Raw genomic sequence first — 144,179 nt, 5'->3', positions numbered from 1 at the left:
TTAATGGTCCATCAGGCAGACAGCTATTACTACATTATCCTTCTCGCAAAGTTTTGTCCTGTACACTGCAACTAATACCATCTACTTACATCTAATCTTATTCCTCTTTCTACTCAGATATCTTGCACCTTACTGCGCGTGACACTGCTTTGACATTCCAATAGATGGCTGGTGAACCAACCAATGGAAGATTACCATAAGCAATTCATTTTCCATCATTTATATATGGGCCGACCGATATGGCCCGGTATGTCCACTTGTGGTTCCTGCTATACGAACCAACCTGCAAACCTTTATTCTGTAAGGCATCCCAGAGGCACCAGATGCTACTGTCTTTACCTTTCTAAGAAAATGTTTTCTTCCACATGGGCCACCAAGCACCACTGCATACTCCTTTTCCAACTTTTGCACAGACGGCATTGGTCACTGGATTTTGTTTGTGAAATGAAAGAGCAGTGAATGCACCAACTGGAATGTTGTTGGTTACATTCTGTGGCAAAAAAAACACTTCCAACCACTCACTGTATTGTTACTAAAGTATGGAATGTTCTGGAACCGTATGCTCTGTGTGCGCATGTCCGCTTTTGCTTTTGTTTATGTTGTTCCTTTCCAGAGCTAGGCACGCACATAAAATAAATACCTGGAGTACACGCCATGAGGAGCGACTGTCCACAAGTAAAGTCACTGATGTCAGTGACTGCTGCAATGGTATATACGGCACACAGGCATGGCTAACGGAAGCGATGCACACATTAAAATTGCACACACTAAAAGCTCCAACCGCTTCTGTTGCCCATCTCAACAAGTACACCAAACAAAGGTAACAGTCAGATGGCCTGCCATCCTGTATATGGCTGGACTTAACAGCGTTCATGATGTTGTCGGCTGCAAATGTATGTGTGTTGGACTGCACATTATCCATACTTTACATGTGTAATGCTTATTAACTCATGCCATGTTGCACTACCTTCCTTTGCTCTCAAAGGACAGGGTATTATGAAAGGTATACCATACTGTACATTAATTGTGGCATCTCAGTCTGTGAATGGTAACAAGGCCAATGACGTACACCATATTCAAGTGCACTCACTTTACGCCATCTCTACTGGTGTGCCAACTGCAAAATGTCCTCCACAACCATGCTGTAACAGTGAGCACCCACCAGAGACATACATATTTCCAACCGTGTATGCTGGAGTTACATATCAGTATAAGAACTGACTCAAAGACGGCAACATTCTGAAACCTACTTACGAACAATATCCACATTGTTAGGTCAAAGGCCCGTAGCCATCCATACACGGCAGTAGGCGCTTGCCACTCCCAACACAACATGGTACACCGATTACAAAAATCCCTATATCATCTGCAATACACTCCCCATCCTCAACAGCCTCTGAAGGTTGTCACCTGCGCACCTACCCCACAACGCTTTATATGTTAGTATCTGCTACATGGGCCATGTGGCAAACGTTAAGCAGTGAAAGAATCCTTTTGTGTTCTACTTTCTTACTACACTCCCTGAAGCGAGGCTGTGTTCATGGCCACATCACTCCTAACGCAAATGGTGTCTTCTCTCACCAATGCTCCTTTATGAACTGCACCATGTCCTCCACAGTGATTCTGCCAAGGCGCAGAACTTAGGACACTTACATATTTAGAAGTGTATTGTATGGCACAAGGTATGCTTATAATTACTTATGCAAATGACCTAAGGCAAAGTGAAACTACTCTTTGTACATTTGTTTGCAATCCACATACCAATAGCACAGTACTCCCATACATAGCAGCATTGCGTTGCAGGTTTGTTAGCAACAGCCTACTCCTTCACCACACCCACTGCAAAGTAATAGACCCATGCATGGAAACATGTGACCACTTACCTTTTCTGTCCACAGGTACATATTGGTACAGTAATGAAACCAATCAAGAGAACTTTCTGTTACCTACTTCCAACCAGTGTCCACCCTGTTAGGTCCAAGGGCCCCAGCCATGCAGACAAGCCAGTATGGGTTTTGCAGGCACAACACAATACAACATAGCACTCCAACTGCAAATATCCTCATATTGTATGCAACTGCCCACCAATAAAGTGTATGTGAGTACCTGCGTACAAATTCCTTCCATGTGCCAATGTCTGACTGCCCTCCCTAAAGCAATAATGTGTCCAAGCCCTAGGCTCTTGGGTACATCGGGGGAGGCTGCATACCCACTGGAAGGCAATAGAGGCATGCATGATAACATTTCCCACAGTGCTTTCCTGTCTACAAGTACGGATAGCTACACTAACGGACCCAAACATGGCAACATCCTCACACCTACTTCCAACCAGTGCACACACTGTCATGGCAAAGGGCCGTAGCCATGCACACAAGGCAGTATGGCCTTTGCAGGCATAACACAACATAGTACAGCAACTGCAAATATCATCATATTATCTCCAATGCACTCCCCGTCCCCTTTACAGTTTGCCTACACTGACCAACATATGATAGTCTCCTGTGGGTAAACAACCAATGCAGTGTATGACAGTAGCTGCAAGAATGGTCCATATTGCAACAGTGTGCTGCCAAACTCCTTCCATTTCTCCATGTCGTTATGGCTTACCTTGCAACAACGGTGTGACCAAACTCAGCTGCATACATAACCGCTAAGTGCCTCACTGCTCGACCATGCATGGAGGCATTACATTGCGGCGGTGGCACCCAAGCCCTAGGCTCTATCTACACGCCATGCACATGCAGTAAAAAGGCTACGCCTTACCCACAAACACTACAAGCCAACTCAAACAAGCATGGGAACAATTCCCCACAAACTCACCGCCGTAAAACAACGCAAACACACTAAGTCAACACAACCATTGGCAGCCGTAGCCTACAGCACAAAACATTGCCAATATCTTCGCTTCACCCTCTTTCACCCAGCCTATCCTGCAAACCATGTTTTCCAACGTCTTTCGGCACGCCACTATCCTACGATACACCATGGTGAAATTTTCCAAAAAAGTTGATGTACAGCCCACTTCCCTCCATCTAACCACAGGCCATGTCCAATGTTCGCCGACATCACGGCGTACCGCAGGCCAATGAAACTTCAATCTGTGGAGCGAACAGGTAAATGGGTCTGCAGAGCGGACCCAGATATCATTAATTTTTTGGTATGTACATTTCAGTATTTTGCAAAAGAATTACTGGTCGGATTTCCACCAAACACACAAAAGCACACTTTCTGACCCAAGCCCCTGCTCCTGCCGCAAATTTGGTGAAAATCCATCCAGCCGTTCAGGCTATAGCTGTGTGCAAAGTTTTTCCCCATTCAGTCTATGGAAAAGAAATTTTTTTTGGCACCCCCCATATAACTTTGCCCCCCCACACGAAACCTCACCCAACTTGGCGAAACAATTCAGACCCGGCCATATGCTTGTAGTGAGCATATGTGGTATGCTTGTACTGAAGAAGTTAGTAGAAGTTAACCATATTTTAGGATTTGCAGGAAAAATGTGGACTTCCATGGACAATTTTACTGTTGATGATGTGAGAGGGTACGTGTCCGTGGAGTGTGAAGTAGATCTAACACTTTTAAGGATTAGAAGAAGTTAGGTAACTACAGAGTAACATGGACTTTTAGGAAATAATATGTTGTAGTAAGTGTGCGAATGTTGCTTTCATACTGTATTTCTATATATTGAGATGTGAACAAGGGCATAAGAGTGTGCAGGTGAAGGAGTACTGACACCTTCAATGAGTGCATTATTATGACAGCAATTAGTGTGATAGTGTTTGCCACACTGATCCGGGAGATAGCGTCTCCATTTAGGGCGTGGGTGTAAGGATTCAAAATGTTGAAGTTAACAGGAGGTAGCACCTGCGTTATTGTGGACGAGCGTTGCTGGGAGGTAGCGCCTCAAATATATCCTCCACTGATGGTGATTGGATATTGTGGCCTAGAGGTTCATATAGGTTCGGGAGGTAGCGCCTCCAGCGTACCCACTCTGAGTGAGGAGTGGCCAATATTTCATGGAGAAGCACACCTTCTGTAAAAGGTGCATTGTTATTGTGAGGGTGTGAGTTATGTTAGTAAGTGAAGCTGTTTGAGTACACAGTTTGCAGTGCTCCAGGGAGGAGTGTCAGATGGTGGAAGGTGCATGTCTGTGTGTAAGAGGATGAAGACTTATGGCCTCCATGTGGATTTGTTGTCTTGCATGGAGTTCGCTACTGCCCCATCTCTGTTCACAAGCCTTTGGGGCATTCAGCATGATACCGACATCGGTATTGTGGGATAGATGGTTATATAGTGACCGTGTGGTTGTGATGCATGATGGGATGGAGATATGTTGCATTGTCTTTGTTTGTGTGTGTTGTGAGCAGTGATGTTGGGAAAGGAAGGAGATGTGTTGTAGTGTGCTTGTCTGTGTCTGGTGTAAGCTGGTGATGTCATGTGGAATGATGATGTGTGAATGTAAGTATGCTGTCATGAAGGTTCTATAGTCAGACAGTTGGCCCTCCCCTGCCTAGGTGATGGGTTGCCAGTGTTTACTTGTCCGTATAACTTGATGTGATAGATACTTAAGAACTAGTAATAAACAACTTAAGTAATCCTGAGTAAGTGTGGGAGTCACATCACAACACTTTTTTTTTACAAAGTTTGCTGAGGATTCATCTAGGGGGAGCAAAGTTATAAGCCGCCAAAAAAGTGCTCTTCCTATGAGTTTAGCAACTTAACCATATCTACACGGCCGCTGCTGCAGCTGTGTAATATATATATATATAAGTTAAGACTGCCTCCCTGATGATGTGAAGAGCACAGAAACCGGTAGGAGGAGAACACCAGTGGCTGAGAAGGTTTACTCTGCAGGAAACTGGAGTGCGCCCCTCTCCACTTTCTTTTTTGTCATATCTCCAGGATTTCTGAAGGGTGGAATCTTCAGAATCTGATAGGTGCTGCACCGGGGTGACACATGCCCTGCTTTGGAGTGCCTCACTGTAGGCGACTTCCCTCCCTTTCCCCACTGTGGGATTGGGTGTGAGCTTGTTCCTTGCAAACCTGATGACTACAGCTACCAGAAGTCCTTGCAGCAGAATCATCATTGATTGTCAACACCTGCATTTGCTGTGAGCTGCAAGTTAAGACTGCATCCCTGAGGATGTGAAGAGCACAGAAACCGGTAGAAGGAGAACACCAGTGGCTGAGAAGGTTTACTGTGCAGGGAACTGGAGTGCGCCCCTATCGCTTTCTTTTTTTGTCATATATATATATATATATATATATGCAAACAAAACTTATGTGGTGGCAGGGGAAATGCTCTGGGTCCCAGCTGCAGTAAGCTCAAACAGTCCAAAGATGCTCTCCTCTTAGCGTGCTTTCATGCATCAGCCATTTTCAGGGAGGCTGATTGGATGCAGGTGTGCATGGTTGAATCCCTCTGGTATGTACCAGGCAGTGGCAGCAGGGAATGCTGGTAACTGAAGTGTAGAGCCAGCCAGGAAAGAAATCTCCCCCATTTTCAATGTTAGCCCTCAGTGGAGAGGGGGAGGGAGATGCATCAGTATGGCACTCCGAAGTTAGGCAAGAGTAGCACAGGTACAGCCCCTCTGGAGCCCCAGTCTCCAGTTAGATGTGCAAACAAAACTTGAGGGGTAGCAGGGGCGTTACTCTGGGTCCCAGTTGCAGTAAGCTCAAACAGTCCAAAGATTCTCTCCTCCTAGCGTGCTTTCATGCCTCAGCAATCTTCAGGGAGACAGGTTGGATGCAATTATGCAGGGTTGAATCCCTCTGGTATGTACCAGGCAGTGGCAGCAGGGAATGCTGGTAACTGTAGTGTAGAGCCAGCCAGGATCCAACTCTCCCCCAATTTCAATGTTAGCCCTCAGTGGGGAGGGGGAGGGATTTACCATCAGTATGGCACTCCGAAGTAAGGCAAGAGTAGCCCAGGTGCAGCCCCCCTGGAGCCCCAGTTTACAGTTAGATGTGCAAACAAAACTTGAGGGGTGGCAGGGGCACAACTCTGAGTCCCAGCTGCAGTAAGATCAAACAGTCCAATAATGTTCTCCTCCTAGCGCACTTTCATACCCCAGCAATATTCAGGGAGGCTGATTGGATGTAGGCGTGCAGGGTTGAAACCCTCTGGTATGTACCAGGCAGTGGCAGCAGGGAATGCTGGTAACTGTAGCTTAGAGCTAGCCAGGATCCAACACTCCCCCATTTTCAATGTTAGCCCCCAGTGGGGAGGGGGAGGGAGTTATCATTAGTATGGCACTCCAAAGTTAGGCAAAAGTAGCCCAGGTGCAGCCCCGTTGGAGCCCCAGTCTCGAGTTAGATGTGCAAACAAAATTTGAGGGGTGGCAGAGGCGCTACTCTGGGTCCCAGCTGCTGTAAGCTCAAACACCTGTACACCTGAATCCAATCAGCCTTCCTGATGATTGCTGAGAAATGAAAGCACGCTAGGCGGAGAAGATCTTTGTATTGTTGAGCAGATTGCAGCTGGAACCCAGAGTAGCGCCCCTGCCACTCCTCTTTTTGCTTCCAAATAAAACTGGAGTCTAGGGCTCCAGAGGTGCTGCACCTGGGCTACACATGCCTGACTTTGGAATGCCACACTGTTGGTAGGGAGGGGGATTCAACCCTGTACACCTGAATCCAATGCTCGACTAATCAGTTGCAAAACATGTCTAGGGTGACAGCTTTTCAACTGATTAATATGTATCCAGTTCTCCTTTTGGAATGCGGATCTTGTAAGCAACAAGTGATAGTTCATCTACAATTTCAAAGGCACCATGCCAAGATGGGAGGAATTTCCGCTCCTTGGCCTGATTCCTGAAAATTGTACAGGTAAACTTTGTCACCAATTTCTCTTTCTTGGTGCTCTTTAGATCATAGTAGGTTATCATTCCTTCAGATGACTTTTCTAAATTGTGCTGAGCATAAGCAAAAGCATGCTGAAGGTGCTTCCTTAAATGTTCATTGTACTCATGAATAGTGGACGCATTTATCAGGGTCTGCTCCTGAATTCTATAGAGCAGATACACCATATTTCGGCTGGTCTTGAGCTCAAATGGAGACATCTTTGTTGCAGAAGATGGTGTAGACCTAATATCCATCAGGACAAGCGGCAACCAGATGTCCCAACTGGGTCCAAAGTCTGCTACAAACTTCTTTAAAATACTCAAAGTTGTTTTGTTGTATCTCTGCAGCCCCCACTTGAGGCCAGGCCGTCGGCAATGTGGAGTTTTCTTTTTACCCCTAGAATCTCCCACATCTTTTCTCCCATATATTTGCCGTCACCTCACTGGTAAAATGGGTTCCTCGGTCCGACTTAATCCTTTCCGGGAGACGGGAACGAGAGAAGATGTGGTTGATCATTAGGGCAGCAGCTGTCTCTGCCTTACAATTTGGGGCTGGTAGACATTCTACCCACTTTGTGAACTAGCATGTCACAGTCAAAATGTGCTTGTTTCATCTAGAGCAAATCACTGGCCCAATGAAATCGACTTGCACATCTGACCAAGGCAGTGCCATTCCCCTTTTTTGTAGGGGAGCTCTGTGTGTGAGTGAACTTGGTTGGAATTGAGCACACACAAGACACCCCTTTAGGTAAGCGTTGAGGTCCTGGCCCATGTTTGACCAGTAGGCAACCTCACACAAGATTTTCAATGTTGTATTAAACCCTCTATGACCGGCAGTGGCCACATCATGGGCGTGGTTAAACATCAGGGTTTGGAATGAGGTAAGTACCCCCCGCTGGTTACAGCCAGAAAGGGCTTTCCTTACCAACAAACCGTCTTGGATCCAGAACAACTTGGAAAACTGCATCGACACTCAGAGATCCTTTTTACCAACATAATCTGACTCTGTTAGAGGAATGCTTACAGGGTCTGCAATGTGTCGACACAATTTCCGAATGATCGAGTCCTCTTTATGTGCAGTAATCAAATCTGCATCTGGGGTATCTTGTAATCAGCTGGGCTGATGAGAGTATGTGACTTGGTGACAGCTGCCACTTGGATTTCACCCAGCAGGGATTCCATTTCTATGACATCCCCCTGCAGAGCTCTGGTTTTAGCCAGCTGGTCCACCAGGTCACTCCCAGTCTTATCTGGCCCCTCTATCTCGGAATTACCTCTTATATTCTTCCAATAGATGGTCATCCCATTGAAGGTTACCAGGTTGTCAATTGACTGGATCAGTGTGGCATGCTTTAGGTGTTTGTTGTTGGCACAAGCATGCCTTGAGTCTTCAAGTTAATGAGGTGCTCCACAAACCCATTTGTGACATAATCAGAGTCAGTGATTATGACCAGTTCATTGAGTTGGTGGTGCACTGCAGTGAGGATGGCTTGATAAACAGCCATCAACTCTGCAACCTGACTACTTCGGGGTCCTATTTTATTACCAGCAGAGGGTTCTGGGGTATCATTCACCCAGACATTTCTTATGCCAGCCACCAGTTCTTTTTCCCCATTGCTATCAACATGGTTGGAGCATCCATCCACATAAACTGTGGGTATCCCCTGTGAAGGATTCCAATCGGGTGTCACACACCAGACCAGGACACCTGGTTTTAGCCTGGGATGTGGCACTCAGTAGGAATGCTTTTTCTTTATTTTCAACAAATAAATTTGAATTGAATGACCCGTCTCACACCCCTTTTACCCATAACCCTGGTCACAATTGACCATGAACCTGGCCGGTGGGCGGTAACACAATATTTATTTATTTTCATTTCAAAGAAAATCACACAATTTTTATATTGGGCAGCAATCACCAATGGGTGATAATTACAATGAAAACTACCGAAATACACTTGGGTAACCTTCTACAAGAACATATCCAATGCACAATTGAATAGGAACACTTTTTCAATTAGGATAAATAGCACCAGAGTTAGGATTTCCCCCTGCAATGTTGCCTCAACCCAAAATGAATCTAATTCTGAGTGGATAGAAAGAAGCAGCAGGTAGTCAGGTATATGAGGCATTTTAACCCTTTGCAATGGCCTAAAAAGACAATCGGATTTGAACAAATAATTAATTATATGTGTAATTAAATGATGATGTACATATATTTTATCACAGTCTCAGGGATGTCATATCACTAGAAACTATAAGGTAAGTTATCACAAAAGGCATACAGTTCACAAAGCAGGTTGATATTAAAAACATTGCATTCAAATCATACAAATGGGTGAAATACTCTGAATTGGAATGTGGTTTTTGGGCTTGGGGATAGATGCACACCACAGGGACAATATAGAAGTGAAAGGAGGGCTATAGCTGGATAACTGGATGAGATTTACAAGATAAAAGGAGGTTCAGTTTTGGGAAATAAAGCCGTTAAAGGGAGGAAATCATTTTATAAAAAAAAAGGACAAGTTTTACATACTAGATTATTCAGACTAAATTGTTTAAGAAAGACAGGGTACGATCCCACGTTAATTTGCAACTTAACCCTTTCACCCCACGTTCAGATCTATGTGGGAATTAATTTAAATTATTCCAAATATTGCTAAGGAGTTACAAGATGAGGTGAATGAAAGAATTGCGGTAACACTAGAAAAAAAAGGACAGGGTGCACATAGAATTAGAACAGTTTAGACAAGTTATCAGGGTATAGATTAGGATTAGGGCGAAGACAATGGGGTCAAGATGAGGTATGCAATGTGTTGGGGAAATACTCACAGTCAGCACTTGAGTTTGGAATTTGGGACAGCCAACTGGGTTCTGGGCTCAAAAGGTTCTGGTCAATGGATAGCGGGCTCTCCTGGCAAAAGAAAGCTGGGCAAAGGTCTGGTCATGGCAAAGTGATGCCTCAGCTGGATGGCGAGGGTAAGCAGGGCAAGCAGGTGGCACTAGAGAATCCCAAAGTGGGCTCAGCCACCTTTCCCCTTTCTCCCTGAAGTTAGTGGGTTTTTGTTATGGGGTTTGAGTGCTGAAGGGTGGTTCTGCCTGGATAGGAATGCCTGGGTCAACTATCCCTTTTCTGGCAGTGGGGTCTGGAATCTTGCAGAGTGAAGGTGGAACATCTGGATAGGCAGACGTTGGAAAATTCAGAAGAGAGTGTGTGTAGAGTTCTGCCAGCCTCCCTTATTTATAAGGCATGGTGACATCATAGGATTATATGGTAGGGCAGGCTTAGCTGGGCACACCTGTAAACAACTGGATTGGTCAGTGGTGATTGTTACCACCTTGCTGTCAACTGGTTGGATTTTTAGGGAATTGACATCAGCTTTATGATGTGGCTTTACAATGCATAGGGTCATCCCACAGTTACTTTTGCTATAATCATTCTTCACATAAATGACATATTTGTATACTTGTGGCCTTTTAATAAATTACATGGGCAGATTACATATTTTATGCAGAGCATGGCAGTCCAATTGTCACATTTGTAGGACTTTGTTGTGTCCGTCTAATAGTTTTTCATGATTTTCAGTGATAAATATTCAACCTAAAATTCTATAACTTTATACATGAGTATAGATTATGAAAATGCATGTAAGTATTGCATTTCACAGAGGCATCATGTACACTTTTCTCAGACTATCCAATGCTCTGCCATGTCTGTTCCCAATATGGCAGTGAAGGCTACCACGTCTTAAATTAAAAACCACACAATTACATTTAAAATGTTAACTTTTTACATTCCTGCAAAGTTCTGTTGCAAAGATAAGTCTTAAAAGTTTATTAATAAACTAGTCTTTTGAGGCAAATGGTCAGCATTGTTCACCAAATAGGGGCATAGCTTACAAGTCTGCTCTTGAGTTTGCTTTGAAGCTCCCAGTAGAAGTTGCGGGGACATGTGATTTCCTATTTCACATGTCCGTGTCCCAGAATCTCTATTGTAAAAGGCCTCATCCCAGACGAAAGTCTGATGATCCTGGGCTGTTTAGTGCTTTTGGGTCCATTCAAAGTTTTCAAAGGTGGAAATTATCCGGCATATGTCCTAGAATCTATTGTGGATCCTTCTTTCAGTGGTTAAGCCACTCCTGTTGTCAGCCAAATGTCCCTTGAGCCATGGCAGAAAACCTGTTTGGCTAGTTTTCAGAGGGAATCCCATGTCTTTATTTCTTATTTTATTTTGTTCTGAATCAGGAGCAAGCCTGTTGAATAAAACATCCCACATATGTTTCCCAGCACAACCCCCTTTACATTGCTAAGCAAGGACAAGTTTTTATTCAACATTGTACTTTTAAAACAGGCATTTGTTTTTGGTTTGCAAAAGCCCATTTTGACACATGGTGAATGCTGCTGTGATTTCCCTTCTTCCCAATATTGTTCTGTAGCCCTAGCCAGCTTCTTTTACAGTCTGTACAAGGCAAAGTTCTCCTGAAATGGACATGTGCACAGAGAACTAGGGCTTCTTTTTGCAGGGTTTATTTTTACACTTTGTAGCAAAAGTCATGCATTTTCCCATATGGCTGAAGTGGAGTTTCTGTTCATTTTCCATATTTGGCCGACCCAGCCTGTCATTCAGGGATAATGATCTATTTTTCTGGAGCACAATCTGAATATGGATGGGCATGGCAGGGCCTCACTGATAAAATCAGAGTACTGTAGAACAGATGAAAAGAAAATCTGAGCGGCAACATTTTAAATGTAGAATATTTTCCTTTTTCAAGGGAAACATTTGCAAGCAGCAGCACAGCGTGGCTTTTCAATTCACTTCTTTTGGTGCACACAAGAACAAATATTGGCAGTCTTTCTCAGTGTGCTCCCTGCCCCAACTGGCCCAATATGTGCTTGGCAAGATGGTGCAGCCATCTTATTGTAGCTGCAAGATGCAGTTTTGATGCAATGGTGCTCCAAGGGGCCAGCACAGCCATTTTGGTGTTGACTGCTGAAGTACAGCTTGGTAATGTGGGGAAGTACTGCTGAGTGGGTAAATATATCCCACTCCCCTGACATGTGTCTCCTTCATAGAACTTGTGTTGGGAGGTTAAGTACACCTCCATGTTGTTGTTGGTCATTAGACTTTCGTCCTTGAGAAAGTTTTCTTGAGCACAATCATGCAGGTCTGCCAAACCTTGCGCTAGGGGACTCTTCTTGTTTTGGCCATATCTGACCTCCACAGGAAAGCCTTGCATGGACAGAATCCAGGAAGTAATTCTGGAATTATTAACGTTCCCCGCCCGGATTCTGTCACTTTGTGGATACTGAAAGTGTTGGTGTGGAGTCTCGACATTGATGTGCTCCCCCTGTAAGAATGGGCGGTAAATTTTATAGCACCCACACCGTTGCCAGGAGTGCTTTCTTGCAGTCATTGAATTTTTCCTCCACAGATGACAAAGTCTTGCCCACGTAGGAGATGACTTTGTTGACCTTGTCATGCTTTTGGTACAATACCGCTGTTAGGCAAGCATCTAAGAACCCCGTCTCCGAGAAGAACTCCTTTTCTTTATGGGCAAGCCAAACAAGGAGCTTGGGAAAGGCTTCTTTTCAGTTGTTTAACTGCCTCAGATGTTCTGGATCCCACTCCCACTTGACTCCAGCCTTTACTAAATGGACCAAGGGTCATGTGACCTCTGCGTAGTCTTCAATGAACTTCTGACTATAATTAGTAAGTCCAAGAAGGCGTCTTAATTCTCACAGAGTGGTAGGTTTTTTTTTTTATTTTAATAAGGCTTCCACCTTCTTAGCCTGAGGATTAAGGCCCCCAGGTGTGATCTCATGCCAAGTTCACTTGGGTTTTACATCACTGTGCCTTCTGAAAGAAAAGTTTTGCTCCAGCCTTCTGCAACTGGGTAAGAACATTGCATATTTCTGCTATATGCTCCTCCACAGTTGAACTCTTGATCAAAACTTCATCCAAATAGGCCAGATTTCCCCTTTCGCCCAAATCGGGCATGGCCTTATGTAGGATGATGTTGAACTAATTGCCAGAGTTTATGTATCCAAAGGGGGTTCGGGTCCAGGTATACTGCTGCCCCCCAACGGTAAAGGCAAGCTTGTACTGGTATTCCCTACTCACGGGTACTGTCCAGTAACTGTTGGTCAGGTCAATTGCAGTGTACACCTTTGACTGTTGGATCTGGGACAGTCCCTGATTGGTGTATGGAAGGAAACATCTTGACATGTGAACCCGTTTGTTCAACTCCCTCAGGTCTGCACATAGTCTCCATTGGCCGTTTGGTTTTAGGATCCCAGTACTGGGTTCTTGAAGGTACTGTGGATCATGGGATTTATCCCACGGGATTCTAAATTCTTAATAATCTCTGTGAGTAACTCCATGGATGTGAGAGGTAATCGGTATTGTTTCACAAATACGGGAGCCTTCTCAGGGTCCATGGAAATCGTGGTTGAATGAATGGATGTGCGTCCACAGTCATAGGAGTCCACTGAAATGATATCTTGGAATTCCAGGAAGACCTTTTTTAGCTTTTGTCTTTGCTCCTCGGTCTCACAGGCATCAGCCAAATTAATCCTTTCCTCCACCATCTGCCTGAAACCTAGAAAGACCTCAGGCTTGGCAATTTCAGTGGTATCCTCCAGTTGGGTGGAGAGATCTCTTTTGATGGTGTTAATCTGGACAGGGGATTAAAGGTAGTGGTCCTTGACTCTGAACACTACCTCCTCCCTCCTAATGTCAGAGGTCACCTCTTGCACACAGTAGGGGCAGATAGAGTACACCAGGAAATTCCCCTCATGACTAGTAAAAATATTTTCTGGAGGAATACCGTTGCTGATGTCGAAACAATAATTTGGGATTGGTCCCATGATTTCATTACCTAAATCAATAGAATAATGTTGGGCATCAACTGCCATTCCTATAAAGGTGTCTGCGCCCAATGTGATACTTTGATGCTCACTGTTATCCACTAATATTCAAATGGTGTTGTGTTCTAGGTCTACCAGGAGTGTCGGATTTAAATATAAACCTTGTTGTTGGAGATGGGAATGTATATTTATATATGCGTCCTGATGTTTTAGGATCTGTCCTTGTTTAATTTTGATGGGAAGAGTAAATTGTTGCACCTGTCCTGAGATGGTAACCTATTCTAGCACTTGAACTTCAAGCACATAAGGCAGCAATTGAGCTGACCAGAATTCCTTTTCAATGTTGTCAAAGCCCTTGGGGCTACTCCTCAGTCGGGACCAGGCTTTATTATTAATTGGAATGCGAAAATGTACTCCAAAATGACTCTGTTATGATCAGACTGGTCATTTAGCTTGTGTTGCAGTGTGCACATATTTTCTACACATTCTTTATGTGCATTTTTCAGTGCAAAAACTGGGTTTCAGGCTCTGCCCCCTTCTAGCTGAAGTGTTTTTAACTCAGCTTTGAGTTGTTGAACAGGATCCTGGGCCTGTTACAGGTTTCCAGCCTGATTCATCCTGCTAGCCTCACTATTTTGCCAATGCTCTGCTACTAAAAGCAAATGAAAATATAACTGAGCAGTTAGCTGAGCCATTTGTATTTGTTCATCACAAGAAGTTTTAGTCATATAAAATGCGTCAAGTGCTTTGTGGAATATTCCGGCTTCAAGCCAAATATCATTGCTTACTGAGGTAACCTCCCGCACAAATCTGGTTTGTCAGTTTTCTGCATCATCCTCAACCCATTCTCCTTTGAGAAATAATTTTGTTAGGAAATGCTCCCTTGCTTCCCCAATTTGTACAGTAGTCATTTTCACAATTGGCTTTTTGCACTTTAATAAAACGTTCTTTATGCAGAGACAAACACAACCTGTTCCTGCTTGATTTTCTCACTCAAATACATTCTTACACACTCTTCATTTTCTATCTATACACCTCCCTGGAACTCAGAAGTCAAGTCCTAGGGGCACTTTAACAAAACAAAGAACACCGTCCCTCCATCTTAATGCAATTGCATCAAAATGAATAGATTGTCACAATGTACTTGTCATGGGTCACAAAAAAGAGTTAAATCCAGGACGAGCCTCCACTTTGGTTTTCTAACGGTTTATTGAGAAGCCACCCTCAACACAGGGAGTTTTTTCCCTCGCTACTCAAGTGGTTATTCAACAAACTGTTTAACATATTCTTTTTTTAGCCCCATCTCAGACACATATCATGCACCTTGGATCACTCTCCCCTGAGCTAACAATGAGCCAGAAACCAGGCTGGTGTACGGGACATATATTGGTATTTATTTAAAATAAATATAATAGAAATTAGCACAAAAATATCGAACCACCTGTTTAACCATGGCAAAACACAATTAAAGTCTCTCAGCCTAAATAAATCACAAAAGTGAGCTAAAAATATCACACACACAATTCTTACTTCCTGGAAATTTCACTTCTCCAAATAATTACACTGATCAATCATATAATGTTGCCCAAACCTTTGGTTTTAAACAAATACAGCGTGATTTATCTCTTTGTTTTTCAGACCCCTCCACCCACCTTGCTTTGATCTATGTTGGGAAGTCAGACAGAACATTTGAATGCTTTGAGGATTTTGGATTTCAGACCCCCCTTTACTGAAAGGCCTGTTCTGGGGAAGCTGGATAAAAGGTTGGACTGATTTAAGAACAAAGACACCCCTCTTCCTTAAAGAAGCCAGGGTCAGCTGGACAACAAGAATTACCCAATTAAATTATAGGCTATAGTTTTTAGTGCACACTGGGAAGTGAGTTTTGTTAATTTTGAATTTCAACAAAATTTACCAAATGGGGAATTAATTAAATTCATATTTTTGGTTACATAGGCTAAGGATCTACACAGTTTTGCCCCCCCCCCCCACCCACTATAAAAGGAAAGGATTCAAGGCAAGCAGGCTCCCCCCATCTTTTGGTTTTCCTGGGATTCATTCTACCTACATAGCAAGCCTCTGTTTAAGGTTCAGGAAAGCCAGTTGCATCTCAGGACAATCTGGAAAGATAGGGCAGGGGTCTGGTCTCTCCACTCTCAAAGATGGTCTCCCGCTCTCCACCACAGGACCCAGTCACCTTTGAGGCCTTCCTAGAAATGACAGCTTCACCCAGATGCACTCTCAGCAATCTCCTCTGGTGTCTACTTACAGCTGTCAGATGGTAAGTTTCAGCAGCCTTCCAGTCTTTCTCCTTTTTCTGTCACCTGGTTTTTGTGTATCCATCCCCTGTCCTAGTGCAGTGCCCCTTATATGGCAGAAAGGACATCAGCAATTTTAAAATCTTGGGGAAGTACCCTGCAATAATCCCTGCCTACAGGATTGGGCAGTTACTCCTCTCTCTCCTCCCAACTCAACCACCAAGTCAGGATGGGTTTAGGGGTTTGGAGTAACATATGGCAATTGCTATTTGTAATCACCCTTTTGCTCTCCTTTCAACTTTTTGGCAAAAAAGAGTTATGTATCACAACTTCATAATTTTACTAGCAACTGCTATACCAAACATATTTTCTGTTTTAGCTGATCATTGAGAATTAGCCAACCACCAAAACAGTACAATATAGCATGGCCACGGGGCACATTTCTGCCATTTCCATAAAAAGCACACCATTTATGAAGATCTAAGTTATTAAGCATATCCCTAAATTCATTGTCCACCTTTTCACTAACTCTCACATTTGGAGCATGTTTAGACCAGCCAGAAACCTAGTGTAACTGGCCATTGCAGTCCCCAGAGTCACAGGTAGATGCATTTTATATTCCCAAAATCGCCTGGAAATTACATTAAAAAATGGTAAAAAAATTAAATCAATCCACAGTATGGTTGCTGTGAAAAAGGCCTAGATGAAAATAGTCCTTTAAAATTAATTGTGAATGTTAATGTGAGATAAATGGCAGTTTCTGCTTTCCGGCCATCTGTCCCCCTGGCCAGCCTGTGAGCAGAGTGTTTTTATGAGTCTCTTTGAAGGTGGTAGTATTCTCTTTGAAGTGGGTGCCCCCATTTTCACACATATTAGTTGTGCTCCAGCCAAGGGTGAAATCCATTTGAAGCCCCTGCTTTCAGAGCCAGCAAGTCTGGAGGACGCTGGTCTTTCAACACCTTCAGCAGTAAATCTTATAGGGGCGTGGGGGGGTCATTAGATGGGAGATGTGACATCCAGGCTGGAAGTGGGAGTTGACCTTTGTGAAGTTTTGACCACAACCAGAAACAGGATTTGCATGAAGACAAAGTGGCTCTTCAAATGTCACTGGAGATGTGTAGGTGAAACATAATATACATTGCTTTTGTCAACCTACACATCATGTTTTGTTTCCTGACATTTTTCTGAGAGCAGTGATATTTTTTCCACTTTTGCTTTTTAAAGCCGTTTTAATTTTCACACTCATGTGCAGGCCATTTTTTGTTTTCAATGTTTAAAATTTCTGTTTTACATGTCACAGGGATCTTTGATTCCTCCTTCTTTTCTAAATTAAACTGCTGTTTGTCCAATGGTAATAACAGGTAGGCCCCAATCGGAATGGCAGGAAAGAAACCAGAAAGTCCTTCAGTCAAAGGAGGTTCATATGCACCAGAGCCAGGAATGGCAGGGTTTGAAAAAAAAGAAACCGAAAAGAATTTGAAAATAGTTGCTGTCTCGGTAGACAGAGTGCCTCAAAAGTAACTCGTGAAACGAGGAAGATGGATGAGGGAGTGAGTGGGGGCAGGCCAACGGGGAACATAGTTCCACTTCTTCTTTCGGTACACTTCAACCATTTGCGCTTATGGCATAGACGACACAATGGACAGGTGCAGCAATAGTGGGAAATGACTGAGGGAAATTAATATTAATTGCAGTTACGTCATTTCACCAACATGCCAGGGGTAGCAGACGTGACATCACAAGAGCCTTGACCTGTGATGACATCACAGGAAGTGATGCCATCTGACCCCACCCCAAAGAGACACCAGAGGAAGCGATCGGACATGATCTATCACCCCTTTACAAAACAGGAAGTAGCATCACATAGCATTGTTTCTAAGTACACTATGAAAAATATGTTTATGGTATCACTGTAAAGTGATATACATTGCATACAAGAATGGATCACATATGTATAATTATTATCAGTGCGTAAAGGCCCATATTACCAAATTACTGTGAATGCAAGCAGACGTCCAAGGCCAAACGGTAATGAGGTGTTATTATATAGCACTTAATCTTAAGCCCTTCATATAGAACAAATATACATACAATATCACCGAAACTGTGTTGGTACTCATGTATCAACCTCAGCGGGAAGAAAGGCTGAGTTGACTGTGCCGTGTGTCGAACCTGGAACTTGCAGATCACACACACATTGCAGCAGCGAGCGCTCTACCCACTGAGCTATCTTGCCGACAACAGCTACCAGAAAACTAGCTACTCCAGAAACAAAGAGCCACATGCTGCTGGCCACAGGCCAGTAGCCTCAATTAAAAAGAAAAAAGGTTTTTTTAGGGGTAACAAGGGCGACTTCAGGTGTTGCAGTTGCAACCCCTGGAGACCCCTAAATGGCGTTGCTGATTAATTGGGAGAAAGGTAGAAACGCACATATTCAGTGTACAAGAGTAAAATGTAGAAGCTAACCCTACACGCGTACATTTTACAATAAGAAATGATTTTGCAATAACTCCCCAATAAAAAAACACTGCATGGACACATGCCAAATACCTACGGTTCATCGTCAACAGACGAAGAAGACTAATAGGGCAACGTCACTTTCCAATAAGGGTTCAGGTGTCAACTTCCAATAAGGTTAGCGGTGTCACAACCATGCCAAAACTGCTGACAGGCACAGCTCCGGTGTTTCAGCAGCATGACAGCTCCCAGGCATTCACACAATCTTGTAAACCTGGCCCTTTCATTAACCAGAACTTGAGTAGGCAAGCAGTGAAAAGCCCAGGGTTCTCATTAGCAGAAAAAAGTCTGGACTGCTGAGATGTGTGCAAGACGAGCTACAGTTGAGACCCACAAGGCGTCATGCATCTGGCCGGCTCTTCACATTTCCAACATGGTTTACCGATCAATTAGCTTTTTAATTGGAACAGTCCTCTACTCCGAGATGGTGGTGTGAGGGTTAACAAGTTGTGCAACCCTAATGAGAAGAAGAGCTAAGGGTAGAAACGGTGTTTAACTACATATCATTCGTAAAACACACATTTGCCTTGACTGAGAGGGCCCTGGGATGCCCATGCTAATGATCTGAAAAAGATGGCATATATAAATGGAAATGAAAATATAAAAACATAAAAATGGTCAGGTGGCGCCCACAACATAGGAGAGAGCTGTGGCCAATCCCCAGGCACTGTCCACTTACTCTGTCAACACAGGGGAGTGATGGGCAGGAGTACAGTACAGTGCATGCAAACCCAAGTGAACATAGCAATGTTTACTAAGATGGGTTTAGTGATGAAGCTGAACTTACATTACCACTGTGTTTCTCTCCTGTTTCACAGTCCTCACAATGTGTTATTGAGCTCATGACCAGGGAACAGACATCCACGCCAGTCCTTTCCATGCAAGTCCATTACATAAGTTTTGCTCTTGAAACGATAACATATTTCATGAGCTTGTACTGAAGTATGTGTTCAATAATCCAACACTCATTTTTGTTACAGAAAAACTGCAGAGAAAGGTGGGAGAGATGGAATTTAACCATGTGATGGGGAAAGGTAGTACAATAAAGACGACCAGTAAATAGTGAAACTACAACTACTTCAGTCTCCTTGCTCGTCACAGTCCTAACAATATGAGGATATGATAAGCAGTGCCACATCAGCTGACATTGTGTGGTAATCAGCATCTGTGGCTACATGCTTACGCAATATGACCCTCACAGCGGGGGCATTACCGACTCAGGTAATGTCCCGCGGCATTACCTGAGTCGGTACTGCCCCCGCTGCGAGGGTCATATTGCTTCTAGTACCCCGGCCTGCAAGATTTGCGTGACTGGGGCACTAATAGCATATTTTCTGGGACAGAAAGAAAAAAAAAACTACCAAGAAAATGCCTGCCGGGAAAGGGAAAACGGAGTCTATTTTCACTTTCCATGGCGGCCATCTGGAGCGGACGCGCTGGAAACAGAAGTGTTCCCAGCGCATCCGCTCCCGAAAAAAAGGAGAAGATGGTAAGTGGGGTTGGGAGGGAGGAAAAGAGGGAGGGGGAAAAAAAATAAAAAAAATAAAAAACGTACATGCGTCCCCGCCGGGGAACGATGGAAGCCTCCAGCCGTGTGGAGGTGCGGAGCGGAGATGGCCCCGCTCCGAGCCTCCACACGGCTGAAGGCTACCATCGTCCCCCAATGGGGACAAAGGAGGCAGAAGGTAAGTGGGGTGGGGAGGGCAGGCAGGAAGGAGGAAAGGGAAAAAGAAACCTTTCCGGAGTCCCCAGCGGGGGGCAAAGGCAGCCTCTCAGACGTGGGGAGGCTCAGAGCGGGCCCTGCTTCGAGCCTCCTCATGTCTGGGGATGCTTGTGGTCTCGTGCAAAAGGGATGTGACATAGCAGTTCGGGCTGGACTACCCCTTTGGGGGTGGGACCAAGCCTGATTTGCATATGGTTTTTCCCCTTTTGTAATGGCTTGGCAGGCGAAGAACAATGGTCTGGAGGGTTGCCCAGAGCAATGCCAGAGGTCAAGATTTATTCTAAACCTTCCAGCCATCAACTCTTTTGTTTTGCTATTGTCACCCGAGTGGGAAGGGTATGCCCAGACGTGGGTCCCTTGCCTGCTGGGCCTAGAGACCCAAGCTACTCCTCACTGATGACGCCCAACAAGGCTGAAAAATGTCTGGGGATGCTTGTGGTCTCGTGCAAAAGGGATGTGACATAGCAGTTCGGGCTGGACTACCCCTTTGGGGGTGGGACCAAGCCTGATTTGCATATGGTTTTTCCCCTTTTGTAATGGCTTGGCAGGCGAAGAACGATGGTCTGGAGGGTTGCCCAGAGCAATGCCAGAGGTCAAGATTTATTCTAAACCTTCCAGCCATCAACTCTTTTGTTTTGCTATTGTCACCCCGAGTGGGAAGGGTATGCCCAGACGTGGGTCCCTTGCCTGCTGGGCCTAGAGACCCAAGCTACTCCTCACTGATGACGCCCAACAAGGCTGAAACATGTCTGGGGATGCTTGTGGTCTCGTGCAAAAGGGATGTGACATAGCAGTTCGGGCTGGACTACCCCTTTGGGGGTGGGACCAAGCCTGATTTGCATATGGTTTTTCCCCTTTTGTAATGGCTTGGCAGGCGAAGAACGATGGTCTGGAGGGTTGCCCAGAGCAATGCCAGAGGTCAAGATTTATTCTAAACCTTCCAGCCATCAACTCTTTTGTTTTGCTCGAGCCTCCTCATTGGCTGAGAGGTTGCTACATCCCGTGCCGGATACAATGGCCGCGGAATCCTGGCCAAGGGCTTCCCGGCCGGGTAATGCCTCAGCGAGGGCCAATCAGAATGGTTGTTTCATTCTGATTGCACCCTCGCCGGGTACTAATTTGCTTTAACATCCTCACACTAGACCCTTCTTGAGACACTGCATTGTCTTCATCATGTTCATTTTATCATTACGACCAAAGTCAAAGCTTCTCTCCAAAACTTCTAATTACATCATGTCATGAAATTAGCCTTGTGCGTGCCACATAGGTGACAGGATCAACAGGCCAGTCAAGAAATCAGTTCAGACTTCGTTGTTTTATCAGCTCCTAAATAAAATATTAATAATGTCCGGGTGGCACTAAGGATGGATTCTCTGTCTCAGAGTCTCACCCCTACCTTGCCAAATGTCTCATCTGCTGGATTCAGATAGCCCAGCCCGCCTGGCTCTTGAAGTATAGTGAATGTTCAAAAGTCCCATAAGGGTTGCCTAAGCCCTCTCTTAGGTTGCAGGTTTTTTGGGTTCATGAACCCTATGCCTAAAAGTCCTGAGATCCTTAATTTGACACTATTCTTCCTCCCAGTAAGCGTAGATATTGACTGATTGGGAAGGAGAAGTATCACTTACTAATGTTCTCTTTTGGGTGTGTGTAGATATCCCCACCACCTCTCCAAACTATCACTGGTTGCCCTGATCCCAGCTGGAACTTCCTCCCATCACCTCTACGGAGGGCATAATCCTGTTCTCCAGAACCGACCTGCTCTGGCTGACATGTCTCTTCCTGTGCCTTTGCCTCGCTGACCAGCTCCTCTATGATCACACAGTCTCTAAATTCTAGGGGTCTTTCATTCTGCATCCACCTCACATCAATGGAAAGGGACTCTTCCTCTTCAATGTCCTCCTCCTCTTCTCTGAACTCCTCAGTATATTTCCTTCTCTTCAACCATCACTTTGATATTCTTCACTCAAAAACCTTTCTCCATAACCAATCTCCTCTGCTCTTGTTATCTCTTCCTCTACTTTCCTACGGTGCTTTTGGTGCTTTTGGTGTTTTCACTGGGAGGTTGAAGTGAACTACAACAACCAGTATTGCTGTCAGTGAATGCGGGGTCACATGACTCTATCAGCTGACAGAACATATATAATGACAGTTCAGAGCTGAAGCAGCGCTTCCTCTACTTGCCTCACGTCCCAGCTGAAAATAATGAAAGTTCCATCTAAATCCAGCAAGGAAACAGAGGGCGTATTGTCATCTAAAATTACTATTTTCTTTCCTACACAAGATGCTGATAATAATTTTTTTTTAATTTATTCAACAGGTCATTTGGTTTACAAATCGAAAACCTTCAACCCTTCCCACCGTTTACATATAGTCTCATGAAGTCTGGTCATCGTTGGTATCCAATTTCAATCTCTTAGAGAATGATAGTCCAATGCCATGTTAGTACCTCTTCCGAGTTCCTTCTGAATCCGGTACCTCTAGTTTCTTGAGCATTATGATACCAACTTTACAAGGGCTATATTGATTTTAATTTTCCCTCCCTAGATCCATGTTCTCCACCAGTCATCCATACTTCTAGTTGGATAGCTTCTGAAAATGTCCCCTAAACAATGCTCACGTTCATTCCTTAGGCCCGGATAATTTAGGGTTAGATGTTTCAAGGATTCTATCTCACCAGGGAATTCGCACAATCTACCCCCTATATCTCTGCTCATGATGTTTCTATTTTGGAGTATTTCTCCGGTCGGCAAAACATTAAGTCTGTATCTCACGAGGAGTGACCTAAATACCAGTTTGGGAACAATGTCAAGTATCCTGGTAACAAGTTCAACTTCCGAGGCGGAGCCCAGAATTCTTCATAGTTCTTATATTTCCATTATGCTCTTGGGTTTCTATCCAGTCCATTGTATACAACTTTTTTTGTTTTATCTGAGTTTTTTAGTAAATCCTCCTCTGTTTCATTCAAGTTTATTAGCATTTCTTGACAGGTTTCTTGCCATTCTTTCAACACACTGAAGCCTCCAGATGCGTTCTGCTCCAAGCATTTGCGATAAAAGGACATTTTTTTCCAGTCGAGTATGGATTTCAGTGATGTTAAAGCCAGCTCTCTCCTTATTATTTGTATTTGAACTGTATTTGAACTGATTTGGGGAGTTGAAGTACTTTCTGCCAAAACAGACCCTCCAGGGTCGGCCATACTTGTGCTGGGAAAGATATTGATGCTTCTGCTCTGTAGGACAGTATAGGCACTGCTTTCATTCTGTAAAATTTGTCCAGAGGAATTATGGTAAACCTGCAGTATCTCTTCCATAGAATGTTCCCCTGTGCGGCTAGGTTGATTGCTTTCTGTCTTAGCCCGTCAAATCTTGGGGCTTCACTTTTGGTATTATTGATGCAAACTTCCAGGTATATGAACGAGTTTACTTGCAAAATGTTCTTTCCTTTTAATGTCCATTCAGTCTTCCTGTTTTTACAATTCTTCCCTCCCTGGGTAAACCTCATTGTCGTTGATTTTTCTGGGTTGATTATCAGATCATTGGCATCCACATATGACTGTAAGGTTGTTAGCTGTCATTGCAGACATATCAGAGTCTGATCTATCAGAACAATATCATCTGCATATAACAGTCTCCCTATTGATGACTCCACGACCTTTGGGGGAAAGCTGCATGTAGAGTCAAAGGCTTCTCCAATGTCTGATGTAAACAGGTTATAGAGTTCCGGCACTAGGGGACAACCTTGTTTCAGACCCTTTATGATCGAAATTTGGTTTGACAATGCCCCTGTTTTATCCAGCCTTGCTCTGATTCTTGTGTCCAGATAAAGATCTTTGATGTTCTCCACAAGGACTTGAGGACACTCCCATGTCTCGGGTTTGTCCCACAGTTTAGCTCTTCTGATTGAATCAAAGGCCTTAGACAGGTTAATGAAGGCAATGTAAATTGTCTGGTCTTTGTTTCTGGCAGATCTGGCTTTCAACAGGTTGATTAAAAAGATGTTTAGGGCGGTGCCTCTTCCCTTGACAAAGCCAGACTTCCAGGGGTCTCTCCGGCCATTCTGTTTGCTCCATACTGTTAAGGCCTTCAATAATGTGGACACAAATACCTTCCCCTTGACGTCCAGCAGGGCAATTGGTCTGTAGTTGTCAGGAGATGTTATAAGCCCTTTTTTGTAAATGGGTACAACCACCGCTGCCTTCCAAACTCCAGGGTTTTTTCCGTACATAGCACATATTTGAATAGTTGATGCAAGAACCATGCCAATTCCAGTATATTACTTTTTAGTATAGCTTTTGTAGGCCCATCTGGTCCCAGGGCTCTTGAGTTTTTCAGGTTCTTCAATATGATTTCAATTGCATCCGTGCCAAGGACCTACATTGTAATGGAGTCAGGTTATCCTCTTGCTGCTGCATGTAAAACTCACACCATGCGGTTGCATTTATGGGGTTCGACAGTGACACATCTTGGCATGTGTCTGTTTCATTGATGATTGTCCAGATTTCTGCTGTGTTTTTTTATCTTATTTTGTCCAACAATCTCTCTGTGTCTTGGTTTAGCATGGTTTTCTTATGTAAGTATAGCCAGTTGCGGTATCTGTTTCAGCTTGTGGATCACCTTGCTGTTATCCGGGGACCAGATTTTATTTAAACGGGTAATATTTTTCTTCAGGTTTTTTTCTTTTTCCATACCATTCTATCATACAAATGAGAATGGATCGTAGTCAGTTGTTTTTTTATCAGTTTTCCCTTCTGCTCTATAACCTTTGAAGAGTGGAATATAGTCAATCCTTTGATTGTTTTGGTTAGATTCCAGATCCGCAATCAAGTCTTTTAATTTAAGATTTAAGCCTTTGATGTTATCCAGTCGTATCTTAAGTTTTATTCCTCTTCAGTATGTCGTATTTGCAAGTGATGATCTTATTATTGCTGATATTCCTGCAAGTAAGTTTCATCAGGTTATGGTCGTTGGTGGAGGTTGTAATCACCTCCAACCTTAAGATGGTCGTCGACAAATTACGTGATTTACAAATGTAATCCAGTATTTCATTTGTTTGAAGCCCCTTCCATGTTGCTTGAGCCGGGACATCCCCTTGAACTGTTTCATTTAGTATCATGCAATATCTTGATTGTATCATTTCTTTCCACCTTATTCCTCTTTTTTATTTTGATGTTGCTAAAGCCAGATCGTGTACTATAGCCTGATTACCTTTGTCCATGAGGGTGCAATTTAAGTCGCCCACCATTATGTAAAGCGGGTCCGTCCACTTCTCTCGCTGTTCGTCCAGTAAGCCTGCTATTTGTTCTGGAAGGTTCTCGTTGGATTGGCTTGTAGGATTCTAGTACAAATTCAGCAGGATAAAGACTCTCGGTTTATCAACTTCCACTTTGTCCAGTTGTATAACTACCATCTGAACAAAAGGGGAGCGGTTCCTGATCTCCACCACCCTCCAATTTAGGTCGTTTTTGATTGCAACCATAAGCTCTGACATAGGGCACCTCTTGTTCCTTTTGTTGCTAGATTTAATACCACCAAATAACCTTCCAGCATTGGTGGTTGTTACAACCAGGGTTCTTGTAAACAAAGGACTTTCAAGTTCTCCTTTTGTAATTCTCCTGTGGTAAAGAGGTGGCTAAATCCTCTTGTGTTCCGAATTCCTAGGGACTAAGAGCCACCACTTGCGTTTTCTCTATGTTATTGGGTATTCATTTTGTCAGAAATTAGGTTCTTTAACCATTTCCATCTTGCAGCTTCATTTTTATCACTGTCTCTTTTTTTTCCCAAATTTTGGTTCTGGCTACCATTATTGTGTCTTTCTCTTGGTGATGGCCTGGGGCTCTTCGGATAATTGGGCTTTTTACCTTGCTTGTTGTTTGACCTGGGCGAGTACTCTTTTTGTTCTTTTAGTGTCTGATCACTTTCTTGAAGCTCAAAGCCCATTGGTCTTAACTGATGAGCTTCCTCCAAGAGCAATTGTCTGTCCAGGTTTGACACTGTGTGTAAGATCACTTTGTCTGTACATGCTTCGTTGACAAATTGCACAGTGGCAAAGTCATTGGTGGTAATTAGGCTTAATGCCGGAATATGATGTAACCGACGTATTACTTTCGCCCTGTTTAGGATCAAGCCATCATCAAAATGTAGTATGCGCTCCAAAGTGAGACCAGGTTGCCTAGTGGCCCGGTTATTGTCTGGATTTGCACGCTGGCAATGTTGGTTTATGGTTTCCACAAGGTTTCTGTCAACCGCTTTCCCCTTTTCTTGTGACTCTGGCTTATTACTGGGGGTCATAAATGAAGGGACCGACCTCTTTCTTGATGTCCTGTCCCTCCAGGGCGAGCTTTCCAATCCCTGTCCCCGGTACTCTGTCCCAGGGTAGTTCTTTGTTGATTATCCCCCATTTTCTTGCAGGTTCCTGTAGGTACCATCCATTCCATAGGTTTTAAATGGCTATGAGCTCTTCCACCCTCCCTCCTTTCTTGAGTGTGTTTCATCGTTTGATCTGGACCCATCACTTCCGATGTTCCCTGAGCTCTTCACACTGTCACACTCTTCATTGGTTATGGTCTTGTCCTTCTGCTCTTTCACCCAATGCCTCTCCTCGTCTTTGGATATCATGTATGTCGAGAGGTCCATTAAATCTGGTTCCAAGCACTCATCATCCCCAAACTCTGGGGTAGCATTTTCCTTGGTGCTCTGTTTTAGCCTGACCTTTTTCTTTGGGTTAGTTAGTTGAGCCATTATGCTTGACTGGTCTTTTGGTAAGGTAAGATTTTTTACAAATGCACAGCCTTTGTTGGAGTTTGCTTGTTTTGGTAGTGTTTGGTTTTTCTGTTTTTTCCCGGGGACAGAGATATTTAGCTCGTCAGGTTTTTTACTCTCTGTTCCTCCCGCTTACTTCTGTTTTATGACACCTTCTTGGTTTTTATTCCCAGTATGGGATTCTTTTCTTGAAGAACTCACATATGTCTGTGTTAAGGTTTTCTTTCAAATTGCTGGGGTTAGTGTTTAGGGTTATTTTTTTAACCACGTCTTCTGAGGTCTTAATTATCTGCTCTTTCTCTTTGTTAACTACTTGCTGTTTTTTACTGTGTTGACAAGTACAGGCAGTTATGTTTTGGGGTCGATCCCCGCCTAGTTCTGCTCTGAGACTTTCATGCTCCATTGAGGAAATTGAGTGCCAATGTTGTGTCTGTGAGTCATTTATTGGGAGTCCCCTTGAGGTCCTGTCCTCTTGAGTTCTGCATTTTTCTCCGACCAACCCTACCCTGCTAGATTTCTGCGTAGTTGCAGAGTTTTGGCTGGCGGACGTTAGTCTCATTCTGAGGTTGGTTTCTTGGATTGTTTCTTGGGCTCTCAACCATCCGCCCCTGTTGCTCTCCAGTCTTATCGTTTTGGGACCCTCCGACTCTGTTCTTGTGGATCTAGTGAGGCTATGCTCCTCAAGGGTTATTCTCCACTTATTCCATTTTTTCCTGTTTTACTTTTTCTTCTTGCTTCTTTCTCTTTCAATATAGGTTCAATTATGTCAGGCAAGAGCTGAGAAACACTTGCAGTGCTGTTATCCAGGTTGCTTTGTATTGCTGTTATAAACCCTTCAACGAATATGGTTTTAGAATGGACCATTGCAAGAAGGGTTGTTTGGTCTTTCAGGGTTCCTGCAATCTCCTCATATAGTTTCATGAAGGGTGACAAAATTGATATCATTGTCGCTACTAGAAAAACGTTTTCCTCCACCGACCGACCAACTTGCTTGAGGAGCTCGTTCTCAGGTGTCCTCGATGTGGAGGCCTTTTGTTTCTCCAGACAATACTGGTTGCCACTCCTTCACTCCACTGTCTGAGTAGCCTGTTCTATATTCCTAACAGGAGGTTCCTGGTGAGTTTGATTACTGCTTTTCTTAATCAGCACTCGGTTGTTTTCTATGGCTGATTTCTCCATATTTAATGAAGTCTCAATCAGAATGTCATCTGATATTTCGGCATCATTGCCTCCCAATCTTATGTGCGGAATTGTCGCCGTCGTACCCAGATGTTGTTCATTGCCAAAAGGGAATCTGGTTACCAGTTGCTCATTTATTGATGTTGCGGGTTTCCAAAAATAGTTGTTTTAGAGCTGGAGCAGCCCTGATTGCCTGCATGTTTCATTGCCAACCCCACTTTATAAGGCCTTCATGTATTGCCATAGGGGTCCGGGCCTTCTCTCTGGGCAAAATATTTTGTCCTTTTTACCGTGTATCTTGAAGGGGGGGTCTCAGGTTCTTTATCTTGCTCCCTGAGTGGGTTAATTAGTGGTACCTCATCATGTTCAGTGTCAATTAGATTTTTCCTTTTCAAGAAAGTTTTTGGTAATTCATACCCCGGTTCGGGGTTTGTTTTTCATCCTCTTTCTGATTCCTTTGCAGATTTATCCTTTGTTGCTTCAACCTGGCCGTCTGCAGTGTTTTCTTGAGGTATCTGCAGCGATACGACTGGTCTTGTTGTGTCCTGGGGATTAATTGATTTCTCTGTATGCCCCAATTCTCTTGTAGGTAAGGCTGGAACCTGCTGAAGGCAGGTCACAGACCGCCGCTGCGGTAGCATGTTGCCTGCCACAATCTCTGTGTCACCCACCAGAGGGTCCCTTGGTGGCATTGCTTCCTCTATGTTCTGTTCTATAGACAGGTTGTCTATATATTGGACCATACTTGCACCAATTGTAACTTGGATATTAAAAGGGCAGCTACTTTGGGGGTTTGATGCTTCCTGGTTGTCCTCCACTGATTCCGCCTCCACTGCCCATGATGGTGTCGAGCAGGCAGCTTCTTGGCCCTCTCAGCCTCACAGTGTTGGGCCAATTTGTTAGGTATTTTTGCGGCAAGTGGTGACTCAGCATGATACGCCCAGTCACCTTGTGCGGGTATAGTCAGCGTTAACATACCTTCTAGTTAACCAGTAGGTATCAAATGCTCCTCTTACCTTCTGTCCTCGCTCAGTTGGATCCTTGGATCCTTGAACTCACTGCTCACTGTCACTGCTACCTAACACCGGACACTCAGACACACTCTGCTACGCTAAGCTTTGCTTCCGGTTTTTGTATGCAAGCGGACGTAGGGAGGTGGAGTGTTTGGTTGCCAGGGGTTGCCAAAGGTATCCAAAGAAGAAAGACTCTGCTTTCGGATGCAGGAAGAAAGATTTCTCAATGTCTTTTCTTGCAGTTTCCTGTAATCCTATGCAGCGAAATAAATAATGCTCCAAATGAAAGTCAGCATGTACGGCACACAAGACACTCAGACACACTGTGCTGATAATAATGATGCTTGCTCATTAGAGGCTGTGCTAACCACAAGATTGGCATGTTTGGGTACACAAATTGTTGAAAGTGCCATTGCATCCATCACCTCTAAAAGGATGGGTGTGGTGACTGCTGAACCCAATACAAGTATATTCACTTCCAATGATAACACCACGGTTCAGCAGAAACCTATTATCTCATTAACTGTTGAGGTACAGAGGCATGTGCATGAGACCTCTCTTCCTAATAATAATCCACGTGGCGACAGACATGCAAGCCAAGGGGATATTCGTTTTGCTCTTACGGTACTCGGAAGGAATGATGGCTGATAAAAATGGTACACAAATTCAAAAAAGGCGGGGCAAGCGACTGAGATCCAATGAGCTTGTCAGTGGGAAGCCACAATAATTGAATGCAAAGGGGTTCTTTTTACAGTAATTCCTGATTGATAGATGCCAGCTGCGGATGGTCATATCTGGGTGAACCCTTTGCCCCAAGAGTCCCAAATTGAAAAAATCAATGGATGCACAACCACAGTGCGCTGACTATGGTTTTTAACAATACAACAAGTTTGTTTGATAATACAACTATATTATATAGCCAGAGATAACATTGCAAGGCCAACCGGCTATATAGTATAGTTTATAATCCACACCGCACTGGGGGTTCAACTAATTTCAAGAGCAAGGAGATGCAGCATGTCTAATTTACCCGAAATAAGTCTGGAAAAAGACCAACTTGCTGTATTGTTAAAATCATAGTCAGCGTAGTGTGGTTGTGCATCCATTGATCTGATGAACATGGTGACATGGGAAACCTAGTAATGTTGACCCCATGTTTATTAGACTTGCCTTCCCTAAAAGAAGCTGATGGCATAGTACCCTGTCTACCATGATTTATTTTGAATTATAAAAGATGCTGACTGTAGTTATTACTTATTGTGAGTAGATTGAAAATAAATTAGGGGCACACTCTATATTAGTGAATACAATCCTGTCAAAGTGTGCACCAGGCTATAGTAGGTCAAATGTGATCTGCGATCCAATTATGGTGATACATGTTGATGATGGTATGATTTTAAAGGAATTGTCTTCACAGCCCAAAGATAGTATTGGGACCTCAGCCATGGTTACAGCGATGAACGATTTTCCACAGAATATACATGAGGAAAACTGTAATGTTGTTGAGGTTATTGAGATAAATAATAAGGTGGAGGAAACTGTGGATAAGGCCGCAACTGAAAATTTAGTTTTTTGACTTGACTGAGCCTGATAAAGTTAAACAAGGTAAAAGGAAGAGTGTGAATCTGAAAGAGGCTGAGAGAGGCATTGCCTTACGAAAATAACATGTCGAAAAGCAGAGAGCACATCTTATCATTTCTGATTTCAACTCCGTGGATTTAATTGAAAATGGAAATTATGATCTTGCTGCGACTATAGCTAGGTTGAGGCGCCAGGCCATGTAGGGTATTTTGGGTTTCTAGCTTGCCACTAACACTGGGATAAACTCACTTTGGGAGCATTTGCTGGGGCAACATTAGGACTTAGGATTGCGCTAGGACACATTGTCTCTACCTTATTGAAAAATGATGTGATTATAACATGAGGTTGACCAAACACAGCTTTCTACACCTTAAAGTAATAATGAGTCACACAGACAATAGCCATGCATAGCCTTCGTAATTCATAAGATGCTTTATAGATTGTCTGCATGACGAGAACAAAACACACACAGGGAAACACGACGTGCCATCATTGTACATTAAGCATTTTAGACAAGCTAAAAGCAAGGAAATGTACACTCATTTACGGACACCTGCAGGTTTCGTAAACTGTCAAAAATGATGCAATTTAGAACACTTTCTGCTTCTCACACTCCAGGCAAAAATGTCCCTCAGTCTGCCTAGTGACAATACTGCTGCTCACCTCCTGTTCTAAACTTGGCAGAACACACAAATACATGTTCATATCTGAACCTTGGGATAGCAACTGCTCTAGGCAGCTTAGTTCCTTTCGCAGACAGCTAATTTAGCACAGGAAAATGTGTAACATGAAATAGCTTCCCTGACACCTATTTTACCCTTTTTAAATGATCAGTATAATTCTTTGGCTGTTGCACATAACCTTAGTACTAGATGCTCACATAAAAATGTCTGAATAGTTTGCAGAACCATTGAAGGACAGGCTCTGTGTGCCCTGTGCTGATGGACTCTGTGGGATACAATATAGCCCCTGAATGCCAGAAATAAAGAGGCCAGAGAGATTTGTAAAGTCCCATTGAAGTCTAAAGCCAGCATATAAATGGTGATGTCGGATATGAGGTTTATTGAACTAAAGACAGGCCTAGATCTCAAATGAAGGACATATATACTGGGAAGTTCAAACGTGTGGCTATATGCGCAGTGCATTTCAGCAAGACACGTGGCTGACAATGCTGTTTTACTAAATCCATGGAAAGCAGCACTTTTTACTTAAAGAGCCAGATAGCTGTGTGTACATTATCTTCAATGTAATACCAGATTGTGCTCCAGTAATCTCAAGTGAAACAAAGCTTATTGCAATTCTGAGAAATAAAAGTACTTCCTTTTTGCTCATCCAAATGACAGTATGCACAGAGAAGTGCCTACTAGACTTTCAGAGTTTGAACATGTTTTTCTCATATAACTGCCCTATACATATGGACAATCCGGATGTTATACTCATGTCTTTTGCAATGGTGAGATTAAAGAAGTACATTACACGTGAATACAAGGCCCATGTGCTTTATAAAATGTCATGTAAAATGCATTGTGTGTGAGTTTAAAAGCCATTTCTTGCAGGATTTTACATGCAGCTGGGCATTTCTTCTGAAAATGAAACTTAACCTCCAAGACTTTTCCTCTGCAGGTCCTGGAGAGGGAGGTCCGGTTGTCAAACATCAATCAGGTCCATTGTTTAAAAAGATATAAAGAAATGTACAGCCTATATTTACGGTGGAAATAGATAAAGCCATGCCTGTTCTTTCAGCAGAAGTGACTGTGAGGTCACAGCTCCCATAAAATGTACATTAGAGTTGCAGGAAGGGCCAATACAAGGCCACAAAGGGACAGGCAAAGATAAACATTAGCCTGCCTCTGGATGATCACATGCTTAAGGGGAAATTAAACTTAAAGAGAGCAAAGCAAAGGCTGGAGTTTAGTTAATGGAAACATACATATTATTGCATAAAAAGGGCAGCATATTTGCCACAATGGCCATTCCAGGCTTGTCTTAAAGGAGGTGACAGTACCCCCTTTGAACCATGCCAAAATAATTTTGTGTGACAAACATGACAGACGTTATTATTGAAAATTTGATTTGGACCTTCCCTATATTCTGAGAGATTTAGAATTTGGTGTGAGGTTGAAGGACAAAATTAACATGGGAACTATGAAGTGGCATATTTTTCACTGATACTACTCCTGAGTAAATGAAGAAAAAATATATCTTTGCATAGGAAGGGAGTGCCGACTCCAGATTAGCATCATCTGATTTGTCTTAAAATGTAGTTCTTAAAAATATATCCATGCATGTAAAGATTTGAAAAATTAGGGTACTTGCCATGTTGATAGATTTGGGCTGGAGGACCAAGATCACCAAAGATGGTCCACCTATAAGGGGGCTATCTTAAAGCATTTTTCCATTCAACAGAACCCTCAGGAGGCCGGCGATGCAGCCTACAACCTGCAGTGTGGGAAGACCAAGCACCTAGAGAGTTTGGGCAAGATCTGAAGCAGGCATTTGCCCAGATCTCTATGCGTATGAACACAAATAGCCAGGAGTTCATTAACACTTAGTTCCAAGTGCTCCCGAAACACATAATGACCCAACTGGTATGGGACTTCCATGAGCGTAGGACCCTGGATTGGGTGATAGAACAGGCCACCCGGATTTATAAAGTACAAAAGCCCACTGAAAACAAAAATAATCCTAAAAACCCCAAACCGTCAGCCACACCCACTGCTGCAAAGGTGGCAGAGTTTTCACCTCTGCCTCCATATTGGACTTGGAAATGGGAGGGGGCTACAAATATTCCTCCCGCTAATACTAATAAGCAGAATGAGAGCCACAGGAAACCCCAGGCAGGGTATCTTGCCAATGCTCCATCTGACCCTGCCACCAATATCAGCCACAATTTCCAGAACAATCCTCCTCTCTCTCCCCACTTTCAGGACAATAGATTCCAAATCCAAGAGAAGGGAAACCACAGATGGAGGGTTATCAGGGAAACTATCAACACTCAAGCTACTCTGGGAGAAGGGACAGCTACCCTTTCTGGGAGCAGCAAAGGTATAAATCCAGACCCCTCTACCAATCAGAAAGGATGTCTCAACTGGAGTGTCAGGCCCAACACAAAACCTGGGTCACATGTTGAGGGCTCAGCAGAGCTCTAAAATGGAACTTGCTGCCCAGAACAGCTCAACACCCGGGTCTGGTGCCCCGGAGCAATGACAGGAAGTAACCTCCGACAACCAACAGGTTCCAGAGGAGGGGCCCGGGAAGGGAGATGCAAAGCCCTAGAGGGAGCTACCTTTCTCACCAGAACAATACCCCAGGAAACCTCTGAATCTGAACACAAATCTTCTACCCCTGAGAAGCTGTGACCTAGGGAACAGAGGGTAAGTAGGACAAATCAAGAGCAAAAGAGAACCCACTTTGTGGAGGAAGTCTGCATCATCCCCTTCAAAGGGAAAGAATCCCTGGAGGATTCAGGGAAGACAATCTTCTCTTTCATTGATGGAGGGAAAACGGGTCCCAAAAGACCCTAACTTAGACTAGGTAAGTATTGAGACTGACCCAAAGCAACACATTCTTAAACCCCAACAATGGCACACAGATGACCCTGAAAACAATCAGGGATCCTCCCCCCAAACAGGTTCAGGTAACTGTCTCTAGGAAAAAGGTGACAGCAAAGAATCAGGGGGAAAACAGGACTTCCCTAGCCAGTTTGTTGCTGGGTGCTAAATCTTCTTTACAGATTCCCATACTCTGACACAGAAAACTGCCCAAGATCACACAGTGTCGGAGTTCAATATAAAATAATTCACCGCCAAGCTGGCACGAAATGCACATTTTCTGTGTGCCCTTGAGGAGAGAGAAGGAAGAGTGTATGCCTCCATTAAGGTACAGGGTCAATGTGCATTATCAGCGCTGGTGGATACTGGATCCAAAGCCACCCTCCTGTCTAAAACGACCTTTGACCAACTAAATTCAGGAAGGGGGGTGAATTACCAAATTCCCTTCACACCTCTTCCTGGACAATTCCAAAACTTCAATGGGAATGATATTTCTGTTGAAGGGACTGCAGATCTGTAGATCAAAATTGGGCAACATAGGGTGAAACACCCAGTGAAAGTCATCACTCAAGAGGGCACAAATTGTCTACTCGGGAATTACCGCTTTTGGAGGTTATCACCCCTGATTGACTGCGTGAACAATGTCCTCTGGACTCAGACTAACCAGCCAATCAAATTAAAACAAAGTACAAAAGATGTGAGTTTAAATGGCACATGCCACATGATTGAACAGCGGTCCAATAAAATAGAATTCCGCTTTAGGCACAATTAAGTCCCAGACATCACCGGCATCTCTGTAGGAGAACAAACTGGTGAAGGGAACCCTTCTCCATTTTTGAAAATTAACCTTCCTCCCAGTTTTAAGAGGCATTCCACACAGGAAGGAAATACTCTTAAATTGTATACCAATCCACAATCTGAAGAAAACCCAAATCCCATGATGAAAAATCAGCTCAAAGTTTGACTGATATCCAGGCGAACAGCTGTTTTTCCTCATTCAGGTAAATGAGAGAGGGGGCTGTTCTCGCCATAGTATGAATAATGGAAGAATCTTCATTAGCAAAGCATTATTCAGGAAACTCCCAAAAGATCAGACCATTCCCACGTTTAAGCTGATTGATAATTGGGTAATACACACTCCAAATTCCAAACATCTCCTGCCTACCAGGTGTATGCTAAAAATGTCCATTGGCGACAAAAGCATAGAACATAATTGTTGGGTTGGGAGAGATGCCCCTCCACATTTTAATTAGGCAGTGACATTTTCAATCGATTCACAATTAATTTGGAACTAAATAATTACAAAGCTTGGTCCCGACTGGAGGGTAACTGCATGGGCTTTGACAACATGGAGCACACTAATTCCATTACACCCCTCGACACTTCAGGTCAATGTTCACCCTCAGGGTTTGAATTTAGGAGCACAACCGAGGGGAAACCTTGGCTAATATGACTAACATAAGACCCACCACCTGTGAAGGAGAACTTTTTCCATCCAAAAGCATCTTGAACATTAAGACATTGTTCCTCCCTTTTCTTACTCACTCATTGATGCTAGTTTTCAGGATAGTTGTGTTCCCGAGACTTTGAAGAAAGTATCTGTCACCCCCTTACTAATGAAATCCGGCCTACATCCACAAGATTATTCTAATTTTAGGCATATTACCAATGCTCCGTTTTTCTTGAGGATCTTAGACAAGGTGGCTACAATGTAATTCCAAGAATTCTTAGAAAACTCAAGAGCTCTTCACATCAGACACAGAGAGTGCCCTGTTAAATATGAAATTGGAGATGCTCCAGATCATGGATTAAGGCAAGGTTGGGCTGCTGATGTTGTTGGACTTATCAGCAGCCTTTGACCTAGTCGACCATCACAAGTTGCTGGACAGGTTGAGGATTTCAGGTGGCAAATCAGGTAATGCATTGGCATGGATTGAGTCCTTTTGACAGGTCATATCTCAAAGATCGCTTGGGCAATTGCAGGGTCACCCGCAGAACTTCTGAAATGGGGCATCCCTCAGGGTGCATGTATGTCCCCCTCCCTTTTCAATGTGTATTGATGTCCATTTTGTGCTCTTTTGGATGGCCTAGGTGTCCATTTCACAAAATATGCTGATGACAGCGAGCTCATGTTCGAATTAAGCAGAAATTACACAGAGGATTCTCACCGAATAAATAGATTGTTTATCTCCATCCAACAATGGATGGCCACCAACGGTATGTGTTTAAATGCCAAGAAAACTGAGATGATGCTCTTTGGCTCACCTCAGACAAGATTCAAGTCGGACCCACAGTATGTTGCTTTCTGTGTAGAAGGCCATGCTATCGAAACTGTGGATAGGGTCAAGACATTTGGAGTGATTTTTTAACCTTCCTTGAACATCAATGCTAATACTGAGAGCGTAGGGAATAAAGCACAGTATATACTACAGCTCCTTAGATTAGTTAAGCCTTGTGTTTCAGAGGCAAACTGTGCTACTTTGGTACACGCCCTTGTGATGCCCCTGTTGGACTATTGTAATGTCCTTATGTTGGGGCTAGCAAAAACAATCTTAGATGACTTCAAGTCCTGCAAAATGATGCGGTATGCATTTTTGAGAACATACCTAGACATGAGCCATTATCATCTCACAGGAGAAACCTTCATTGGCACCCTGTGGAGGCTTGTATCCATTTTAAGGTGCTGGCATTAGTGCACAAATGCATAAAAGGTCAAGCCCCAAGTTACCTTAAAGAAAATGTCAAAATCTATATCCCGACTAAGCTCACTAGATCAAGCGTAGGAATTTGCATCTTAGCTCCAAGGAGCAAGCGGGTTAGAGGACTGGGTAGGTTTTTCATCTCTCAGGCTGCTGACCTGTGGAACAAGCTTCGTAATCCTTTACGCACTGAAACAAATCTTTTCAAGTTTTGGAGGGGAGTGAAAACTATTGTTTTGGATAATCTCTATCTCCTGTCCATTTAGTCTCTGACGCCTTTTCATCTGCTCTTTTTCTTTTTGTGCCCTGTTGCCTGTGGGCTTCGGCGCACTATAAGTGCAAATAACATAATAATAATATACCATAACACTGAGAAAGCATTTTGTCAGCTGAGGTTGAAATTCAAATGGGAGAAGAGGTTACCATCCCAAGACCGGTACGACAATTTACAATTCCCCTGAAAATTAAGGGAGGACAGAACCTCAAAAACAAGGATGCTTATGTAAATTTGAATTATTACCTCCAACAGCAAGGTTTGTATTTAAATCTGAGACCCCTAGTTGACCTAGAACATGACACCATTCAACAATTGTTGGATAGCAGCGACCCTAGAAGTATCACTTTGGGCGCAGACACCTTTATTGGAATGGCGGTTGATGCCCAACATTATTCTAATGACTTAGGTGATGAGATCATTTTACAAATTCCAAATGACTGTTACAATTTTGATGACTATATCCCTCCAGAAAAGATTTTCACCCAGCAAGGGGGGAATTTCTTGGTGTACTTCTCCTGCCCTTATGGTGGGGAAGAGGTGACCTGTGACATCGGGATGGATGAGGTGGTGTTTAGAGTCAACAGTGACTACGTACCAACCTAGAAACCTTATGTCCAGGCCAACACCATAACAAGAGATCTCTACAACCAGCTGGAGGATACTGCCATAATTGCCAAACCCGAGGTCTTTCCCAGCTTTATGTAGATGGTCGAAGAACGAATCAACCTCGCTGATGGCTGTGAGACAGAGCAGCAAAAGCAGAAGCTAAAACAGGTGTTTTGTTATTTCCAGGATAGGTTTACCATTGATTCGTGTTACTGTGGACGTATAGAGATAGTGTCAACCACCATAGCTACGGACCCTGAGATGGCTCCAGTATTTTTGAAGCAATACCGGGTGCCTCTAGGGTCTATGGAGTCACTCACAGAGATTATTGAAAATGTAAGATCCAGTGGATAATTTGTCCAGTCCACAGTACCTTTAAAAACTCGGTACTGGGGATACTGAAACCCAATGGCTAATGGAGACTTTGCGCAGACCTTAAGGAGTTAAATAAATGGGTCCACATGTCAAGTTGGCCCCTTCCCTACATCGATCAGGGACTGGCCCAGATCCAAGGGTCAAAGGTGTATACCACCATTGCAAGTCGGATTGATAATTTGCAAATATATGCGAGATGGGGTTACCATAAAAGCAACACCACGCAACATAAAAAAGGGTATTAGTGAATCTACAAACAAGGCATTAAAATCCATATGAAGGCAGTAAAGGCATCTAATAATGGAGCGCGTAAGTCACATTCACAACCAAGGAAGTACGAGTGCAACCTTGCAATTATGTACGCTGCAAAGTTACCGTGTAACTTTCATCACATGAGCTCAACATTAAATGGTAGATGTAATTTTATAAATTGGATGCAAATGAATGCTTCATACTAGAGGCAATACTGAGCACAGACAGAATGCAAAACTGTGTTAAGGATATCTCCGCCAATTAACTAATGGAGTTGAATGATGTAAATATCAGAATGACATAGCTGGAAAGTAAACATACCGGAACTGTGCTTTATATACAGATGATGATATTCGGGCAATTTGTATAATTACCATTGCTGAACGAAGTTGTGGAGGCATGATAAGTAAGCTTAATAGAATACCTTGCACAGGAGGCATCAACAATATTATCATAATTACATTATAAAACATGTAATAGAAACTGAATACAATACTATGGCATTTACCCACAGGGATTGGACCCTTACATTGGTAAATGACTCAACAAGATTGACAATGCAACTGCGCCTTAAAGGTAATATGGAACAGATGATGTAAATATATCCACATGATTTAAATATGGAATGAATACAACATTATGTGCACTTTAAAGTACTTGAATCTCACTATATTATTATTTCCTTTTTTGTTTGTTTTCATTCGATTACCTAATAATCCTCCCTTTCTCCAACCCCTATTCTCTGTGTGTTTGTGGTCTTTTCTACACCAATTGTTTTGTGGTTAATAATGACATGTATACCAATGGGTTATGAAATATCAAATGTACCACCAGCCCTGATTAGAAGGAGGCTTTCAATAGCCGAAACACGTGTCATCATTAAGGGCAAATATTAAAACCTTGGGATAATGCACTAACTAGTCTGGTACATTTCTTATAATCTGAGTGTGTGCAGAAACTATTAATTGCAAGGGGGTTAACAGACTTTTTACCATCTAACTCGGATAAGACGTGACAGAACAAATAGTACAATATCATCTTAAATCAAATATATAATCAATATATCAAATTAGAAGGACAATTAACTAAAGTGGCACCTGACAGACTAGCCTCTCAAAAAAAGTCTAATTGTTTATAAATAAACCAGTTTGTCTCAGAAGTGGGAGTTTTCACTTATTCCAGGAGTTAACCTGCGGCTGAACTCTTGCTAGAAACACCCCAGCAGAGAGGCCCCAAATAGTGCATTTGAGACTGGGACCAGGAGACATAGAAGCTGACCGGGACCCCTTGGAGGAGCCAGAAGGGACTATCCTTGACTGACACCCTTGCTGTCCCAGAGGTCCCCTGCTCTTTCCTGATGCCCAATGCAAGGCCTCTCCTGTAGGTAAAACTACCCCCAAAGCCATAGATTGTGTAGGCCCTGCATTTTCAAGCATTGTTTAATTATTTCCCCATAGAAAAATACCCTGTCTGCCTGTGTAGATATTTGACATATTTAATTAAAGTAAATCAATTAATTCCCTTATAAAAATCACTGGATGTGTTTTTTTAGCATTCAAAACTAACAAGCTCCCCCCAGTGTGTTTTGAGCCGGCATAGACATAAAGATTTGTCAAAAAAATTAATGCCAAAACCCTGCTTCTAAGTTAGAGTACAGAGTGCAAAAAGAAATTCCCTTTGATCCCCTTAATTTTAAATCTGAAGTGTGAAACCTTGTATATCCTTTGCATGTGTGGTGATAAAAACGAAATTGCCCATTTGTTCCCATTGTTCTCTGCCTGTTCATTTAGGTGTTTTTCTTTCCCTCATATTGCATATGTGATGACAAGTTTAAAAAAAAACATTTTTCCCCTTGAATCTCTTTTCCAAAGAGTGCATTTTTATAAGAACCCCAAAATTATTTTCCCATTGTGTTCCCACTGGCCTTCAATTCAAAGGGGCCAAGTCTAATTGATGTCTGGAGGGTGGGGGTTGCTGGGAGAAAAAAGTATTATAACCAAATCAGCAAGCACTGTGTCTTGAATTGTTCTTTTTCTGTATGGGTGAGTGATTTCAAAAGAAATCTGTGGGCAATTGTGACTGCATATCTCCGTATTATCTCTTTGTTGATGCCATTACGGAAGTCAGTTTTGTTCTTGTGTTGCCAGGGCATTGGCGTCTGATGTTAGGCTGTTTTTAAAATTTGGTTTAATTAAATAAATAAACAAATAAATAAATAAATATATTCTTACTGTACACCGGCCTTGTTCCTAGTCCATTATGGCACTGGGTATTTGTTGGGGTTGGGTGCGAGACGGGTTGGAGGCCTTACCAAATAGAACCTGAATCTAAATCATAGTGATTTGTTGTGCACCACCTTGATTGGGGGATAAGGGACTCTCTGAGGTGAGTGTAACCACGTAATAAACCGTGACAAAACAGATTCCCCCTCCTTCCCAACTTCTCCGGGAAAGGCCTCTTTCAGCACTTGTCTGCGCACTCCCCTTCTCCTCTGCAATCTTACTTCCCTCCCTTTTTTTTTCAGGAAAAGCCAGCAAACAGTCAACCAGCCTCCTTTCTTCGTCTCTGTCTTCTTTTTAAAGCCTCTCTCGTCCCTGTCCACTTTATGCATATTCTCCTACACTTTGTGTAAAATCTGCCTGCCCCTGACCGTGATGTCATCCCATCAAACAGCCACCCCTTTTGGAAAGTTCCAGGATGCCACCACATATTTGGCTCCTTTCACCTTTGCACAGAATTCAGCGAGCTGATGGTCTAATTGACTTCCTGCGCTTGTAGCTGGAAGCTTTAAACAATTAACTATTTCAAAGCGCAAATTCCACACTCACAGCCCCATTGCAAAAACAGCTTTTCTACGTTTATTTTCCAAGCAACATTGTGCAGCCTGTGCTTCCAGCCTCACGAAGAGGGCCAGTTTGCATCAATGATTTCCACCAGTGAGCTATGGACTGAGCTGCCACTAATACTTGTAATGTGTTAGACATTAGTAAATTAGGGTGTTAGTGGTGAGTAATTGTTATTCCTACCTTTAATTTCAACTCAGTCCAGGCCATGGTATGGTGCATTGTTCTATGGTATCTGCTACTGTGCAATGCTTAATCCAAACCCCTTTCTGTTTTGTTTTGCATGAATTCAGAGCACTGACTCACACCAGACGCACACCAGAGTCTCACACACTGTCATACCTCTTTTGCACAAATCTGAATGTTGGAGAAAATTCTGCTCTATTTGAAATTCGGAGTCTGTAACCCCTATATGCTCCTACAGCCCCGAGGTGGTGGAGCCACCCTGTAGATAACAGCTGCCGCCTATGTTTAGGGCCTAAGCGCAGTGAGGGGCATATCGCAATATCGTCAACCCTACACGGGTGCTTATGATTTTTGTTTTAAGAAGAAAGAAAACGTACCTTTCTCTCACCACCCGACGCTGCATAGTGCTGTCAGACACTAGGTCCATTTTCAATGTTAAATAGTAGCATGAAAGAAGAATTTGAGCAAGAGGTGAGTACCCTTTTGAAGAAGGTGAGATAGGCAGGCAACCCGAAGATGGTGATTAAAAAAGCAGCCAATAATAATAATCATCATGAGGCCTTATTAGATAATGCTAGTAAAATACCTCTAGACAACAAATTGGTATATGTGTCAACCTACACCTACACCAATTTAAGTTTTAAAATATGGAATATCATGAACAAACACTGGCAAGCATTTGAAACAAGTTGGTCAATGTTTGAACAACCTCTCTTTGCATATCAAAAAAAAGTTCATCCATTGGAAATATTGTGAGCAAGAGCAAGCTGTCCAATAGCAAAGAAAATATAAGCGCTGTGCAGAGTGCTTGGGGTTTAAGCCTGCTGGAAAATGTGGGGCATGTAAACATAATACTAAACCAAAACTGTGGAAATTGGTTTGAGCAAACCCTGGGTACAGAATGGATTTATCAACAGTAATTCTGAACATGTAGTGTATATGATCACATGCCCATGTGGGCTTACCTATTTAGGTAAACCAATAGAAAAGGTAAAAATATGGATCATGGAACACTGTAGTTTTTTGTAAAGCCAGATTGAGCAGGACCCTATGGGTAAATATTTCTGTCTGCAAAAACATGGATGGGAAGATTTCACCTGGACTGTACTACAAAAAATACTTGGTCTCAACATTAAGGATAAATGTGTGGCAGTGTGTGTTAGGTGGCGGCAGAGTCGGCAGCATTTCCTGGTCCTCTCGAGTTAAACATGGAACTTGGAACTCAGAATCATATTACCATTTCTGGTATTTTTAACCCTGGAGGAGGACTTTTAACATATAACCACTGTGCCTGCACGGAGTGCGGCGCGGTGTGTGGCAGTGTGTGTTAGGCGTAGCTTGCACTACTGATCTTGCATACATTTCATTTTTGCTTCTGCCTATTGTTGTTTTTCAGAGCCATTGGAAGTTTGTGTGCAGCTAGCAGGCTCACAGCCCCTTAGCTCTGCTTCCCGCTGTCACACACTACATTTGCTTGATCTCCTGCTGTTTGAGCATCTGACCTCATTTTTTCTCACACCACTTATTTCTTGCCGGTGGTCTCTCCAACCATGTCTGCCGATCCTTATGTGCCAACCTCACGCAATTCACTTTTCATCATGAAAACATCCCGGCAATGGATGTACACCTTGCAAAGTGCGGCACAACAGATGGGTGATATAACACAAAGTCCGCTCACGAAAATAGACACCCAGGATTTGAAAACAGGGAGGCAATCCAAGATCCTGGGTTTCTTCGCCATTACTATGCCAGCGTCTGTGCCAGTAATGGAAATAAACATATCAGCTCCTCTACATAGTTCACAGGTTTCTTCCTATCCTAGCAAAAATAATTAACTGACCTGCCTCCGATTGACAGTGGCCATTCTCTGTTAAAGATGTGCATCGGACTACAAGGACATTATTTGGGAGGCACGCAACAACACATTTCAGCAGCTTTGTGCCTGGACAATATGATTGGCACTCAATTATCTGCCATTCCAGATCTTCAAAAATCTCTTGTCCTCATCTTCCTCTTTTGACTCTTCCCACTCTAATTTGACCAGTGAAGTCAGAAGTGTTACTCTTTCCCAGGCTTTTCCTTTGTAGACAATGCTGGGATCTCCACTGCATATGCTTCATTGGACACTATTCTGTCTAAAGTTGAGTCTTTGATGACTATTTGCTCCACTATTGCAGGAGAGCAGCGGGAGCTTCAGTTTATTTTGGCTAAAATTGCAGATGTGATTTTGATGAATAGCTCTGCCTCTGATAGGGACGTTTCTCTGGCTGCCTCTGATCTTATGGAAATTGTCCCTCCTCCTTCGCTTCCCCCTCCACCACTCTGGTCCCTTGTTCTACACATCAGAGGCCCACGGACACAGCAGATCAGTTCACTTTCTTCCCCTCCTTCGGATTCTCCCTCGGCTTTGGTGGAGGTCTTGTCCTGTGTAATGATGATGGGAAACTCGCCTGAGGTATCCCCATGACCCCTAGACCTGTCAGGCAAAAGCAAGCTAAACGCCCAAGGAACAATCAATCTAAACTAACACCATCAAGGTTATTGATCAACAGGATGGTATCTCAAACCCCATCCCTAATCCTCACAGGAGGATTTCCAAAGAACATGGGGATGGTACCATCGAAAGGGTGCATTTACGAGGGCCCCTGGATGCATGGGTGTGCAAGAGTGTTCAGACAACCGCGTGTGTCTCAGTACATGCTTTTGTCAAACCTGGGCCCTTGTTGGCAAACACTGGTGTAAATGGGAGAAAGACCCAACACTGTGATGAGAGTGATGCAAATAGTGTTTCATCCCCTACTCACCAAAAGCCTATCCTTATCCTATGGCTGTACCCTATACATACTTCCCGGGTGCACCAGGCTCCATTTTCCAGGCCAGTTTTATACTCAGATACATTCCCTTTCTCAGTATCCTGTATTAAATAATTATGATCATGCCAGGGGGGTAAATCAGCAGCCACAAGAGGATCTGGCTGCTCCTTGGTTAGCGCCCACTTTAAGTCAGGGCCCTTTCAGCTTAGTTCAGTGGACACCTGGTCTTCCTTATAAACATCAGAGCACTAATGTTAACATACGCATGGTTAATATGTCCTCCGATCCCTTAGAGATATTACGTAAAATGCCAACATTTTTAAGAGCAATTTTTAACTATCTATATATACTAACTGAGACTTATGAACTTGTTTTTATCCTAATGCTGCTTCTTTTTTCTTTCGTTTTATGTGATTATGGGGGCGTTGTAAAGATGGGAAAAGGAACAATGTATTCTTTTAATGCTGTTGATTTTTATGATTCATGTTTACTTGTTTGTCTTTCTTTTTATTACTTATTTTTTTATTAAGGTATTTGGTTTTACAAGAAGAAAACCCTTATACCTATCCAGAATACAAAAAATTAAGAACAAACTTCAGAAACTGGCAGGTTTCTCCCAACTCTGTCCTTCATAACAAGCAGACAAGACACATTGTTAGACATTGACATTTGTTGAACAGCCTGTGGGATCCCCGCATTTGATATTGCTCTCTTCGATCCTTCTGAAGATCTTCAACAGCCTGACCATGGCCAGGATTACAGTTATTCATTCTCCTTGTGTAAACATGATCCACCAGTCGTCAGCCATCATCGATTTATATTAATTAATTATCATGCCCAGGATGGTAGTCCTTATGTCTCCTATGGCTGGGAAGAATAATGCCAAGTGTTTCAAAGTTTCCTTCACGTCTTGATTCGGGCACAGCCTGCAGGATGCATCAAAACCACTGTCGTACACTCTTGGGCTCCTTTTGAGGGGTGTTTGTGAGCACAAAGAGGGCTGACAACGAGGAAGGAACTGACCCACAAGGGAACATCGGGCGTGGGCTCGCTCCCGGTGCTAGACAGAAGGCTGGACTTTTCTCCCTGCACAAACCAACTGGACCCTCATCCCCGGAATCCAAAGACGTGGGCATGAGAGAAAGATCACAGTGGGCTTCAGCTTCAGGGGGAGCCAGTGGTGACTGCAGGACTGTGATGTCAGAGTTTGGGCCAGAAGATGGACAAAGAGCAGCCAGCGCCATAGAAGGAGCCAAAGGTGGGGTCACCGAAACATTACCTCCAGTCAACTTCGAAATGCCCATTGAAATCCTCTCACAGCCATTGGCCAGGCTATCCAGGAGGTCAGTAGTGGCCATAGGTTGCACACATTGCACACAATGGGGGGTCCCCCAGATGAACCATTTACCAAATAGTTCGATAACCCAGTTTTTACTACAGCTGGGCCCTATTCCATGAGTTATTAAATCATCTCAAAGAACAGTACACACAGAGGAAGGTATTGTTGTTATATTAAAAATGTATTCCATAATATATTACGTAGGCCATTGGTCCTACGGTTACAAGCTTAAACATGACCAATAGGGTATATTTATGTTAATGTTGAAAAACTCAAAATACATATATCAATATAGAAAATGCATGCATGAATACATCAACATTTTTGTGAATTAATCAATTAAAACTTAGGTGACATGGTATGGGAAGCAATTTTGAGGAAAACCCTGGCAGAGAAACTATCTTACTGGCCCTGTCTGTCTAATGAATCGCAGACATCCTCAATCCACCGATGTCACCTATTTTATATTCTAAAAATCATTATTATTCATGACCAAAAGCACATCCCAGGTCTACGTCCTTGTTCACGTTGTGAAACCGTACAGCATAACTGAAAAGCAAAGGTTATGCAAAGGACGTTTCGGCAGACCATCAATTGCACTGCCTTCGTCAGGACCCTAAGGGAGATGGAGCTCTGTGGATGTGAAAAATATCATATTTACTGTCATGTAAAAAATCTAAAACAAACCGCAACAATCAAGACTATACAAATAATTAAGTAATATTAAAACGTGAGGAAAAAACCTCCACCAAAACCACCAAGACCCTGTGTGTATATGGTCGAGATAAGCATTAACACCCTAATACTGTGATCTCTCCAAAGTTAGAATGCTCAACCCTAACCACAGGTGTAAATCACCCAACCGTGCTTGCAACGATGTGTCAAGCAGAGAGGTGAAAACCGGTGGAAGAGAAAAGAAATGTAGGGGAGTTATAGAAACCAAGTGGAAACTTCCCCATGTGCTCGTGCGGGGCAGAGGTGTGCCCAAGTATCAACATGCAGGACACCCCAAAGGCCGGGCCCAAGCAATCTGCATCGCAGAAAGTCCACACCAAGCGAAAAATAATTACCAAACAACTTACAGAATGAGGTAACCAAAATGTATCCCCAAATGGATTGTCACTGCAATACAGACAGCGGCATGTAAGTGCTCCTGTCTTACATATGTTGATCCACAGTCAATGATGTCACTAAACATGGGAAGGGGACCGGGAGCAGAAAAAGACACAGGGGTCCAATGTATAACTCCACAATAAGAATATGTACATATTCTATAATATGGTTAGATCCCAATGATATTCCTGGGGATCAAAACAACTGCTCACCTGAATGTTAAAATGCGAGTGTATTATGGAGTGTCCTCCTATAGTAGAAATCCAAGAATGGAAGTCCAAGTTCAAGGGATCAAGTCCAAGGACCAGACTCTAAGGTGGAACGCCTCGGAATTGTTGTAGTTAAAGTGGTCATAGATTGCGTGTCCCAAACTGGAAGGAAAGTGAGACATCAACAGGAATGTAAGGATCTGAAACCTAAGACCTGCAGACTAACAGCCATAAAATCACGAGGCTCCCTACGCCTAACAACTATATATAGGGAGGCGATAGTGAATCTGTGCAGATAACAACAGACCTAGAAACCGCATGAAAATGCCCATACGGGCGCCGATGCACAGAAAATGCAGTCCCCCAAAAAAAGGCGCCACACCAGAGCCTGTGATATCAGGTGCTCTACAGCAGTAGCACCTAATGCAAATAGTGGTGGCTAGCCTGCATGCCCCACATTCAATGGGAGATAAGTAACTCCCTACGAACTACAATGTATAAAGGGGCCGAACTCCATAAGTGCATAGCCGGCAAGCCCCACATTCACTGGGAGATAAGTAACTCCCTATGAACTACAATGTATAAAGGGGCCGAACTCCATAAGTGCATATCGTCGCAAGAAGACATGCACAGATATCTTACCTGCAGACGTCCACTGTACCACCCGTATGGAGCGCCGGAGCCTACGAGACGCCAGGCTGTTAGACATTGTATGAAACGTCTGTACGCTGAATGTGCGCACGGACTGCTGGAATAGGAAGGCCCCCTATTAATCACCAAATGGAAACAAAGATAGGTCCCGCGAGACCCTGCTCGCGTCGGCTGGTGACTGGAGTCAGTCATGGAGAAAGAAATAGGACTGACAAATGTGCCAGCTACACATAACGGCTCCAAAAGTCCAAAAGACCTGCACCGATTTTGTTATTAATACTGACCGCTGATCTCAAAAGTGGAACAAGTAAATAAGGGTCTCTGGCGGGAAATGGAGGTTTAATTCATTCCCCAGTCTGTCAAAAAGAAGAAAAAAGAATAAAAAACAGAAAAAACATTTCCATTTAGAGTAAGGCTCGCGTCCTTTTACTCGGAGACAACCCTAAAAAAAAGGGGGGAGGGGGAAGGGTGGAAAAAAGGGGGAGGGGAAGAAAAAGGGGGAGGGGCGCTGCAAAGCAGACAACCGATGTAGTACCCCCATATCTCTCGCCAACCTGGTCAAAGAAGGAAAGGGGAAGAAAAAATAGCACAGAGCCAGTAGTGGGAAGTGTGATGTTCACCACTGTTGGGGGTTGCTTTCATTCAAACCCTGTTCGATGGTATCCAAACGGTGTATCCACCTAGCTTCTGCAAGATTCAGACTATATGGAGTTAACATCTGCCTAGGTAGTGCTTCCAGAATCCACCAACTCAGGTCCTCCGATGTATGGCCATGTTCCAAATACTGGGACACCAACGGCGCATTAATGTTCTTTCATCTGATACGAGATCTGCATTCCACAATCCGTATGTGTGTTGGTCTGGAGGTCTGGCCTACATATTTAAAGCCACATGGACATTCTACACAGTATATTGCAGTGGATATTTTGCAGTTAGTGAGGGCTCGAATATTGCATTGTCTGCCTCTAACTTGGAACTCCTTTATTTTCTTAGTATACCTACAGCCGGAACAGCATCCACAGGGGAAGTGTCCTACCAGTGGGCGTAAATCCCAACCGGTGGTTCTATTTCTAGAAACCTGTGGTTTAGAATGCACAAACAAGTCCCTCAAATTTCTCTGCCTCGTCATGGCGAAAAGTGGTATGGGTTCATCAGTAAGTTCCAATTTGACAAGGGGCCAAAACTTCTTGATCACCTTCTTCACCGCATAAGTATGCGTGGTGTATGGCAAAACCAGACTAACTTATCTTCTGCATGGGGTTCTTTGGTAGTGAATAGGGATTCTCTAGGTGTATATCTTGCTCTTTTAACCGCCTTAGAGACCAATTTGCTTGGGTAGCCCCTTGCAATCAATCGTGTTTTGAGATTATCCGTGTGAGGAATATACTCTGTGATGGAAGTTCAATTTCTACGTAGTCGCAGAAATTGACCATACAGAAGATTCTCCTTAACTCCCCTAGGATGGAAGCTGGAGAAATGGAGTAATGTGTTTCTGTCCGTAGGTTTTCTGAAGAGTGAACATTCTAAGTTTCCATCCCTCACGTATATATTGAGATCCAAAAAATGGATCTCTTTGATGCTGGTGTTCATCGTAAATTTGATCTGCTTATGTCGCATATTCAACCAAAGAAAAAATTCTTGTAGGGCAATGGCAGAGCCATTCCAAATCAGAAGAATGTCGTCAATGTAGCGCCGCCATAATTTAATATGGCCCACAAAAGGATTAGTTTCTGTGAGCACGAAGTGATGTTCCCACATTGCCATATATTATATCGCTAAACTGGGGGCAAATGCCGCGCCCATAGCCGTGCCATTAGTTTGTAGACAGAACTGGTCTTTATATTTGAAATAGTTCTTTTCAAGGGCAATAGTGAGGAGCTCCAGCATGAATTCTCCAGGGGTGATCTTTCGGTGGTCAGGATTTCCCGTACACATTGATCCGCCTCCTCCTGGGGGATGCTCGTATACAGTGCACATATGTCCAGAGTCACAGGATCTCCTCTTCATTATTGAAGGGTCTACCTTCAACCAATTTGATCACTGAAGAGCTGTCCCGTAAATATGTATTCGTTTCCTGGCTGAGGGGCTGTAAGAATGTATCAATGTATTTGCATATGGGCTCAAGTATCGAGCCACATCCCGCTACAATGGGGCGCCTTGGTGGATTATCTGCATCCTTATGTATTTTAGGAATTGCATAGAATGCCGGGGTGCACCCTTCTGAAGTGTTTAAAAATTCAAACTCGTCTCGTGTGAGCCACCCTCGTTCCAAAGCCAGAGTTGTAACTGACTGTATTTCACGGCTTAGATCAATGCGGGGATCCTTTTTGAGTTTCTTGTAACTCACTATGTCATCCAGAAGGTTAGAGACCATCCTATGGTACTGTTCTTGATTAGAGATCACTACGCCACCCCCCTTATCAGCGGGTTTAATGACTAAGTCTGAGTCCTCTGAAAGAGTTTTAATGGCTTGTCTTTCCATATTCGTCAAATTGTATCTAAGATGTTGTTTATTGTGTTCCAGGTCCCGAACTCCCTTAAGTACACATTTTTCAAAAGTAAGAATCTCTTTTGCTACCTGATTGTCCGTAGGTGTAAAGGAGGAGGGACATTTGAGACCTGTGTCAGAACATCTCTCCACCGGTTCCGAGTACTTAAAGAAGGATCTCAATCTGACTTTTCTCAGATTTTCTGATATCTATCTGAACTACGAACCAATCCGTAGTAGGGACAAATGATAGCCTCTTAGCCAGGACATTCTTCTGTGCCTGCGTTAAGAGTTTACCTGACAGGTTAAATGTTGGTAATGCAAGCTGTGGGGTTATCAGAATTGTTGCCGGGGCCGGCGTGCCGGAGGGTACCACATCGGTACCGGATATTGTGGGCCCCACCCCTGGCCCTGCATAGGGCCTCCACCTAAAAAAGGTCTATAGCCTAGGGGTTGGGGCATGGGAGGATACTGCGGTGGTGCCTGCATATAGGGCCCAGGGTTATACCCTTGGTTGAAGCCTTGTGAAGAGGTACTGCTGGTATCTGAAAAAGTAACCCTTTGTCCTTGTCTCCGTGATTGCCCTCCCATTTGGTTCTTATTATTTCTGGTCTGTAATAAATCAGCTGCCAGGTAAGGATAAATTGTATCCAATTTGAAATCTTGTATGTCCTTGGCCCATTTCTTGGTCTTTTTTGTCAGAGTAATATTTTTAAACTCGTCAAATTGTTTTTGAACCTCCTTTAACTTATCTTGTGCATTGGTAATAATAACTGTGCTACTGCGGAATTTAGCTTCTGCTTCCTCTAGTTCGATTTGGATTTGACCTGTTAAACGTTGCGCCGTGGGTATGGTGAGGTACATTAAATCACGGCTGCACTTAGTGGCAATGAAACTAAAATTGGTCTTATAGTCTTCATCCTCGAGGAATAGGCATGGTTTGTTCCTAACTACCAATCCTGCCGGGATAATGCTAGCTTTTAAATACTCCCAGAGGAAATGCCCATGCAATTCCGTACGAAAATACTTTTTCTTCAGTTTGAGCAAATCCTCACCTGATGAAGAATGAGGGATATTAGTGTCAGGATTGTTGGGATCAAAAAATTAAGGGCCTTTAAGAAAGTCAATAATTTGGTCCTCCGTGTAATTTAGGGTGGCATTATCTGCCATCCTCTCGAAATAAATGACAGTAAACCGTATGGACTAAAAACGGTGCAGACGGGAACCCGTACCCAAGTCCAAGGGTGAATACCACCCGAACGACACCAGGAGCCACCTCTACTGTGAAGTTAAAATGTGACTACCAATGTGAACGCACGAGCCAACTAAACCAAATAGTTAGGCCTCAAAAAGGGGAAAAAATGAAACATTAACTTAATGTCCCTACAAACAGCAACCGCTGTCCAAATCTTACCACAGAAGGGATAAGTACATTTTCTGTGCATCGGCGCCCGTATGGGTATTTTCATGCGGTTTCTAGGTCTGTTGTTATCTGCACGGATTCACTATCGCCTCCCTATATATAGTTGTTAGGCGTAGGGAGCCTCGTGATTTTATGGCTGTTAGTCTGCAGGTCTTAGGTTTCAGATCCTTACATTCCTGTTGATGTCTCACTCTCCTTCCAGTTTGGGACACGCAATCTATGACCACTTTAACTACAACAATTCTGAGGCGTTCCACCTTAGAGTCTGGTCCTTGGACTTGATCCCTTGAACTTGGACTTCCATTCTTGGATTTCTACTATAGGAGGACACTCCATAATACACTCGCATTTTAACATTCAGGTGAGCAGATGTTTTGATCCCCAGGAATATCATTGGGATCTAACCATATTATTGAATATGTAAATATTCTTATTGTGGAGTTATACATTGGACCCCTGTGTCTTTTTCTGCTCCCGGTCCCCTTCCCATGTTTAGTGACATCATTGACTGTGGATCAACATATGTAAGACAGGAGCACTTACATGCCGCTATCTGTATTGCAGTGACAATCCATTTGGGGATACATTTTGCTTACCCCATTCTGTAAGTTGTTTGGTAATTATTTTTCGCTTGGTGTGGACTTTCTACGCTGCAGATTGCTTGGGCCCGGCCTTTGAGGTGTCCTGCATGTTGATACTTGGGCACACCCCTGCCCCGCACAAGCACATGGGGAAGTTTCCACTTGGTTTCTATACGTCCCCTACATTTCTTTTCCCCTCCACCGGTTTTCACCTCCCTGCTTGACACATCGTTGCAAGCACGGTTGGGTAATTTACACCTGTGGTTAGGGTTGAGCATTCTAACTCTGGAGAGATCACAGTATTAGGGTGTTAATGCTTGTCTCAACCATATACACACATGATCTTGGTGTTTTTGGTGGAGGTTTTTTCCTCACGTTTTAATATTACTTAATTATTTGTATACTCTTGATTGTTGCGGTTTGTTTTAGATTTTTTACATGACAGTAAATATGATATTTTTCACATCCACAGAGCTCCATCTCCCTTGGGGTCCTGACGAAGGCAGTGCAATTGATGGTGTGCCGAAACGTCCTTTGCATAACCTTTGCTTTTCAGTTATGCTGTACGGTTTACAACGTGAACAAGGACGTAGACCTGGGATGTGCTCTTGGTCATGAATAATAATTAGAATATAAAATAGGTGACATCAGTGGATTGAGGATGTCTGCGATTCATTAGACAGAGAGGGCCAGTAAGATAGTTTCTCTGCCAGGGTTTTCCTCAAAATCGATTCCCATACCATGTCACCTAAGTTTTAATTGATTCATTCACAAAAATGTTGACGTATGCATGCATTAATTTTCTATGTTGATATATGTATTTTGATTTTTTCAACATTATCATAAATAGAGCCTATTGGTCATATTTAAGCTTGTAACCGTAGGACCAATGGCCTACGTAATAAATTATGGAATACATTTTTAATATAACAACAATACCTTCCTCTGTGTGTACTGTTCTTTGAGATGATTTAATAACTCATGGAATAGGGCCCAGCTGTAGTAAAAACTGGGTCATCGAACTATTTGGTAAATGGTTCATCTGGAGGACCCCTCATTGTGTGCAAGTTTTGCTACTCATCCGTCCCCTCAATGCCTTTGAGTACTTATCCCTTATGTGGTAACATAGGGTGCACAGGTTCATCCAGAAAGAGGCTTGCCAGGCCAGTCGTAAGGAGAGGAGACAAAACAAGACCACAGGTGATCCCAGAGGGCTGTATTGGGAGCCCCACGCAGGGTAGCTTGAAAGTGTGCTCCCCGGAGTCTCCCTCTTTGACACAAACAGTGGCCCTAGACAGTTTGGCAGGAGCTCCATTTACGCAAAAGCTTCCAGCACAAGCTCCCTTTCCCTGCGTGACCCCCGGAGCTTAATACAACATGCCCCCCCTTCATTCTTCTGCCCATGATTGGCTTCTGTTGCGCCAGTGGAGCAAGGGGGTCCTGTAGATTCGATAAGAGGGAGGATTTGGAGAGGTAGAGGGGGAGAAAGGAGAGCAGATGTCTCCTCCTTCCGTGGCTCCGAAGGCGACATCCAGGGAAGGCCAACCATCATACGGCCTGAGTAGAGAGAGGCCTTGGGAATCAGTTCCAAGAAAAAGAAGGAGTCCACCTCACCACACCACACAGGGATCATGCTGTTGGGCTGGTGCGCCGGGCCTTATGCGCCTGTTGGAGAGAGGTGGAGTTTACCCCCTCCCAACACTGACTTGCCCTCCCAGCAATATCTGGCTCAGTCTCACCTCAAAGTCCGGGTCACGCCTCACCACCCAGGTCACGCCTCACAGTCCGGGCGGTGGGCACACACCTGCAGATCTGCTAACACCTAACGGGCCACCAACACCCCGCGCCCTTGACCCTGCGGGCTTCACCCTGCCGGTCTGGGGTCTGGAGTAAAAGTAGGCAGGGGGCGTGGCCTTAAGAACTGAGTCCCTCCTGGGACAAAACAAGCCAGAAATGTGGCAGCGGGCCGCCAAAACCTTGTGCCCTTGACCCCACGGGCTTCACCCTGCCGGCTGGGGTCTGAAGTAAAAGTAGGCAAGTGGCGTGGCCTCAGGAACAGAGTCCCTGCTAGAACAAAACAAGACAGAAATGCCCCAGCGGGCCGCCAACACCCAGTGCCCTTGAACCTGTGGGCTTCACCATGCCAGTCTGGGGTCTGGAATCAAAGTAGGCAGAGGGGCGTGGCCTTAGGAACAGAGTCCCTCCTGGGACAAAACAAGCCAAAAATGCACCAGCGGGCTGCCAACACCTCGTGCCCTTGACCCAGCAGGCTTCACCCTGCCGGGCCGGGGTCTAGAGAAAAAGTAGGCAGATGGGCATGGCCTCAGGAACGGAGTCCCTGCTGGGACAAAACAAGCCAGAATTACAGCAGTGGACTGCCAACACCACACGCCCTTGACCCCGCGGGCTTCACCCTTCCGGGCTGGGGTCTGAAGTAAAAGTAGGCAGCGGGGTGTGGCCTCAGGAACAGAGTTCCTCCTGGGGCAAAAGAATCCAGAAATGTAGCAGCGTGCCGCCAACACCCTGCGCCCTTGAACCTGCAGGCTTCACACTGCCAGCTGGGGTCTCGAGTAAATGTAGGCACGGGGCGTGGCCTCAGGAACAGAGTCCCTCCTGGGACAAAACAAGCCAGAAATGCGCCAGCAGGCCACCAACACATCGGTCCCTTGACCCCATGGGCTTCACCCTGCCGGGCTGGGGTCTGGAGTAAAAGTAGGCAAGCGGGTGTGACCTCAGGAACAGAGCCCCTACCGGGGACAAAACAAGCCAGAAATGCAGCAGCGGGTCAACAACACCCCACACCCTTGACCTCGCGGGCTTCACCCTGCCGGGCTGGGGTCTGGAGCAAAAGTAGGCAGGGGGGCATGGCCTCAGGAACTGAGTCCCTCTTGGGACAAAAAAAGCCAGAAATGCAGCAGTGGGCCACCAACACCTCACGCCCTTGACCCCGTGGGCTTCACCCTGCCGGGCTGGTGTCTGGAGTAAAAGTAGGCAGTGGGTGTGACCTCAGGAACTGAGTCCCTCTTGGGACAAAAAAAGCCAGAAATGCAGCAGCGGGCCACCAACACCCCGCGGCCTTGATCCCACGGGCTCACCCTGCCAGGCTGGGGTCTGGACTAAAAGTAGATAGGGGACGTGGCCTCAGGAACAGAGTCCCTCCTGGGACAAAACAAGCCAGAAATGTGGCAGCACGCTACAAACATACTGCACCCTTGACCCCGCGGGCTTCTCCCTGCCAGGCTGGTGTCTGGAGTAAAATTAGGCAGGGGCGTGGCCTCAGGAACGGAGTCCCTGCTGTGACAAAACAAGACAGAAATGCGGCAGTGGGCCACCAACACCGCACGCCCTTGGCCCCACAGGCTTTACCGGGCCGGGCTGGGATCTGGACTAAAGGTAGGCAGGGAGCGTGGCTTTAGGAACAGAGTCCCTCCTGAAACAAAACAAGCCAGAAATGCATCAGAGGGCCCCCAACACCTCACGCCCTTGACCCCGCGGGCTTCACCCTGCCGGGCTGGTGTCTGGTGTAAAAGTAGGCACGGGGCGTGGCCTCAGAAACGCAGTCCCTCCTGGGACAAAACAAGCCAGAAATGTGGCAGCAGGCTGCCAACACCCCGCACCCCTGACCCCGTGGGCTTCACCCTGCCGGGCCGGGATTTGGGGTAAAAGTAAGCAGGGGGCATGGCCTCAGGAACAGAGTACCTCATGGGACAAAACAAGTCAGAAATGCGACAACGGGCTGCCAACACCCCGTGCCCTTGACCCCACAGGCTTCACCCTGCCAGGCTGCTCTCTGGAGTAAAAGTAAGCAGGGGGCATTGTTAGGCAGAATTATATGCAGTACGCTTTGAGAACACCACACACAATAAAGACTACAAGTGACAGTACAAATTCACCTTTGGTAAAAGCCTGTACTACACAGTAAAGTGGTAGCGATGGCTGAGCAGCCAGACTTATCTCAAGAGCAAGTGAGTAGTATCAATAGTTACACAAAGGACAGCAATTACTATGATTCAAACAAACACTGACTCAAGGTTTCTGAGTAAAAGAACATACATTCATTTACACATCAGTTGCATCACATTTCACTAAAGTAAAGCAGTTTAAAATCACACTCTTAATACACCACAACATCCCGAATAGGTTCCAGACAAGTTAAACTCACAAATTAAGTTAAACTCACAAATGAAGTGGGAGCAAAATGGCACTTCAGAAATTTAAAAGTTAGGGAAAGACAAAGTTAGGCAGAAATTGACCAGCACCAAAAGGTAAGTAAGCAGGGCAATCTAGAAAGAGGAACTACAGTGATGGAATCAAATCAAAAAGGCTTAGGGCTAAAGTCACTAGGACAAAAGTTTTTTGCTCAAGATGACACAGCTCAGGGTAGTTCGCGGTTAAGTCTTTGCCAAGAGTTCCGGACAAAGTTGGTCGGCAGAAAAGTTAGTTTAAAGAATAGAGAAGGACAAACCCTCGAATTGGAGAAAGAATTCACACACTTTTACTGCGGCTGAACGAAACCAACAACCGGATTTGCACAGTACCTTTAAATGGAGAAGAAGCTGTAGCTGAGGAGGACGTTCCTGGCAGTTCCTGCAGGCTCATGGTTCCTGAAGCGACTGACATTACGTGGGAAGACTGGAGGGTTTTGCACTGCCCAGGGAACAAACCAGCAGCAGAGCAAAGCAACAAATAAAAGGTGCACTCCTAAAAACCCAAGCAGGGTCCGACCTTCCTGGCTATCCGGCCCACTGGAGCTCTGTACAGCGAATTCAACCAGAGGAGGGAGTCCTGGCTTGCAGTTTGGGCGAACTGGTTGGTCCCACCAGCTCAGGGGAAGAAGATTCCTGGATGATCTTCTCTGTCGTTGGAGTTCGATGATTCAGACCTGCAGCAGGGCTTCACGGGGCGGTTCAGACGTGGTAAGGGTCCTCTTCCATCAGCTCCTCATCGGTTCTTTCGTTCCAGTGGCGACTCTGCCTTTCCAGACCCAGAGACCTGTTTTTTATGCAGTTTTCCTCCATTCACACAGCCTGGCTGTCAATCACACAGCAGGGTGGCTGTCCCGCCGGGACAGTCACCACAGAAAATCAGTTCAGAGTGCGACATGGGTCTCCAAGGAGACCCTGTGCAGGAAGTCCTAAACCCCTCCCTCACATCCTGTCCCCTCCAGACATACAGGTGCCTAAGGAGGGCTTCTGCATAGAAGCCCGCGAATAAGACGGTGAACAAAGGAACCAAACCTGGTCTGGCACGCAGAGTAAAACACAAGAAAGACTTAAAAAAAAGAAATAGCGAATAAACCCAGCCAGAACCATAATAAAACAGATATGGTCTAGCGGGTTTAAGTTCGAGGATACCATAATAGCCTAAAACAATATCTAGGTTATTTAAGATAACCACAGTAGGGAAAATAGGGTAGTTACCACTGCCGCCAGCCAAGTCTTGATGAAAAGGGAGTGAAACAATGCACCAAGAGAAACAGACTAAAAGGGATAAGTATTAACCCTTTCCAGTACTTCATGTAAAATGGTTTGTACTGGGTCTGTGGTTTTACAGAGCTAATAAAGTTAATGGTAACTTTATATGTTCTGGGAGACAGTAGTCAGTTCCAGAAAATGGAGTCTGAGTTGAGAAGTCTAAAAGACAACCCTGTGTCACTGCACTGAAGGTGCCGTGTAACACATAGTAAAAAGATGATGCCTGTGGAGTAGGTGTAGCTCCACAGTCTACGAAAACAAAAATATTAAACACACACAGCAAAACACATGTAAGAGTGGGAAAAAGGGCTGACATTCTTACCAGGTGAAAAGAATAAATCCCAGAAATCCAGCAAAGCTGCTGAGGGACTCAGTAGGTAAGGGAAATTAGCCATTCTGGAGAATTCTCCCTAACACTCGGCCACCCCTCCTAACCCCCGCAGACTAAGGGACAGGAGGATTTAATCCACTCCAGGATGAATCTCTATCTCTAGTCGGTTAAAGACATCCTAGAGAGACCATCAGCATTTTGGTGGTGACATCCTGCTCTGTGCTCAATGGTGAAATCAAACCCTTGCAGGCAGATTGACCATCTCAGAAGTTTTGGGTTTTCCCCTTTCATTTGCATTAACCATCTCAAGGGTTGGTGGTCTTTCTGAATCACAAAAGTAGATCCATACAAGTATGGTCTAAACCTCTTCAGAGAACACACAATGGTAAACATTCACACTCTATGGTTGCCCACCTTGTTTCTGGTTCCTTCAGTTTCCTACTGATGAAGCAAATGGGGTGCTCCTTACCTTTCTCATCCAGTTGACTAAGGACTGCACCTATACCTATATTGAAGGCATCTGTCTGCACAATGAAGGGTTGGTGATAATCAGGAGCTCTTAGGACTGTAGCTTGACAAAGGGCTTTCTTCAGGTTTTCAAAAGCTTGAGTGCACTCCTCATTCCATCTAACCTTTTTAGGGAATTTTGGAGAGCAGATCACATTCAAGGGAGAAGCTATGGTCCCATAATTCTCTATGAAATTCCTGTAGTACCCAGTGAGACCTAGGAAAGCTCTCACTTGGGTTTGAGTAGTAGGGGTGGCCCAGTTTTGTACAGCTTGCACTTTGCTAGGCAATAGCCTTATTTCACCTCCTCCTACCTCATGACCAAGGTAGAACACTTTGCTCTGACCAACTTGACATTTGCTTGCCTTTATGGTCAGATGGGCCTGCTTAAGAGCCTGCAAAACATATCCCAGGTGATCAATGTGTTCTTTTGGTGTAGGGCTGAACACTGCAATGTCATCCAAGTATGCCATGCAGAAGTCCTCCATCCCATTCAGAACTTGATTGACCATCCTTTGGAATGTAGCAGGTGCATTCTTTAGTCCAAAAGGCATAAACTTAAACTGTTAGAGGCCTGCTGGGGTTGAGAATGCAGTTTTCTCTTTGGCATGGTCTGTCAGGGCTATTTGTCAATAGCCTGACGTCAGATCAAATGTACTGAGGTACGTGGCTCAACTAAGTCTATCCACCAGTTCATCTGTCCTTGGCAAATGCTGGGAATCAGTCTTAGTGACTGCATTTAGAGATGTATAGTCCACACAGAATGTTAACTCCTTGGATCCTGCTTTTGGTACTAGAACAACTGGACTAGACCATGGACTTGTAGAGGGCTCTATAACCCCAAGATCAAGCATCTTGTTGACCTCTCCTTTGATGTGGGATCTCACATGTTCTGACATTCTGTAACCTCTGCTTTTCACAGGTAAACAGTCACCAGTGAGAATATCATGCTGGCCCCAAGGGGCAAGCCTGGTGATAGTGAAAACAGGGAGGCAGACTGATTTAACACAACTTTGCACTCCTCCTGTTGTTCAGAAGTCAGTTGAGAAGAGAGATTGATTCGTTCTATTTTCTCCTCCAAAGGTTGGCCTCTGAGGAGGTCAGGTAGAGGTTCACTATCTCCTTCCTCTTGAGCTGATGCTAGAAGCAAAGCTCCCACTTCTGGTCTGAAGCCTTCAACCTGTTGGTGTGAAAGACTCTGGGAGCCTCCTTAGGTCTGCCTAAATCCACCAAATAGTTCACCTCCCCAGGTTTTCCCACAACCTGGAAGGGTCCTATCCATTTGTCCTGCAAGGCCCTCTGCCTTGTTGGCACCATAACTAACACAAGCTGGTCTTGAGTAAACTCAACCATGCTGGCCTTCTGGTCATGCCCATGTTTAACCAGAGCCTGACCTGCTTTTAAGTTATCACTAGCTTCTGCCATCATGTGTAACTTTCTCCTCCGGAGAACCATCACATAGTCAGTCACTCTGACTGGCTTGGGGGAAGGAGCACTCTCCAACCCCTCCTTAATCAGGGCCAATGGACCTCTGACTGGATGGCCATAGAGAAGTTCAAAGGGACTGTAACCAACACCCTCTTGAGGGACTAACCTATAAGCAAATAGAAGGCATGGCAGTAGAAGGTCCCACTTTCTTTTAAGGGGTTCCTCTAAAGCACCTATCATGCTCTTCATAGTACGATTAAACCTCTCTACCAGTCCATTTGTCTGTGGATGGTAGGCTGTAGAGAACTTGTAAATGACACCTCAGTTTTTCCACATGGCTTGCATGTAGTGGGACATACAATTGGATCCCTTGGCAGCTATCACTTCCTTAGGGAACCCTACTCTGGTAAAAATACCAAGTAGAGCCTTAGCCACAGTCTGAGCGATAACAGTTTTCATAGGTATAGCTTCTGGGTATCTTTTAGCAATGTCTACTACAACCAGGATAAACCTGTTCCCTGAAGATGTGGGAGGGTCAAGGGGACCAACAATGTCGATGCCCACCCTCTCAAAAGGAACTCCCACCATTGGGAGAGGCACCAGGGGTGACACATTATTGGCTCCGTTCTTGCCAGAGGTTTGGCAAGTGTGACAGCTCCTACAGAATTTGTCAACTTCTAAACCCATTTTAGGCCAGTAGAAGTATAAGGAGAACATTTCCTTGGTCTTTTTGAAACTCAAGTGACCAGCCAAAGGTATCTCATGGGCCAACTGTAGGAACTGGAGTCTGTTAGCAAGGGGCACTACAATTCTTTTGCAGTCCCCAGGGATAGACTCAGTCGGTGCACTGTAGAAGAATCCATCTTCCCAGATTAACCTATGCTTTCCAATTTCTTGCCTATCAAGTTGGTTAGCAGCCTGTTGTTGAAGACCCCTCAAGAATGGGACACTCTCTCTGTCCTCTGATGAAGTCTGCCCTGTTGGGTCCACCTTCTGCCAGTAAACAATGCAGCTCAGCATGGTCAACAGGGTCAAGATCTCCAACTGAGACAGTGTCTTCTGCCAGATCGGATTCTTCAGAAACTGGCTCAACCACACATTGTTGCACCTCACATTCTGCCTTAGCAGGTGGAGCAGTCACTTTGGGGATGTCCTTGTGGGTAGCACAGGGGTGCTCTCTGACTTTTTCCTTGAGGTCTTGGGTTTCCCCTTTGCTTCTTTCTTTCCAGAAATAGCAGTGAGCAACTCCTGTGGAGTGGGAGTGATAGTTACCTCTATCTACTCCTCTGTAGAGCCCCTCAAGGTCCTCTCCCTTGTGGGCCTAGTGAGCTCCTGTCTCCTTTTACTGGGAGGCCTTGACAGAACTCCAAGAGTTTTCAGGTTATTACCCGGCAGGACTCTCCCAGGCACTTCACTCTGCACACTAACTAGTATTTTGACAGTCATATCATTACACTGGATGAGAGCTGGTAACTGGGGAAGCCTTTGCACAGGGCCTCCAGCTAACTTGGTGAGGCTTTTGGGTGCCTTAGCAACATCCTCCACCTTGAAAAATGATTCATCCACCGCATTTATGCTGGCTCTAGTGTCTCTGATGGTAGGAGTCTCCTGGCCATTCACAAGAACACTATCTTTATAATACTATTTAGTATTATCTGGGATGGAATTATAGACATCTAAATTCTGTTGTTCCCACAAGCCCAGGGACACTAAAGAAACACTAGCTGAGACTCTCATGGGTTCATCAGCCAATAGGTGAAAGTTTCCACTTGCCAAATGTTAGGCGGAAACATGTGCAGTTTTCTGGGACCACTGCAAAAGATTTAGGACTACAGGTGTTTGGCAGTAAACCTACTTGGTAGCAGTCTGTACCACACAGATTCACTTGGTAGCTGTGGCTGAGCAGTCAGACTTCCCTCAAGAAGAGTTAGGCAGTATGTGGAGTATACAAAATAGGGCAATTTACACAGTAGAACAAGCAAACACGGAACAAGGCTTCGTTGTAAAGATATATAGTTATTTATTTATAAAAACACATCTATGAAAACACACTGGCACTAACACGGTAAACACTTCAAGCACAATTACTATAAGAAAAATCAATCCCCCTGACAATAGTTCGACAAGTCTAGGTTAAACGGCACCACTTATTTGTAGACAGAGGTGAATGCTTTAACCTAGATGGCACTCTAGTATTCGTTAGGACGGGAGAGAAAAGGCAGGGTATGCAATCAACTCGGAACCAACACTTTTACGAACAAATGCAAGGCAAGTAAGGCAGGGTCTACTGTAGATCGCAAAGTTCAGAGGCCAGGCACACTCGGAGAGAGGCAAGGCGATGTGTCCAAAAAAGTATCACAGTGGAAATGCACTTCGAGTCTTTGTCGCAAATTGTTATAGAAAGATTGGACCAGTTCAGAACAGAGAGATGAGAAAGCTTGGAGGCGACCCAATGGAGAGGCGAGGATTCAGACACCTCACACTAACCGACACAAGGGAAGCCAGGCGGACACGGTACCTTGTTTGTGGAAAGACAGCTCCGGCGGGGGCAGTTGTTCCTGGTGGTGGATGCACGTCGGGTCTTTGCCAAGAGAAGAGATGATCTCGTCGTCGAAGGAACGTTGAGGATCATTGCACCAACAGGGAAGAGACCAGCCGTGGTGTGCTCCGTCACAAGGCACCACCTTTTGGTCGCGGTACAGGGGTAGTGGCTATCCGGTTGCTGGGGTGCTCTGCACGGGCAATTCGACCACTATGTCCGGGAACGAAGAAAAAGCAAAGAGGACTGGTTGTTCCCACCAGTCAGGGGAAGAGACTCTCCGGCGGGGAGATCTCCTCTGTCGTCGGGAAGTGGTGAGTCGGTTCAGCAGGGCTCCACAGGAGGTGTCGTTGTTGCGGTCGGCTCAGCTTTACCCTTGTCGGATTCTTAGGTCCTGTGGGTCCAGTCCCAAAAGCCCTGCTTTTATGCAGAAAACCCCCATTCATTCATCCTAGCTGTCACTCAAAACACGCTAAGTGGTGAGCGGGGTGGCTCACCACTTGGGCCAATCACACCAGAGTGTGACTTGAGTTGGCAAGGCAACTCAGTCCAGGGTGCCTAAACCCCCTCTTTTGGATTGAGGTATTAGAATTCTCCTTGTTATGTTCCTTTGGCTGCTTTCCCTCATCCTTCTTCTGAGTTGCCCCATAATCTTTGTGAGTAGCCCTGTTGGCAACCAACAAGTCAGCAGCCTTAGCTAATTTCTTGGGATCTATCTCCTTAGAATCAGCCAAGTGCTGTCTGAGCTCAGGAGAGCAGGCATCATAAATTGACTCCAACATAACAAGATTTCTCATACCTTCAGAAGTGTTCACTCTGTAACCCTTAACCCAACCATCTAATTTTTTCAAACATTCACATACCCAGGTAGCCCAAGGGGTACCATCATGCTTTTTGAGGGTCCTAGACCTCTTAAGGTACTGGGAAGGGGTCTTCCCAAATCTAGCAATTAAAGTTAGCTTCACACACTCACAATCCATCCTATCCACCACCCCCAACTCCATCACAACATCAGATGCAACAGTGGGTAGCCTAGAGAAGAGCCAGGGAAGCAAATGAGGAACTACAGTGATGGAATCAAATTAAAAAGGCTTAGGGCCAAAGTCACTAGGACAAAAGTCTTTTGCTCAAGATGACACAGCTCAGGGTAGTTTGCGGTTAAGTCTTTGCCAAGAGTTCCGGATGAAGTTGGTCGGCAGAAAAGTTAGTTTAAAGAGTAGAGAAGGGAGGGGACACGTGGATGATCTAGCACACTGTGTGAGCTCCGCGCCCGAGGTCCGGAAAGTGGACTTGAGCCCCCACTTCGCGGCCCCGCCAGAGCCCCAACCTGAGCAAGCGTTGTATGAACGCTGCCCCTCCATTCTGTGGAACATTTGGAGAGAAATGGCAGCCGTCCTCCTGGAGAAACCAGCGGATGCGTTGGTGTGTCCGGCCGAGAGACGTGACCGACAAGTGAAGACCCGCGCAGCGCACAGGCACAGAGATTCGGCAAAGAGTGCCGGCGTGGTTGGAGGCCCTTGCGCAAATCGGGCATTGCTGGTGGAGAGGACCTGCCCTTCTCTGTGATTGTCCCCTGTTGGTGGCCTTCCTTAGGAGACGCTGCCCCCCAGTCTGTGCTGGACCCTCCCGGCCTTGGTCTCCCTCCGTGTTGGAGACAGCGCTGGTAGGGGCACTGTGCGGGCCTCCCGGCGCGAGGAGAGATGGGGACTGATCTCCTCCCCCTGCTCAAGAGACTGTGCCCAGAGCGCAATCGGGCCGCACTGTTACGCGAACATCCACAGCCTCTGCTCAGTGAGTGCGCGGCCTCCGGAACCGCTCCCTCCCCTCACCGCCAGCCCTGCGCCTTACTCTTTAACACGCACTGCTCGTACACAGCTACGGTCAGCACGGGCACTGGGGCCCGCAACACGGGGGCTTGCATAACTTTCCAGGCCCACCCTCTCCCCTCAAAGGCATCTCTGGGCACATCAGGAAAGCCCTGGCTCCACTTCTACTTCTGCCCTAGCCAAGGAATCAACAGTGAACATAGCCTCCGACAACTGTCTAAACTGTAAGCCTGCCTCCTAATACCTCCTCTTGAAACCATACCGAAGACACACAATCAGGTGTGCGCTGTGGAGCGCGTCGGTTGGAGGCACAGCGGCTCACCCTTGGTCCCAGGGGTGACCACTGGTACCCATAAAACGGGGGTGGGGGACAGTTGAGGTCAGCTGGAACCCCGAGACGTTCTGTGCAACACACAGCTATAGTGAGGTCGGCTGTGACCCGCCTGGACTCACCCTGGCTCCTGAAGGGTGCTACGGAATAGATGTCATTGACTGCATTGTGAGACGGGGAGAACATGCCCACGTCACAGGTGCCCTCCTAGATGGGTCGAGTGCTTTGAAATACAGGTGCATGGTAAAACAGGAAGGTTTGTCTTTCGCTAGAGTGAACTGTGAGCCCCATATACACACAGGCTGCCCCACCCTCCCAGGGGGCCCCCAAGATCCCCACACACTGCAACAACCTTTCGGACATTTAACCGGAGGGCACCCTGAGGGAGAGGAGTGAGAAGTGAGGAGAAGGAAGTCATAAAGAACCGGCGACCCACAAGAGTGAAGTGAAGACCACCAGAAGCATTGGAGGGTGCATTCCCAGACTTAGAGCGCCCCCAACAACCTTAACTGAACTGGCAGCATCGCATAGATTGCGGAGTCTCAAGTTAATCCCACAGATTCCTCTCCAATCCCTTCAAGAGCCCCTCAGAGATTAGAACATCTGGGACTATCTTGCCGCCACGAACTTCCGACGCTACACAGAGGGTAGAGCCCCCGACTCGGGGCGTGTGCCTCCTCTGTCCAGAAAATCGTCCTATGCTCGCAAAGAACAGGCTAGCCAAATACACCTACGCCCCGTCTCGCCTGACCCCTGACAAGAGAGCGACAATGGCGACAGATGTTACGAGAGCAGAGGCTGCCACCACCAAAGGGGACATTGCGGCACTGTTATCTGAAGTAAAGACCTTGGGAACCAGCTTAGGCGGCAAGATCGATAGAATCACCCAGTGAATGGACAACTTTGAAGAGAGGTTGGTGGGTGTCGAGAACAACCAAGCTTCAATTGCCACCCTTGAAGCCCAAATGGATACGAGGATATGCAACATTGAAAAGAGGGAAGAAGAGATACGTCTAAAAATGGACGATTTGGAAAACAGGGAAAGGAGAAACAACCTCCGATTTTTCGGGATTCCGGAAACCGAGGGAGAAACTGAAGACTCACTCAAAGCCACAATACATGACATCATTAAGATCTTAATGGCAGATGAAGACATTGATGAGCCCAAAACTGAACAGATCCACAGAGCAGGTGGACCTCCAGGGGGCCTGCGCTCTGTTCTCGTGAGATTCCACAGATACCAGGACAGGAACAGGATCCTGATGAAGGCCAGGTCCGGGGATTCGCTCACGATGGGAGGTGCCCAAATTACCATCTTCCAGGACCTGTTGGCGCTCACACTAGCGTTAAGGCGTCTCTGCAGTGCCCTAACGAAATGGCTAAAAGAGCGAGGCACAAGATACAGGTGGGGATACCCCTTCTCCCTTACATTTGAACACGGCAGCACAAAATGGATCCTTCGGTCCAAGGAAGACATCAAAGACTGCATTGCGGACTTACTAGGGGGAGCCCCCAGAGGAGGTGAAAGGAGCGAGACTGAACAACCTAGAGTGCAATGGGAACACTAGGGCCCACGAGGAAAGAGAGTAAAGGGGTCAAGGAAATATAGACACCCTAATCACACGCCCGAAACCGGGAAATGAAGGTGAATCTCTTGCAGAAATCTTACACACTAATCGCTTGAAATCCACGCCTGTAATGTTTTGAAGTGGTCATCCATCGTCGCAGAGCTCTACGAATACTAAGAAGAAGATGGCACCCGGTGGCAAAACCTCCCCCTGAGATAGGGGGAAGGTGATCATCTGAAGAAAAGGACGAGGAACTCACGTATTGGTATACCTTTGTTTTCTTTCTATGTAATGTGTGATTTGGGGGGGGAGGGGAATGGGAAAGGGGGGTTCAATTATATATTATGGTGGTACACACGAACGGGACCGTGAGGTAATGGTCCCAGCTGGTGGTTCGATATTGGACTGAACATTTCCACCATGTCCGTATCGGACGCTGTCAAAGTGCCCAAAAGGGCACAACTCCAGTTTTTGGGTTCACTTGAACACCCTCAGCTCAGGGAGGGTTGGAAAGAGGGGAAAGGAAAAGGGGGAACATGAGAACAGTAGCACCAACATCTAAACAAATTTGCACTATCATTGACCGTATAGGATGGAAGAAACAGAGACTGGTCTGGCCTCCTGAAGTTGGCGATCTCTCAAAGATATCCTACAATGGCAACACTTGATACGTACAGGGCAAGGGACTCACTCAGGGTCGGAACTATCAATGTAAAAGGCTTGAACTCACCGACCAAGAGATCCTTGGTCCTCAGGGAATTTTGCAGATCCAATATTCACATATTCCTCGTGCAGGAGACCAAGTATGCCGGAGGCGAAGAGCGGAGCATCCTGGGAAAGCGGGGGGGCCTGGAGTTCTGGAGTTCCGGCCCACTCAGGAGAGTTGGTGTCGGGATCCTACTCAAGAAAGGGATTAAATTTGAGGTGGACAAAACGTGGTCTGATGTTGGGGGTCGTGCTCTCCTTATAACAGGAAAATAGCGAAAATAGAGCTAACCATTGCCACCAGATATGCACCCAACACTGGGCAAGTCGCATTCCTTGAGAAAACGATCCCTAAAATAATGCTAGAGGCCAAAGGACATATCATCCTGGGAAGAGATTTCAATCAGTGGGCAGACCCGCTTAAAGGCTGGAAACCGGGTAGGCCTGAAACGAGACACCAATGCAAGGTCGACCACACCGAACTGGCTGCTATGATGGAACTGTACGATATGAAGGACGTGTGGAGAATCCTGCACCCCACCAAAAGCGGATGCATCTTTTACTCAAATCCGCACCATACATTTACACGTATTGACTACATATATCTCACGAACGACCTCACGTCCGCTACATGTCGCTCAGACATCATCCCGATAACCTGGTCCGACCATGACATGGTACTCGCTGATATCAACTGGTTGGACCTACCTGCCAACGAGGGGAAGTGGCGGTGCAACGAGACCCTTTGGAAAGATTTAGCTTTCAAAACTACCACAGAGACCGAAATTGATGAATTCTTTAAATTAAACAATGATGGGGAGGTCTCCAAACAAATAATCTGGGAAGCGGGCAAGGCCACATGGAGAGGCATCCTGATACGGGAAGGGTCCTTCAAGAAAAGGGAGCAGAGGATTATAGAACAAAGGCTACAAACCGAAATATGCCAATTGGAGAGAGAGATAAGGGAAAACCCCGAGGTAGATCTAGACAGAGTGAAAACAGCCCAACAAAAAAGGGACGAATTATGGTTATTGGAACGCGACCAAGTGGCACGCAAACTGCCGTTCTTCAAGCATAAAGTTTATGAAAAAGGGGACAAGGCCAACGCCCTATTGGCTGCAAGGCTCAGAGGACAAAATGCTGAGCACAAAGTACACAAAATATCTGAGGACTCCGCCCCCCGTGCCCAGACTCCTTGCACGATACCGGAATCCTTCGCCAACGTTTATGAGAAGCTATACAGTTCAGAAACATCCTCTGATCAGTCGGATATAAACTCTTACTTATCCCCCATCACCTTGCCCATGATAACACATGCAGAAACCGAGTTGCTCGATTCTCTGATTACTTAACAGGAGATTCAAGATGGAATCAAAAGGTTGACGCTAGGCAAATCCCAGAGGGAGGATGGTTACACAGTGGGATTCTATAAAACCTTTGCCAAACAATCGACACCATTCTTGATGGAATTATTCAACGAAATAATAGAAAAGGCAAGGCACCAGACTCCTTTAGACAGGCACTCATAACAATGATCCCTAAGGAAGGGAGGGACCCCAAGTGTTGTGGATCATACCGCCTCATCTCCCTCCTCAACCTTGATGCCAAAATTTACGCTAGGGTGCTAGCAGCCAGACTGGAAACATTAATGCCCCGCCTAATACATCCAGACCAGGTTGGGTTTATACTGGGGAGACAGGGAGCTGACTCCATGCGCAAAACTTTACACCTTATCCACGCAGCCCAAAACCTCCCTCACAACCCTGTCCTGTTGTCAATAGATGCGGAGAAAGCCTTTGATTGAGTGGAGTGGGATTTTCTAGGAGCAGTCCTGCAGAAGGTTGGAATAGGTCCAAGAAATAGAAGCGGTATAAAAGCAATATATACATCCCTTAAGGCAGCAATTTTTGTCAATGGAGAATACTCTAGATGGTTTGAGCTAAAACGCGGAACTAGACAGGGATGCCCCCTCTCTGCAATCCTTTTTGCACTATCATTGGAACCCCTGGCACAAAAGATGAGAAAAGACCCGTTGATAGAGGGGATAAGGCTAGGCCCAACAGAATACAAAGTAGCTCTCTACGCAGATGACATTCTCCTCCACATCACCAACCCCTCAGCATCCATCCCCCATGCCCTCAAATTAATGGATAAATATGGCCAGTTCTCCGGGTTTAAAGTAAATAGGTCCAAGTCCATTTTGTTTCCGCTTCAGGGATCTGCAGAAGCAAATGACATCAGGTTTCTCCCGCTGGGCCTCAAACTCGAACACACTGCATTGCAATATCTGGGCATACGGGTTACCAAGACTTTGAACAAGCTTTTTGAAGCCAACTTTCCCCCGCTCCTCCAACGATTTGCAGCCGACCTCAAAAAATTGAAACAACTGACGATTTCCTGGCTCGGCCGAGTAACTGCAGTCAAAATGGTATGCCTTCCCCGTTACTTATATCCTTTTCAAATGTTGCCGATTGAGATTCCGAAAGAGTTCTTTATCGAAGCCAAAAGGATCATGATGAGATTTATATGGCAAGGGAAGAAAGAGAGAATTCCGTAGAATACGCTGACGCGCCCCAAAGATACGCGAGGGGTAGGGCTCCCCGATCTGAGGAACTACTACAAAGCTGCTCAACTGCGCGTCCTGATCCCACATCTCTGAGTCCACAAAAGCCTCCAATGGGTCGAAATGGACACGGTATCTGAATGGCTATGGACCCCGCACAAAAGGGTGCAGCAGAAAACTAAAGACCAACCTATTCTGAACACTATATGAAGTATATGGCGAGCAGACAAGGAAATGCGCAAAATCACTACTTGGCCATCCCCGCTCAGTCACTTATGGTCGCCTGGCATAAGCAATCATATACTTTATGGGGTATGTTCCAAACATGGTATGGGGCAGGCCTAGAAAGGGTAGGACAGCTGCAGAAGAAAGACTTGTTTATCACGCTGCCAGACCTGATGGGGGCATTAGGTATAGGCACCCTATCCACGTTCCAGTACATACAATTTAAAGGAGTCTCAACAAAGGCAGAATGGAGGGACAAACTGAAAAGAGACCTTACTCCATTCGAAAAACTCTTAGACACTAAATCTGAGATAAAGGGCCTCATATATGCAATGTATCAGGAATTAATAGCGGCAGGCGATGGATCAACCGAATCCCTCAGAATGAGATGGGAAAAGGACTTTGAGGATGAAATACACCCTGATCAATGGGAAACAATGTGTAGAGCGGCCTCCAAAACGTCTATATCCAGCCAATATAAACTCCTACACAGATGGCAATACGACCCCCTTCGACTTTCCAAAATGTCCCAGACAATGACCCCAACATGCTCGAGGAAATGTGGAGAAATTGCCAACTATTGGCACATGTGGTGAGGTTGCCAGCACATCTAAATATTCTGGGACGAGGTCCTGGGGTGGATAACAGAAATAGAAGGTATTCATAGAGACACAGACCCCTACCTCATACTGTTCGGCCTAGAGAAAGACGAAGAGGAATGGACCAGAGTGAAGGGCCTGACTCCCCACTTGCTGTTAGCGGCCACGGCCCTCTTGGTGATCAAATGGAAATCCGCAACGCTACCTAGCAAAAAGGAATGGATCACTCTAGCCACAAACATTTATCTGATGGAGACAATAACAGCCTCTCTACATGGCAAAGCCGCTCAGTGTGAAACTCTATGGTTAGATTTTAAAAATAAATACCTTGTATCAGACCCTGAGTCCCACTCGGAAGGACTTCCCATGTACTGATGAAAATATAAGACTCGACAGACAATAATGAAATGGAATTTGTGACAGGAGGCTCCGGACCGACCAGTCAATGGAAATGTGCATAAAACGCCAATGAAGATCCCATGTTCCTATACCTCTCAACAGATGAGTGCTCAAGTGTGAAAAGGGGAGAAGGGAGGGTAGGGTTACTTAAGACACGATGGACATACCCTGCTATAAGCAATGAAACGTATGACGCAAAAGTTCACTTGATATAAGGTATATTGCTCATGCCATGCATTCATTTGCTTGCGATGGTGAAATGTGGAAAATGTATTCCCTTCTGTTGTGTTCTTTTGTTAAAAACCAATAAAGCCAAATAAAAAAAATAAAAAAAAGAGTAGAGAAGCACAAGCCCTCAGATTGGAGAAAGATTTCACACACTTTCACGAACAACCGGATTTGCACACTAACTTTAAATGAGGAAGAAGCTGTAGCTGAGGCGGACGTTCCTGGCAGTTCCTGCAGGCTCATGGTTCCTGAAGCGACTGTCGGACTGACATAAAGTAGGAGGGTCCTGCACTGCCCAGGGAAGAAACCAGCAGCAGAGCAAAGCAACAAATAAAAGGTGCAATCCTTAAAACCCAAGCAGGTTCCAACCTTCCTGGCTATCTGGCCCACTGTAGCTCTGTACAGTGAATTCGACCAGAGGAGGGAGTCCTGGATTGCAGTTTGGGCGAACTGGTTGGTCCCACCAGCTATGGGGAAGAAGATTCCTGGAGGATCTTCTCTGTCATTGGAGTTCGAGGATTCAGACCTGCAGCAGGTCTTCACCGGGCTGTTCAGTCATGGTAGGGGTCCTCTTCTGTCAGCTCCTCATCGGTTCTTTCCCTCCAGTGGCGACTCTGCCTTTCCAGACCCAGGGACCTGCTTTTCATGCAGTTTTCCCCCATTCACACAGCCTGGCTGTCAATCACACAGCAGGGTGGCTGTCCCGCCGGGACAGTCACCACAGCCAATCAGTTCAGAGTGTGACATAGGTCTCCAAGGGGACCCTGTGCAGGGAGTCCTAAACCCCTCCCTCACATCCTGTCCCCCCAAGACATACAGGTGCCTAAGGAGGGCTACTTTGGCATGCAGAGTAAAACACGAGAAAGACTTTTACGAAAAGCAATGTGAATAAACCCAGCCAGAACCGTAATAAAACATATATGGTCTAGTGGGTTTAAGCTTAAGGCTACCAAGATAGCCTACAGCAATACCAAGGTTATTTAAGATAACCGCAGTAGGGAAAATAATGTAGTTACCACTGCCACCAGCCAAGTCTTGATGAAAAGGGAGTGAAACAATGCTCCAAGAGAAGCAGACTAAAAGGGATCAGTTTTAACCCTTTCCAGTACTCCATGTAAGATGGTTTTTACTGGGTCTGTGGTTTTACAGGGGCTAATAAAGTTAATGGTAACTTTATATGTTCTGGGCGACAGTAGTCAGTCCCAGAAAATGGAGTCTGAGTTGGGAAGGGAATAGTTTCTTACCTGTAACTCCATTTCTCCAGCATTGGTATCTTTCATGGATTCACATGCTTTGAATATTCCCCGTCGTCAGGCTGGGAATCCCCGGTACATTATATAGACCCTTTCCCGTAGGAAAACTTTTTCGACGCTTATGTGTCCTATCCACCTCGTTTTGTATCATGCGTGCCCGTACCGTCAGGACGTCATGATATAAATACAGGCCCCGCCCCCGCGCTCCCTCAGATTTCGGCCCCCAAAGTAGTGGGGAAACCGGTTTGCATGTTCAGGGGAGGCAGGTGGGCGCATGTGAATCCATGAAAGATACCAATGCTGGAGAAATGGAGTTACAGGTAAGAAACTATTCCCTTCTCCAGCATTGGATCTTTCATGGATTCACATGCTTTGAATAGATTACATAGCAGTACCACCCCCAAGAGGAGGCGTGCATGCAAACCCATATACTTTTTTTTTTTTTTTTTTTTTTTTTTTTACAAAGGCCCGTCCCCTATGATCATGTATACATCAGTAATAGTTAACATAGGAAAACGAACCACATACAGTCATAAATTCCACAGGATGCAACCCCGCAGCCGGGGCTTACCTTATTGGAATAGGTGTCGAAGCACTGCCTGTCCCATCCGGGTGTCTTCGGCATGTTGCTGCGACAGGCAGTAATGGCGGGTAAAGGTGTGTGTAGCCGCCCAGGTAGCCGCCATGCAGATGTCCCCTAGAGGGACTCCGGCCCACAGTGCCGTCGACGATGCCGCTGCTCTAGTTGAATGAGCTCTTGGCCGTCGTAGAAGAGGCTTCCCTGCCCTGGAATGGCAGTACGAAATGGTAGATGACACCCATCTTGATAGTCCTTGCTTTGAAATGGCTTTTCCTCTAGCACCCAACCCATAGGCCACAAACAGCTGTCTCGTTTCTCTGAACGGTTGCGTACGATGAAGATAAAACTTGAGAGCCCTTTTTACATCCAATGTGTGTAGCATGCGCTCCGCTCCCGAGCATGGCTCCGGAAAAAACGTAGGCAACACGATAGAAGAGTGTTTATGAAACACCGAAGGAGCTTTTGGTATGAACTGTGGGTTAGTGGCTAGGACTACCTTGGTCTTGAAAAATCGTAAGTATGGTGGGTCCACCATTAGAGCCTGAACTTCTGAAATACGTCGGGCTGAAGTGATGGCCACCAGGAAGGCCAATTTCCACGACAGAAACTTTAGAGACGATGATGACATTGGCTCAAACGGAGGTTTCATAAGAGACGTTAAGACCAGATTGAGGCTCCACTCCGGTGGAAATTTCTTCTCTGGAGGGAAACTCCGAAAGAGGCCTTTAAGGAAGTGCTTAATCAGGCGGTCGCTGAACAATGGTGCCGAGTGCCGTCGACGAGTAAACCTGGAAATGGCTGCTAGGTGTACTTTTATTGACGACACCGACAGGCCCTTTTGAGCTAATAACAGCAAGTATGGAAGGAGCTGTTCCGGCCTAATCGATTGCGGGGCCAAACCTGGTTGATCCTTACACCATTGACAGAACCTTTTCCATTTGTACGCGTATGAGGCGTTTGTGGAAGGTGCTCTTGCCGCTTGCAGGATACGTCGACAGTCCTCCGGAATCGTTAGCCGACCAAATTCGGCGAAGTCAGGAGCCAGGCCGTCAACTTGAGGCTGTCCGGGTCGTGATGCCAAACGACACCCTCCTGTCGAGACAGAAGGTCGGGGGTCTTCTGGAATCTCATCGGTTCCGCCGCCGCTAAGTGTAGTAGGTCTGAAAACCACACCTGTCTGGCCCAGTATGGGGCCACCAGAATTACCCGACATGGATACCTGAGGATCCATTGCAACGTCCTCCGGACAAGGGGAAAAGGAGGGAATGTGTACAGGAATTTGTTCGTCCATGGGAATGAGAACGCATCCCCCAGTGAGCCCTGCTGAGGCCATCTGCTTGCGTACTGATGGCATTTCTTGTTGTTCTTCGTTGCAAACAGGTCTATGGAAGGGTGTCCCCATTCCTTGAATACTTGTTGAAGTTGTTGGTCGTTCAGCACCCATTCGTGAACTTCGTTCATTTCTCTGCTGAGGGCATCGGCTTCCACGTTTTTCACTCCTGGTAGGTGAAACGCTAAGATTTGCATGTTGTGTTGCAGGGCCCAATGCCAGATTTTCTGTGCCTCCGTCGATAGGGACCTGGAACGTGTCCCTCCTTGTTTCCTCAAGTAGAACATCGTAGTGGTGTTGTCCGTCATGACACGCACCACCGAGTCCCTCAGTTGCGGAAGAAAAGACTTCAGAGCCCATCGCACTGCTCTCAGTTCTAGCAGGTTGATATGCAGGGAGGACTCCTGCAAAGACCACTGGCCTTGTACCTGTAACATATCCAGATGAGCTCCCCATACGCTCAGCGATGCATCCGTCACCACCGTCTTTTGGAACTCTGGTTCCAGTAGAGGCATCCCTTTCGTTAGATGAGTAGACACTTTCCACCAGCCGAGTGCTTGAACTAGTTGTTCGTCGACGACCAGTCTGTCGGACCAGCGACCTCTGCTCTGCGCCCAACGGTCCGCTAGAAATTCCTGGCAAGGCCTCATAAACAGACGGCAGTTGTTTATTAACGGAATGCAGGATGACATGGTCCCTAGCAGGGACATGTACTTGCGCACAGAGACTTTGGTACCGCCTCTCCATTCCGACGCCTTGTTTTGAAGTTTCTGAATTCTTTCGCTGGATGGTTTCACCAGGCTTGTGTGTGTATGAAACTCCGCTCCTAGAAAGACCAAGGTCCTCGAAGGCTCTACTGAGGACTTGTTGAAGTTTATTGCGAAGCCCAGTTCCTGTAAGATGGACATTGTGGCTCGTAGACTGTCTCGTGTTTGTTCTTTGGATGACCCTCTGACTAGCCAGTCGTCTAGATATGGATAGACATGATGACCATCCTTCCTTAAATGGGCCGCTATAGGGGCCAAGCACTTGGTGAACGTCCTGGGGGAGGACTTGAGCGCGAACGGGAGGACCTTGAACTGAAAATGCTTTCTCCCGACGACGAATCTTAAATATTTCCTGTGTCGTGGGCGTATTGGGATGTGAAAATAAGCATCCTGAAGGTCTAGTGATGATAGATAGTCCATGGGTTGCACCGATCTGATAACCTCTTGGAGTTTTAGCATTTTGAATTTTTGGCTCTTTAGCCACTTGTTGAGTACCCTCAGGTCGAGAATGGGCCTCCATTTGCCGTTTGGCTTTTTGACAACAAAGAACCTGGAATAAACTCCTTGGCCTTCCTGTGCCACAGGAACTCTCTCTACCGCCCCTTTTCGCAACATAAGCGCCGCCTCTTGTCGTAGGATTTGGAGGTGGGGCTGTGTCGAGAATAAAGGAGGAAGACGCGGAGGCTTGTCTTTGAATTGCAGCGCATGACCCATGCGAATCGTGTCTAGGACCCATCGATCTTTGGTGATGCATTTCCATCGGTCGAAGTGATGAGAGACTCGACCCCCCAGGACGTTCCAAAGGCCGTCATTGGTTGCTGGTTTGCTTGTTCTTCGTTGACGACGGACCTGAGCCTCGCCGCCTGGAGGCTTGATAGTCCCTGCTTCCACGTGCCGACTGGGACGCTCGTCTGAACCCTTGTGAAGAGTACGAGGGCCTGTTAAATCCACGGTCCCTCGAGGCTCCAAAGCGGGAGTTTCCAGAAGCACCTCTGAAGGGGCGAAAAGAGCGAAAATTTCTACCCGTTTGAAGGGCGCCGAGGGACCTAGCAGTATCCGTGTCTTCTTTCATCCCTTTCAGCGCTTCATCAACCTTTTCGCCAAACAGGTGCTCCCCTTCGCATGGCATGTCCAGGACTTTGTACTGTACTTCAGGACGGAAAGTAGTACATTTGAGCCACGCTTGTCGACGAAGCACTACTCCATGGTTGATTTGTTTGAAACCAGACTCTGCTAGGTCAACTGCGATATTAATAGCGTGGTTCGAGGCCTCTTCGCCGTCCCGCACCAGTAACATAGCTGCTTTCCGGTGTTCATCTGGCAGGTGTTCTAGGATAGGGGCTAATTTGTGCCACATTTCCCTATCATATCGTGACACGATCGCTAAGGAATTGGCTGCTCTTACTGTCGTCGCTCCGACCGAGAGCACCTTCTTTCCAAATGCGTCCTGCCTCCTAGCCTCGCTTTCCGGTGGCGTTGAACATTTTTGCTGGACCCTGGCCTTCCTAGCCGCTGCCGCCGACACCACCGAGTCAGACAGAGGCTGTGATGTTAGACATTTTGGAGTGGACTCCGGAGCTTTAAACTTTTTCTCGATCCGTCCCTTTATGGCTGGTTCCGAGAACGGATGGCGCATCATCTTGAGACCTTCTTGCCACACGTGGTCAAGGATTGGGATGGCAAATACCGATTTTCTCCTTTGACCCATATGGTCAAAAAGGAAACAGTCTTTCCTCTGCTCCTCAGGAATCAAGCCGAATTCGGAACACGCTTTCCCCATCATTGCATGGAAGGCTCCCACATCATCAGGGGGAGATGGCTGTGTCTGGCTCCTCGTAGACTCCAATTCTACATCCGAATTCCATGTCGGGTCCCTCGACGGTGACAGGGAGATGTCTGACCCCGAGTCATCACGTATAGAGTCGGACTCCGACAACTCACCCTCCTCCTGAGCTCGAGGACGATCTTTCACCGCCTGGGGAGCCGATGGGTGATTCGTCGACGAGCGAGCCGTACAAGTTTGCTCGTCGACGGAAGGTACAGACAAAAGTGACGATGACGTCCCAGGTTGAGGGAACTGGGTATCCAGCCGCTGTAGTAGCTTCTGAAGAGTATTAAGCACATCCAGAGACAAAACTGTCTGGGGGTTCAGTAACGTGGATGATATAGGTACCATACCCCCACTCGCACTCGCCGTCGTCGTCGACGTGGAAGGCCGTAAGCCTAAATCCGATGGCTGCAGAACCATGTCACCTTCCCCTTCCGCCGAGCAGGCCGTGTCTGGCTGCAGTAAGACCTCAGGGGGGATCGGGTCATAGACCTCAGGCAGCCAAGCCATAGACTGAGTCTCCGTCGACGAAGGAATCCCAACCGCTGCTGCTTGAACGGTAATAGGCATCGTCAATGACACCGAGGTCGACGAGGAAGTCGTCGTCGTCGAGCCCTTAGACTTCGTCGTCGATTTCGATGCCGACTTCCCGGCTGAAGCTTCTCGACTCACGGAAGACCTGGGACGGTCCCCTGAGGAGGATTTAGACAGCGCTAGCCTCTCCGTCTTAGATGATGAGGAGGAGGAGGGCTTTTTATGTGACGAGGAGGATCCAGCATGTTTCCCCTTATGCTTGTCCTCAGCGCGAATTTCTGCTGGCCGCACCTTCTTCGATGGAGGCTCCGACTTGCTCCTGGAGGCCGTGGAGCCAACTTCCGAAGCCGGGTAGGCACCCGCTCCGTCATTAAGCCAGTCGACCAGCCTTCTTTTACGGTCCTTAAGGGTTTTTTGGGAGAAACCCTGGCATATCTCACATGTCTCCGCCGTGTGGTGCGGGTGGAGACAGTAGATACAGTCCATGTGGCCGTCTCCTTCATAAACCTTTTTGAGGCCACAGGTTGCACATGGGCGAAATAACGCCTTTCCAGACATAATTCTCCAGAATTTGAACTTCGCTTACGCGAAACAGACAAAAAATAAAAAACAACCTAGTTTTCACTAGTAGTAACCACGAGGATCCCACTGCTTTGAAAGACGGTTGAAATCTGAGGGAGCGCGGGGGCGGGGCCTGTATTTATATCATGACGTCCTGACGGTACGGGCACGCATGATACAAAACGAGGTGGATAGGACACATAAGCGTCGAAAAAGTTTTCCTACGGGAAAGGGTCTATATAATGTACCGGGGATTCCCAGCCTGACGACGGGGAATATTCAAAGCATGTGAATCCATGAAAGATCCAATGCTGGAGAAGTCTAAAAGACAACCCTGTGTCACTGCACTGAATGTGCTGTGTAACACACAGTAAAAAGATGATGCCTGTGGAGTAGGTGAGGCTCCACAGTCTAGCCTATGAACACAAAAATGTTAAACACACAGAGCAAAACACATGTAAGAGTGGGAAAAAGGGCTCACACTCTTACCAGGTGAAAAAAATAAATCCCAGAAATCCAGAAAAGCTGCTGAGGGACTCAGTAGGTAAGGGAAATTAGCCATTCTGGATAATTCTCCCTAACAGGCGTGGCCTCAAGAACGCAGCCCCTCGTGGGACAAAACTAGCCAGAAGTGCAGGAGCGAGCTGCCAACACCCCGCACCCTTGACCTTGCGGGCCTAACCCTGCAGGGCTGGGATCTGGAGTAAAAGAAGGCAGGGGGTGTGGCCTCAGGAACAGAGTCCCTCCTGGGACAAAACAAGCCAGAAATACAGTAGCAGGCCGCCAACACCCCGCACCTTTGACCCCACGGGCTTCACCATGCTGGGCTGAGGTGTGGAGTAAAAGTGTTCATGGGGGCGTGGCCTCAGGAACAGAGTCCCCCCTGGGACAAGTCAAGCCAGACATGCAGCAGCGGGCCACCAACACCTTGTGCCCTTGACCCCACTGTCTTCACCCTGATGGGCTGGGGTCTGGAGTAAAAGAAGGCACATGGGCCTGGCTTCAGGAATGGAGTCCCTCCGGAGACAAACAAGCCAGAAATGTGTCAGCGGGCTGCCAACACCCCACGCCCTTGACCCTGCGGGCTTCATCTAGGAACCCAGGATCTGCAAGACTGCAACCAGAGCAGAAGCCAGCTGGACCCTCTTCTTCCAACCTAAGATTCTGGGCCTCAGTACAGGTATGGCTGTAAAGCAACAACAGCGCCAGTATTGGTCTGATCTGGTGGCCGTAACGGCACCTGCAAGCAGAACATGATGGTAGCACCGGTACCGTTATTAACGGTACCGGTGCTACCACCCTCCCCATTCCCATTGAGCCCTATTGGGCTCAAATGGTAATGGGGATGTACCGGCCCTGCACCTGCGAAAGGGCAATTACCAGGTTCAGCTGGGCCGGAATAGCCCAGTAATTCCCCTTTCGCGAGTGCCAGACCTTGTTACGAGTTTGGAGGTAGCCTCGCCGGTAAAACCGGAAAGGTTACCTGCAACCTCGTAATGAGGCCCACTGCCTTGACTAAGGGGTACTTACCTCTTGTGTCTGCAGCTTGCTTGTTATGACTGGAGACTTGCAGTAGCTGCTTTTTGCAGAGTTGATTTCAGCGCTGCCCTTCACAAGCCTTACAGCTTAAGGCCCAACAGTGATTCTTTTTAATACAAACTCTCTAAACTTTGTGCAAGACTTTTGTGCCATCTAAAGAAGTGCCTCAGCTCCATAGACATTGCTCAAATTGACTTTGGCTATCCTGGCTCCCTGCAGCCTCTTCTAACACATTGTAACGCCCACCTGGTTCCCACGGGGGCGCTGATCTAATCTGGATTACTGCGGCCTCTTCTAGCGTGATGCGCAGGACCCGGAACACCGATTGGACAGCACCTCCAAATCGTGCTTCCTTGGCCCGTAGGAATATCCTTCTGCAGATGAGAAAGGGGATTAACAGTCTGCATAATGGTGTGCTAGCTCACCCCTTCCCCCCTCCGTTCCTCTCTATTCCTCCAAACCCGGTTTAAGCTCACCTTATGGTTTGGAAGGTTGAACTCTCCATCCTGTTTCTGGTGCAGGGGCGCGCGTTCGTCCAGTTACTTCACTGGTTTTCAGAATGGCGCTGGCAAAATCCACTTGACTTTCCTGAGCGATGCGCCGTAAGTATGAAAGTTCAAAGTTCAAGTGAGGCCCCCTTTATGCTGTCTTTCTCACCTGTAATCTGTCCTTTATTTCAGGTGCAGAATGAAGGCGATGCGTCGAGGGGTTAACCTGCCGAGGTGAGTAGTAATGAGGGCGATCCCTCTAGATGTCCTTATCATTGCTCTGAAATGTCTCTAGTCCTTTCCCCATAGGGGCCGGGGTACGGTACCTGCCAACGGGGCAGCGCCGACCCGAAATGTGGAAGAAAAGCCGGTAAGTATTATGGCTGTTAATCAGGCTTTCCTTCTGTGTTTTCTTCTGCTCACCTTTTGTTTCTTCCTCTCTCCCCTAGGTGCAGAGATGTGGCGTCCGATGCTGACAGCCGCGATGGAGCCGGGAGATGTCTCGAGGACAGGACAGGTGAGTGAAGCGTGGCGCTGCAGCGAGCAACGCGATGCTTTTAAATTGAAGTCTTCCTTCAGGGATGCTGGCGAGAAGATTCCGGATGCAGGTAAGAAGCTTGAAATAATCCTTGGTTTTCACCTTTCTCTTCTCTTCCTTCCTTGCAGGTCTTCCAGGTTCAAGACGGGTGTGGCTGTAGTCCAGGAGCAGGAGCAGACACGGTGAGCGTTAAGCTGCAGGAAGCAGAACAACGCGAAGCATGAGCTGCTGTCGGGGCGTGGCTTAAATAGCCTCCAAAGAAGTCCCAGGTATGTATCCTTCCCCAACTAGGTATGTATCCTTCCCTGGCCACGCCCGAGTGAAAAAATAGTCCCTATGAAAAAATAGTCCCTTTCAGGTCTCAGGGAGGCCTGAAGCGTGCAGCATGGTCTGCATCAGGTAAGTGCACAAAACACCTCCCTTCATGAGCCTGGCGCCTATGGCGCCAGGACTGATGTCCAACATGAGCCTGGCGCCAAAGGCGCCAGGACTGAGTCCAAAGAGTCCCTATAAGGGGCCGCTGGGCTTTTACCTGAGGGCATGATGCCTGCTTCCGGGGGTGCTGGGCCTGGCCTGGTGCTCCGGGGGTAGGCATCATGACAGCACTCCCCCCCAAGGCCCCTCCCAAGGTCGTTCCTTCTGGAGGTTTCGGTTTGTTTGGGAAATTCCGATGGAACCTTTTTACCAGCCGAGGTGCATGTACGTGATAACTGGGTTCCCAAGACCTTTCCTGAGGCCCATACCCTTTCCAATCAATTAGATAGAAAAGCTTTGATTTTAAGATTTTGGAATCCAAAATGTTCTTTACTTCGAATTCTGGCTCTCCATCTATCAGGATTGGGTCTGGTGGCTTTATTAATCTGGTTCCTGGTTGTACTGGTTTCAAAAGTGACACATGAAAAACGGGGTGAATCTGCATGTTGGCTGGTAGATCGAGCTTGACTGCTAGTGGGTTAATTATAGCTTTGATTGAGTAAGGGCCTAAATACCTTGGATTAAAAGTTTGAGGTCCCTTGAGCGATAAGTGTTTGGTAGCCAACCATACTTGATCCCCAATTTGGTACGGAGGCGCCTCCTTTCGATGTAGATCCACATTATTTTTGTATTTCTCTTTCACATGTTGCAAATGTGCAGTTGCATCCTTGAAGGCTTGAGTTATCGTAGAATGCAAATGATCCACTGCGGGCATTTCAAGGCTCGAAGGTGAGTCCAAGTGTGAAGTACGAGGGTGATATCCATATAGGGTAAAAAAGGGGCTTTGACCTGTTCCAGAGTGTATCGAGTTGTTATAAGCATATTTATCCACCCACAGAATATCCTTCCAATTACCCTCCGATTGGTGCAACATACATCGTAGAAATTGTTCAAGGGTCTGGTTCGTTCTCTCCGTCTGACCATCGGTCTGTGGGTGGTGGCTGGTCGAGAGTCTTACGTCGATTTGTGCCAGCTGACAACACTTTTTCCAAAAATGAGAAATACACTGGCTTCCCCGATCGGAGACTAGTATGGACGGGAATCCATGCAAACGGATGATATTCTCGAGGAATTCCTTGGCAAGAACAAAGGCTGAAGGTAATCCTTTCAACAGAATAAAGTGGGCCATTTTGGAAAATAAATCCACCACGACCAGAATAGTATTGTAACCATTACAAGAGGGCAGGTCCGTGATAAAATCTAGTGACAGGGTGTGCCAAGGTGCTGGTGGAATGTCTAAGGGCTGAAGAAGACCGGCGGGTCTTGTCTTTTGACCTTTGTTTTGGGCGCAAACTCCACAGGACATCACGAAAGATTTAATATCCTTTCGCCAGGAAGGCCACCAGAATTGTCGTCTAACCTTTTCCTCAGTTTTGGCAATGCCAGGATGTCCTTCCATCAGGGTGTCATGATGACGGGAAATAACCAGTTCTTGCAATTCCTTTTCTGGCAAAAATAAGCGTCCTTGGAAGTAAGGTAAGCCATCCTTGACTGAAAAGTTAGACCCCTTTTTGATCCAATCCTGCAAGGCTGAAGAGTCCAGGACTTGTTTTACTCGTGCTTGAATGTCTTCAAGGGTTTGTAAAGTGGTTATTCCCAAAATTCTTTGTTCGGGAATTATCAGCACAGGTTCTGAGTTTGTGTCTATTTCTTCCATTCCAATTCGGGATAGAGCGTCCGCCTTACCATTCTTAGAACCGGGGCGGTAGGTGATTACAAAATCAAACTCAGCAAAGAACAAAGCCCATCGGAGCTGTCGAGACGATTGGGCCTTGGCAGTTTTTAAATATTGTAAATTTCGGTGATCAGTGATCACGGTGATGGTATGCCGGGCGCAGAGGAGATAATGCCGCCAAGCCTTAAAGGCGGACTTAATGGCTAATAGTTCCTTATCGGTAATCGCATAATTTATCTCCGGCGGTGAGAACTTTCTGGACCAAAATGCTACAGGGTGCAGTTGGTTGGTTTCAGGGTCTCTCTGAGACAGGACAGCTCCCATGGCTAAGCTGGACGCGTCGGTTTCGACTATATATGGGAGATCAGGACGCGGGTGCTTCAAGATAGGTGCGGACATGAACTTAGCTTTCAACTCCTGAAAGGCCTGTTCGGCTTCCTCGGTCCATTAAAAACGTTTATTTTTTCGCAAGAGTGCAGTGATGGGTTGCACCACACGTGAAAACTCCGGGATAAACCTGCGATAAAAGTTGGCAAAACCAAGCATGCTTTAGACACCTTTCACTGAACTAGGTGATGTCCATTTGAGGATGGCATCCACTTTCCGTGAATCCATTCGGACCCCTTTAGGTGTCAGGATGAATCCGAGAAACTCAACCTCGGTGGTATGGAAAACACATTTTTCCAGCTTGGCAAACAGTTTGTGCTGGCGCAGTTTCTCTAGGACGGCCCTGACATGTTTTCTGTGATCAGATTCCGAAGAGGAGTACACAAGAATGTCATCGATATACACGATAACACAGACATCGATGAGTTCCCGAAGGACATCATTCATGAAGAATTGGAAGGCAGCAGGCGCGTTGCACAACCCGAAAGGCATCACCTGGTATTTGAATAGTCCATATTTTGTACGGAAGGCCGTTTTCCATTCGTCGCCTTCTTTTACTCGTACCAGATGATAAGCCCCCCGGAGATCTAACTTGGTGTATACGCAAGCGTCCTTCACCTGGTCAAGGAGTTCAGGGATCAGAGGCAGAGGGTAACGATTTTTAACAGTTATCTGGTTCAATGCGCGGTAATCGATACAAGTCCTAAGGTCGCCCTCTTTTTTAGGCACGAAGAACAAAGCTGAAGATGCCGGGGACTTTGACGGGCGAATGAAACCATTGGCGAGGTATTGATCTAAATATTGTCTCAAATGCAGATTCTCAGGTTCAGTAAGGGCATAAATCCTGCTACAAGGGGGTTGTGCACCGGGCACCAGATCGATTTGGCAATCATACGATCTGTGGGGAGGTGACGTGTTCGCCTGTTCCTTTTGGAAGACGTCCTGAAAGTCTTGGTACTCTGAAGGTAGTTGCACGGGGACAGAGGTTACTGATGCTAGATTAATCTTTGGATTTTCTGGGTAGCAGGTTTGTGCACAATCCGGGAAGGTTATTCTCTTTGCTCGCCAATCAATTCGAGGATTATGTGTCTCTAACTAAGGGACTCCGAGAATAAGCTGAAACTGTGGAGCCTTGATCACATCAAACACAACTGCCTCCCGATGGCCATCCGGACCTAGAAGTGTCACCTCGGCTGTGGAACGTGTTACCGGTCCAGAGGCAATTTCGGTTCCATCTACAGTGGTGATGACATCTTTGCTGGTTTTAGGACGCAGAGGGAGGTTTATCCTAGAGACCAATTCTCGATCCACATAGTTTCCTATAGCCCCGCTATCGATGTATGCCTTTATAGCATGCAACCGTTTTGGCTGTTCTGGATCTATGAGGACCATTGGCACAATAAAATGCGAGGTCTGAGAGTTAGTTTTCAAGCTCGGCAAGCGGACCCCTACGCTTGCCGGGAGTGGTCGTTTCCCGATACAGAGTTTCCATGGATTTTATCAGCGGCTCCTACCACCTTCTTGGGCGGCTTAACCGGGCAATCTCGTAGAAAGTGTCCTGAGGACCCACAATAAAGGCATAATTGCAACTGTCATCTTCTTTCCTGTTCTTTTTGAGTTAGGGGTCCTTTAACTCCTCCGATTTGCATAGGCTCCGAGGCATCAGCCCCCTTGGGGTTAGCGTGGGTTTTGGCCCACACCCGGGTTTCAAACTTGGACTGATCTGCTTTTCTGTTTTGCAGCCTGTGATCCAACTGGACCACTAAGTCTATATATTCAGTGCATTCTTGGGACGGATTTACAACTTGTGCCAGGACATCTTTAAGTTCTCCGCGTAGACCTCGATAGAATAACGTGATTCTTTTATCCTCTGGCCAACCAGTTTCCACAATTATTCTATTGAAGGTTGCAATGTAGGATCGAAGGTCTTGATTGCCCTGTCGCAGAGATAGAAGTTCGTCATCCAGAGCCTGTCCCTGGGAATGTCGAGCAAATAACCTTTCCATGCTTGTTTGAAATCCTTGAAAATCACGAAGAATCGGGTCATCTTGAGTTACCAGTGGGACTGACCAATCGGCAGCACAGCCGCTGAGATATGACAACACAAAGGCTACATTGGTCTGATCATTAGGGAAAGCCCCGGGTCTGCATAGGAAGTGCAAACGACACTGATTCATGAATACGGCAAATCGTTTGGGGTCCCCAGCAAAGCGTTCGGGTGGGGCCAGCGGCATGTTTGCAGGTAGATTAATCAGCACAGGGTTACTGGAAACCACAGGAGTGGGGTTCCCCCCGGAACCGGGTAAAGGAGATTTGTCCAGCTTGACCTTGCAAAAGCTGTCTAGCCAGGTCATCAGTCCTTTCCCTTGTTACAATCACTTCTCTTCTGAGGGCATTAGTCTCTTGACGAGCGGCGTGTACCTCGGCCTATAATTCCCCCAGTAGTTGGGCCAGTTGGTCAGTCTCAGAAGTTTCCATAGCGCCTGGGTGGGAATTTGTAGGGAGGCTTTGCTTTCTGTAATCCCCACCTGGTTCCCACAGGGGCGCTGATCTAGTCTGGATTACTGCGGCCTCTTCTAGCGTGATGCGCATGACCCGGAACACCGATTGGACAGGACCTCCAAATCGTGCTTCCTTGGCCCGTAGGAATATCCTTCTGCAGATGAGAAAGGGGATTAACAGTCTGCAGAATGGTGTGCTAGCTCCCCCCTTACCCCCTCCGTTCCTCTCTATTCTTCCAAACCCGGTTTAAGCTCACCTTATGGTTTGGAAGGTTGAACTCTCCATCCTGCTTCTGGTGCAGGGGCGCGCGTTCGTCCAGTTACTTAACTGGTTTTCAGAATGGCGCTGGCAAAATCCACTTGACTTTCCTGAGCGATGCGCCGTAAGTATGAAAGTTCTAAGTTCAAGTGAGGCCCCCTTTATGCTGTCTTTCTCACCTGTGATCTGTCCTTTATTTCAGGTGCAGAATGAAGGCGATGCGTCGAGGGGTTAACCTGCCGAGGTGAGTAGTAATGAGGGCGATCCCTCTAGATGTCCTTATCATTCCTCTGAAATGTCTCTAGTCCTTTCCCCATAGGGTCCGGGGTACGGTACCTGCCAACGGGGTGGTGCCGACCCGAAATGTGGAAGAAAAGCCGGTAAGTATTATGGCTGTTAATCAGGCTTTCCTTCTGTGTGTCCTTCTGCTCACCTTTTGTTTCTTCCTCTCTCCCCTAGGTGCAGAGATGTGGTGTCCGATGCTGACAGCCGCGATGGACCGGGAGATGTTTTGAGGACAGGACAGGTGAGAGAAGCGTGGCGCTGCAGCGAGCAACGCAATGCTTTTAAATTGAAGTCTTCCTTCAGGGATGCTGGCGAGAAGATTCCGGATGCAGGTAAGAAGCGTGAAATAATCCTTGGTTTTCACCTTTCTCTTCTCTTCCTTCCTTGCAGGTGTTCCAGGTTCAAGACGGGCGTGGCTGTAGTCCAGGAGCAGGAGCAGACACAGTGAGCGTTAAGCTGCAGGAAGCAGAACAACGCGAAGCATGAGTTGCTGTCTGGGCATGGCTTAAATAGCCTCCAAAGAAGTCCCAGGTATGTATCCTTCCCCAACTAGGTATGTATCCTTCCCTGGCCACGCCCGAGTGAAAAAATAGTCCCTATGAAAAAATAGTCCCTTTCAGGTCTCAGGGAGGCCTGAAGCGTGCAGCATGGTCTGCATCAGGTAAGTGCACAAAACATCTCCCTTTATGAGCCTGGCGCCTATGGCGCCAGGACTGATGTCCAACAGGAGCCTGGAGCCAAAGGCGCCAGGACTGAGTCCAAAGAGTCCCTATAAGGGGCCGCTGGGCTTTTACCCGAGGGCATGATCCCTGCTTCCGGGGGTGCTGGGCCTGGCGTGATGCTCCGGGGGTAGGCATCATGACACACATTGACTTTGGTTCTAACTGTCCCTCATAGGTGGTGCATATGTTTAACTCGTATTGCTTGGAACAATCTAATCTAGATTTAATTGGGAGACTGAAAAGTATTCACATGCTCTGAGAACCTGTTAATCTTTTCTTTCCCTAACCGTTTCCTTTTCCACAACCTCAGTATTGCATTAAATGTGAAAAGTAATATATTAATGCCAAACATTGTCCTAGCAATTGAAGTCACCTCAGGGTGTAGGAAGTGTGTGTCAGTCATCCCAAAAGGGTATCTACTTACTTATCTTATATCTGAGGAAGTGTTATGAAGTGTATTTTTATTGTTGCATATTGCCCTTTTTAAAGAAGGCTTATTTAAAACGGACTGTTAAATAAATAAATAATTATTTTACTAGAAAACCTTGAGTGTAAGTGTTATTTGGATACTTGTAATTGTGAAACTCAGTGTTACCTCCCCACTGCTCACATTTACCCCCATTGAGATAAGTCTGGCTGCTCAGTCACTCTACCAACTTGTGTAGAACAGACCTATACCAATAGGTGGGTTACCTATTACCAAGAGGATAAGGCTGGTGTAGTCTCCCACAGGGTTACTGCATCCAATCTTGCCTAACATGGGGAACAAATTCAAACGAATACGCATGAACTGCTCTCTGAAGTGTTGATTTGGGAACCGTTGCAGATATTTTGGCAGCGTATTAAGTTTCATGGATTCTCGCAACGGTTTCCCGTAGAGTTTGTATTGTTATCTCTCTTGTTGGGTGTTAATCCCATCCTGAATGTATAGCTTTCATTTGGTCCTGGCTGGGTTACTGATCAGGCTTTTTTCTGTTTCTCTGAAGTATGTTAAGGTTGCCTGGCAGATGTTCCTCCATTCATTAAGAGTTCTTTCTGTGTTCTCAAGAAGGGATTTTTTCAGCGCCGAAAAGCAGCCCGGAGGGTTTGGCAATGTACGCTTGCGGTACAAGCAGAGTGATTTCTACACCACTATTGCATATAAGGATGTTAGGCCAAGTTCCATCCTTATTGCTTGGATAGGAGTGCTTTTCAGTAGGCCTAGAACTCTCTTGGTAAACAAACCTTCAAGGATGGCCCAAGTTTCTGCTGGTAGTACAAATGATGCTTGCGCCCATACGTAAGAACTAGAATTTTCTACATGTGGTAGAATGAAACCACAGGCACCAATGAGAAGCCACAGAACTTGTTGAGGAGGAACCTACCCTGTGCAGCTAGGTTCTTGGCTTTATTTCTGAGGATGGTCTCTCTCGGGGCGTCTCTACTGCTGGTGTTCAAACATACGCTCTGGTAGGTGATAGATCTTACTTCAGTTACTTTCTATGGACCACGAATGTTGTTATTTCCACTGTTTACCTGCTTGTTTGTTTTTCTCTTTTTCTGCAATCATGTTTGTCTACTTATGTGCTTGAGGTTTATTATATTTTTAACCAAATGCACAAATATATATTTTTAAAATAAAACATTAAGGATAAAGAGACAAAACTCATAAGGATAGAAAAGGAACACATTTTTCTAACAAAACGCTACGGCAGAGGCCTTAATAAAGATGCAGAATGCCACACAATCTAATTAGAAGTGTGTTGTCTGTCCTGATAAGACATATGGTACAGTTCCAGGAGAGTTAAAAATATACACCTGCCTGTTGGGGGATAGGGTACTGGCCGAGATATACATTAGGAGGAGACACCAACATCACTGCCATTTTATTAAGAGCATTGTAAGCTGTAAGTGCAGAACGGCTCAATAAGGGAGAAATACTTGCAGTCTGGCCCTTATTATTATATTTATAAAGAAAACTGTCTTAACACCATTATAAGAAACTAGACATCCATGTCTGCACCAATACGTTGGAAACAGTCGAAGACATACAAATCACCTGCATTAAATGATCTAGATGCATCCTGATATGATGGGTAGTAAAACACATTAGAGATTGGCCTGTGGTCCCCCTTCCAAAATGGCAACCTTGTTTTTTTGTTGTGAGAGACCATAGAGTGGGGGCTCGAGTTGAATCATATAGAGCATGAGATTCAGACGCCGCAGCAGACTAAGAAGATGAGGGCAGAGAGCACATGGCTTCTAACGGGCAGGTAAGTGGATACTTCAATCCCATATGGATACTTTTCTGAGGACGGGATGTAGCCTTCTGAGCAGATCCAGAAATGCAAGATGCCTTCCCAATCACAGTTAATTTATACCGGCTGCCAGAGATGACCAAAGAATTTTGAGTGGTCCCGATAGACTATAGCAACAAAAAAAGTAATAAAGCTATGGGATTGGCTTGCACAAAGTTAGCATAGAATACAAAGTAGGCGAGGTACAGAATGTTAGGAGCCTCATTTCTGGGGTCCAACAGAGATGACTGGCCATTTTATTGTATTTAATTTTGTAGAATGTGCACAGCATGATGAAGATCCATGGGTTCTAAAATCACTATTTCTGTGGACTCATAAATAAGTTAAAGAACGCATCCATTGTCTTGGGAGGATAGCTCAGGGGCAACATGCTCACCTTGGAAGCAAGACGACACGGAGCAACACAGGTTTGATCCCCGGGTTTGCCCATCGAAACCTCAGGGTATTAAGCACGTTATAAATAGCCAATCATATCCATAAAGGAGTACCTTGAGAGTCTTCAGAGGAGCGTGTCGAGGTGAGACGTGTGAATAGTTTTCAGTCTATCAAGGCATTTATATAATGTATATTTTGATAATAGTAAGCCTGAGTAACGTAATTGGGAACACTTTGTGGATACAATATGAACCTAGTAGAAGTGATTCACACAGCTTTCCGCGTGTGTTTTCCTTAGGCCAGAACTTTGTGACCACCCACATGCTGATTAAGATACCAGGCTCCATATCACTCCGTCAAGGACTCCCCATGAGGAAATTTAGTTTCCTGAGGGAGAGTGAATGTGGATGGCAGGACTGGTTACTGCAGAATCAATTCATTAGAAGCACTTTGAACTAATATGAGTTATTTTGTGATTCATGAACTGTGTATTTTGAATTATGATGTAGATAATAACTCCTGAAGAATGTTCACTACTTGGAGGGTTATAGAACAGAAACATGTCGAGTAATAGAAAGGACTGATTATTATACTATAAGTCCTCAGCTGACCTAGAACTCTTATTCAGTAGTGTGAGATGAGTGAGTTGGGCTACGGTGTAAAATAGTCAGTAGAACACTTTAACCGTTCTTAAGTGTTTGTATTTGTGAAATGTTGTGTTTGTACTTGGTTGTAGAAATGAACTGAGATTATATTGTGTGATTATGAAATAAAGTGATCTATTTTTTTTTACCGCTGAAATGGTCATTCCTCCCCATTTATTCAATATTTAATTTTGGTCTCGTCCCTTAATACTGCAAACATTAATTTGCACCAGTCCAAACTTTCTTTCTTGTACATTGTAGTTCCTCCGGGCATAGGTTGGTCTGGTCAGCATCCCCTACAGTAAGGAATGATCCAGAGTTTCTCCTTTTGTACTGTGGAGTGATTTTAACCCCATAATTCCATGCAGCCCTAAAGTCCTTGCGATAGATACAATGTCCCCTCCTACTATGATCAGCTGTACAGAGCTGCAAAGTCCTCTTTTTTAACTGTGTGGGTGAGGACAAGTAAATACAATGTGTAAAAGATCCTACAAAAACAGCTTCCTTCCTTCACATTCTGAGTTAGTTCTCGGATCCCCCCTGACACTTTTATCTCCACCAATTTAACATATATTTAGGTAGACCTCCATGGATTTTCCAAAAAATATACATATTTTATTATTCATAAAACACAATTAAATAAACAAATAAAGTGCTTAAAAAGAAACATGTTCATAATTCATTCTTCTAGATCTTGTATCTAAAATACACACACAGGCTAACAGTGAATCCTACTCATGTGTATGCATAACAAAGGAGAGACGAACAATTTGTTTGTTTCCCTTTTGTTTAGACTGGATGGTGTTGGATGAGTAACGGATTGGTTTACGACTTGCAGAGGGGCAAACAGGGCTGCATTTTATCTCCTGCCCTGTTTAGCTTATATTTAACAAATCTGCCAGCTGCACTTGATATGTCTAACGACAATCCTATACAATTTGATGTATGTAATATAAATTAGCTGGGCTATGCAGATGATATAGTTATTATCAATTGGTTCTATGTTATTTTACTGAAAGAAATCCATCGCAAACCCTCGTTTACATTTTTTTGTTAAATTTGGAAGGTCCCTTCCCAAGCCCCCCATTGCTCTATGTTACTAACCTGACCCCAATCCCCTCTACCCTCCTTTTAGCCCCTTATCCGCCCCACATATATTTCAATGATTTTTTTATACACTTTTTTTGTAAACCTTCCATTGAAAAAACTACTGTCGACAAAAGGACATCATACCTCTTGATTATACCCCTTAAGGATTACAGGCTAAAATGAAGACATTAGGGGATTATTCTATAGTTAATGGTTTAAAGATAAATGTGGAAAAAAAGAAAATTATGGAATTCATGTATTGTAAAAATACAAAAATAAAAGCTTGTAGTTGGACTATCAAAAGGAGAAGGACTGAAGTTGTGTCCGCATATAAGTATTTGCGTGTGAATTTTGATGAACGATTGAATTGGCGGCCCCAGTGGGAATATTTTGTAGAAGATTAATCAAGAAGTAGGGGCGCTATATACATTTCCTATAAAAAATGTTGGATACACAATCAAATCTTTACCGATAATGTATCTCACTAAACTTCACCTGCATATGTTATATGGTGCAGAAGTATGGGGTGCCAATATATCAATGCTGTGAAGGAAATGGAAGGAAGGCGTTACAAAAATGATTAAGTCTTCCGATAACAATTTCAATTGAGTACATACGTTTGGAGTTTAATATAGTTGGCATTAAAAGCCTTATAAAGATTTAGCTTTTGTTGATACATAGGACGATGGACTGCAGTGTGTTGCTACACCAATTGGCCTAAGGTATAGAAAAATGTACTCCTCGATTAGGAACAGTTGTATGGAGTGGATACGCATGACCGTTGAGCCATTGAGCATTGGTCCCCTATGTTTAGCCTTTTCAATATCCAATATCCGATTGCTAGATACAAAATGGTCAAGAAGTTTATGAACACTATTGATAGAGAACGAACTCTGGTGGATTGAGTGACAAAAGTAAATAGCACTGAATATGGGATGGAAGTTAGGGCTAAACCTAAAGTATATTTAGGCATTTCCCGATTGTCGTACCAGCAGACAATACATGTTATAATTATAATTGTTTTTTCATAACACGTAATAATGAAGAGGTTTTTAAGCGTGGCCTGAGGCTTCAAACCTGTGTTGTTCTGCGTTGTCTTGCTTCCAAAACGAGCATGTTACCAGTGAGCTATACTACTCATGCATACTATGCATGTTTATGAAATGTAATAAAGTATTGACACATGAAATTATTGGTGCTAGACAGGGGATATCTCGCAACGAATGGTATTGTAGATTATGTAGAGAATTGCCATTAAAAACCATTAGACACCTTTCAGTTGATTGTGAGAGCCTGAGAACCCAGGGTCAACACCATTTGAAGAACTATAGGAATGATGTCAACAACATTGCCATGCAGCGAATATGTGTTCGGTTTATGTCAGGGAATTATCTTAATATAATGTACTATGGTGTATAATTATGTACAATTATGCAGTAGGGTGCTGAACATTTTAAATGATGTTACTTTAGATTCCTAGATGTAAATATGTGATATTAATGATGGACATTCATGCAGACTTAACTGGATGATTTCATGGTCATTTTCGTTTGATGTTTTTATATATGCATGTGGTTGCTGAAGAATGACTGTGTGTATACAGTCATAAACTGACTAAAGGTATCCTTAATAAATTTATACATAAATATTAGCTCTTCCTTCTCATTTGTCTACTGCATTTCCACCTTTACTTTGACCACGTCGTCATTACTGGTCACCACCTAGTCTGCATCTACTGCTACCTCATTCTGCCCATCTCTTACCTCTCTTAGCTGTTAGTGCCCCTTTCCTAACTCCCACCAATATCTCCCTATTTGTTGCCACCACTGGTACAGTTGGAACCACCTCCTCTTTAACACATTCTTCTTAGCTGTTGCCACCTCTGATTCAAGTGTGGCCACCTCCTCCTTAACTCTCAGAACCTTCCCCTTAGATGTTAGCACCTATGGCTCAATTTTCACTACCTCTCAGGGTGAGTCAGGGGGCTTAGTCACATGTGGCTGATGTCTTCTCTTCTTACCTGGGTTTCTCATGAGTGCCATTTTGGGATGCAAGATAGACAGGATATAGGTCCTCATTATAACCCCGCCGGTCCGGTAATAAAGTGCCGGTATTATCAATTCCCAGCACTTTACGAGCCCTTAGAGTACAAGTATGCCGGTGGAGACAACCCGACTTAACTCCAGCAAAGAGCTGGAGGTAACTCTGGCCTCCAATGCCATGAGCAGCCGGTATTCTCAGCACCCCTCAGCACCCCTATTGCTGGTTCTGAGAATACCAGAAAATCCTCCCATGGAGTCGTATGGAACTCTATGGAATGGGGATTTACTGGTTGTTCCATGCCCGTAATATCCCAGTATTGGCAGGATATCAGGCGGTGGAAACTGTAGCTATGTTTGCCATTATCCTGGTGGACTTTCCTCCAGGATACCAGCAAACCTATCATGAGGCCCATACAATTTACTCTCCCGCGTGTATCTCAACATGGCTAAAGAAGAAAGAAACAGATCTACATGTTTGTTTAGAAGGAGGGAGATGCTACAAAAGAGGACATTTGATGTACACATCGGAAGAATAAGATGCCCTCCGTGAAAGGGCGAGAAACTGTGCTGTTTGCTGTGAACCTGCTGTCTAGATAGAGACTCGTGCTCCCTAGGTGCTTTCACAAGGCGAGAACAGTAAAGAAACCACAACTTTCAGAGTTGTGTGTGCCTTTAAGTCAGCTGTATCTGCTGTGTCAGCTGACCTTAAAAAGGCCGCCTCAACGCCCTCAGCAAAAGGGCGAGAAACTCTGCTGTTTGCTGTTTGGTGGCTTGGCGGAGAAGGCAGAGCTACCTTCTCGCCCTGTTTTACTACAGAACAGGGAGTAAACAGCATTGCAGCCGCTCTGAGCCACTGTGGATCGCAAGCTGTGAGCCTGCCCCCATCCATCTCTGTTCCTATCCAGGCTCAGAATGCCGGAAGAAGGACGTTTGTTGCGGAGTTCCCGCCGGCACAAGGGGGAGGTAAGCCTGGTGAAATCCCCTCCACAATCTTCAATCTCTCCTGAACTCTTTCCCCCCATTCATGTGGGCTGATTCTTGCACCTTCACCACCAGTTTCTGGGAGCTGCGACATTGCGGAAGGCCCCCCGTTCCAGCCGCTCCACGAAGCGGGCATTGAAAACACAACAGCTCTGGATGTTTCCGATGTACCAGTTCTTGCCCCCTCAATGAACACTACGGCCCTCATTACGACCCTGGCGGAGTGGGTTTACGCCAGCGGTATTCGTGGTGGACCCGTCCGCCCTACTACGAGTTCCCGTAGCGCCATGGAGCCTTTCTCCGCCTGGTTTTTCCGGGCGGAGAAATCCATGGCGCTACGGGACCTTGTTGTTAATTACGCCACCGTACTTTACGGTGGCGTAATTAACGCCTTCCCCACTCCCATTATACCCTATGGGGCAAAAATGGGAATGGGGAAGGGTAAAATGGGGATTAGGGATTTACCGCCCCGCCAAGGTCGGAATGGGGCGGAGAATCAGCCAACCCCCATGGCGGTATCGGAAGCTTTCCGCCGTGCTCCAGGGTGCATTTAGCACCGCGATTTCCGCCAGGGTCGTAATGAGGGCCTACATCTGATCCAAGCACCCGCACAATTTCCGGCACTAATACAGAGCGGTTTCTGCCCCCCCAACTTCTACCTAACTGCTGGTCTCCGCCTAGTACTATAAACGTCCAAATTCACGCACACCCTCCAGAATTTCAGCCCTCGCAGAGAGTGCCTAGCCTACCGCTTGAGGGCGGCGAATCAGCCGCCCCTGTGGATGAGGTCTGCTTTGGTCTCCTGCCTGCCTTGCTGGGTTCAGAGAGAGGTGGGGGTGGCACCGCGCTGGAAGGCAGCGAGGAGTGGTCGGTGGAGATCCCTGTAGAAGGAGGGGCGAAGGGGAAGGTTGACCCGGGAGGGCTGGCAGGAGGGGTAGCCCTCCCCCATCGTCCTCTGGACATCCTAGCCCTCGGGAGGCAGAACGGTCAAGCAAGTATGCCCGCGGCATAGTGAAGGATGAAAGCCGCGGCCCCGCTGCTCCATTAAAAAGAGTTTGTGGCCCTTTAATAAAAAGAGTGGCTAAGCGGCTCCCGAAAAAACTTCCGCCCCAAACCCCCGCAGGGGCGTCCGCCTACGGTCAAAAACAAACAACAAGCCCTCTCTGTACCCGATGTAGATGGCATCTTTACTAGTAAAAACCTGCTCAAAATATCCTCCAACAATGTCAATATAACCACAACAAAATCACCAAAGGGAGTCTATAGGAAAATTTAAAACTATTATCGGCTGATTTAAAAATCTTTTTCCTGAAACAAAGATTAATGAGCCTTGACCAAACAGACACCTCTGTCCATGACCTCTCAGATGAGGAGCTCCTGGAGGGCACTCCATCCGTCATGAACAACGCTGACCAACTCTCCTCAAAAGTACTACCACCAGCTGGTTTGGAAGCCCCCAGTTCAGTAGTCCCAATGGAGCAAACCTCAGTTCCACAGTTCTCTGACAAAATAGTCCTGAGTCCAACGACTTCAAACAAAAAGAAGACGGATAGGCAACCAACAGTCTTAGGATGTCTGCCCTCATCTACATCACCAGATCAAAGCAACGCTATGCTACCACACACACATCCGCTCTTACCCGAGAGCGCAGCTTTAAGTGTTCTGGGCGGGAGCTCTGGCCTTTGTCTTCCTCCATACCAAGTGGGAGAAAGGAAAAGGGTCCCGCAGCCCAGGCCAGTGCGACAGACCTTTCCAACATCCCACTGTTGGGCCCAGCAACATTAACCACGCCCACTTCAAAGACCCTTTTCCACCGCACACACTGCTCAATTTAGAAAGAAGTGAGCCAACTCCCAACTCGCCATATCGGTCTGAGGAAAGCCGGGAGAGCATCTCGGATCTGAAGTCTCATATCACTCCTAAGAAACCGGACCTGATTTCTCTCATGTCTTCCATTACCATTGCCCTCGCACCCTATGCAAAACTATACGAAGGCATAAACGACACCCTGAGAGACCACACGTCCTTGATCGCCATGTTGCACACCAAATTAATATTCTTGGAAGGTTTTGTCACAGGCCTAGAGAAACCACCTCATTTGCTTCAAAAAACAAAGTCGACTTTTTTAGACGTGAGCTGTCAAACGACATGAGTTCCCCAGTCAGCTCAACTTGTAGCCAACATCGTGGCAGCTCCAAATTTAACCATGCTTCCTCAAATTGACCTCACAAGAGACATGCATGAAGCTTCAACACATACAGCGGTCCTTTCGATCTTGCCCCGATCCCAAGGTCGGGAAAAAACAAAATCCTTGGGAGGGAAGAGACCCATTCCTGTTGATCTTCCACCAAGCGGATCGAGTAATGGTTGTGTAGTCCTGAAATTGGCAGAACCATTACTGCACTCACCCATAGGGCAGCACCTTAGGACCGTGTCACTCATGAATAGTCAAGAAGATCAAAGAAACAAAGACTTTCAGATCTTTGAGAAAAAAAAGCGAAGCCTGGCAAGCCAGAGTCTAACGACGTGAGCCATCCAATGGATGATCAGTCGACTTTCGGCCAAGGACCGAAGGATGTAGTTTCTGGAGCCTTTAACGAAGATCGTCTTGCGAACAGGGTGTCCGACAAACCCTTGGTTATCACCCACCGGCTCCCACTCTGAACCCTCCATGAAGACGACGATATTATTATGGCCCACACAGACACACTAGTGAAACATCAGAGACTCTTACGGACTTGATTAATCTTTCGCAGTTGCAAACCACGGAGGAAGACGACGAAGTCATGGACCCGAGTAGGGGAATGGCAACTTCGGGCTTGCCAAGCTCACCCGAATTCTTGACACTATCTGAAAAAAGGAGAAACCTAAATGAAAAAGCCACGGCCCCAACCAATGGAACAGCAGCCCCTGGTCCGTTATGTTCTCCAAAATTCTTCACATTATCGGAAAAAAGGAGAAATCTCAATGAAAAATCAAGACCTACCATCCCCAAACTCCCTCAGGGATTGAGAAACCTAAAGGCTGATTCGAACTTTAGGTTTAAATCACGTGCAGGAGAGGATGGAGTCGACACTGATTCGCCAAAGGAGTGGCCAAATTTTGTTCCTTTACATCACAGACCACCCTTTCATCAAACAAGGCAAATCTAGCACCCATAGTCCCCACCTCCGAAACATCGGATCAACAAATTTGCTCCCTGCCAGACGATCACCTGGAGGTAACTATAACCCTCGTAAGGACAACCATCAACGAACCGATTTAAGAAGAAATCGGTCCTTTGTATTCGAATCCATGCTGGACAAGACCACAAATATGATCCTGAATCGCAAAACAGTTATCCAGATTCTGCATAGTATCCCAAATCTGCGACACCTAAGGTCTGAAGATATCAGAATTGTAGAATTCGGTATCAAACATAGAACTGACTACGTCTTTCTGCATATTCCATCACAACTGGTTTGTTCAAAGCTTCGTAAAGAGACAGAAAATCTGCACATTTTGGGATTTGATCTAACTCCGATTGATCAGCTAAAACCTTTCACTCCCATAAGGGAAAGCTTAACAAACAGAGAACATGTCCAGTTTTGAACCATTGACAAGGAGTCTGGCCCGCCAACTGTAGGAAAAAACGAGCCCCTTATGGTGTCAAAACCGCAGACCTATCTTGACCCACTGAACATCGGAAGAAAGCCGTCAGGCCCTCGATCTAGCATTAAGATAACCGTGATTCAAGAGAACCTGCCCTCAAATGACCCTGCGATAGGGCGGCAGGTCGACAAAGACATTTACGTGCCTTCAGCCGGTGATTGGTCATGGATCCAGGATGCACTTTGTAAGGGAAAAGCATAGCCATTCAGCATACGGCTTCCGCACGGCAAAGGAGCCCGGAACAAACCACCACGGAAACAAGATCTCACCTGCCACACAGACAAATCCAGGAGTCTCCTTTAAGGCTGGCATGCTGGAATACCAGAGGATTTCACCATCTTACTGCCCCAAGTGATGTATACCTGGGTGATTATGATATACTATACCTACAAGAGACTTGGCTGACCAACCGTCCAAATCTAGATGGTTACGATGTGATAACAGCAGATGCAGCAAAGGGTGACAAGGGATGCCCTTATTCAGGCCTCTTGCTAGCCGTAAGAACTGGAGTGGGCCTATATCTTACCAAAACTATCCACTCGGACCTGTCCTGCTTGTCGACCATAGTGGAATGCCAATCACCCACTGACTTTAATAATACCAATAGACTTGGCAACTTGCTAATAGTAAAGTGCTTTTGGAATCCGTCAGCAATTTTGGATGGCAAATTTATCGACCTGGTTACCGCAATATTGGACAAAGGTATGGCAGAAAACAAGATAGAATCCATCATAATCTGTGGGGATCTTAACATCGTGCTCGAAACGCAAACCAAAGGATCAAACCCTCAAAAAGCTACCAACACAGCCGTCTCAAGAGGCCTTAAATGGTCTCGCTTTGCAAAGGCGAGAGGTTTATTCCAACTCAAGAAAAACCAAAACAAAAAGGAAGGTTTGGATCACGCCAACATCCCCCCATGGGAAAGAGACTCTCAATTTGGAGACCTGTATCACATTTTCATCTCGGCTGACATTTTTCAACTAACTGTAGGCATTACCATCAGAAGGACACACAATAGTGACCATAATAATATAAGTGGAATTATCGCTCCCCCAGATCAATACGGCCTGGCCCTCCATAATGGCGGTGGGCTCAGAACCCAACAGCGCTGGAAACTGACTTCGTTTAACCTCTGAAGACATAAAAGCGATTACTAAAAAGTATTATGAAGCAAGAAAACTTGCCGCAGTTTCCCAAAAAGCTCTGGACTACAGACCGCTTCTCCTCCCATTCAGCCGCAGTCCTTCAAATAAGATGACTTCCATCACGAGACGCCACACCTTTGACCCCGAAGTACACAAGGAAAAAAGGGCCATGAGGCGTATTAAACGGCAGGCCGTAAAATCCTCTAACCCAGAGACCAAACTTAACGCGGTTCTCCTCATCAAAGCCTACAAATCTTGGGTAATACAATACAAACATTAAGAAACCTCAGCAACAAAAAATCCCAAGATTTCTGGGCCCTGATCAAAGGTGCCCTGAAAACAAACCCAGTGTTTACATCTAATAGTGTAAACGAGAGGGCCTGGGCATCTCATTTTGGTTCCCTCTTTGATGACCCTTACCACCATAGCGAATCCAGAGAATCACCGGAACCAACCGTACCATGGAATTTTGAGTATGGTGCATCCGAAATTATGGAAAAAATAAAAAAGCTTAACAGATCAAGGGCACCTGGCCCGGATGGTCTGACGAACGCCATCCTAAAAGAACATCGAAAGGAATGGCCGGCCTTTATCCACCCAATCTTTTGCGGCATCTCGAAAGGATAAACAATTCCAGCCTTTTGGAAGGTAGCAAAGGGGACAAGTCTGACCCGAAGTACTTCAGACCAATAGCACTATTGGACGTAATAGGCACATTTTTTGGAACTTTCCTCTTGGAAAAATGCGTGGCCTGGTCCATCACTATCAACGCAATCGATCCTTTCCAGACTGGATTCGTTAAAACCATGGGAACCTCTGTAAATATCATACTCTTAAGCATTTTGAAACATAAGGCACATTTTTCAAAAAGTGACCTTTTCATAGCATTCGTGGACCTTGTCCAAGGCTTTGACAGAGTGGATCATCAACTCCTCTGGACGAAGTTGGAAACCCTGGGATGCCCTGAACACATATTAGGCCCTTTAAAAGAACTTCATATGGGAACCAAAATCCAGGTGCGGCTGAACCAAGCAGGACTCTTAACATCGCAAATCCCGACATATCGGGGGGGTCAAACAGGGTTGCCCACTGGCACCGGCAGTGTACAACTTTTTCACCTCAGATATCCACCACTTTGAGCCAAGCTTGAAATCCTTCCCCCCTTCAATAGGTAACGTGAAAGTGACCCGATTGGTCTATGCGGACATCTTATCTTAATAGACCAAACAAGAATTGGCAGTTGGATAGTCTGCAGTGATACACCACTTTGAACCATCTTGAAATTAACCAAGCTAAGACAAAAATCATGCAATTTAAATGAGGGACTCAGAAGAAAGAACGTTTCGCATGGTTAGTGGACTAGAATTCAATTGAAAAATTTGAGATCTTTAAATATCTGGGTACCAACGTAAATAACAGCTTGGTAGAGACCCCGTTCTTGGAAGATCTGAAAACCAAAGCAAAACAACTGGCGAGCCAAGTAAAAATCATAGATGCAAAATGTGGACATTTCTCTCTGGCAGCAGCCATAACCTACTACAAGGGGAAGATAGTTCCATCTTTAATTTACGGCTCAGATAGAATTCTGGGCATCCCGTAAGAGATCTGGGGGCACTTAGAATCAATCATCTGGAAAAAAACACTAAATCTTCCTGATTCAGTCCAGATTGACGTCCTGCACAGAGAACTATCATTGTCATCACTTGAAGTAGCAGTGGATTGGAAAAGGTAATCCCTATACCGAAAAATCTTGCTACCGAGCTGTCCTAAGGTGTTGGGCCTAATAAAGAAAGAAATTGAGACCAATCCATCTGTAAACCTGTCCAACTTGGTGTGTCATCTTATAAAAGTACTGGCAGGCTTGTGCTGCTCAGAAGAAGATCTCATCACAAACCCCATGCGGGTAAAAGAAAATCTCCTTCATGCTGATTGGATCCGAACCTTGGACAAGGCAAGCATCTCAAAATTGGTCAGTGAGATACCATATCCTGTTCGGAAGCGAAATGAGATGATGCCGTATCTTCTTAAGTTCCCGGACCGGCGATTCAGGGACACGTTTATGAGAATTTGTCTCAATTTAATACCAACTAACGAAATCCAGACTATTAGAGGTACGAATCAATCACCTGGCTGCAGATTTTGCAAGGTCGAGTCTGAAATTGAATCCATCAAACACGTGATGACAATCTGTCTCGGCTTGACTGCAGAGCGTCATCAACTCCTAACACCTCTCTTTCGTTCCCTCCTTGGATGACTACCAACGATGGACTGCATTGATGAGTGGCACTTCAATGTCATGGGTGATCACAGTAGTCCACTTCATTCGGAAAGTCTACCCAGCAACATCTGAGTGATAACAATTGCAGTCCAGAAGTCTACCTCATGGGCGGATCTGAGGGAACTCGAACGAAATGGTTATCAGAAACTGTAAAAAGTGGAGAACGTGGACCTTTATTTTAATATCTGTTTGTCTTTTTGTAAAAATTGCAAAGCAATTAAATTCAAATAAAATGAAAAAAAATAAAAAAAGAATAAGATGCAAGTAGCAAGACTACAGAGTGGTGATGCCACTAGGGTGAAAGAGGTCATATTGGCTAGAACCTTTTCTAAGAGCAAGTGGCATACAGAAAGTGTCTCGGAGAGTGCTTGAGGGAGAAGACTTGATAGAAAACTATAATGCAGCGAATGTTATTAGAGAATCAATATTTGTACATTATGATGTAAAGTTGGAGAAACATTCTAATTGAAATAACAATCACTCCAGATTCTTTAAAGTATTAATTTGTTTTTTTGTGATTACAATTGTTATTTTACATAGCAGTTTCAAAGGATGTGCATTTTGATATTGTAAAATAGTGACCAAATCCATAATAAAGTTTGTTTTATAAAGGTAAAAGATAGAAAGACAATGGGGCTGATTCATCGAAAAAAGTGGATCTGTGCGCCATTCTGCCTGCAAATCCCCGTTTGTTAAACAGGAATTTGCGGACAGAATGGCGCACAAATCCCCATTTTTCAGCATGTAAATCCCATGAATCAGCCGCAATAGAGAAAAGCAAAAGGCCAAACTGAGATATAGAAGATTTTTTTTAACTTAACTAAAGGTTTATCAACAGCGATTGAAATAGTTGCACTTGGTAAGCAGAGACTGAAAGAGAATTGGAGGTAAATTGAATGTGCCAATCTCATATGTAGCACTCTGTATTGTAATCTGTATTTTTCAAAAAGTCTTTGAACGAGATTGGTTCATTCCAATCTTTATTCTGATTAGGAATACGCAAACTGTCAAAAAGTGAACTCACTAGGTGTTTACTTCTATACAGGTTGATAGCATTACTTCATTGACCCTGCCTACTTACCAACAGTGGTTTTCTATATTAAGTCAGACGGTATGTTGTCCATCCTTTATTGCTAACATAATTCTTGCCCAAGCTGCCACACAGCTGACATTTAACTATTGTACTCAATACTAACCCTCTTATGAACTTGATGATGCTGTAATACTCGGGGTTTTCCTTTGCTGAGCACCCCAGTATATTTTTGGTACACTCCTTTATCTCTCTTTCCACCCGTATACATTTGTAGCAAAAACCTTCACTCTCCTTACTTCTCGGCCTTCTTACCATAATACACCCATAATCATTCACCTTTGCACAGTGTCCATGTGATGTTCCCACAAGCATATCACTACAAAGAAACTGGTATTCAACACTCTTTGCTTAATGCATGCAATTCTAATTTTTTTTTGCTTCTCAATAAAATTTGCTGTTTTCTTTTTATGGATACTGCAATTTCCATGATGGCAACAAACATCCATCTGAATCATGGTATGGATACCAATTTATCTATTTTTCCTTTGTAATCTATCATTTTTCTTTTACTAATTGTCTGATGATTGTTCTTTACTCCTTCTGGTCAATGCATTGATTTTGGGATTTTCGTACTGTATTCATTTTATTTATTTGTTAATACCATCACTCATATATGTACAGCCTTGATAACGACCCCGAGGGTCGAAACACGTGTCGGCTGGTGCACTATTCCTAATCAGAATAAAGATTGGAATGAACCTATCTCGTTCAAAGACTTTTTGAAAAATACAGATTACAATACAGAGTGCTACATATGAGATTGGCGCATTCAACTTACCTCCAATTCTCTTTCAGTCTCTGTTTTTTGGAATCTACTGGGGGGTACCATTTGGAGTGTTTTTGACGCAGCCTATCCAACCTACACCATATACAATTTTGTACCATACTTACTTGTGGCAATATTTGCAAGCGCATAGTCTACTATAACGACCCCTAGTACCAACTACTTGCCCTTGGTAAGCAGTTTAGCTTTTCCTATACACAGAAACCTGACTTTACAAGACTCAGGAGTGATCTTTTCAAATTTTCGTGGAAGTGAAACTAAACTAAAATGTGTTTTGGTTACAATATTGCCAGTAAAATGAAAAGGACTTGATATCCCCATCTCAGAGTTAGCATAGAAGGACCTTGATGGAAAACACGCATTAGTGGACTTTGGTATTGAGTATGAAACAATATGGACGATGATGATATCAATATCAAGTAGTGATGTAGATGGAAAACTGACAGTTCAAGGATACATAATGTGATTAGAAAAAATACATAGATCTTTATTTTTTAAGACATAGTAGACAGTATAACACATCAATTAATACATCCAATATGACATGATATTTAAAAATAATTACAAAAATAGTAAGTTACCATATAATCATATATGATAATCTCTTGACAATTAATTAGTTGAGGGGTTGGAATATATCTCCAATTCCATTCAAGGTTTTATGAATATGCCTTTATCATCTAACACCTGTATGTAATTATAAGGGTTTTTCTCTCAAGATGTTTCTGTTTGAATTCTATAAATAGTGAAAATTCTTCAGGCGATATCGATCTTTTGTCACTGTTCTATTAGGGGGTCTGGCTATTCATCCCCTTGCTTTTCTAGGAATAGGCTGGTAATCCTTGAGCTGTCAATAAAAACAAACAACAAACAGTGTTAGCTATGAATGCTTGTTTACTGTCTTGGTCATTTAAGACCTTAGACCTAAGGCCCAGGGTTTTGTTACCTGAGTCGGTCTATGGGAGCGATCTCTGTGCATTGGTGTGGACTCGTATATAGTCACATCCTCTGTGTGCATCTGTATTAAAGCAGAATGAACATGCTTTATTTACTACTTGCAACCTTGTGTTTCTCCTTTCTCTCGAGTCCTGAAATGTACAGTTCCAGTAATAAAATTTACAATAAGTATTAACTTTTGACCCACCTGTTTATGCGGGTCTAGTGGATCTTAATCTGTGCCCGTTCTGTTATTCTATTGCTTACTCCTTGGCACAATATGACAATAAAATATAACATTAGGAGTAAGTGTCTCTTGACCATCATTTTTGTACTATGTAGGTCTCAATAGCCTCACACATCTGTTTGCACATGCAGGAGTGTAAATAATGGCTTATCACCAACCAAATAATCATATCATTGTTTTAGAATAATCATTTATGTATTTGTGTATTGTATTCTAAGGCACCTTACTGCAGTGTAGCACCGTCACTTCAAAGTGCTCATCATAAGGAAGGAGGCGGGAAGGTAAGACTGGAGGATGGGAATACAAGGAGGAGGTGCAATAGGCTATCAGCGTGCAGGCACTGTGCACCAAGCACACAAGAGATTTGCATGTGCAGATGCGGGGTAAGTGAACCAGGTTGGCACCTTCTAGAAGGTGATATCATAACCTATAGGATGCCGTGATGGTAGATATACCCCACGTCTTTTCCAAAGAGATAATTCCAAGATGCAGGGGGTTGAAAGTCAATGTGCATATAAAAGAGTGATTACGTGACTGCAAGTGTTTTTTGTTTTGTTTTTTTAGAACAGAGAGTGTGTTAATTCCATTTGAATTTGCTATAATTCCTTTAACTTTGTACGTCCTTGGGAAGGGTTCTCCAGTTGTTGTGCACACTCACTGCGAAAGTGCTTTCTTAAAGTCAACATCTCTAATGTTGAGCATATGAGAGTTTGTGTTCTCCCCTTTTGTCTTAAGATAGAATACAATTTATTTAGGACCCAAGGCAGAGAGTTTGCAATGTGTAACACAATATCTAATAATACAGTCCAGAATCAAATGGGAGCCAGTGCAGGCCCTTGGGTCCTTAGGTGATGAGCTCTGAAAGATGTTGGCCAATGATCAATCGCTTGGGGACAGAGGGGTGGTGCTGGGCAGGTTGCCTATGAGCCAAAGGGGTCAAGATGGGTGGGTGATGGGAAAAGGGGTGGTGCTGGGTGGGTGGCCTAAACGTCAAAGGGGTCAAGATGGGCAGGTGAGGGGAAAGAGAGGTGGTGCTGAGTGGGGTGGCCTATGAGCCAAAGGGGTCAACATGGGTGTGTGAAGGAAAGAGGGGTGGTGCTGGGTGGGTGGCCTATGAGTCAAAGGGGTCAAGATGGGTGGGTGAGGGGAAATAGTGGTGAGGCTGGGTGGTACTGGAAGGTAATATGGGTGTGGCTTGGTGAATGGAGACAAGAGGTGAGGGTTTTTAGGTTGGTGGGATGACAGAAAGGGGTACATTGCTGGGTGGGAGAGATTGGATGGGAGGGGCTTAGAAGGTGGGTTAGTGGGGGGTGAGTGTGTGAGGGTGGATGTTTGGGAATGGGGGTGGGTGGCCATGGGAGTGGTTAGGTGAGAGGAGACTAAGGGTGATCTGGTGGGGAGACAGCGGTTTCAGGTGGTAAGGGTGGGTGGATGATAGTCGGAGGGCATTATGATGAGTGGGGTACTTGTCTGTGGATGGGAAAGTGAGGGTAATGAGAGACAGAAGAGGTAAGGGGTAAAGAGATGCATGGTGGGAAGATTGAAATCTGGAGAAAGGGTGGGTGGGTTGGTGTAGAGAAGTGACGATTGGTGGGAGGGAATGAGAACGGGAGTGTGACGGGATAGCATATGGGAGAGAGGATAGAACATGGGATAGGGGGTTTGTTACCATCAACCATATATACTTCTGACCAAACAAACATAAACCCTATCACGTGTTTCCCAAACACAAACCAAGAGTGAGAGGAACATGCACGAACACGTCAGACAACCTGGACAAATGCCTAGTGCCACACGTGAGACCAGATCTTAAATACAAGATACAGTGTACTTCATCCACTGGCTAAACCAAATGGATTGGAATAAAGTCTATATGATTGCCACTGAAGCAAGAACTTTTAAAACATGCCAAATATTTGAGGCTATCTCCAATGAGCGTGAAATCCGCGGTATGACTCTTTCTAATGATGCCCAAATAAAAACACTGCATGGAGACATGCAAAAGCCATCTGGCTCCTCGTCAGCAGCCAAAGATGCCAACACACATTACTTGTCGCCCTTCAGAACGGACGGAGGTGTCGCTTTCCAGCAAGGATACAGGTGTCACCTTCCAATAAGACTTGAGGTGTCGCTTCCCTGCCAAAACAAGACCCGCGTGCTGTCAGAGGTCCAGTGTTCCTGCTGCATGAGCGCGCACAGTCCTGACACAGGATGCAATAACCAGGGTCTCTTCATTAGCAAGACTTCCTGAGACAGGCAGGGAAAACCCCGGGGCTCTCATTAGCAGAAAAAAGCCCGAACTGCTGCATGTGTGCAGGACGAGCTACAGTAGCGATCCAGGATCCATCGCGGATCTGTCGGGCTCGCTCTCAATTCACAGGTGGCCTAGCATTCAAATATCCCTTTAATGGGAGCCGTTTTGTACTGCAGCAGGATGCCAGCGGTATAAATTCTTTTTTTGTGGTATGCAACCCGATATGGATCAATACTAGGGAGAGGAAAGGAGCTGAACCGCAACTCCTGACACATGTTTGCTTTGAAGCAAGCAGCCTTGAGAAAGCCATACGAATATAACTGAAATGGGTGCCATATGTGGACTGATAGTAACGTTTTAAAACATACATGCTGAGGGAATAACCTGCCGCCCTGCCAATATAGAAGATTGAGGGGCTGGAGCATTGTGCATGCCGACCCAAGTGAGCAGGCTTTGCTGATCAATTTGAACCCACATTAGCACATTGTTACTCCTCTGCAGATGCATTGCTAGGATAGGGCTGGGAGGTTATAGCCCTGGGTCTTTTGGTTGTAGCCATGGATACAACGAAAAGGTTAGCTAGCCCCGAGTCCCGGCGTCCCGGCATTAGCATAGCCCCGGATCATTTCCAGATCTTGCAACATCCCTGACCCCCTGCATCATAGTCCTAACTTTATGAAGGTGAGTCACAGTCTAGGAAATTGGCAGCCACAACAGCACTTTAAATTTAACACAACACCCTTTCCCTTGAACTGATGATATATTCGTTTTTTTTCTCTTAAATCCTGTTTGTGTGCATTAATGAAAGCCATCCCTTGCACGAAGATGTGGGGGCAGGTATGGACTGGAAACCAGAACTGTGATGAGGGAAACGTAGTGTAGTAGAGGACCTCAATAAGTAACCATTACAAACCACTTCAGCCATCCTCTGCATCAACGTCCTAACATTATGAGAATATGCAAAGCGGTGCCACGTTTTTGATTGACAAGCCCTGGGTCTTTTGGTTGTAGCCCTGGATAGAAGCTCAGGGGCTACAACCAGAAGGCTAGCTAGCCCTGAGTCCCGAAAGTCAGAACATTAGCATAGCCCCGAATCTTTTCCCGACCCAGCAACATCCCTACATGGGAAGATGTACAGCAGTAAGGCTGTAGGACTAGTGCTGTGGGATGGAGTGTGGGGTAAATAGAGGGTATGGAGAGGACCTCCATTTTACAAAATGACATGTCGGGCATGTGCATCTCAAGATTTGAACAGGGATTGCGGCTCCAAGGTTTTGGGAGGTCAGATTATAGCTTGCATTACAAAGTGGTCCACAGTCGTTCAACACACAAGAACCGAATGGCCATCATGCTGTGTATGTGCCATTATAGGTGTAGGCATAGGTGTGTGGTGTGTGTGCATTTAAGGACGTTTATGTGTGTGTCCATGCATTTGAGTTTAAGTGTGTGTGGACATGCACATACCGGTGTTCATATGTGCAGGCACAGAGAGCACGGACACTCTCCAAGGAATGCCACACTAGCACAGGGCAGGGCAGAGGTAAGAGTGTCTGTGGAAGGCGGAGTCGGCAGCAGCAGAAGCACGACCTCAGCGAGGCACCCAGCTGCATTCAGCCTTTAGTCTCCAGACTAATCTACTGAGCAATATCAAGAAAAGGAAAAAGGATGAGTGTGAGGGTGACTTTCCTTGAATGGGACCATCCTAGTCCATCAAAGTTCTCCACACACATACAAAATAGACCTGGCAAGCTGGTATGTAGAATTGGGGAGCAGTTGCACAAAACGCAAGGGTGCCAGCATCATTTTTCAAAGGGTTGATGTTCCTACTGTGTAAGCCACCGATGCTCATGAAAACGAATGCTACAAATCAGGGGAAAGGCATACGACACATGGCCTTTCATTTACATGTCTTTATGACAAGCACATGTGTGTGTGAGAGCAACTAGTACAACATTTAGTGGGAACCATTCATGATTTCAAAATTGGCAACTGCTGGTTATAGATGCCTCTCATTCACGTATTGTTGTTTGGAGCTTGCCTCTCAACCTGCACTGAGCAGCCGAGTGCTGTGGAGACAATTTGATAGAACATATGAGATACTCTGCAGTCAACACCAAAGTACCCGATTCTATTGTATAGGTAGGAGAAAGATCCTAAGTAGCCCAAGCCAGGTGTACAATGTTCAACAAACAATTCACTTTTAGCTCAGATTTATATCCATTCCATACAACTTTTATTATCAGTTTTTAATATTATTATTTCTGGTCAACATTAATTATACATTTTTCTTAATCTTGATTATTGATATGCATGATTAATATACACTTTATTTTTGTTAGAACAATATTTTCATGCATTTCTACAATGTTTCTATTAATCTTGATTTCTATTATGTCTGATTGATAAAATGTGTTATTGCATTTTTCACGAATTACTACTTTTTTATTCATCTTTATTTGTATTTATTATTGTTATTAGTCAACATGAATTTGTGTTGTTACTATTATATTTTCTATGACTAATTACAACTACTGTTTGCATTAATCTTAAATGTTGGTATTTCTGATTAATATTCATGATATGCTGTATTGCTATTGAATGTTTAATTTATTATTTATTTTGTATAAACAAATTATGGGTACATTTGTGTACTAGAGTGGCTGTAGTGAAATACATTACAGGGAAGGCTTCCAGCAGAACGAGGAAAAAAATATCACATTGATTGCTAGATCAAACATGAGAAAAAGAAAAAAAATCCTAGAACGGCACCAATTTTGAGCATTTTCAAATAGTGTGAATTTTAACAAACTTGTCCATTTCAGATTTTACGCAAAATGTGTTGCAACCATGCAATACAACTATAACAAAAATATCTCGTCTGAATATATATTCATGAACATTTGTGTTTTCTCAAGAAACCCAGAATACTCCAAACACAAATATTTAGATTCATGGAATTATTTGCGCCGAAAAACGGGGATTTGTGTGCCATTCTGCCTGCAAATCCCCATTTGTCAGACAGGGATTTGCAGGCAGAATGGCGCGAATAATTCCATGAATCAGCCCCTTTGCATTGCGCAGGCATACATACAGATCTTTCTATTCCATGCAGGTGGACCAATTAAAAAAACCATATGTCATTTCCTGAAGTGAACTGCAAAAAGGCTACAAAGAAGCAACTTTAAGACATCATGAAAGTGCCCCATCAAAGAAAACCAGCAGTGCGGGTCAGCCTGAGATCAGACTATGCCAATTCATTGGTAAAAGTCTACCACGTCAGTCACTGTCAGGTGTACCTGATGTAACTAATAGCAACGAATGCCGTGGTAAACAAGCCAGTGCTGCTGAGCCCGAAGCATCACCCATTTTAAATCACTGGCTAAACTAGATGACTGGTGCCGTTACACTGGAGACAATCTTCGGCGGAAATGCACAGTCACAGGAGCAGGGGCAAACACTAGGAAAAAAGCAATGCAAAGGTCGTTAATGGAATGGTCAAATGCACCAACATTTGAAGCCATTTCAGTCATTCTGTAAAAGCCTGGAAGACGGTGAGAAAATAGCAAACTGAAAATGTCCTTCCCCAGATTCACCTCGTGCACACATTTTCTACGTAGTGGAATTCACCACTGAATACGTTTCAATGCCTTTTAGTATATCAAAAGGCCATCAAGTGATATACGAGGCAAGCTTGATCATCTATGACTTTGACTCCAAGGCAATGGGCTCTTGTGAAATAATTAATCCAGTTGCTCGGCCCCTTTGAATATGCTACAAGGGCTATCAGCAATGATACATTTACCATCATGTAGTGGAGCAGCCGAATGCCTCTGCAGGAAGTCCCACCCCCCTACCACATATATGGATATATATGGAATTCTGAGATTGTGCCGTGCTGACACCAGCAGTGTGACCATACCCCAGAGAATATTCGAGAGAAGGTACCCACTGAGAAAGCCCTATCAAATGTATTCCCAAAGAGATATGATATGATATGATAGGTTTTTTGATGATAGGTTTTTTATAACACGATTGAACCTGTGTTGCTCCACATCCTCTTGTTTCCAAGGCGAGCATATTGCCGCTGAGCTATCCACCCGAGATGACAAGCTTATGGAAGAAATCCCTGAAGGAATATGAAAGAGAGCAAGAGAAGGAGTTGGTGACGTCATGAGAGATGAGCGTGACACACTAAGAACACTGGCTGAAGAAGAATCATGGACCTTATAGAAACTGATGATGAAGTAAAGAATCGAGTGAACTTTCATATGCGAAGGGAAGGGTGCATGTGTGGAGAGCACTGCAGAAAAAGCAAGCTGTTCAATAACTGTACAGATGCAGCAACGCAAGTAGATTAAGTGATCATAGAAGCTGGCTATACGTAGTGAATATACTGCAGGTGCAGCCGTCATTATTTGAAAGCTGGACATTGGTGTCATACATTTAGTAAGCTCAGACCCATGGAGAAGGAAGGTCGAGGACTGTGTCACAGTAAGAATTAGCTGAGATCGTGAAAATGAATGGCAAAGCTGTCTCGCCTGGTATCAAGGCTGCAGGCAGCCAAGACTGGGTATCTATTCTTGAAGGCGGCAAACATGCAAAGCTGAATCATTCCTTGTTAAGGTGCAAAGAAAGAACACCATGCGTGGCAAGTTATATTAATTTGAGGAATTTTATTGCTGCAAATTGTTCCAAAGTACGGTCAACTGTCACATGACCCAAAGATGGAAATAGAGTTCAGCATGGAGTCCTAGAATAACGATAGTGCATGCCCGCACTCCCTTATGTTCCTAGAGACAAGAATACACTGCTTGGCCAAGTTCAAAGACAATCTTCATGGCAGAAGGCATGGGTGATGAGAGACGTTGGGCAAATTGGGTGGGGAGGTAAAGTCATGTCCACCTACTGGCACCTGAGTATGAGTTTACGTGCTGCTAAGTGATCCGAATGTTCCAGACATGGCACGAGCATGCCAACCAATTGTAGAGGGCTGTATAATGGAGGGCCTTATAGTTTGAGAGCCAATGATATACTGTGTACTTAATAGTGTTAAAAATGACTTGCACTAGAGGTGGCCACACGTTGTCCACCTGACAGTAGAGATCCAACCTCAACCCAACCCAGTATAGAAAGTATACTTAGATGTTCCCCTTAATTGTATCCCACTCCCTAGTAGGTTTCTCTTATTTGCCATGTATGATGAATTGTTACTATACAACTGTGATTTATTTATGAAATGTAGGAGAACTCGAGAGAACGTGGATTGATGTCCGTTTAACTCCCTTTTTTTAGATAATTGATAATAAAACAGAAAACATTGCAATCTTCCTGAGTTGGTATGATTATTTTGTGTCAGAATTATTCTGCATCCCATCCACTGCAAGCATGTTACCCAAAGGGCTCTAAGCTCAATCAGTAATGTGTTTTCTCTTGTTTACGTGCCAAAAGTCCAGTGTCATTGAGTGTGCCATGCAGGGGCACAGCAGATGACAAGCTGAGTGGCAAAACCAACCTTTCTTATTAGAATAATATCATGTGATTAGGTGGGGGTAAGAAAAATAACTGTACTTCACACAGGGTGGAATATGCAACAAAATATAAGCATGAGTTCAGACGAGTCAATGCTTTTTCAGGTGGTCACAATCTCACAGAAAAACAGGAAAGCTGAAATCAAAAGTCATGGCAACATGGCAAAGAAGATTTTTCTCCCAACAGACCTTAAGTAAACAAGCAGAAAATGAAATCAGCAACAATGAGTACTGGACAGCACAAAACTATCTTCTGAAGTTCCTGGTTTAGGCTTGACCATGACCTGTTCAACTATCCAGTAGAACATCCTGCTCCTTGTCTTTGGGTTGCAGTTGTGTGGGGCTGGTGATCCTACACTAGCCCCTGTTTCCCAGCCCTGGTCTGTGCAAGGGTGTACACTTCCCTTCCCCGGAGCAGGGACAGTTCCCACGGATACACCACCCCTAACCCCCAGCCCATTTGGTAGGGAGGGCACTTCACCTGCTAAAATACAATTTCTGAGAACAGGAGCTGGGCCACACCCAGAGTTCTTTTATCACTAATTCACAAAGACACCAGATTGAAGTTTATAGGGATCCAAATGTGGCCCCCCTTAATTAATAAAACACTAATTCCTTCTTCCTTTTTCCCTAGAATTCTTCTAGTATTAGCTGTAACTGACTCGGACCCGCTATATCAGCACATCCTTTCTTGGAGGGATATCAGGGATCCTTAGGATGGGTCTGGCACAACAGACCCCACACCTAAACTCAGGTACCATCCTCATGGATTGTGAGGCCAGAAGATGACCTCAAGCAGACTACCACACATTATCCCACTAGCTCACATCAGAGTACCTTGCCTCTACCCCATTAACTAAAGGTCATTCTGATACAAAGTCCTAATTGACTATTAACCCTATTTAACATTTAAACCACTTAACATTCCCCTTAACTCCCCTAACTCCCTACTTTTAATCTACTTAAAAATGAACTATACACATACATATAACATAAACACCACATACAACACTATGTCACAATGGGGTGGATTGCTGCAGTCAGTAACCCCCTTTACAGTGCCTTTCTGAATCTGCTCTTGTGGCGCTGATTGTAGGCAATTCTGAATGGTGAGCTGGCTGCAACATGCTGGCTGATGTCAAGCGTTCTGACTGGTGGCTGGCTGCTAGTCTGACCAGGGCCTTTCCCTTGATGATGGGGCCCTGGGAACTCTCCTTTCTTCAGGGTGACCCCATCCATCACGTGTGGCCACCTATACTAAATGTGAAACCCCCATGCTTATCCAAGGCCAGATTGGGCCCCTGTGTGAGAGGGGGTCCACCGATACTCACCGCAACACCTGATGTGCTTTTTTATCGTTTGGGTGGGCCCCTTTGGCTTTGGGGCCCACCCACACTCACCACTGCACCAAGCAGCAATATTTATATTTTCATGGTGGGTGCCATTAACTGGGGGCCTGACACCGCTGTGCATCTGTGGCAACATTATGACTTCTGGCATCATCCCCGTTGTCATGTGGATGCCGCCACATTCACTTCAGTGCTGCTCACTGCCATTCTTGGTTTGGCAGTGTCCCTGCTGCTTATCTCACCATCCTGCTGCATGGCCTCAATGGAGCCTCTGGCCCGCCCTCTCTGCAATGTGTCGTGAGAGGCAGGGGTAGGGCCCAGGGCTTTCTTTACCCCTGCCACTCAATGGAGCAGCCCAAGGCTTCTTCCTCCCTCCTCTTCACTTGGATCTTCACCGTTCCACCTTCCTGGATTATTTTCTCTCCACTGCTCAGCCCATTCATTTGTTCCTTTCTTCTTCTTTTCTTTTTAAACATTCCATCCAGCCCCATGGTGGGCTTGCTGGATTCTTCCAAAAAAGACACACACAGAACACATATAAATAAAAAACACTACATTTGAAATAAATCTTTATTACCCTGGTGTCTGCGTCTTGATCACTCCATTGTTCACTTTACCATCTCTGTGCTTCCACCTTCAACTCTTCATCTCCCCTCTTCAATGACTAAGAGGAAATTCAGTCAGGACTCTCTTGCCCCTTACCTTGATCATGTGAGGACCTCTCTCGTGTCTTTTCCCCTATTCATGGCTCATCCATCAACTGCACTTTCTCTGACTTTCAATGTGCACTTATGACTCCATTTAACCAACACTACCATGCTTGCACATTCAAACCTTCCTGTCCCCTTCCACAGCCTTCAATCACCTCTGACATTCAGAGCCTCAAAACAAACATGAGCTGTGACCTATGACACTGGTGCAAATTACGGACACCTTCCCTACTCCTAGCCTACAAAAATGTCCTCTCTGCCCCAAACTCTGCACTGGAGTCTGCCACATCCTCCTACTTCACAAACCTAATCTCTTCCATACGCAATCATCCCCTTAAACCTCTATCAACACTCCAATCTTTTCTCACAGCTCCCAAGCCAAAGTCCATCACCTGCTCCCTTTCTGCTAATGAGTTTGCACACTACTTTTCCCTTAATGGCTCCAGAATTTGCATCACTCTCACAGCCTTCCTCTCTTTCGCTCACCAACCTTCGTCTGTCCATCACCTCTCTCCCTTACTTCTCCCTTACATTGAATTAGCTCCAATATTTCACAATCCCAACCCATCTTGTGCTTCTATGAACCTTTTTGCTCACAAAATGGTAAAAGACAGTCTCACACTTACCGTTATCTCTCTGAACACTTTAAACTCTCTCTCTCTCTCTCTCTCTCTCTCTCTCTCTCTCTCTCTCTCTCTCTCTCTTTCTCTCTCTCTCTCTTTTTCTCTTTCTCTCTCTATCTCTCTCTCTCTCTCTCTCTCTCTCTCTCTCTCTCTCTCTGCTGGGCTCTTCCCCCTGCCTCCTTCTAATCTGCAGATGTCTTACCCCTATTGAAGAAACCCTCTGCTGAGCCCAAAGTTCCAGCAAACTATCACCCAGTGTATCTCCTTAGCCATTATTCAAAATTCCTTGAGTGAGTGGTCTTCAACCAGATCACTAAGTATCTTGAGAATAATACTCTTGAAGATCTACTTCAATCTGACTTCCATACTAAACACTCCACTGAGACTGCACTCACTCATGCATGCCTCCAGCTTTCTATTTAATGCTCACCATTCCACGCTCTATTCTATACTCATCCTTTTGGATATTTCTGTCAGTTTTGATACTGCTGACCACTCCTCTCTGCTTGACCAGGACCTTGGGTTTTGTGAAATAGCCCTTGCCTGGACTCACTCCTACATAGAAGGTCAATCCTTTAAAATCTCATGGAATGCATAATCCTCTGGCCCCACCCTTTTCCATGCAAATGTCCTCCAAGGATCAGTCTTTGGACCTCTGCTCTTTACCGTCTATACCTCTTCTGTAGGAAAACTTATCTCATCCTTTGGCTTCCACTATAACCCTTTTGCTGATGACACTCAAATATATTTTTCCCCTTTCCCTTCCTCAGCCCAGCCATGTTGGACCAATCAGGCCTTCTATGCAGGAGCACTGCAACCCTGAATGAAAGGCAGCCTGCAGCAACAGTTGCAGCACCTGGGGGGGGGGAGGTGTGAGAGGGAGATCTCTCCTGTTGCTGCCGTTGCTTTTGTCCACACCAATGCCTGTGACAAACATGGTTTGTCCATGCTGACTAATAGTGAGCGCTTAATTGGAGCCTCACTGCCTGTTCTTCCTGGTGCACCCTAGGAGGATCTCATATGCTCTGTCATCATGTGACAAGTGCAGTGTCACACATTCGTTTGGGAAAACACTTTCTAAGCCAGCACTGGGCCTCACTCCGATAAAGCAGTTTAAATGATTGTCGACAGACAAAGTGTGATGTCAATCAATGAAAACAAGTTAAGAAATCATTAATATATTTGAACATCTGCTGCTTCATTTGAATCTGCTCTAGGCCAGGGCTTAGTCAGCCTTATGGTAAACATGTCACTGCTTGAAACAGATTACGAACTGTGTCACTGCCAGTTGTCACTGGATGGCTCTCCACTGCTTCATGCTGAACACATCCTTCTCCCAGCTTCCAATCCCCTCCCTCACCTTCCCTCTATTATCTCCTTCCCATCTGACCTTTTTGCTCTCTCATCCAAAACTTGCAATTTTGGGGTTCTCTTTCATAGTGACCTACGACTGCAGAAATTCACCACTACTACTGCCTCAGAATTCATAAAATGTGTCTTTTCTTACTAACCACTCTGCAAAAAGTCTAATCTCCACTCTTGTGATCAGCAAACTGTACTTCTGCTCAAGCCTACTCATTTGCCTTCCTCTCTACTTCTTTCTCTCTCTAGACAATGTCCTTAACTTTGATACCTGCACTCTCTACAACATCCCCTGATGCTCCCCCACTTCTTCCTACCAACAACATTCTGGTTGGCTCTCCATGCAAAACTGCTCCCTTTGCAAGTTCCTTCTCTTAGTCTGTAAAGCTGTCAATGGTCTTTCTCCTCAGTGCCTGTCTGATTGTATTTCAACATACACATCATCTTGCTCCCTCCGATACTCCTCTGCACTTAACCTGACTGTCTGATACCCTTCCTGTGTCTCGTCTTGCTTCTGCTCTTTCTCTCTACTCACTCACTGCTTATAACAATAAAAGCCAGCCCAACTGTGGATCCCTTCAAAGTGTAGCTTAAACTTCATTTACTTGCTGAATAAATACACATAGAGGGCCTCATCACGACTTTGGCGGTAACCCTTAAATCCGGCGGTAGCGCTATTACCGCCGGATTTAAGGGTCCGCCAAAGCAGGACTTCGGCAGATTTCTCCCCAGCTCTGAGCTGGGGGGAAATCCGCCGAAAATTTGCGCTATTACCGCCGGTGGGAAATCCGCCGGCGGTATTAGTGCGAAATGTCCCCATTGAGCCCAGTGGGGAATGGGGCATTCCCGAATGGGCTCAATGGGGATTTAAATATACCGCCGAACTCGTGATCCGGCGCTTTTAGCGCCGGGGAGTTCGGCAGTAGGGCTAATACCGCCCGCGCTAATAGCGTTACTGTTACCGCCCAAGTCGTGATGAGGCCCAGAAAATATACTGTCTACTCTGGGTCCCAACATAGGGCCTCATCATGACTTCGGCAGTAACCTTTAAATCCGGCGGTCGCGCTATTACCGCCCGATTTAAGGGTCCGCCGAATCAGGGCTTCGGTGGATTTCACCCCAGCTCTGAGTTGGGGGGAAATCCGCTTGAAATTCGAGCTATTACCGCCGGTGGGATATCTGCCGGCGGTAAGAGCGTGAAAATTCCCCATTGAGCCCAATGGGGAATGGGGCATTCCCGAATGGGCTCAATGCGGAATGGGGAATTACTTTACCGCCGAACTCGTGATCCGGCGCTATTAGCACAAAGAACATACAAGTGCTTTATTTAAAAGCTACGACAGTTACCAAAGTCAATTGACAAACGGATAGCTATTCGGCTCTCAGAGTAACATAACGAACCTCAACAAGGTTTCGATGCGTTAGTGAGAGAGAGCGCACATTGGAATACTTGGGTCTCTTATACAATTTGTCCAGCCCTTGGCCAACCCTCTCGTGGGTTAACCATTCTGTGAGCCGGGCCTATGCGTTCCTTGCCAGGTCAATCCTTTAACATATGCATTTTGATTAGTTTCACTGATATAGTTGTACATTTACATATAGGTCAACGGTAGGACAAGGTCTCAGTTCACGACCCCGACAAGTGGCCTGCATGCATTTTAATTAATCATGTGTACGGAGGTCACAACGGCCAGAATCTTACTCAGAATGTCATTCGGCCTCCATTTTGATGTTCAGGGTGACTTCCATATAACAAGAGACCTAAAATGGCAGTTTTAATCCAGAATGGCGACTTACATTACTTTCTCTAAGGTCAAGACTTTGCCGTGGAGTTTGTTCGCATATGATGTTTAGACAACTTGGCGTAGGCCAATACACATACAATTGTTGCGATAGGAGGCATAATATTGTTTCAATTCCGACAAACCCTCCTTTTGGCCTATGCCAAGTGCTAATATCATTTCTAATATCTTTGTAAATAACTCCATGCATTGTCGTCCATACACCCTGAATCATTATCTGTAATGTCTATAGCCATTAGGTCGTTCATCAGAACCTCTTGTAACACAAACTCTTTAGATACTGTATCTGGGGCATACATTTTGTGCCCTATTGTGCTCACTGCCTGAGCACAACATCCCCCTAGCATTGCACATATACTAGGTAGACATTGGAAACAGCAACAAAGGAATAGCAGGATTCCCAAAATAGCCAGTATAACAGAAAGCACCTTCCAACCCCAGGATCGTAGAGAATCCCAGAACCAGGTGCTAATATTCCAATCTCCCACAGGAACATGCACTTCAGAACTAAGGATGTGCAAGTTCTGTATTGCTTTGAAAATTGTCGGTGAGGAATCTGGTACGAAAACACAGCAAGCGGATCCCACTAATTTGCATACTCCACCATGTTCTGCCAGGATGACATCTAATGCCATCCGATTTTGGAGTGCTACCAATCTTATTGCTTTTTGTTCTAGTGTCATATTGTAGAGTATATCCGTGGTCCGATTGATGGTTCTCTCCAGTACCCTTGCTAGACCCCTAATATTTTCAGAATTTGCTATCTGTCCCCAAAATGGCACAACTGATTTTGCTATATCTCCCAATACTTGCCCAAGGGTTAACTCCGTTCTCGTCCCGCCGTGGGCGAGCCTTAGAGATTTCCAATGTACTAGCTATGAATACCCCAGGTAACAGGATTCCTAAATAACAGGTTCCCTGCCAATCCTTGGGCAACTAGGGAAAAGCTGAACTACCACAAATGAAATAGACAGGCCGCCCTACATACAGAGGCCTGTTCTCCCCGGTCAAATTTACAATGTTCACACAACCTTCAAAATCTCCCATTGACCGAGTGCCATTTCTTTGTACACAAAAGGGGACTGAATCGGGGCTATGATTAATAGAGTAGGAAGGAGGCACAGCGTCCTTATTGCCTATCGGAGCCATTTTAAAAGAAATTAGAGTTTGAAAAGGAAGAGATAGTTTGTCAGATGGCCTAATAGAAGCAACGTTAGGTTTACTTCTATTTGCAAAAAGCGAGCATCCCAGGGTAGTCAATTCACGTTTCTCAAAATCATTTAAAAGAATAGTGCTCTAAGAGAGGCATAGCAAGCAGTCGTTAAAGGTAAAGGGTGAATATACCATCCTAGCCCCTTGTTCCCATGTTGTGGTAAATGGGTGCAAATCCAGCAATTACTCTTATTAAAAATGGCATGCGTTGAATTCATTATTATCATTAAGGTGTTATTATGGTACTTTCATCTATGCTGGCAGTCTCTTGGTGACAAAGTATGAAGGTGTACGGAGGGAGTCAAAGCAGTAGGTACAATTTCGATTGGCAGTAGAGGTTTTAGAGGGTGAACCAAAGTCCCACAGCAGTAACTGTACAAATTCCAATTATTATTAACACAACACAGCGATACGTTTTCGGGGCCCAGGCACATTGTTCGTTGTCCAAGTTGGTCACCCCCTTATTTACAAGTCCATTGCGAGCAGCAGCGGTGGAGGTGGCAGGCATCGTAGTTTCTCAATCGACAACCCCAATGTTCGTTGCTGGCGACACTACGGTCGCGCGACTTCTTAGTCCTTTCCTCAACCCTAGCCAGAAGAATCCCTTTTTTTTCTTTTGTTCAAAAAGAACTTTCTTTTACAAGAGAAAACTTTCAATCACTTCTTCTTTTCAGATGCACAGGAAAGACCCGTGCCGTAGTTCTATTTTCTTCGTCGAAGGTCGTACCTGGTGGTACCGGGTACTGTTTGATCCGGAAATAAGGTAACGTCGCTTCCTGAGGGAAGCAACGTATTGGAGGCGACGGAAGTCGCAGAACTTGAAACAGTGTTTTCCGGAAGTGACCTTTTCAAAGAGTGCGGAGACGAAATGGACTATTCCCCAAGTTCCACGGGCTCAGAGAAATTATCCGACACACTCACAGCGCTGTTTGCTACTCCAGGATCAGAGATTGTAGCATCAGCAAGGGGTTCTGCTTCTTCTGTAACGTGTGGCGTCGGGTGAGGAAGTTTCTTGACATGCGTCGCGTGGATCCAATGCTTCGTTCCAGCCACCCGCACTGCTGTTTGGGTGAACAACAGCACCTGGTAGGGTCCCCGCCAGCGAGGCGCGAGACAGGAAGACCTTTCGTAGGCCTTCACTAGGACCCAACTTCCAGGCTGAATATCGTGTCCTGGGCCCGTAAACCGTACAGGTAAAGATGATTGGACCTGATGATAAATGAGATACACATTTTTAGTCAATTGGTTACAGTAGTCTACAAGCAATACATTTTCTACCTCCTTCAGGGTTTTGGGCTTCGGAAGGCCCCAAATGTTAGCAGGTCTCCCCATCACTACCTCAAATGGAGAGAGCCCAGTTTTAGTTTGAGGTGTAGTACGCATGGCTAACAATACAATAGGTAAGGCATCTGGCCATTTCAGTTTGGTGCCGGCACATGTTTTTGCAAGCTTATTCTTTAGGATACCGTTATGTCTCTCTCCCAACCCAGCACTTTGGGGATGTTTAGCCGAGTGAAATCGTTTTTCAATGTGTAACGCTGTGCATATCTGCAAAATTACTGCTGCAACTAAATGGGGACCGTTGTCCGACCAAATTACCCTAGGTAGCCCAAATCGTGGAAAGAATTCCTTTACCATAGTCTTTGCAGTGGTTATGGCAGTAGCATCCTTAATGGGGAAAGCCTCAACCCATTTACTAAAGGCACAAATAATCACAAGAACATATTTTCAATTTTTACACCGTTCCATCTCAATAAAATCAAAGTGGATGACCTCGAAGGGAACAGAAGGGGGCCCAAAGCTACCCCTTGGAGTTACTGTCCCCTTCCCCACATTATGCTGTAAGCAAATCATACAATTCTGAACATGTCGCTGTGCAATCTTCAAAAATGTATCATTCACCCAGACTTGTTCTAACATTTTCGTGATCTTTTGAGCACACACATGCGTAGGACCGTGTGCCTTAGTAACCATTGCCAGCACATATGAGTCAGGGAGCAATCATTTCCCTTCAGATGTATCCACCTAACACCCATCATCATCCAGTTTCCCCATCCCTTCGGCCCACCTTTTAGATTCTTCTATTGTGGCATCAGTTTGAATATCTCGCACAGACCCGATACCCTCATCCATTACATAGGCATATCTTGTTTCCCTTAGAGCATACATGTCTGCGCTAAGGTCTGTGGCCGTTTGCCTGGCTATCTGGTCAGCAAAAGCGTTCCCTTTTCCCACATCATCTACGACCTTACGATGTGCTGCACATTTCATGATTGCTAACTGCCTAGGGAGTGAGAGTGCCGAGAGCAATTGCACTATCAGGGGACCATGCTGAATCTTGGTCCCATGTGAGGTTAGGAACCCTCTTTCCGACCAGAGCCTCCCAAAGTTGTTAGCCACCCCAAAGGCATACTGGCTATCAGTATATATGTTTACTGTATGCCCTTCGGAGAGTTCACAAGCTCGGGTCAACGCTATAATCTCTGCGGCCTGCGCAGAATTATGCGGAATTCTCTTAGTTTCAACAACCGTTCTTAATGTAGTAACTGCGTAAGCAGCTGTAGATGTACCATCTGGGAGTTTGAAGCAGGAGCCATCACAGAACAGCTCCCCTTCCGCATTGTCCAAAGGAGTATGCATAAGGTCTATCCTGCCCTTCGTTTCCTGTTCAGTAGTATACAGGCAGTCATGTAATTCTTCGTCACTACAAACAGTATTTTGCGGGAAAGGTAGGAGTTCAGCGGGATTAAGTACACAACACCTCTTAATTTGAATGTGAGGGGCAAACAGAATTAATTCATACCTTGTCAGCCGTGCAGAGGTGAGGTGTTGCGTTTGGGTTTTATTCAATAGGACATCTACAGAGTGAGGTACCATCAAAATTAAATCATGGCCTAGGCCCATTCCCTCACTCTGTTTTACAGACGCGGCAGCAGCAGCGACAGCTCGCAAACATCTTGGCAAAGCGCATGCGACAGGATCAAGGGCGGAAGAGTAGTAGCCGCACGGCCTATTCTTCCCTCCGTGTTCCTGTGTTAACACAGCCAAAGCACATCCATCACATTCATGCACAAACAACACAAAGGCCTTGTCATAATTTGGAGTACCCAGAACCGGTGCAGAGCATAACGCAGTTCTGAGAAGCTCAAATGATCGTTGATGTTCCGATTTCCATGGCAGCGGCAAAGAAATGCCCTTCTTCGTCAAAGCCAACATCGGCTTTATCACTAGTGAAAAGTTCGGGATCTACAACCTACAGTAAGAAGCCATACCCATTAAGGCTCTGACTTCCTTCTGTGTATTTGGAACAGACATGCCAGAAATGTGTTTTATTCTTTCAGGTGTCAATCTTCTCCCCTCCTTTGACAGGAGGTAGCCTAAATAGGTGACCTCCTGACAACAATATTGACATTTTTTGAGCGAAGCTTTATGACCGTTTTCAGCCAGATGAATAAGCAACAATACAGTGCCTTCTTTACAAGCACTTTCAGAATCTGCAGCCAAAAGCAAGTCATCGACATACTGAAGCAGTGTACAAGTAGGTGGCAATTCAAGGGTATCAAGCTGCTCTTTCAAAGCTCTACTATAAATCCTTGGACTTTCAGTATACCCTTGAGGTGCACAAGTAAATGTGAACGAACGTCCTCCCAGGGTGAACGCGAACAAATATCTACTCACCTTGTGTATAGGAATACTAAAGAAAGCATTCTTTAGATCCACAACACTAAAGTGCGTAGCTGTAGCAGGGATCATTGTTAGTATCGTTGTTACATCAGGCACAATTGGAAATTGTGTGGCGACAACTTTGTTAATAGCGCTTAGATCAATTATGAAATGGTATGGGATTGCATTGTCGCCTTTCTTGTATACAGGCAAAATCGGGCTGTCACATAAACTACCTGCAATCTCTTCAATCACTCCTCGATGCACAAAATCGGAGACAATGCACTTCAGAGCACCCTCGCCCTCAACTGATATTTTATATTGCGGAATGAGTGGTAGTGTAACTCCATGCTTCAAAACTATTTTAACGGGCTCAATCTGTAGCACCCCGACATCATTGTCGTCAACCGCCCATAAACATTCCGGAACAACACTAAACTCAGGAGGCAATGGTCGAGTCAAAAACTGAGAATTGGGAAGTTGCTGTGGTGAAACCGTCAGTCGCACTCCGTCAGAGGAACAATGAATTATTGCATTCAATTTCTTCAACAAATTTAACCCCAGAAAATTCTCTCTGCAGTTCGAAGTCAGGAGGAAGGGACAATGGTCCGTGAAGGGACCCAAAGAAACAGGCACCGGTGAAGAAACCGGGCAAGCAATTGGTATGCCAGAAAACCCTACAGAAACATTGTTTGCCCTGACAGTGGAATGTTTGGAACCCAGGAATGATCAATGGAGCACTTCTGTGCTCCAGTGTCTATCAAAAACTGATGTTTCCTATTCCCCACTAACAATTCAACGTAGGGACCTTTCTGATTAACGGGAATAGGTGAAAGTTCTAAACCCTGCTTTGGGCAGTCCTAACGAAATAAAATGTCGTCGGAAGGAAGCTCTTCAGAAGGGTAGGCAGCAGAAGGGTGATCAAATATGTTTCTCGTGTCCACACTCGAAGTCTGATTTTCCCGTGAAAAAGGTTGCTGAGGATCTTGCGAGAACTGACCTCTATCAGGGCCCCCCGCTCCAGGGCGACCTCTAGGTCGTCTACCCAAACTCCTGAATGCATTGTTTGACCTTTGGCGAAGGACGGGGCACTGTGCTCGCCAATGACCTTCCTGGCGGCAATAGGCACATTGATTAACATTCACAGGACCCAAAGGAGTGTTTCCTTTTGGGACATACTGACCTCTGGTCTGTGAAATACCTCCTCTGGGATTTCTAACAATTTGTTGTAACAATACCTTAGTCTTCAAATCTCCTTTCCTCTTCTCTATTTTTTTCTTTTTCATTATTAACACGGTTCTCATAATACTGAGCCATGTGCAAAACTTCAGATTGGGATTTCGCCTGCCAAGCGCTCTAAGAGGACATAATCTGGATGTCGGGCAACAATCCACGTACAAATTTGTCCACAAACAACTTTTTCCCAGACTCTGTGCCCAAGTCCTGTCCACTGAAGTCACAGAATACCTGTTCGAATCTATTAAATAATTTGGTGGCACCTTCAGTTTTTCCTTGAACACAGGCTGTAAACTTGTCCCAAATAATTCTTTTCTCAGGAATTATGGTTTTCAATTTTGCGACAATTCTATCAGGCAAAGTAAGTATTATCTGAGGTGGTTTCTCACCAGCTGGTCTTTCCCCATCAAACCTAGTCATGTTAGCCCACGTATCTCCCAACGCTGGCACATCGTCTATTGTTCGAACCTGCTTCCATAAATCTACGGGCAGGAGTACAGGGAATAGCAAGTCAATATCACTTAAGGTGAACACAGAGGACTGCAAAACAGACTCTATCTCTTTGTATAATCCTGTCGGGTTTTTCCTAATATCGGGAATTGATTGTCTAATAGTGTTCACTTCTTGTCGTGAAAAGGGGATGTGAACAAATTGCGATACATAATGTGCAGGGATATCCACAGCGGGTGCACCAGTCCCAGCGTTGGTGGGAATCTCAACCTTTGGTACAAATGTCGGAGGAACCTCTCTCATAGGCAACTGAGATATAGGTAACTCTGACCGCTTACTAAGCAACAGAGCCAGGTCGAGCGCTAAGGCAGCTGAAGAAGTGTCGGGTGAAAAAACCCTCTTACAAATACCCAATAACTCTATAGGACAACTAACCTTCTTCCTTACACATTCTTCCTGCAGGTACTGTACCATTACCTGAATCACCTTCCTCTGCATTTCTACTGTATACTGACTATATGTGTCATATACTTCATCAGGCGGTATCGATGAATCCGAGATCCATCGAATCACATCTTTGGTACAAATTCGTACTTCCTCCGATGCCGATCTACGACTCGGAAGGAACCGTTTCTGCACATACATACTGTCGTCTTCATCATCCTCATCCCGTAATTTCTCAAAGTCCCTCCTATACTCAAACAATCTCTCAACATGACCATGTACTTTCTCCTCTGTGTCCCTTGAAAGTGCTAGAGTATTTAGATCCCTCACCCCTTGTGGGAGATCCTTATTATGTAATCTACCCCACATTACACATAAATGAGTCCCCAAACCTTCGATAAAAACATTTTTCTCTGGAAAATTGCCCATATTTGATAATGTGGAAAAAACGTTAACTTGATCACCTTTCTCCATACAGTGCTTAGCCCATGCAAATAATTCCCGTTTCTTGTCTGCAGAAACAGTATTTCGAGTGACAATCTTTGACCCCGCACCCCGATCAACTTCAGTCAATACAGAACCACTCGAGAGCAGAGGTGTGGGCAAATTCAATGAGAGTGCAACTATCGACGCAAGAGGAAGGGGTGGTAGAATAGGTGGAGGAACAACAACTAGAGGAATAGGAACAGTAGGTTGTACAGGGGGAACAGAAATAACAGCAGGAATAACAGCAGGAATGAGCAGAGCACCAGGGAGAGGATCATACAGAGGTGGCGCAGAGGCACCAGGCCTGCGTTCATTTAACAATTTTTCAATAAATTCTTCGGATTCAATAAATTCTTCGGAAGCATGAAAATCTTTAGAGGGATACATTTTCTGGATACCGAGTGTGAAAGCCCTATCCATATTTTTAACTGCCTCCGAATGTTTTCCTTATCATATAACAACGCCTTTTCGGAATTTGTTTTATGACGGCGTGCATGTTTATCCCTACTTTTAAGCTGCTGCAACGCTTCTTTTTTCCAATTCTGCAAAACATCAAATGCTGCAGGTCTGGCCTTCTTTTTTAGCAAAACCGATTCTAGGTATTCAATACGGGGGATCTCAAAACTACCATTGATTGGCCACTGAAATTCGGAGGCATGTCTGGTTTGTCTGTGCCAAATATCATTAAATACTATACTTCCAATGCCATACTTACAGTACATAGTACATGCCGGCGACCCCTCCTGTGGTGGCGGGCGGCTAAATTCCAAAGATTGTCGATCGCTGCGGAACAGAGCCCTAAAGCAGCTAGACAATTTCCCAGGCATTTCACAAAAAATTGGTGTTACCTGGTAAATAATTGTGTCTGCAGATACAATACGCCAAATTCAAATTGTCAGGGTTAAATTAAGAGTCGGGTCACGACTGCACCTGACCAAACCTAAGGAGGACTGTACGGTTTACCAAAGAACTTACATAACAAATTTTACCTTGTATTTGGTGGTTTCGACAAATCTGCCCGCCTCAAAAATGGACCCTCGTCAAGATGCCGTGTCAGACCACACGACTATCGTCCAAGGATCGGATCGTGCAGGGCTGCCGAGGTATCGCGTCTCGTTCGGTCGGGCCCGCGGTCAACCTTCGATTGTCTGCGTCAACCTTCAATGATCCGGCATCAATCTTGAGGGTCCCTGCTCGGGCGCCAACTGTGGAAACAGAAAAATAATATGAGGCCGGGAAGCCCAGAAAGAAACACACCAACACAGGTTACAAAGAACATACAAGTGCTTTATTTAAAAGCTACGACAGTTACCAAAGTCAATTGACAAACGGATAGCTATTCGGCTCTCAGAGTAACATAACGAACCTCAACGAGGGTTCGATGCGTTAGTGAGAGAGAGCGCACATTGGAATACTTGGGTTTCTTATACAATTTGTCCAGCCCTTGGCCAACCCTCTCGTGGGTTAACCATTCTGTGAGCCGGGCCTATAGGTTCCTTGCCAGGTCAATCCTTTAATATATGCATTTTGATTAGTTTCACTGATATAGTTGTACAAGGTCTCAGTTTGTGACCCCAACAAGTGGCCTGCAGGTATATTAATTATTCATGTGTACGGAGGTCACAACGGCCAGAATCTTACTCAGAATGTCATTCGGCCTCCATTTTGATGTTCAGGGTGACTTCCATATAACAAGAGAACCTAAAATGGCGGTTTTAATCCAAGATGGTGACTTACATTACTTTCTCTAAGGTCAAGACTTTGCCGTGGAGTTTGTTCGCATATGATGTTTCGACAACTTGGCATAGGCCAATACACATACAATTGTTGCGATAGGAGGCATAATATTGTTTCAATTCCGACACAGGAACTACGGTACTGGTAAGCATGCCGGTACCATAGATCCCGGACTGCCATACTACTAGCTGTGCTTGTGGCGCCTGTCGTTAGCGGTGCCGGGGCATCCAATGTCCCAATTCCCATTGAGCCATTCCTATTCCAAACCTAACACTTGAAGAAGGAAGGGCACAGTCACAAACAAACCGCATCAACAGCAGCAGGGTATTCTGTTTAAAGTACTAGATGAATTGCAGTAATCTACCCATTCAATCCACCATGTAATTACTTTATAATTGTGTTCTCTGATTTGATTATTGGGGCATGCAACATGGCTGAAACCTAGGTTTGAATGGGAAGAAATATTTCACTTGCGGCTACAGCCTGAAGATTTCTAAGTAGGTGGAATTGGATTATTTGATGGAGAAGCAGTTGGTTGTTGTTTCTTTAGTGGTATTATTGAAAGATCTGTTATAGGTTCTGTTTGTATTAGTTTCGTTTTAAAGGTATTCTTTTTTGAGTTACAGGGTACATATCTAAATGGGGGCGTACAGTGCACAGAGCCTGTTATAGTCTAGGATGCAAAGAATGTCAGCATTGACTTTATTCGCATCAAAGTAACTAGGAATACACCATTGAGTGTACACAGATGTGAAAGTGCTACATAACTCATACCTCCTTTAAAGACGGTGTTGTCAATGTCAATCAATGTGTGATCTATGGTTAGGCCTTGTGATTTGTCAATAGTGACAGCATCTGCAAGAGATAGAGATAATTGTGCATGTCTTTGAGAAGGAGGAAACTTGCTATTGTGCAGCCAGTTTTTTTAACTTCTGCAAGTTTGTCAAAGTGGATGTTGACAAATTGAATGTTGTTGTCATGTGGATTGGTTTGGAAGCCAAAAACTGTACAAACGGCTCCATTGACTATACCTTGTTCTATGTCAAGGTTACATTTTAGAATTACTCTGCAGTTTAGACACAGAGTTAATACTTTTTCTAATCCAGCTGTGTTGGAGATACATTTTTCTAAGCTATGTAGTCATGCTGTTGTTTGTTGACACATAGGGAGTGTCATGCCGTGCACTTCTAGTTTGTCTGTGGAGCTAATATGCAGTACGGATTGCATTTCTTGTTTTAACATTCTCTCATTGAATTGATTACAGCTTGCAAGGGTTGGCATTAAGGACATGCATTTTATATATTGTTGAGTTAATTGTTCCATGACATTATGAACATATGTGTTTTACCCATATAGCTCATGTATTAGTCTACTATTTGAGATGGATTTTGTATCTTTAGTAAGCAGACCAGTTCTAAGGCTTTTTAAAATGTTAGCATAGGTCAGGTCTGCAGACTGACACATGTTTTGAATGAGTTCTTTGTAGTGAAAATGTTGCAAGAGATTTACATTTCCAATGCTGCCGATGTGGTAAGGCATTGTTTGTGTCTGAATGTTTTGAAAATAGGTTGTCCTTTTACTGGTGTTAACTGTAGGAGATCTCCGAAAAAAATAACCTGCTTTCCTGCAAACATGTCTTCATAGTCGGTTTTTAGAAATTCTTGCATTCTGATGTGAATAAAAGGCAATTTAAGGTTGGAAACCATGCTTACCTCATCTAACAGGAGCATTTGTTTCAGAATTCTGCATACTTCAGTAGCAGCTTCTGCTGATAGTTTATGGTATTCTAATTTGTTTTGATGTTCTATTTGGAGGAGCAGTAGTGGGTGTAAAGTTACAGCTCCTATGTTGTAGGCAGCTGAACCTGTGGGGGCCTTTACAACAGCTGAAAGGTTTCTGTTTTGTTAGGATTTGCAGAAATATGCTGATTAGTTTAATTAAGAATGTTTTACCAGAACCAGCTTCACCACACACATATACGAGCAAAGGTTTATAATTTTTACAGCTACAAGTTTTAATTTAACATTTAAAACAATGCTCAATTGCTTCAGTGACTTCCAGATAAATGGTGATTTGTTCATCATTTAGCTGTGATTTGAGCACTGACAAGTCTTCTTCAGATTGTTAAGATTGCTACATGGTGTTTTCGACCTCAGTCATGGCTATTTCTGCTTCATTAGAATGAATGGTTCTCCAAGTGGTTCTTGACTTCCTGTAAGGGTATGTTGACTGTCCTCAGGCGTGTCATTATCTAGTTGAGCTTCAATTTCTACTTCTTGTTGGCTTTCATTGTCCAACATTTCTTTGTATTGTTTGAAATTTACATTTGTTATACTGCTTTCATTTGCTTTGAATGCAACTTTAAATGAGTCATATTTACCTAATAATTCTTCTTCTTTTCAATAAGTTTCAGTAGGGGCTTGTAACAAAGTCCTCTATGTTGCAAAGATTTAAATGATAACTTTCTGATTAATTAGGCTGGATTTGGTAAGTTTCACTAGGCTTCCTTCACAAGTTGAGACTGAATATTTGCCAGTTTTGGGCTATGTTGTAGATTCTGCCTTGTCTTCACCTTCCACCTCATCCTCTTCTGCATTGTCACGCCTGTTCCTCTTCCCAGGCCCTCCAGATAGTGACATTGGTGGGGGTGGCTGGGTTCGGAGGGATGGCCACGACAGATGCCATTCTAAGTCTCCTGCAAGCCTCCTCCAAGTAGCTCTCAAAAGATGCTCTTTCCTGGTCTGCCAGATTGAGAATGGCTAAAGGTAATGCATGGGTTTCTTCAGAGGAACTGCTTATGGACCGTGCAACTGTCTGCGGACTACCGAGTCACAAATAGGTCTTGAAAAGTTGTAAAAAGATGCCAGGTCAACTAAGAATAGGTCTACAAGCTCTGGAAGTGTAAACATTTAACTTGAAACACCCTAGATTGGCAGAAAAATCTGTTTTAGAATGTCAGTGGAGCATGGACACCGTCCTTGGAAAGGCCATTAGGCCGCACAAGTGTGGTCACATGATGACAATCGGGGACCTTCATGGCGCTGATGGGTGTCTGCGGACACCCATCGGGCGGAAGACGCATGGCGCATGCACATGGGTGCCCGCAAACAGGCGCAATGACTAGGGACTAATTAAAAGTGCGTCATGCGAGAACAGGCATGTCCAGAAATGGCGCACAGTCCGTGGACAACCCCATTTTGTAACAGACATCCTGGACAGTCATATAGTCCACAGACTATTAGTAGGGCTTTGACAATATACAAATATCACACAACAGTATACAAGACATTTAGAGTAGTAAAACATGTTTCTTTCATGAAAGGAATGAGGTATCAGAATGGAAATCATAAATGGGAGAATTTGGAATTTGTAGGAAGTCATGATGGAGGGAGGGATGGAGAGAAGTTTCATCAAGCCGTCTTTCCTGTACATTTTCAGAATCTAATTGGGGTGATGGTTGGGGGCAAAGGGGACAAGTGCAAGTAAGACTGTGATAATTAACCTTTTGAATAACATGATTTTTGACATAAAGTAAATGTTCTTTAAATTATTATTAAGTGTATCCAACTTTTAAGACAAAATGATAATTCATAATGTACATTTAGGGATTGGGATAGTGTTAGGGATTGCTCTGATTCTTCATAATGTATTGTTTAACTTTTTTCAAGTAAACTATGTACTATAAGAAAAGAAGAAATTATTATTTTAATTAGCTGATTATAATGTACATTATTTGTTTCTATTAAAAGGTGTATTGTTCATGATTAGCGATTGCATCATCACTCATTTCCTCTTTTGGAACGTTTTTCTCGAGCCATTGAAGTGTTTTTGCCATTCCTGTCCAAATAAAAAATATTTATATGCACTATACTTACTATTTGGTGAGAGATTGTTTGGAATGTGTTGCTAGTCTGTCTTAGTCTGTATGACGAGTTTTACTGAACTGGTAATTTGAGGTGCACAGTTGTGATTTGTGCATGGTGCCTTCTATAATATTGTTTGATAAATGACCAATAGTTTTCACATTTTCAAATGTTGAATTGTACAAAAAGGTATATTTGGCTGTCGCAAACATAGGTAATGTTGTTTTATGTATATGTTTTTGTGTGTTGAATGGTACAACATTTTCTGTTGCCCCCTATGCTTCTGGGTTTTGTTGGGGCCATCCAATGTTCGCTGACCTTTGCTCTGTCCTCAGACTCCAGAGCAGCTACATTGCGGGTGAGTGTAATTTATTAAGTGTACTGATTATAAATAGGTAGAAGGAACTTGTTGCAAATTATTCGCTTTGCTAAAAACCTAGGTAATTCACTGATAAAACTTTGTTAAAGGGATGTTATGGTTAGTTGCACTAACAAAAACAATGCAATTCTGTGAAAAAACTTTGTTAAAGCGACTTCATGGTTACAAGTAAAACCGAAAACCCCCAGAAATTCACAAGTTATGGTAAGCTAGGCATCCATCACCATGCACTGCTAAGACTAACACCCAGGACATGCAAGATGACATCACAAATGTAATTGATGACATCACTGATGACATCACATATCTGGGCTACTTGTTTTCGTTCACTGACATGTTTAGGTTAGTTGTTTTTCTTCACCTCTTACTGACACTGAATTTTAAAATTGAAAAAGGTGCTTTTTATCTAGACGTTAACCTTGTCCTATGTTGTCAAGGTACTTTCCTTAGGGTTTGGCCTAAGATCATGGTGCACGTACATGGGCAAATCGACAGGCCCCAAACACACAATTTATTTGTGTGGATGATCATAAACTCTAATGTTATTGTTATTTTCTGTGATGCTCTTTGTTTCCTTCTTGCTGGATTTGATTTATATGTGCCTCAGATTCCAATGCATTTTGTCTCTTTATATGTATTGCTTATATTAACACAATTATTTATTAAGTCTTGTATTGTTAGCTATTAATTTCAAATTTGACAATAGAAGAAATTGTGATAGCCTTGCATACATTATTTTACTGACTAATATTACCAGATACAAAATACTGTACTTCTGTGGTGCTTGTTTCAGCCCTTTCCTTTGTGTATGTATTATTAGGTTGTTTTAGTATCAAGAGCACTCCACTATGACATATTCTTTAAATTAGTACATTTTTAAATACAGTAGTTCATCAGAGGTCCCGCGATCATGCGTGATATGTTGCTAGCGACATTGTACACAAACCCCTTTCTAGCGACATGTGATGTCATCAATGACATTTGTGATGCCATCGTTCATGTACTGGGTATTAGTCTTAGCAGTTCAAGGCAAAAACATTAGTTGTACGGATGTTAAGATGAGCAACACATTGTAAAAAAGACTTTAAAATTCAACTTAAAAAACTCAGTTTCAGGGGCGTTAAGGTGAGCAATACATTGTAAAAAAAAAAACTTTGACATTCAAGGAAAAATCTTTAGTTGCAGGGAAGGTAAGGTGAGAACCTAATGCAACTAACCACCTGGAATTCAGCTAGAGCCACCTCAACCTCACACAACCTGTTACGCAGTCTATGGCCACAATGATGACATCACAGATGACATTCCTGATGACATCACCGGTGACCTCAGCTCTCCACTCACAATACAGGACAATGTGAGTCCCGCAGCAGGGGCAGAAGCAGGGCGCAGCAGAGTCATGGAGAGCAGCACAGAGTCCAGCATAGAGACAGCCCCTGGCTGTCCATGATCAGGTTGTTCGATTGAAGGACCATCCATAAACCGGAAGAAAACTGTGTCCATGTGCAGGAGTTCTACTATGGCCGCTGGTGAGTGGAGAGCTGAGGTCACCGGTGATGTCATCAGTGTTGCCATCAGTGAAGTCATAAACACGCCTCAAAACACGTGTATAGGCGCATTGTAAAGGCCATATCATATCATATATTATGGTATGAGTGCTGTAACCACAGTATGACCACACTGATGACATCACAGTTCACATTCATGATGACATCACTGGTAACATCTCTAATTCCATCTATGACATCACGGATGGCATCACTGATTACATTACAACACTAGCCGGCCATGGGCCGTGACAACCTCACTTGGCCATGCCCATTGTATATTTTAACAGAATAAGGGGCCACTGTAAACTTTGATGTCATCATTGTGGTCATAGGCTGCACAATGGGATGGGGTGCGTGAAGCTAAGGTGCTTTAGCTGACTTCCGTTACATTTCCACCTTAACGTCCCTGCAACTAAAGTTTTTTCCTTGAATATGTATCTATATACGTCTTTAATTGGAGGGATAGTCCTCAGATGCATAAATAGTCCATGTGTCCCACCATCCCAAGTCAAAAAGGAAAATTCAGCCTGGAGTCATCTATAGCTAGTTCTGAGAGATCACCCAATGCCATCCTGAAGTATACAGATCAGACACATTTATATATGAGTTGACACTAGAGCAGAGGTCTTCAAACTTTGCGAGAGCCCATCATAAAATGTTTTAAAAAAAACAATATTTTAGGATATGGGCTGGGGCGGTTCACATGATTGGACTGTAGCATAAAACTGTCTCAGGCACCAATGAAAAAGTGGCCTGCAGTTGCAAATGGATGTTCATTCCATTAGTCACAGATGTTTTTAATAATACCCAAGGGGGTGTTTCTTGTTAAAATGTAAGCAAATTGTGATATAGAAAGAAAATCTATTCAGCAAAAATTGTCAAAACTACTAGCTGCATAGTGAAGTAACTTCTCAAACTAGCTCACATTGGCCAAAAAGTGGCTCATTTTGACTGAGCCACACTAACATTTAGCATTTTTGGTACAGGCATTGCCCCATAGGCCAGTCCGAGCCTGGTGGCTCGTCCATAATGGGTGAGGGATGAACACTGAGCACTCCCTCAGCTGCTTTTTCCAGCTGAGAGAGTACTCCTGGGCTGGCTGAACTGTGAAAGAGAAACACTGTTTCCCTTTGAAAGTTCAGTTCACTTCCCCAGCCGCACATGCTCACTGAGCCATGCAAGGCTGGGGGCATTTTGCTTTGCCAGCCTTGCATAGCTCATTGGAAATGCTGGGTTGGGTACTGCATGTCTGTATGTGGAGGGGGGAGCAACTGTGCATCCTTGCACATATGAACAGAGCAGCCTGGTGCAGGGCGTTTCAGCACCCACGCATATGCCCCTGCAGAAGGTATGTTTATGTTCATTTATTTTTTATTTAACTATGTGTATGGATGAGTGTGTTATGAGTGAATGTATGGTGATGGGTGCGTGTGTGAATGATAGAGTGATTGCTGTGTGAATGTGTGTGTGTTTGTTTTGGTCCGCTGAGCTGATATTGGTGAGTGGGCGATAGAAGGGGGAAGGTGGGTTGTTCAACAAAGGCATTTCAAAAATGCCTTTGTTGCACAATTCCCCTACCCACATGACAAAAGCGTCTCTCCTTCTGAAGCACTGTGGATCCCAGGGGACAGGGATGATATTTTTTTGCTGGACATCTATCATAGATGTCCAGTCAAAAATACCATGCTTTCCCCCTTGGCACCTCAGTGCCATGCATACACACATAATCATGTTGATTGTGTTAGGCACTGTGGGGCCCAGGGATGGTATCTTTTTACTGAACATCTATCATGGATGTCCAGTAAAAGATGTCATGCCAGCCCACAGGACTCTCACCACCAATTGCAAACTGTTTGGTTTTTACCCATTTTCCTTTTTAAAGTATGCTCTAAAATGCAACATTTTAACCCATTATTTAGAAATACTACTTGATTGGTTCAGGCTCACTCACTGTACTCGGTCAATATGGCATTTTGGTGGAAATATTTATGCCCCTCCACCAGTCACCACTGACCCTCGGACTGTGTTGGAAATGGGGTGTGGGAAGGCCACGGACTGTGATGGGAGCAGGTGGGGGAGCCCAGGGTCTATACTGGGAGCAGGGTTCGGTGACAGTGCGCAATAGTTCATAGCCATTTGGACATACTCTCCATTTAGCATTTTTGGGGAGGCCTGGCCTGCCCAAATTTTGCTCGGGGGGCCAAGGACAAACAAGTTTGACGACCACTGCTCTAGAGTAACAATAACTACGGAGGGATGAGTTTCTGATTACTACACTGGAATATGTGTGATGATCATTGACCATTATGGGATGATTCCATAGCAACCAGGGGTTGGGCTGTGATCGCCCTAAAATGATCCCATAGCAACTTTAGAATGGGTTGCGATGACTACAGCATGATTCCATAACAATTATGGAATGAAGTGACATTACTTCCCGGATGAGTCTAGGGCAACCCTGAATGCGAACAATCAATATCATACCCTTAATGAACTCTGGAGGAATACATACGATTTATTCTCATGGCAAGTATTAATAACTCAAGTGTGGGAGTGGGCAGAACCTACAATGATTCCTCATGCAAATTCCAGATGAGCACACACACCCTTAGCACTTAACGGTATTATGTAGACAGTACAAATGTTCACCTTTTACATATTATTTGATTTTAAACACAGGTATAGACAAAATAGGCACTTTCATTTTTTTACAATCACTTCAATTTCCCTGTAGCAGTGCTTCTCTAGGACACAATGTGAAGACAGTATGGACCACATTACAAAGTTGGCAGCAATTCAGCACTAAAGCCATGAGCAAAATTGCTTGTCCTTACATCACTGGGTCCAGTGGGCTTACCACAGTATCACAAGTGGAGACAAGGCAGTGCAAATCCCCATAGGACTTCATGGGTATTTAGGTAGAATTACCATGAACAGCAATTTTGCTGATGTAAATCCGTCGATTTTTGGAGTTAAAGTGGACGGACACTTTACGAGAATACTCCACTTTACCTACAAACTCATAATTTAGTGGTGTAAATGGGGAGAATTATGTTACCATTAAAACGGTATTACGACCACTTTTTTACCATTCTGTCAAGCTCATAATGAAACCCATTGTTTTTCTTGCAAACGTGAACCCTCAAAAAAACACTTTGCCCAATAACATCACTTCTTCTTCTCCTCCTCCTCCTTCTCCTCTCATCTCGTCTCCTCCAACCCCCATCTTCCCTCCTTCGCCACCAACTCGCTCTCTCCTCTTCCACCAACCTCCTTCTTTTTTGACAGTCCATCCTCCAATGCAAACCTGCTCTCCTGCGAACCTCCTCTACGAACCACCTCCTACCCCGAAAATCTCCTGCTTCCACTCACTCTTACGCGTCCACACCCCACTCCTTTCTCCTCCTCAGCCAAACTCCTCTGTATTGTGAAAACAAAACGAAATAGAGAGCTACATTTGTTCACTTCTCAGCAAGTTCATCCCCTGTCGAGGCTAAATAAAAGTGTGCCTTTACTTGCAGCTGAGCTCATACACCAATGCCAAAGCACAACAAGTATGTTCCACGTGAACACTTCCTGCAAGAGGACTCTATGCTATTTGAAAATGTAAACTGTAGACATGCCGATTTCTCTCTGTATATATTTTTAGATCTCAGTGATGGTTTCTTCTGCAATTATTCCATCAGTAAAAACAAACATTATGACACACAACCGATTTTAATTTAATTTTGATTCCCAGTCACTGAATGTTTCCATATTTATATATACATGTACATCTGATTAGAGCAAGCTGGATACGTATTTTACCAGATTGATTAACTTGCTTAGATCACGTGTTTCTCAATGCCCATGTATCCTATTATTTTGCTGCAAATTCTTGTAAAACATGTTCTGTCATTATTTAAAACTAAATCGCATGTGAATAACCCATCCCCATACTCTTAAGGTTTCTAGCCAGCATCCCTTCCATTCAGCCTCATACTAACACCAACTACCTCACCCCAGCGTGTCCACCACCCAAGATCACCACCCAATCTCAACCCAGAGCTGCATCAACAAACCTCACCCCAGCAGTCCCAATGACCAGCCCTCGCATCCAATCTAACTTCAGCATGCCCATCAACCAACATTACCCAGGCACCTAACACCAGTGCTCTACCACCCAATTTATACTAGAACCTAACACCAGTGTCACACTACCCATCAGCCATCTATCTTAACCGAGCATGCCCACCACCCAACCTCATCCATCACCCCATTACATCACTCCTGTGCCCCAAGCGCCTAACAGAGAGAAACCCATCAATCTCACCACCGATCCCAACTTTTCTCCAGAACCTTCCACCGAAGTTGACCAAATGTCAGCCTAGCAACTCATCCAATTACAACACCATCCAATACCACAGTAGCACCACAACCGAGTGCTCTCGCCATCCAACCTCACTGCAGAACCTCATTATAGTGCCCCCACCCGCCCAACTGACAGCATCCAATCCTAGTACCCCAACACCCAACTGCACCCCAACAACCCAGTTTATCAATGCTGGTTGAAGTTATTTAGTTTTTATAGGCACACAATATTTTTGCAGGATTTCTAAAATGTTTTCTGCAAATAAAGAGTTCTTTAAAACATAATACAATTACAAAATAGTCATTCAGATAATGGCTCGTATGCATAAATAGTGAACTGATTAATGCATAAAAAATCTTAGGTTGAATCATCATGGGCAGTTGCGTTGGCGTTCTATGCCAGTATATGCTTAGAAGCACATGGCTTTATTTTGTTTGGGCTGAATATACAGCCTCAGAGCGACAGAGATGGAAAGGCCATGCTAGGCCCCTATTGTGAGAGTCAAGCTGGCTAGTGGGGAGTTCCTTTGAAATATAAAAGCCTGTACAAAACAGTGATTCCTGACATAAGGACTAGTGAAATGGAAAGAAATGGGTCTAGTCAACTCCACTAAAATGGACAGGTTCGCAAGTGAAGGGGAATCTACGTGAGAACTTAAAACTGATGGATATGCCCAATGAATGGGAAATAACATGTGGTGGTGCAGAGGCTGACTTTGCTTTGTGTAAACTGGGAAAGGCACCTTTTTGAAAGATTCAAAACTGCAGCATTATACATGGGAAAAGATACATTGAAATGATAGGCCTGTAAAAAATACCAAGGAGGAATTGTGCCTTACATTTAAAAAGTGAAGCCAAGTGACATATTTGAGAGAAAGACCCACTCCCTCAGGTATCAGTTATATATGACCCCTTCATTTGAAGGGAGGTACAGGGAGTGGGCCTTCAGTAGCAAAATAGTTTTGGCTTTTTAATAAAAAGGCTGGGTTTGAAAAATAGACACAATAAAAACAAATGTTTTGGCCTTTTTATCTGAAAGGCAAAGTTTAGGAAAGAAACTCAATGGGAAAGTCGTTTTGGGATGCAAGTAAATAAATGGGAAATTTCATTTTCCGCACTCTAGATTCACTTGAATGGCAGCATTTTAGGGTCACTTAGTTTGGGATTATGGACACCCCCCTTCTCTACAGAAGACAGGGGTTTCACAAAGGTAAAGTCACCCAAGAACTTTATCGTCTATAGCGGCTCTAACACACTAGACAATATACAAATATCACACAACAGTATACAAGACATTTAGAGTAGTAAAACATGTTTCTTTCATGAAAGGAATGAGGTATCAGAATGGAAACATAAATGGGAGAATTTGGAATTTGTAGGAAGTCATGATGGAGGGAGGGATGGAGAGAAGTTTCATCAAGCCGTCTTTTCAGTACATTTTCAGAATCTAATTGGGGTGATGGTTGGGGGCAAAAGGGACAGGTGCAAGTAAGACTGTGATAATTAACCTTTTGAATAACATGATTTTTGACATAAAGTAAATGCTCTTTAAATTATTATTAAGTGTATCCAACTTTTAAGACAAAATGATAAGTTCATAATGTACATTTAGGGATTGGGATAGTGTTAGGGATTGCTCTGATTCTTCATAATGTATTGTTTAACTTTTTTCAAGTAAACTATGTACTATAAGAAAAGAAGAAATTATTATTTTAATTAGCTGATTATAATGTACATTATTTGTTTCTATTAAAAGATGTATTGTTCATGATTAGCGATTGTATCATCACTCATTTCCTCTTTTGGAACGTTTTTCTCGAGCCATTAAAGTGTTTTTGCCATTCCTGTCCAAATAAAAAATATTTATATGCACTATACTTACTATTTGGTGAGAGATTGTTTGGAATGTGTTGCTAGTCTGTCTTAGTCTGTATGACGAGTTTTACTGAACTGGTAATTTGAGGTGCACAGTTGTGATTTGTGCATGGTGCCTTCTATAATATTGTGTGATAAATGACCAATAGTTTTCACATTTTCAAATGTTGAATTGTACAACAAGGTATATTTGGGTGTCGCAAACATAGGTAATGTTGTTTTATGTATATGTTTTTGTGTGTTGAAGGGTACAACATTTTCTGTTGCCCCCTATGCTTCTGGGTTTTGTTGGGGCCATCCAATGTTCGCTGACCTTTGCTCTGTCCTCAGACTCCAGAGCAGCTACATTGCAGGTGAGTGTAATTTATTAAGTGAACTGATTATAAATAGGTAGAAGGAACTTGTTGCAAATTAATCGCTTTGCTAAAAACCTAGGTAATTCACTGATAAAACATTGTTAAAGGGATGTTATGGTTAGTTGCACTAACAAAAACAATGCAATTCTGTGAAAAAACTTTGTTAAAGCGACTTCATGGTTACAAGTAAAACCGAAAACCCCCAGAAATTCACAAGTTATGGTAAGCTAGGCAACCATCACCATGCATTGCTAAGACTAACACCCAGGACATGCAAGATGACATCACAAATGTAATTGATGACATCACTGATGACATCACATATCTGGGCTACTTGTTTTTGTTCACTGACATGTTTAGGTCAGTTGTTTTTCTTCACCTCTTCACTGACACTGAATTTTAAAATTGAAAAAGGTGCTTTTTATCTAGACGTTAACCTTGTCCTATGTTGTCAAGGTACTTTCCTTAGGGTTTGGCCTAAGATCATGGTGCACGTACATGGGCAAATCGACAGGCCCCAAACACACAATTTATTTGTGTGGATGATCATAAACTCTAATGTTATTGTTATTTTCTGTGATGCTCTTTGTTTGCTTCTTGCTGGATTTGATCTATATGTGCCTCAGATTCCAATGCATTTTGTCTCTTTATATGTATTGCTTATATTACCACAATTATTTAGTAAGTCTTGTATTGTTAGCTATTAATTTCAAATTTAACAATAGAAGAAATTGTGATAGCCTTGCATACATTATTTTACTGACTAATATTACCAGATACAATATACTGTACTTCTGTGGTGCTTGTTTCAGCCCTTTCCTTTGTGTATGTATTATTAGGTTGTTTTAGTATCAAGAGCACTCCACTATGACATATTCTTTAAATTAGTACATTTTTAAATACAGTAGTTCATCAGAGGTCCCGCGATCATGCGTGATATGTTGCTAGCGACATTGTACACAAACCCCTTTCTAGCGACATGTGATGTCATCAATGACATTTGTGATGCCATCGTTCATGTACTGGGTATTAGTCTTAGCAGTTCAAGGCAAAAACATTAGTTGTACGGATGTTAAGATGAGCAACACATTGTAAAAAAGACTTTAAAATTCAACTTAAAAAACTCAGTTTCAGGGGCGTTAAGGTGAGCAATACATTGTAAAAAAAAAAACTTTGACATTCAAGGAAAAATCTTTAGTTGCAGGGAAGGTAAGGTGAGAACCTAATGCAACTAACCACCTGGAATTCAGCTAGAGCCACCTCAACCTCACACAACCTGTTACGCAGTCTATGGCCACAATGATGACATCACAGATGACATTCCTGATGACATCACCGGTGACCTCAGCTCTCCACTCACAATACAGGACAATGTGAGTCCCGCAGCAGGGGCAGAAGCAGGGCGCAGCAGAGTCATGGAGAGCAGCACAGAGTCCAGCATAGAGACAGCCCCTGGCTGTCCATGATCAGGTTGTTCGATTGAAGGACCATCCATAAACCGGAAGAAAACTGTGTCCATGTGCAGGAGTTCTACTATGGCCGCTGGTGAGTGGAGAGCTGAGGTAACCAGTGATGTCATCAGTGTTGCCATCAGTGATGTCATCAGTGAAGTCATAAACACGCCTCAAAACACGTGTATAGGCGCTTTGTAAAGGCCATATCATATCATATCATATATTATGGTATGAGTGCTGTAACCACAGTATGACCACACTGATGACATCACAGTTCACATTCATGATGACATCACTGGTAACATCTCTAATTCCATCTATGACATCACTGATGGCATCACAACACTAGCCGGCCATGGGCAGTGACAACCACACTTGGCCATGCCCATTGTATATTTTAACAGAATAAGGGGCCACTGTAAACTTTGATGTCATCATTGTGGTTATAAGCTGCACAATGGGATGGGGTGCGTGAAGCTAAGGTGCTTTAGCTGACTTCCGTTACATTTCCACCTTAACGTCCCTGCATCTAAAGTTTTTTCCTTGAATATGTATCTATATAAGTCTTTAATTGGGGGGATAGTCCTCAGATGCATAAATAGTCCATGTGTCCCACCATCCCAAGTCAAAAAGGAAGATTCAGCCTGGAGTCATCTATAGCTAGTTCTGAGAGATCACCCAATGCCATCCTGAAGTATACAGATCAGACACATTTATATATGAGTTGACACTAGAGCAGAGGTCTTCAAACTTTGCAAGAGCCCATCATAAAATGTTTTTAAAAAAAACAATATTTTAGGATATGGGCTGGGCAGTTCACATGATTGGACTGTAGCATAAAACTGTCTCAGGCACCAATGAAAAAGTGACCTGCAGTTGCAAATGATTGTTCATTCCTTTAGTCACAGATGTATTTAATAATACCCAAGGGGGTGTTTCTTGTTAAAATGTAAGTAAATTGTGATATTCAAAGAAAATCTATTCAGCAAAAATTGTCAAAACTACTAGCTGCATAGTGAAGTAACTTCTCAAACTAGCTCACATTGGCCAAAAAGTGGCTCATTTTGACTGAGCCACACTAACATTTAGCATTTCTGGTACGGGCATTGCCCTATAGGCCAGTCCGAGCCTGGTGGCTCGTCCATAATGGGTGAGGGGGGAACACTGAGCACTCCCTCAGCTGCTTTTTCCAGCTGAGAGAGTACTCCTGGGCTGGCTGAACTGTGAAAGAGAAACACTGTTTCCCTTTGAAAGTTCAGTTCACTTCCCCAGCTGCACATGCTCACTGAGCCATGCAAGGCTGGGGGCATTTTGCTTTGCCAGCCTTGCATAGCTCATAGGAAATGCTGGGTGGGGTACTGCATGTCTGTATGTGGAAGGGGAGCAACTGTGCATCCTCGCACATATGAACAGAGCAGCCTGGTGCAGGGCGTTTCAGCACATGCCCCTGCAGAAGGTATGTTTATGTTCATTTAATTTTTATTTAAATATGTGTATGGATGAGTGTATGCTTATGTTATGAGTGAATGTATGGTGATGGGTGCGTGTGTGAATGATAGAGTGATTGCTGTGTGAATGTGTGTGTGTTTGTTTTGGTCCGCTGAGCTGATATTGGTGAGTGGGCGATAGAAGGGGGAAGGTGGGTTGTTCAACAAAGGCATTTCAAAAATGCCTTTGTTGCACAATTCCCCTACCCACATGACAAAAGCATCTCTCCTTCTGAAGCACTGTGGATCCCAGGGGACAGGGATGATATTTTTTTGCTGGATATCTATCATAGATGTCCAGTCAAAAATACCATGCTTTCCCCCTTGGCACCTCAGTGCCATGCATACACACATAATCATGTTGATTGTGTTAGGCACTGTGGGGCCCAGGGGGCAGGGATGGTATCTTTTTACTGAACATCTATCATGGATGTCCAGTAAAAGATATCATGCCAGCCCACAGGACTCCCACCACCAATTGCAAACTGTTTGTTTTTTACCCATTTCCTTTTTACAGTATGCTCTAAAATGCAACATTTTAACCCATTATTTAGAAATACTACTTGATTGGTTTAGGCTCACTCACTGTACTCGGTCAAAATGGCATTTTGGTGGAAATATTTATGCCCCTCCACCAGTCACCACTGACCCTCGGACTGTGTTGGGAACGGGGTGTGGGAAGGCCACGGACTGTGATGGGAGCAGGTGGGGGAGCCCAGGGTCTATACTGGGAGCAGGGTTCGGTGACAGTGCGCAATAGTTCATAGCCATTTGGACATACTCTCCATTTAGCATTTTTGGGGAGGCCTGGCCTGCCCAAATTTTGCTCGGGGGGCCAAGGACAAACAAGTTTGACGACCACTGCTCTAGAGTAACACAATAACTACAGAGGGATGAGTTTCTGATTACTACACTGGAAAATGTGTGATGATCATTGACCATTACGGGATGATTACATAGCAACCAGGGGTTGGGCTGTGATCGCCCTAAAATGATCCCATAGCAACTTTAGAATGGGTTGCGATGACTACAGCATGATTCCATAACAATTATGGAATGAAGTGACATTACTTCCCGGATGAGTCTAGGGCAACCCTGAATGCGAACAATCAATATCATACCCTTAATGAACTCTGGAGGAATACATACGATTTATTCTCATGGCAAGTATTAATAACTCAAGTGTGGGAGTGGGCAGAACCTACAATGATTCCTCATGCAAATTCCAGATGAGCACACACACCCTTAGCACTTAACGGTATTATGTAGACAGTACAAATGTTCACCTTTTACATATTATTTGATTTTAAACACAGGTATAGACAAAATAGGCACTTTCATTTTTTTACAATCACTTCAATTTCCCTGTAGCAGTGCTTCTCTAGGACACAATGTGAAGACAGTATGGACCACATTACAAAGTTGGCAGCAATTCAGCACTAAAGCCATGAGCAAAATTGCTTGTCCTTACATCACTGGGTCCAGTGGGCTTACCACAGTATCACAAGTGGAGACAAGGCAGTGCAAATCCCCATAGGACTTCATGGGTATTTAGGTAGAATTACCATGAACAGCAATTTTGCTGATGTAAATCCGTCGATTTTTGGAGTTAAAGTGGACGGACACTTTACGAGAATACTCCACTTTACCTACAAACTCATAATTTAGTGGTGTAAATGGGGAGAATTATGTTACCATTAAAACGGTATTACGACCACTTTTTTACCATTCTGTCAAGCTCATAATGAAACCCGTTGTTTTTCTTGCAAACGTGAACCCTCAAAAAAACACTTTGCCCAATAACATCACTTCTTCTCCTCCTCCTCCTCCTTCTCCTCTCATCTCGTCTCCTCCAACCCCCAT

Source organism: Ambystoma mexicanum, chromosome 10, assembly GCF_040938575.1.
Source record: "Ambystoma mexicanum isolate Mex_15411 chromosome 10, UKY_AmexF1_1, whole genome shotgun sequence".
NCBI lineage: Eukaryota > Metazoa > Chordata > Amphibia > Caudata > Ambystomatidae > Ambystoma > Ambystoma mexicanum.
The sequence above is the reverse complement of the archived record's forward strand: the minus strand, read 5'-3'. Positions refer to the sequence as shown.